The 142,887-nt window shown below is 50.7% G+C and overlaps 2 protein-coding genes across 3 annotated transcripts; one reads left to right on the top strand and one right to left on the bottom strand.

Moving 5' to 3' along the window:
• Positions 1-72,912: 72,912 nt before the first annotated feature.
• On the bottom strand, positions 72,913-85,051 carry ZNF444 (zinc finger protein 444). The gene is made up of 4 exons (XM_012739970.3): positions 84,935-85,051; positions 77,405-77,732; positions 76,362-76,470; positions 72,913-74,074 (listed from the first exon to the last, which is right to left on the bottom strand). Exons 2-4 carry the CDS (start codon positions 77,708-77,710, stop codon positions 73,491-73,493), a joined length of 999 nt encoding a protein of 332 aa, XP_012595424.2. The 5' UTR covers positions 77,711-77,732; positions 84,935-85,051; the 3' UTR covers positions 72,913-73,490.
• A 17,213-nt stretch (positions 85,052-102,264) lies between these two features.
• On the top strand, positions 102,265-134,018 carry ZNF787 (zinc finger protein 787). 2 transcript variants are annotated; one of them, XM_012739965.3, is made up of 3 exons: positions 102,265-103,548; positions 118,820-118,908; positions 132,286-134,018. In XM_012739965.3, the coding sequence occupies exons 2-3, from the start codon at positions 118,830-118,832 to the stop codon at positions 133,353-133,355; spliced, it is 1,149 nt and encodes a 382-aa protein (XP_012595419.1). In that variant the 5' UTR covers positions 102,265-103,548; positions 118,820-118,829; the 3' UTR covers positions 133,356-134,018. The 2 variants fall into 2 exon arrangements, with proteins under 2 accessions (XP_012595419.1, XP_012595413.1); XM_012739959.2 differs by lacking the exon at positions 102,265-103,548 and adding an exon at positions 110,531-117,327.
• The last annotated feature ends 8,869 nt before the right edge of the window (positions 134,019-142,887 follow it).

The raw sequence follows: 142,887 nt of genomic DNA, 5'->3' as shown, positions 1-142,887 counted from the left end.
TTAATTTCTTGCACAAATACTCAGAAATGGGACTGTTGGGTCAGTTGGTCGTTCTTCACTTAACTTTTTGAAGAACATTCATGGTCTCTTTTAGAGAGGCTGCACCATTTTGATTTCCCAACTACAGTGTATTAGGGCTCTAATTTCTCCTCATCCTGAGCACACAGTTATCTTTTGTTTTTGCAAATAGCCACTATGACAGATGTGTGGTGAGACTTCACTGGAGTTTTGATTTGTATTTCCTACCAGATTAGTGGCCTTGAGCATATTTGTATATACTTCTCAGTTATTTGTATTTCTTCTTTGCAGAAATGTCCATTCAAGGCTTTAGCCCTTTTTAAAATTTGGCTACTGGTTTCTCGATTTTGTAGGTATTTTTTTCTTTCTGTTAAGTTGTAGAAATTAATTTCATTCCGATTTCAGCATCTCTTATGCTCAAGATATTGTGTCCTTCAGTTTTTATTTTACATATGTCCTTTATATATCAATATATATCATGAATTTTGCTTCATGACTAATGGTTTTATATAACTAGTAAATTAACAAATGCATGAATAATCAATCAGAAATTAGTAACATTTCAGTTGCCATTCTATACTATTTTGGCTCATGTTAGTATTTCACACATCACTGTTTAAGGACACAGAGATATTGTTTAACAATTTCTAGGATAGAAACCATTGTATTTTTCCTCTTATCATGCCCACAAATGAATCTTTCTACTAAAATAATATTGAGCCAATATTGCATCCAGTAAATCCAATTTGCACATGACATAGTTTCCTTCCAGTTTGTGCTGTGATTTGTGCATCCTCACTTTATTAAGATCTTGAAGGCTTTATTCTTATTTGATATTGACCTACACAGTGAATATTTGCAGGGAAATGAAAACTTGTTTTGATCAGAATTGTAACATAAATTACTAATGATGTAAAGTGAACTGCCGGAATGTAAAATCAAATGGAACGGCAGGCAAGCAGATCTAAGTGTAGGTGTGGATTGTATGGAAGCAGGGCGGGCGAGGGTTGTCAGCACAGCACAGCCATCAGGATGCTGTCCCTGCAGCCGGCCCGGCCAGGTCCAAGACTCCAGTCTGACTCGAAGTAGGTTGTGACATCAGTTCGTCTCTGTATCTCACTTTTACTTCTCTTTACAGACAAGTAATGTTCCTGAAACATCATGGAGTTAGGAAAATCAAAGAAGCTACCGAATATGGCATTTAGCAGTGAGTAATATATGCTGTACATGCTACTCAAAGTTTATACATTCTGCTCTAAGAAGTCTCTTAGGAAAACACAATTTAAGTAAATATTTCTCGTTTCAGGGAATACGAGCAATGTAGTCCACATCTCCTGTTCCCTCACAGAACGATTTGCTCTTGACACCAATGTCGGTACCTGGGTCCTGGCAGAATGGCCTGCAGGGACTTGGCGTAGCAGTGTTCAACTCATCTCAGAATGTGGTTGGGATCCTAGGGAATTTCTCTCTTAGTCACCATCACACCTTCTTTTACTTAACCGGGAGTCGTTTGAGGAGCACAGCTTAGACCGCCAGGCACCTGATTGCAGAGCAAGCTCTTGCCCATTCTCTGTCATTGCAGACGTCTGCAGGGCACACCTGTGTATGCAGCACCAACACTCCGGCAAAGTGTTGGTTGATGCGTGCTTTTAATGACTTGGATTCAAATTTGTTTCCTATTCTCACAGAGTTGGCAGGGTATCATCACGATGCCACCTGTTTTCGACTGTCTCAAGCCGTCACGATGAGCCGAAGGAACTCCAGGTATGTAGAACTCAAAATAAATCCTCCTACCACACAGGGTTTTCCATTTTTCTCTACCAGATCCTGTATGTGCTGCTAAATAAATTTTCTTAGTTTTTGATTATAAAACTCAGCAGCAAAACCATCACACACACACACACACACACACACACACTGTGATTTAGAATACTGTTCTGACGAGTCTTATGACAAAATCAGAGTCAATGTATACAATATTGCTACCATTTCCTGATGTTTCCGGTTGGAGCTCAGGGTCTGTGCCTGTGGTTCCTTGAGTTTCGTCCTGTGCAGACACAAGCGGCAGTTCTCACTCATTTTGAGCAGCAACATCTCCCCCAGGATCCTCTGTTAATGTTTTCAGTCATATAAACATGTTAAAAATGAAGTGCTCATCACAGGGGATACGCCACAACTCACCGAAACTGCACAAGTGACACACGTCTTCCTGCAACACATGGACCAGGCGACTGAGTGTTGTCAGGACCCAGAAGCCTCCTTCAGCCCCCAAGTCACTGCCCCAAGGACCGCAGTTGTGTTGGGCATATTTGAGGACCGGAACCTGTTGAGACATAGGTTTCCGTCTATGGCGATATTGATGAGGTAGGCGACTTTTGCCTGTGTCCTTACACAGGTGAGTTCGACAGGAATTCTTTCATATCTCACTCTTACCTACACTCCCTAAGGCATGTTTTCCGAAGGCATCTTTATTGCTATACGTGCTTGGTGGTGTTCATTGGCATTGCTTTACAGGATCCCACTGGCGAAATATCAAGCAGGTGACAGAGTCATCCTACTGCTGATACGCATGTCGGCCCTTTGCATTTGGGGATATTACGAGTAAGAACAGAGCAATCATATAAATTGTGCAGCTTGTCTCCTGATTACAGCCTGTAAGAATGTATGTTGATTAAATGCATTTGAGGGAAAATATCTCAAAATATTTCAAAAATAGCTCAAAATATCTCAAAAATGTCTCTCTTTTTGGCATCTGGTGAGCGTGTGCAGACACTACCAAACAGTTTTCAAAATGTTTGTACCCATTTCAACACCCACTCTCAGCGTGTGAGCTCTTGGTTTGCCCACATCCTTGCAAACCTTGATATTTCTTGTTTTCATTTGGGCTTTCTGGTTGTTGTATGATGGTTCCAGGTAGTGGTTTTATATAAATTTGCCTGGTTACTAAAGACGTCGGATAGTTTTCATGTATTCAGTAACCATGGAATCAGTTCTTTCTTTATGTTTCTACTGGAACATTTTGCCCGTTTTCCATTCACTTGAGTGGTGTGTGAGATTTCTCCAGATGGATACAAACCATTCGCACTCTGTCTCTCGCAGTCTCTCTCTCTCTGTAGGTGCATCTGTCTCTGCTTCTCTCTCCTTTACTCTTTCTTTCCACGTATACTTGTGTGTCTTTTCATGAGAGAATTCTTATTTTTAATACAATTTATTATTTCATTCATATGGTTACTGTATTTTGTGCTTTGCAGGAATCCTTTTCCTATTTTTAGACCACAGAAATATTAGTTTCCCACTAAAACTTATATTATTTAAATGTAATATTTAGATCAGCAACCCATTGAGAATTAATGTGTTGTATGCTAGGAGAGATATCTGAGGTTTTCCTTTTTTCCCGCAAATCTAGAATGAAATTCAGGTCAAGAGGAATGTATCGTGTTTTGTTATTTTTCCGTTTAGTCTCACTGGCCATCGCTTCCCCAGGTCACCACCTCATTCCTAGAAGTGACAGTCCATGAAATACATCGGAAACTCCTCTTATCTCCTTCTGCTCCTTAAAGATTCTGGCAAGGCCACCAGAACAGACCACCAAAGTCATTCTTGGTCTCAAAACTCTACAATGAGCCTCTGATCGGACGAAGGGTTGTTGCTACAATTTGAAGAAAAACATGTTGAATGACAGAATAACCCCCCAAGACTTGGCAACAGGAATGATATTCTTGTCCCTGACTATGGTTGGAATCCTGGGCAATTGCTCCCTTCTTTACCATTATCTCTTCCTCTCCTGCACTGGACGCAGGTTGAGGAGCACAGACTTGATTCTCACGCACCTGACTATAGCCAACTCCTTGGTGCTTCTCACTAAAGCAGTTCCTCAGACAATGGTAGCATTTGGGTGGAAAGATTTCTTTAACGATGTTAAATGCCACCTTTTCTTCTATGTCCAGAGAGTGGGCAGGGGAGTGTCCATTGGCACCACCTGCCTCCTGAGTGTCTTCCAGGCCATCACGATCAGCCCCGTGAACTCCAGGTGGAAGGATCTTAAGGTAAAAGCTACAAAGTATGTTGGTGTCTTTATTTCCTTTTGTTGGACCTTCTACTTGGTGGTAAATGCTTTTTTCCCTATGTATGGGATTTTTGGTTCGGGCAAACAGGGCAGCAAAAACATCACAAACAAAAGAGATTTGGGATACTGTTCTGTGGTGGACGACGAGAAAATCAGTGGCTCAGTCTATGCAGCATTAATAGCGTTTCCTGAAGTTTCATCCTCTGTGGCCATAATCTGGGCCAGCGCTTCTATGATCTTCATCCTGTACAGGCACAAGCAGCGGGTCCAGCACATTCGCAGAAGCAATGTCTCCCCCAGAGTCTGCCCTGAGTCTAGAGCCGCCAAGAGCATCCTCGTCCTGGCCAGCACCTTTCTGTCCTTCCACACACTCTCCTCCCTCTGTCAGGTTGCCATTGCTCTTTTGCACGGTCTCAGTTGGTGGTTGGTGAAGATCAATGACCTGGTTTCTGTGTGTTTCCCAACTGTCAGCCCTTTCCTGGTAGTGAGCCATGATCTCACAAGTCCAGGCTCTGCTTCATCTGGGTAAGAAAAAAAAATCTCCAAATCTTAGCAGAAATGTGAACACTGCATGCTTTTCAAAATGACCATGGTTTACTCACTCATCACCCTCAAATAATGCATGGAAAACGTAGGGAGGAGCCGCAGGGCTACTGAGGCTGACCCTGGCGGCTTGAGGTTTCCTCCTGCCCGAGGGGAGCGCCCGCGTGGCGCAGGGGCGTCAGCAAGCAGGACGGCTGAACCGGGCCGCGCAGCATCTGTGCACACTCGGCTCAGCCGCCCGTGCTGGAAGCAAACCCGGTGCTTTCGGCCCCGTCTCCTGCGCCTGACAAGCCCGAGTGTTGTCTAAGTGGTGAACTGACGGGAAAACCCACTTCTGCCACAGAAAGACCAGGTTCTTTGAGAAGCTCAACTCGAAAGAAAAGTGAGGCGTATGTGCCAGTTTCTTCTCCTCAGGAAGTAAAGAAATAACGGAAAATTCCTTTGCAAAGAGGTGAGTGAGTGCTATCCTCTGACAAAGTCCAAATCCACTTAAAATCAGAACCTCCAACTCAGGAGAGTGAGACCACCTTTGGCCCAGTCCCAGGGAAGGTCCTAGGCTTGGGCATGTTCCGAGGACATGGAGGAGCCCCCTGAGGAGGATCCACACCCAGGCAGGCCCTGGGGACCCTCCTGAGCCTGCAGGGCTCCCCTAGCCCGAGTGCAGGACAGTCCCGCACCAGCAGGTACAGGGCCCCCCTGACAGCCAGAGCCCCCTCTTCTCTGTGGTCCCCTCCCTCCTGTCCTGTCGGCCCAGGGCTCGCCGGGGGCCTGCGTTGCACACGCCCGCCTCGGGATAGAGATTCTGGAAAGACACGAACAAGTGGAGGGGTTCAAGAGACAAAGTCGGTCCGTGGACGTTAGACTTGTTTCTTCTGTGACAAACTCTGCTCTAACTGGGTCTCCTCAGGTTCTGTGTTTGTCTATTTGGCATCTGTTGGTCACAGAGTGAATTTTTTACCGTCTTGTCGTGGTTTCTGTGTTCTCGCGGCTGACACCGTGGCCGCCCACGCAGGACGGAGGCAGCCTCCCCCGGGCTGGGAGATGCTCAGTGGCAGAAATGGCTTCCTGCAAGTCGCCTGTCACAGGAACATGTGCCCGCCCAGACCCAGGCCCCAGACAGCTCCTTCTCAGGCCCACACACCAGAGGCCCACGTCCTGCTGCCCTCACTCCTGCCGGCGCCTCGGACCACACGACCAGCACCGGCCCCGGCCCCGAGGCCCTCGGGCCCTGGTCAACCAGCCGATCGGAGCCGCCCGCTCCGCCTGCTCCGCTTCCCTCTGGAGACCCCAGGAGGCTCGCCCTGGGCTCCCCCTCTCCTGCGTCTGCCTTCTCACCGCAGCCTCGCGGGCCTGTGCCCTGGTGGCCTGGCGGTCCCCTTCTGCCCGGAAACACCAGTAATAAAGTCTTCTTCCACATTGTCGCCCTCCCTACATCGTCTGTCAGTCACCTTTCCAAGGCAGTCCCAAGCTCTGCATTCCCTGTGAGCCGGGACACAGAAGCCTGGGTCAGACGTGGAAACTCGGAGCCGGGGACTTTATGGGAGGATGAGGGAACGCCCACTTGCTTCAATCCTGGGATTTCGGAGTCCGTGAGCATCAGAAATCAGGGTAGAAGGTCAAATGGTCGATGGCTATGATAGGCAACGCCACACATGTGCGGTGACACTCCTTACCCCCGATTCGCACGCACAGTCCCCTGGGAGACAGCAGTGTCCCTGTGGGAACCCAGGCAACGCGCCCTCACTGGGCTGCACACGGGGAGCGGGGCGCGGCTCCACGCCAGCCCACACGCCCTGACACTCGCCGCGACAGAGACAGACTCGTGCCGACCTCCCTCACGCTGCGACCTGGACCGCTCGCGTCGTGGACACGGAGTAGAAGGGGCTCACGGGGGCTGCAGCCCCTGGGCACTGGGGCGACGCCGGTCAAAGGACACAAGGTCTCACGGAAGCAGGAGGAGCAGGGTAAAGGGATACGTTGCGCAGTTGGGGAGCACAGGACGGGTCCTGCTGGGTTTGGGTTGGGGCTTGTGTTCAAGTGCAGTGAGCTTGGGCCCCTGAGCAAGTCAAGGCACCACGTCCCTCTACCGTGGACAGCTGCCGTCTGTGCCAACAGGATCACTTTTTGTTCTTCGAATGACATCACATCCCGTCATTGTGTTGGAAGGAAATGAGCGGACGTGCTTGGCATGCGGAGATTATTTGCTCCATAAGAAGCAAAGAGCTGTGCACACCACAGGTAAAATATTCCGTGCTTTGATGGGGCTGCCCCGGGGTGGAGGACAGTCACGCGGAACAGAGGGAGGCTGCCGAGGAGGCTCCGGCGGTAACCCGGCTCAGCGACCTGCCCGCCTCATTCTGCAGGATCATGGTAATCTTCAGCCTCACAGTTTCAGCGAGTTCCATGAGTTCTTCTAGTGAATCGTGCACCACGGAGGGGACTTCGGGAGCCCATGAACTTGCACTTGGTGTCAGAACTGAGCTTGCTCTCGTGTGGACTGTGTTCTCCGTAACTTACCATTCGCCTAAAACCTCTGCAGGCAGAGTGGGCCCTCGACCTACACCTAATTGTGCGTTTGGGTGTTGAGAATCCAAATTTTTATTACAATATTTTATTTTATTTATTTATTTATTTATTTATTTTGAGACACAGTCTCACTCTGTTGCCCTGGCTAGAGTGAGTGCCGTGGCGTCAGCCCAGCTCACAGCAACCTCCAACTCCTGGGCTGAAGCGATCCTCCTGCCTCAGCCTCCCGAGTAGCTGGGACTACAGGCATGCGCCACCATGCCCGGCTAATTTTTTCTGTATGTATTACTTGGCCAATTAATTTCTTCCTATTTATAGTAGAGACGGGGTCTCGCTCTTGCTCAGGCTGGTTTCGAACTCCTGACCTCGAGCAATCCGTCCGCCTGGGCCTCCCGGAGTGCTAGGATTACAGGCGTGAGCCACCATGCCTGGCCTACAATATTTTAAATTACCACATACTTAGGTAACTGATGGATGATCCTTACTGGAAATTCAACAAAACTAAATATAGAGAGCTCCAGTAACCACCTAGTAATGTTTAATTGAGAAAGTCATTTTGGCTCATCTAATATTAAAATAATAGTAAAATCTGCCAATTAAACCATTGTGGTGCTTTAATTGAGGAATACTGTTATAAATATGTCTTTTTCCTGTTGGGTTATTTTCCTGTTTAGACTTTTCCGATCACTGCCAGGTTCTCGCTGGTAAAGCATATTTTCTTATAAAATGTCCATATCATTATTTTCAAATTATTTCAAATTATTTTCAGATTTCGTGAGCATCAGAAATCAGGGTAGAAGGTCAAATGGTCAATGGCTATGATAGGCAACGCCACACATGTGCGGTGACACTCCTTACCGCCGATTCACACGCACAGTCCCCTGGGAGACTTACATTTACATTAACTTACATTTAATTATGAAAGTCAGTTCAGTGAATTCTACTGTAGTTTTAGGATGTCATGTTTTCCATTTTAAACTTATTTGTTCATTAATTCTTTTTAGTTCCTTTGTCTGATTCATTTGCCTGCTGCATACTTTAGGAATGGTACCGCTTTGGGGTCTGAAGATTGAGAACGCACTTCATTTTAAAAAGAAGGAAATCTCAGAGAACTACCAAATTAGTGAGAGACACATGGTTCTCTGCTAGTTCCTCACACACCAAACCTCGACATTTCCTGCTCCTTGCCGCCTTCAGGGACCATGAGAAAGTAGACACATCTGCTGCTCACTTCACAGTCTCTTTGGAGACACTCACAAGAAGTTGTATTTGCATTTGGTAATTAGCAACTGAGAAAAAGTTTCCCTGAAAACTTAGTGAATCCCCATGTCTGCACTGTCATTGCTCCTACAGGCCAGAGATAATTGCAGATCCCAGGGGAGGGGATTAGGGCACAGATCACAAACCTTCACCTCAGGGTCCGGCTGCCTCGTGCCACCCAGCGCCGGCGCTGCCACCTGCACACGGAGCAGCCGTCCCGCCGTGCGAAGGCTCAGCCGCGGGCGCGCGCGTCAGCCGTCTCAGGGGCAGAGTCTGCAAGAAAGACAGTCTGAGTAAGTGCTTCTGTCTGGCGACGGAATCCTGTGTGGTAGAAACAGAAACAGCGGCGGAGCCAGAGCAGGCAGGCGGGGTCCTCAGTCACGACCTGTGCGAGTGAGAGAGCCGAGGGTCCTGGACCCGCCGCCACTCTCCGATGGCTCCTCGGGAGATTTAGGGAAATCCTCCCTGAGGGTGATTCTTGGTGAATATTCCCTCTGATAATTATGCAAGATTTAGGTGTTTAAGGAATGCAGCAATAAATATATGTTATTCATAGAACTTTACATACATTATAGTCCAATTCACTGTCTTATTAGCCATGTAGTTAAAATGCCTTCATGGTTGTAGAACAATAAAGAGGATCATGAAAATGTGAGAATAACTTCGGCAGGTGCAAACCCTTGTGTCTGAACCCATGTCTGTGATAAGAAATGTGTTTTGGGATTGCGTAACTGTGTGCATACTGCGCGCACAGGGAAGGCAGTGCCTGTGCTCCGTGTCGCCGCCCAGCTGTGCAGCGCGGGGCCCGCCCCTCCTTGAGGTCCGAGAAGCGGCAGTTGAGGAAACGGACTTTATTATTATTCACTGTCACAGACGACAGTGTTCAGGGTCAAAAGCAGCCCGAGTCATTTTCCTAAAGATATTCTACATGACTCTTTTAGTGCACTGTGATTTTATTACAGTTGCAACTCTTAACATGAGGTGTACCCACCTCACAAAATGTGAAGCGCGGATCTGGCATGGCTCGCTGCAGGCACAATGTTGCACAGCAGGGACTGGGAGGCTCGCATGCTGCTCACCTCGGACTTTGTGCCCATTAACACGCAACCCCCATTGCCCCTCCCCGCTTCCAGCAGCCTCCGTTCCAGTCTCTGCACCAGGAGCTCGATTATTTGGGTGACACAGAGGAGCAGGACCGTGGAGGTTTGTCCTGTGACTGCTTTGCCTCACTTAGCAGCTCTTGCAGGATTTCCTCCTTTTCTCAGGCTGGGTAGTATTGCACAGTGTGTTCACACCACACTGTCTTCATCCTCTCATCCTTCAGTGGACACTTTGGCTGTTTTCACAGCTTGGTTTTTCTGAACACTATGCAATGAATGTGGGAGTTCTAACATGTCTTTGACAAACCGATTTTATTTTCTTGCATAAATGCTCAGAAATACGACTGTCGGGTCAGATGGTAGTTTTTCATTTAAATTTTTGAAGAACATCCACACTGTTTTACATGTAGGCTGCACCAGTTTGAGTTCCCACCAACAGTGTGCAAGGGATGCAATTTCTGCACGCCCTCCCCACGCGCCCGTGTCTGCTTGTGGCCAGGGCCCACTCTGACAGCGGTGTGGTGATGCCTCGTGGTGGTTTGGACTCCTATTTCCTATGTGATGAGTGGCACTAAGCATATTACTTTATACCTCACAGTTATCTGTATTGCTTCTTTGGAGAAATGTCTATTCACGTCTTCAGCCCATATTTTAATTGAGCTAGTAGTTTCTTGTTTTGCAGGGTTTTTTCTATTGAGATGTAGAAATTAATTTCACTGCAAGTTCAACATCTATGATGCTTAAGATTTTATTTTCTGCAGATTTCATTTTACATATGTCTCTTGTATTTCCATTTGTTTCACAAAGATGGCTTCACTATTAATGGTTTCACTTAACTAGTACTTTAACATATTGATGACTGACTAATCAGAAATTACTAATAATTCAGTTTCTATCCTAAGCTATTTTGTTACATGTTAACAGTGCTCATGCCTCACTGTTTAAGGACACAGAAATAATGCTCAATAATTTCTATCATACGCACCATGGTGTTTTTCTTCCTATTGTGTCAGCGGATGAATCTTTCTACCACCACGATACTATCGAGCCAATCTTGCTCAGGAAATGCGATCTGCAAATGTTACAGATTCCGTTAGGACTGTGCTGTGGTTAGTGCATCTACATACACATCATTAGGATCTGGAAGGCTTTGTTCGTAGTGGATATTGACCTATATAGCAAATAGGCACACATAAATGAGAATCTGTTTTGCTCAACATTGTAAAATAAAACACAAATGATGTAAATTGAACTACCGGCATGCAAAAGTGGATGGGATGGTACATGAACAAAGCTGATATAGGTTTGGATTATATGGAAACAGAGCTGGCGTGGCTTGTGAGCACAGCACAGTCATCAGAATACTGTCCCTGCAGCCGTCCCAGCCAGGGTAAAGGCTCCACCGTGACTCTGAGCCGTTTGTGATGTTAGATCATTTACGGGCCCCGTACGTAAGTTTTACTTGTCCTTTTAGAACAGTAATGCCCGTGACAATATCACGCGCTTCTGAAATGAGAGAACACGCTACATGTGAGGCACTGTAGCAATGAACAATGCATATGGCACATGCCATTCAAAGACTTATGTTGAACTGCAAGAGATCTCTTCAGGACAGAATCTTTAAATACATAGTTCTCATTTCAGTGCGTATGGACAATACACCCACATCTCTCGCTCCCTTGCAGGACGTTCTCATCTCCACGTGGGTGTCAGCCTGGGACCTGGCAGAACGGCTCCCGGGACTTGGCAGTAACAACGTTCTACTCCTCTCAGAATGCACTAGGAAACCTAGGGAATGTCTCCCTTTTCCCCATCACTCCTTCTTTTACTTAACTGGGTGCCGCCTGAGGACCGCAGACCAGACTGTCAAGCACTGAATGCAGAGCAAGCCCTGGCTCATTCTTCCTAAAGGTATCTGCAACGTGCACCTCTGCACGCAGCACCAAGACTCTGGCAAATTTTTGGTGGAAGAGTGTTTGTATTGACTTGGATTCAAATGTCTGTCTCCATCCTCACAGAGTCGGCAGGGCATGACCACAGACGCCACCTGCGTTCTAGTCTGAAGCCGTCGTGGTGAGCAGAAGGAACGCCGGGGATGTGGAACTTAAGATAAATTCTCTCAACCCCACTGGAGCTTCCATTTACCTCTACTGGACCCTGTATATGCTGATAAATATAACTTTTCTTGGTTTTGATTTAAAACCTGAGGAGCAAAATCATCATGCACACACACAAAACACACAGAGAGATCTAGAATACTGCTGGGATGAGTTTTATGACAAAATCAAAGAGTCAATGTATACAATATTGCTACCATTTCCTGATGTTTCTTGTTGGAGCTCAGGGTCTGTGCCTGTGGCTACTTAAGTTTCTTCACGTGCAGACACAAGTGGCAGTTCTAATTCATAAGCAACATTTTCCACAGATGCTTCTGTTACTTCTGTCAATCATATGTATGTTCTTAAAATGAAATGCTCCTCACAGACTATAAGCCACAACTCGCTGAAATTTCACCAGCGGACAAAACTCTTCATGCAGCACATAGATCAGGCAACTGAATGTTGTCAGGACCCCCAGAAGCCTCCTTCTGCCCCTCTAAGTCACTGCCCCAAAGACTAATTAGTTCTCTTCGGAATATTTGTAGAAGTGGAACTGTTGGGACATAGGTTTACATCTACTGTAATATTTAAGAGATTACATAACTTTTGTCTCTTTAGCATCTTATATAAATGAGATCAGCAGGAATTCCTACATATTTCTCTCTTGTATGCAACTGATAAGGGTTACTTCCTGAACATATGTCTATTATTATATATCACTGATGGTCTTCATTAGCATTGCTCTATAGGATGCAATTACCCAAATAGGAGACAGTCAACTGAGTCATTCTAGTGCTAATGGGCATGTGGGTGGTTTGGGTTTTATTCTATTCTAAGTAAGAATAGTGCCACTACATAAAGTGTACAGCTTGTCTCTTGTTGACAACATGTCGGAATGTATGTTGGGTAAACTCATAGAAGGGAAATTATTGGAACATTCTTTGGCATCTGGTAAACTTATGCGGACACTGCCAAACAGTGTTTAAAATCTGTTTACCCTTTTCAACACCCAGCAGCAGGGTGGAGCTCGTGGTTTGTTCGTGTCCTTGCGAACCTCGATGTTTCTTGTCGTTTTTGTTTTAGCTTTCTGCTTGTTGTAGCTTTCTGCTACAGTTCCTGGTAGCAGTTTGACATACATTTTCCTGATTACTGAAGACATTGGGTACTTTTCACGTATTCATTATCCATGGAAGAACTTCTTTCTTGATCTTTCAACCGGGACATTTTGCCTGTTTTGCATTCACTTGCATGGTGTGTAGCGTTCTCTGGAGGGGTACAGAGAGCGCTCATCTGCCTTTGTCTCTCACTCTCTCTGCTGGGCTTTCTCTCGCCCTCTCTGTTTCTCTCTCTTTTACTCTTTCTTTCTATATATGAAAGTGTGTCTTTTTGGATACGATTATTATTTCATTCATATGTTCAACATCTTTCTTTTTTGCCGGAAACATGTTCTTATTCTTAGACCACAGAAATATATATATTTTTCCTCTAAAAGTTTAATTATTTATCTTTAATATTTATTTCAGTGATCCACTCAGAATTAATGTGCTTTATGTTGTGCGTCATGACTGAAGCTTTTCTTTTTTCCCACATATCTAGAAAAACCTTCAGGGCATAAGAACATGTTGTGCTGTGGCATCTTTCCGTTTGCTGTCACGGGCCATCGCTTCCCCAGGTCACCACCTCATTCCTAGAGGCGACTGTCCATGAAATATATTGGAAACTCCTTTTATCTCCTTCTGCCCCTTAAAGATTCTGGCAATCCCACCGGAACACACCACCAAAGTCATTCTTGGTCTCAAAACTCTACAATGAGCCTTTCTGATCGGAGGAAGGTTTGTTGCTACAATTTGAAGGAGAACGTCCTGAATGAGGGAATAGCATGCAGGGACTTGGCGATAGGAATGATGTTCCTGTCCCTGACTACGGTTGGAATCCTGGGCAATTCCTCTCTTCTTTACCATTATCTCTTCCTCTCCTACACTGGACGCAGGCTGAGGAGCACAGACTTGATTCTCACGCACCTGACTATAGCCAACTCCTTGGTGCTTCTCACTAAAGCAGTTCCTCAGACAATGGTAGCATTTGGGTGGAAACATTTTGTTAATGATTTTAAATGTGACCTTCTTCAGTACGTCCAGAGAGTGGGCAGGGGAGTGTCCATTGGCACCACCTGTCTCTTGAGTGTCTTCCAGGCCGTCACTATCAGCCCCAGGAACTCCAGGTGGAAGGATCTTAAGGTAAAAGGTCCAAAGTATATTCGTGTCTCTATTTGCTTTTGTTGGATCCTACACTTGATTGTAAATGTTTTTTTTCCTGTGTATGGGTTGTATGGTTCAGGAAAATGGGGCAGCAAAAACATCTCAAAGAAAAGAGATTTGGGACACTGTTTTGTTGCAGAGGATCAGAAAATCAGTGTTTCAGTCTATGCAGCATTAATAGTGTTCCCGGAAGTTTCATTTTCTGTGGGTATAATCTGGGCCAGCGCTTCTATGATTTTCATCCTGTACAGGCACAAGCAGCGGGTCCAGCACATTCGCAGAAGCAATGTCTCCCCCAGAGTCTGCCCTGAGTCTAGAGCCGCCAAGAGCATCCTCGTCCTGGCCAGCACCTTTCTGTCCTTCCACACACTCTCCTCCCTCTTTCACGCTTCTATTGCTCTTTTTAATGATCTCAGCTTATGGTTGGTGAAGATTGCAGTGCTAATTTCTGTGTGTTTTCCAAGTGTCTGCCCCTTTTTGGTGGTGACCCGTGATCACACTCAATCCAGGCTTTGCTTTATCTGAGTAAAAAAATAAGAAATACTCAAACATTATCAGAAATGTTTAAGTCCATGCTTTTTCACCATGACCAGTTGTTTTTTCACTCATCACCCTTAAAATGACTATGCAAAAACATGGTCAGACACCATGGTTTACACCTGTAATCCAAGGTAAGACTCAGGAGGGTCATTTGAGGTCAGGAGTTTGAGAGCAGCCTGAGTAAGCGCAAGACCCTGAGTCTAAAATCAATCAATCAATCAATAAAGTCCATAATAGAAAGAAAACTTACAGAGGAGCCTCATGTCTACTGAGGCTGACCCTAATGGCTAAAAGGTTTCCTCCTTGCTCGAGTGGAGCACCCACGTGGCACAGTGGGCATCAGTAAGCAGGATGGCTGAACTGGGACGCGCAGCATTCTGTACACAGTTAACTCAGCCAGAAACTGAGTGTTTTCGGTTCCATCTCCTAAACCTGAAAACTCTGAGTGATTTTCTAAGTGGTGAACTATGCAACAATACATTCCTGCCACACAAAGATCAAGTTGTTTGAAAAGCTCAACTCGAAAGAAAAGTGAGAGGTATATACATACATAATGAGTGAGATGTGCACCATCTGGGGGATGGTCATGCTGGAGACTCAGACTTGTGGGGGGAAGGAGGGAAAGGGTATTTATTGAAACCTTAAAATTTGTACCCCCATAATATGCCGAAATAAAAAAAAGAAACAAACAAACAAAAGTGAGACGTATGTACTAGTTACTTCACCTCAGGAAGTAAAGAAATAAAGAAAATTCCTTTGCAAAAGAAGCAAATCAGTGTTACCCTCTGAAAAAGTCCAAATCCACTTCAAATCAGAATCTCATGAGAGTCTGAACTCAGGAGAATGACAGAAACATTGGCCCAGTCCCAGAGAAGATTCTAGGCTTGGGCATATCCCATAGAGGAGCTCCACACCCAGGCAGGCCCTGGGGACCCTCCTGAGCCTGCAGGGCTCCCCTAGCCCGAGCGCAGGACAGTCCCGCACCAGCAGGTACAGGGCCCCTCTGACAGCCAGAGCCCCCTCTTCTCTGTGGTCCCCTCCCTCCTGTCCTGTCGGCCCAGGGCTCGCCGGGGGCCTGCGTTGCACACGCCCGCCTCGGGATAGAGATTCAGGAAAGACACGAACAAGTGGAGGGGTTCAAGAGACAAAGTCGGTCCGTGGACGTTAGACTTGTTTCTTCTGTGACAAACTCTGCTCTAACTGGGTCTCCTCAGGTTCTGTGTTTGTCTATTTGGCATCTGTTGGTCACAGAGTGAATTTTTTACCGTCTTGTCGTGGTTTCTGTGTTCTCGCGGCTGACACCGTGGCCGCCCACGCAGGACGGAGGCAGCCTCCCCCGGGCTGGGAGATGCTCAGTGGCAGAAATGGCTTCCTGCAAGTCGCCTGTCACAGGAACATGTGCCCGCCCAGACCCAGGCCCCAGACAGCTCCTTCTCAGGCCCACACACCAGAGGCCCACGTCCTGCTGCCCTCACTCCTGCCGGCGCCTCGGACCACACGACCAGCACCGGCCCCGGCCCCGAGGCCCTCGGGCCCTGGTCAACCAGCCGACCGGAGCCGCCTGCTCCGCCTGCTCCGCTTCCCTCTGGAGACCCCAGGAGGCTCGCCCTGGGCTCCCTCTCTCCTGCGTCTGCCTTCTCACCGCAGCCTCACGGGCCTGTGCCCTGGTGGCCTGGCGGTCCCCTTCTGCCCGGAAACACCAGTAATAAAGTCTTCTTCCACATTGTCGCCCTCCCTACATCGTCTGTCAGTCACCTTTCCAAGGCAGTCCCAAGCTCTGCATTCCCTGTGAGCCGGGACACAGAAGCCTGGGTCAGACGTGGAAACTCGGAGCCGGGGACTTTATGGGAGGATGAGGGAACGCCCACTTGCTTCAATCCTGGGATTTCGGAGTCCGTGAGCATCAGAAATCAGGGTAGAAGGTCAAATGGTCGATGGCTATGATAGGCAACGCCACACACGTGCGGTGACACTCCTTACCCCCGATTCGCACGCACAGTCCCCTGGGAGACAGCAGTGTCCCTGTGGGAACCCAGGCAACGGCCCTCACTGGGCTGCACACGGGGAGCGGGGCGCGGCTCCACGCCAGCCCACACGCCCGACACTCGCCGCGACAGAGACAGACTCGAGCCAACCTCCCTCACGCTGCGACCTGGACCGCTCGCGTCGTGGACGCGGAGTAGAAGGGGCTCACGGGGGCCGCAGCCCCTGGGCACTGGGGCGACGCCCAAAGGACACAGGTCTCACGGAAGCAGGAGGAGCAGGGTAAAGGGATACGTTGCGCAGTTGGGGAGTCTCGTTAACAACAAGCTAGTGAATGTCTGAAATTTGCGAGGCGTAGGGTGTAAGTGTTCTCACACACGCAGAAAAGTATGTGAGTTGACAGGCGTGATAGGTGCCTTGATGTAGCCATTCCTTGATGTGCAGACATGGCTCACCACACACCATGTAGGTATAGAATGTTATCTGTCAGCTTTAAAAATAAATAATAATAGAAGTCAGACGGAGGCCTTTCTTGGAAGTGTATCCGGTCACAGTGCTTGCTGCCCTGAGGCTGGGCTGCTCCCGATCTCCGGCTAGGGCGTCTCGAGGGCGCCTCACTTCCACACACCCGGGCCAGCAGCGCTCCCCGTCGCTGTGCTGGTGGCTCCCGCCTCCCAGTGTTCAGTCCAGTCACCCCTGGAGTTATCCCCAACTTCTCCTTCTCTCTCACACCACTTCATGTCTGTCAGAACAAGTAATTTTATTGTTGTTATTTATTTTGTAAGTTGTCAATAAATCTTGTGCCTTAACTAATTTACTTTATTGACGTGAAAGTCATACAACATAAAATTAAGCATTTTATCTGTATAATTCCATGGCAATTAGCACATTCACGGTGTTGTGCAACCAACCACCTCCTGTCTAGTTCCTGCCCTAAAAGTGGAGCCCAGGTTTTGACACCTGTGGGTGCAAACAAAATCTCCACCCTGACAGAGCCTGTGGGCACGTTCACTGCCCCACGGCTCCCTCACGCCCTCAGGCGTCCCTTCCTCTCCTCAGCATCATCCAGGCGGCCACCAATGTTCTTTGCCACTGCTGACCAGCGGCGGGATCTTCCAGGATGCGGCATGAACAGACGCACACGGCACGCGTCCGTTCTTTACCTGCCCTCTCCACCTCCATCGCCTCTCTGACATTCATCCGTCTTCTGTCTGTCATCTGTGGTCCCTTTCTATTGTTGAAGATTATTCCACATTTTATCAAATCGTGCCCTTTGGCTATGCGTGACCTCCTCTATGTCCACCATACCTCTAAATCTGCAAGAAAAAGAAAAGGCTGTTCTCTGAAAACTTGAAGAAAAGTCAAATCTGATAGTTCCGCCAGGTCGGCTGCGAGCACGGGGGGGTCAGCCCGGTCGTCTCTCTCCTGGCGATCGGGTCGTCCTCACTGAGCTCCCTGTTTCCCCCCTTCCCTCCACAGGCGATTGGCGAGAAAGCATCCGGCGGCCCGTGAGACAGGTGCAGAAGGCACTCCGGGAAGGCAGCGCGAGTCTCAGCTGTTCCTGGCATCCCTACGATGCCCAGCCCCGCGATAGGAGTGGGCAGGGTCAACCCGATTCCAGCCCAACGACACAGAGAGTGGCCCCTCCACCTGCTAGTGCAGGGGTCAGAAGTTCACGGGTCACTGCTGCTGGGCTCGGGTTTGGGTTTCTGCAGTGAGCTTTGGGCCCCTGAGCAAGTCAAGGCACTGCGTCCCTTTGCCATGAACAGCTGCTGTCTGTGTAAACAGGGTCTACTTTATGTCCTTTGAATGACACCCATCCCTCACCATTGTGTTGAAAATGAAATACGGGGACATGCTTGTCACGTGGAGATTGTTTGCTCCTAAGGGCTGAGCACACCACAGGTAAAATATTCCGTGTTTTGATGGGGCTGCCCCCGGGGTGGAGGACAGCCACGCGGAACAGAGGGAGGCTGCCGGGGAGGCTGCCAGGAGGCTCCGGCGCTAACCCGGCTCAGCGACCTGCCCGCCCCATTCCCTGCACAGCGCCAAGAAATCTCCCTCCCGTCTGCTGTTCCTTATCTGGGATCAGCGCTCAAATCTGAGTGTGAAGTGCCGTGTCATCTGTCTGTGGACACATGAGGTCTTCATGTGCACAGGGCAAAGCTGCGGCCGCAAATGGCTGTGCCTGGAGGAAGGTTAGTGTCATTGACTCCAATAAAAACATTCCCACTCGCTGGAAGCACTGCATTCTGTATGTTTTTTTTTTTTAAGACAGCGTCCAGTTCTGTGGCCCGGGCTGGAGCTCAGTGGAATCATCACGGCTCACTGCAACCTCCCACTCGTGGGCTCAGCAATCCTCCTGCCTCAGCCTCCCAAAGTGCTGGGATTGCAGGTCTGAGCCAGCTCGCTGGTCTGCGCTTTGATCATGGGCAGGGAGGGAAGCCTTACTGTGCGTCCAGCACAGCAGAGAAATGCCTTGGTGCCAGCCGTGACGCTGTCCTCCACACACATTCCGCGCCGCCTTTCCCACGCCCTGAGGAGGTGCCAACGTGTTCTTGCGATTAGTATGTTTGCAGAGAAGTAGACACGAAACAGACTGTGAGGAACTAACTTCTGCTGAAACTGCCTTGAGATTTGGAAGGGAGGGAAACAGGCACGGCTGGCGTCTGGAGGCAAACGCCACCACCATCCTTAGGGCCCAGGCTGGGTCCGGGAGAAAGCTGACAGGAGGCGGGGGAGCGGGAGAAAGCACGCCGCGGGAGGCGCCGTGAGGCCGGGCGAGGCGGGCGAGGCGGCCGCGCGGGTCGCAGAGTGAGCTGCGGAGGGAGAAATCAACCTGGGGAGGTTCAGAGGCGTGAGTTATTTTAACAAGGTCTGTGCAGAGTTCTCCGTCTGGGCTTCTCGTCTTTGATGATAAGATGGTGTTTCCTTTGGTCTAGGCAGGGCGTCTTCCACACGGGATTCCGTCTCCTGCATTCGAGATACAGCGGGCAGCTCAGAGGGTCTTCTTGCACCTGCTGTCCTTCCAGTGCCTTTAATGCACACAGTCACGATGCCAGGGCGACACGTTTTAACTCCTTCACAGGCCTTGGCCCCACAGCAGTAGCAAACCCATTAACACGGCCAGAAACAAAATAAAGGACGGCGAGTACAGTCCTGTGTCGCATAAGGATGGGACAGTTCTGAGAAATGCACCCTCAGTTAGGTGATTCAGCGGCTGTGCAGATGCCAGAGTGCACGCACACACACCTGGACTGAGTGGCTTGCCGCACACGCAGGCCACTCCCGCCGGCAGCCCCAGCCCCACTGCCGGTGTCCGGAGGGAAGTGCAGGCCTGCCCGGTTGTCAGTCCAGGTGCTGGTCTCCCCGAGCACGGCTAGTCCCCTCTCTCACGACAGCCCGCGTGTATTGAACACACTCGCACGGCGGCTGCTGTGTGACAGCCTCCTATAGACCATGAATTTGAAAACAGTTCATTGTCCGCTGAGTCGCTGTGAAAACTCTGGCACAGCCAGGCTGACTTGAGCCATGCCCGGCACTGTGACCAGCAAGGTGTGGTGAGCGCCCTCTATGAGCCTCACACTCGAGCAAACCGCCTAGCCGAGGACACGTTGCTCTACGCAGCCCCTTCCCTAAGGGGCACACGACTGTACGTGGCGTCCTTTGTTTTATTGCTCCCAGTACTGATCACTGCTGCTGCAGCGGCCAAGTCCCAAGAAAGAGCTAAAGCATGTCCCGCTGGCATTATTGGCAATTTAAGTTCAAGGCACTTGAAAAGTATTGATCTTGCACAATGATGAGTATCAACTAATCCCCATGCGCCAAGCATACCCTCTTATGTCACTCGAAAGGCAAAAGTGGATCCTGTTTTTACAGACAAGAGACGTCCAGGCCAAAGGCTTGGTGGGGCAGGCTGAGCTGTGATGCTCAGTCACTCGCCTAACAGCGCACGCATTTCATTGACTACAGTTTCAACTCACAATAGGGCTGCCAGCATGAAGCCCCGTCGTCGTAAGTTGAGGGGCGAGGGGCGCCTCTGCTGTGTTGTGTACTTTAAATTTGCTAGGAGGGCAGATCTTATGGGTTCTCACCACACATACAGCAAAGCAGGCGGCAGAGGAAGCAGGAAGGAGAGAAAAAGAAAAGAGAAGGAAAATATTTAAAAATAAAAATAAAATTAAGACGGTAACTATGAGCAGTTGAAAGATTTTATTTCATACAACTGTCTCGATGTCGAAAGCATATTAGCTTGATTGTGGTGATTATTCCACAATATGTACAAACATCAAGGCATCAGCACGGTGGCCTTGGCTAGTTGTAATATACAGTAAAAGCCTTAGCCAGAGCAAGGACTAGAGAGACTCCAAACTGGAGAAGAGGTGGTCAACTGTCCCTTGCAGACACCACGATGTAAGACATAAAAATCCCTACACGGCTTCCACAACTTTCTTAGAACTGATAAACAAACAGACATCTCTCAAAAGACATCCAAATGGCCAATAGGTATATGAATAGATGCTAAATATCATTATTCATCAGGGAAATGCAAATCAAAACTACTGTGAGATATCATTTCGCCCCAACTTACATGGCTTTAATGCAAATACGGCGATAACGTGATAAGGAGCCCTGGGCTGGGGAGGATGTGGAGAAAGGGGTCACTTGTGCACCGTTGGTGGGAATTAGATTAGTGCAGCCTCTGTGGGGTCAGCGAGGGGTCCCTCACAAAACTGCAGACAGGACTACCCTCGGATTCAGCCCTCCCATTCTGAGTGCACATGCAAAAGAAAGGAAATTTGCACATTGAAGAGATACCTGCACTCCCGTGTTTACCGCAGCACTGTTCACAACAGCCGAGATTCGGAATCCACTTACGGTCCATCAGCGGAGGAATGGATAAAGAAATTGTGGTACATATGCAGAGGGAAATATTATTAAGCCATAAAAGAATGAAATCCCTTCACCGGAAGCAACATGGATGGAATTAGAGGGCATTATGTTAAGTGAAATGAGCCAGGCCCAGAAAGACACGTGACACGCGTCTGACTCACATGTGGGAGCTTCCAACGCCGCTGTCCTGGAGCCGGAGAGCAGAGCGGAGGTTACCAGAGACTGGGAGGGTGGGCGGAAGGCAGGTGAAGGGTTTGGTTGGGGCTAGACAGAAGGGCTAAGTTCTAGAGGCATCACACAGCATGGTGACTATAGATGAAAATAATTTGTTGTGTGCTTCACAGTAGCTAGAAGGGAAGATTTACAATGTTCCCAACACAAGAGAATGGTAAATGTTTGAGGAGATGGATATCCTAATTGCCCTGATTTGACCATTGCACATTGTATGCATGCATCCAAATATTACATATACCCCACAAATATGCATCATTATTATGTATGAATAAAAACCAATGTATTGCTAATTTTGAAATTGGTAAAAGAGCAGGTTCTACATGTTCTCACCACACACAAAAAAAGGTGCGTGCAATGATGGATATGTTAATTGGATTGATTTAATCATTTCCGAATGTAACACATGTAAACATTATATTGTGCCTGGGCCACGAAGGGAAGCCCCATCTCTCTTAAATACGTGTTTAAATCAGCCGGGCATGGTGGCACAGGCCTCCACTCCTGGCTACTTGGGAGGCTGAGGCAGAAGGATCACTTGAGCCCAGGAGTTCGAGGCTGCAGTGAGCTATGATAGGGCCACTGTACTCTAGCCTGGGCCACAAAGCAAGAAACTGTCTCAAAAAATATTATCATTTCTGAATTAAATTGTAAATGAATGAATTTTTAAAAATCAAGTTGTTCACTTTTAACATAAGTGGCGCTTTTTTTTTAACAGCTTCCAAAGGAGCTGTAACAGTTAAGCGACTTTTATTCCCATTCTGAATGGCTAGGGATCTAGGCATGTCATTAAAAGAATGCTGAGGCTAAACAATTGGTGCTTCCAAATCCAACCACTGAGCCCAGCGTGTGTGAACAGCATACCCTGAGACAAAACAGAGGAGCGCAGAGCGCTAGACCTGTGGGGATCAGACATTTCACCTCAGTGGAGAATTCAGAGCCCATAGAAGAGCAAGATAAGGAAGGTGGGAGACCAGAAGGCATGCCTGGTTTCAAGAGGGAGGGTTTGGGGAAATTGGGATGACAGATGGTGGTTTCTGGTGGATTCCATGTAATCCTACTTAATCATTCTTTTTCTTTTCTTTTTTTAGAGAGAGAGAGACGGGGTCTTCCCTGTCACCCAGGCTGGGGCCGCACAGTGGCACAGTAGCTCACTGCAGCTTGAACTCCTGGGCTCAAGTGACCCTCTTGACCCAGCCCCCTGAGTAGCTGGGACAACAGGACACGCCACCACCCTTGCTAGTTTCCTAGATTTTCTTCCTCTTCCTCTTCTTTTTCTTATCTATTTATTTATTTGTTTTTTAGAAACAGGGTCTCACCATGTTGGCCATGGGGGCTGAATAATTCAATTCTTAACTCTGACTCACTGTCCCTACGTCAATTGTTAAGAAGGAAAAATATCAGAAAGTATCAGAAAATGAATTAGAAAATAATTATCACCATTGTTTTGGCCAAATGATCTGTATGAGGCACTTTACTGACATAGTCTTATTTAATCATCAAAACCACACGTAATGGAGGTAATGTTCCCTGGTTCTCCTCACAAGGAGTTTGAAGCTCACATTGTTAAGTGGCTTCCTTAAGATTCCCATGGATTTAAACCAGGCTCTGTCTAGAACCAGCAGCCCTCCAGCTTGGCTTAAATGCTAGACAAGGAAGTTTACTCTAAACTTAAGAGAAACAATTCACTATATTTGAATGGATTTGTGTGTCAAGTTGTAAGCTAATCATGCCTAGCGCTTAATTATTATTCCATGTTGAGACATCCACATGACAAAATTCAGACCCATCACTGAGGATTTCCAGATACTCTGGGTCCGAATTCAGGGTTTGGGAACTGAAGTTCCACGTGGAAGCCTCAGTTTATCCACAAACCTCCCTTCCCACCCTCCCGCAGCAAACGAAAACTGATGTCAGGGGATCTTCTCTGGTTCCCACTGCTTTATTATACAAGGGTAGGTTGACTCCCAAACCAAGGATTTAATCTAGTTTGAGCAAAGCTTTAATATATTAATTACACAATCTTGAAAAGGGAATAAAAATTATCAGTAATATTCATGAGTTATCAATAGTGACTGGACATGTTCCAGTAGGGAGGGATTAATACGGAAAAGCTTTGCTCAAACTAGATTCACCACTGAGTGCACATTGGCCGACCACTCTCACCACATTTTTAATATTTCAGGACATGATGGGGGCGCAAACATTTTGGTGACATGTTATGACTTTGCCTCCCCCAACCAGAATCTCCCCCGCACAGTGTGGGCCTCGTCCATCAGTCATGAGTTTACCTACCCGCATCCCCGCGCCCAGGGAATATTCCTGCCCTGCGGGCACCGCCGTGTAGACCGGCCGCCCGGCGGACAGCGGGTGCATGTGCGGCCTACTCTTCCGATCTGGTGACACCTCCCCTCGGACCCGGTGAGTGCTTGGGTGGGAGACCACGTTCTTTACTTGTTAGAAAGTTGCTGTGTGTGGCGTGAGGGAGCTCATGTCTTCAGACCGCCCTTCTCTTTTTACACCCTCCACTTGTTCATGTCTTTCCAGAATCTCTATCCCGAGGCGGGCGTGTGCAACGCAGGCCCCCGGCGAGCCCTGGGCCGACAGGACAGGAGGGAGGGGACCACAGAGAAGAGGGGGCTCTGGCTGTCAGGGGGGCCCTGTACCTGCTGCTGCGGGACTGTCCTGCGCTCGGGCTAGGGGAGCCCTGCAGGCTCAGGAGGGTCCCCAGGGCCTGCCTGGGTGTGGATCCTCCTCAGGGGGCTCCTCCATGTCCTCAGAACATGCCCAAGCCTAGGACCTTCCCTGGGACTGGCCAAAGGTGGTCTCACTCTCCTGAGTTGGAGGTTCTGATTTTAAGTGGATTTGGACTTTGTCAGAGGATAGCACTCACTCACCTCTTTGCAAAGGAATTTTCCGTTATTTCTTTACTTCCTGAGGAGAAGAAACTGGCACATACGCCTCACTTTTCTTTCGAGTTGAGCTTCTCAAAGAACCTGGTCTTTCTGTGGCAGAAGTGGGTTTTCCCGTCAGTTCACCACTTAGACAACACTCGGGCTTGTCAGGCGCAGGAGACGGGGCCGAAAGCACCGGGTTTGCTTCCAGCACGGGCGGCTGAGCCGAGTGTGCACAGATGCTGCGCGGCCCGGTTCAGCCGTCCTGCTTGCTGACGCCCCTGCGCCACGCGGGTGCTCCCCTCGGGCAGGAGGAAACCTCAAGCCGCCAGGGTCAGCCTCAGTAGCCCTGCGGCTCCTCCCTACGTTTTCCATGCATTATTTGAGGGTGATGAGTGAATAAACCATGGTCATTTTGAAAAGCATGCAGTGTTCACATTTCTGCTAAGATTTGGAGATTTTTTTTTTTCTTACCCAGATGAAGCAGAGCCTGGACTCAGTGAGATCATGGCTCACTACCAGGAAAGGGCTGACAGTTGGGAAACACACAGAAACCAGGTCATTGATCTTCACCAACCACCAACTGAGACCGTGCAAAAGAGCAATGGCAACCTGACAGAGGGAGGAGAGTGTGTGGAAGGACAGAAAGGTGCTGGCCAGGACGAGGATGCTCTTGGCGGCTCTAGACTCAGGGCAGACTCTGGGGGAGACATTGCTTCTGCGAATGTGCTGGACCCGCTGCTTGTGCCTGTACAGGATGAAGATCATAGAAGCGCTGGCCCAGATTATGGCCACAGAGGATGAAACTTCAGGAAACGCTATTAATGCTGCATAGACTGAGCCACTGATTTTCTCGTCGTCCACCACAGAACAGTATCCCAAATCTCTTTTCTTTGTGATGTTTTTGCTGCCCTGTTTGCCCGAACCAAAAATCCCATACATAGGGAAAAAAGCATTTACCACCAAGTAGAAGGTCCAACAAAAGGAAATAAAGACACCAACATACTTTGTAGCTTTTACCTTAAGATCCTTCCACATGGAGTTCACGGGGCTGATTGTGATGGCCTGGAAGACACTCAGGAGACAGATGGTGCCAATGGACACTCCCCTGCCCACTCTCTGGACATAGAAGAAAAGGTGGCATTTAACATCGTTAAAGAAATCTTTCCACCCAAATGCTACCATTGTCTGAGGAACTGCTTTAGTGAGAAGCACCAAGGAGTTGGCTATAGTCAGGTGCGTGAGAATCAAGTCTGTGCTCCTCAACCTGCGTCCAGTGTAGGAGAGGAAGAGATAATGGTAAAGAAGAAAGGAATTGCCCAGGATTCCAACCGTAGTCAGGGACAAGAATATCATTCCTATTGCCAAGTCTTGGGGGGTTATTCTGTCATTCAGCATGTTTTTCTTCAAATTGTAGCAACAACCCTTCGTCCGATCAGAGGCTCATTGTAGAGTTTTGAGACCAAGAATGACTTTGGTGGTCTGTTCTGGTGGCCTTGCCAGAATCTTTAAGGAGCAGAAGGAGATAAGAGGAGTTTCCGATGTATTTCATGGACTGTCACTTCTAGGAATGAGGTGGTGACCTGGGGAAGCGATAGCCAGTGAGACTAAATGGAAAAATAACAAAACACGATACATTCCTCTTGACCTGAATTTCATTCTAGATTTGCGGGAAAAAAGGAAAACCTCAGATATCACTCCTAGCATACAACACATTAATTCTCAATGGGTTGCTGATCTAAATATTACATTTAAATAATATAAGTTTTAGTGGGAAACTAATATTTCTGTGGTCTAAAAATAGGAAAAGGATTCCTGCAAAGCACAAAATACAGTAACCATATGAATGAAATAATAAATTGTATTAAAATTAAGAATTCTCTCATGAAAAGACACACAAGTATACGTGGAAAGAAAGAGTAAAGGAGAGAGAAGCAGAGACAGATGCACCTACAGAGAGAGAGACTGTGAGAGACAGAGTGCGAATGGTTTGTATCCATCTGGAGAAATCTCACACACCACACAAGTGAATGGAAAACGGGCAAAATGTTCCAGTAGAAACATAAAGAAAGAACTGATTCCATGGTTACTGAATACGTGAAAACTATCCGACGTCTTTAGTAACCAGGCAAATTTATATAAAACAACTACCTGGAACCATCATACAACAACCAGAAAGCCCAAATGAAAACAACAAGAAATATCAAGGTTTGCAAGGATGTGGGCAAACCAAGAGCTCACACGCTGAGAGTGGGTGTTGAAATGGGTACAAACATTTTGAAAAACTGTTTGGTAGTGTCTGCACACGCTCACCAAATGCCAAAAAGAGAGATATTTTTGAGATATTTTGAGCTATTTTTGAAATATTTTGAGATATTTTCCCTCAAATGCATTTAATCAATATACATTCTTAAAGGCTGTAATCAGGAGACAAGCTGCACAATTTATATGATTGCTCTGTTCTTACTCGTAATATCCCCAAATGCAAAGGGCCACATGCGTATTAGCAGTAGGATGACTCTGTCACCTGCTTGATATTTCGCCAGTGGGATCCTGTAAAGCAATGCCAATGAATACCACCAAGCACGTATAGCAATAAAGATGCCTTCGGAAAACATGCCTTAGGGAGTGTAGGTAAGAGTGAGATACGAAAGAATTCCTGTCGAACTCACCTGTGTAAGGACACAGGCAAAAGTCGCCTACCTCATCAATATCGCCATAGACGGAAACCTATGTCTCAACAGGTTCCGGTCCTCAAATATGCCCAACACAACTGCGGTCCTTGGGGCAGTGACTTGGGGGCTGAAGGAGGCTTCTGGGTCCTGACAACACTCAGTCGCCTGGTCCATGTGTTGCAGGAAGACGTGTGTCACTTGTGGAGTTTCGGTGAGTCGTGGCGTATCCCCTGTGATGAGCACTTCATTTTTAACATGTATATATGACTGAAAACATTAACAGAGGATCCTGGGGGAGATGCTACTCACAATGAGTGAGAACTGCCGCTTGTGTCTGCACAGGACGAAACTCAAGGAACCAGAGGCACAGACCCTGAGCTCCAACCGGAAACATCAGGAAATGGTAGCAATATTGTATACATTGACTCTGATTTTGTCATAAGACTCGTCAGAACAGTATTCTAAATCACAGTGTGTGTGTGTGTGTGTGTGTGTGTGTGTGTGTGATGGTTTTGCTGCTGAGTTTTATAATCAAAAACTAAGAAAAAATATTTAGCAGCACATACAGGATCTGGTAGAGAAAAATGGAAAACCCTGTGTGGTAGGAGGATTTATTTTGAGTTCTACATACCTGGAGTTCCTTCGGCTCATCATGACGGCTTGAGACAGTCGAAAACAGGTGGCATCGTGATGATACCCTGCCAACTCTGTGAGAATAGGAAACAAATTTGAATCCAAGTCATTAAAAGCACGCATCAACCAAAACTTTGCCGGAGTGTTGGTGCTGCACACAGAGGTGTGCCCTGCAGACGTCTGCAATGACAGAGAATGGGCAAGAGCTTGCTCTGTAATCAGGTGCCTGGCAGTCTAAGCTGTGCTCCTCAAACGACTCCCGGTTAAGTAAAAGAAGGTGTGATGGTGACTAAGAGAGAAATTCCCTAGGATCCCAACCACATTCTGAGATGAGTTGAACACTGCTACGCCAAGTCCCTGCAGGCCATTCTGCCAGGACCCAGGTACCGACATTGGTGTCAAGAGCAAATCGTTCTGTGAGGGAACAGGAGATGTGGACTACATTGCTCGTATTCCCTGAAACGAGAAATATTTACTTAAATTGTGTTTTCCTAAGAGACTTCTTAGAGCAGAATGTATAAACTTTGAGTAGCATGTACAGCATATATTACTCACTGCTAAATGCCATATTCGGTAGCTTCTTTGATTTTCCTAACTCCATGATGTTTCAGGAACATTACTTGTCTGTAAAGAGAAGTAAAAGTGAGATACAGAGACGATCTGATGTCACAACCTACTTCGAGTCAGACTGGAGTCTTGGACCTGGCCGGGCTGGCTGCAGGGACAGCATCCTGATGGCTGTGCTGTGCTGACAACCCTCGCCCGCCCTGCTTCCATACAATCCACACCTACACTTAGATCTGCTTGCCTGCCGTTCCATTTGATTTTACATTCCGGCAGTTCACTTTACATCATTAGTAATTTATGTTACAATTCTGATCAAAACAAGTTTTCATTTCCCTGCAAATATTCACTGTGTAGGTCAATATCAAATAAGAATAAAGCCTTCAAGATCTTAATAAAGTGAGGATGCACAAATCACAGCACAAACTGGAAGGAAACTATGTCATGTGCAAATTGGATTTACTGGATGCAATATTGGCTCAATATTATTTTAGTAGAAAGATTCATTTGTGGGCATGATAAGAGGAAAAATACAATGGTTTCTATCCTAGAAATTGTTAAACAATATCTCTGTGTCCTTAAACAGTGATGCGTGAAATACTAACATGAGCCAAAATAGTATAGAATGGCAACTGAAATGTTACTAATTTCTGATTGATTATTCATGCATTTGTTAATTTACTAGTTATATAAAACCATTAGTCATGAAGCAAAATTCATGATATATATTGATATATAAAGGACATATGTAAAATAAAAACTGAAGGACACAATATCTTGAGCATAAGAGATGCTGAAATCGGAATGAAATTAATTTCTACAACTTAACAGAAAGAAAAAAATACCTACAAAATCGAGAAACCAGTAGCCAAATTTTAAAAAGGGCTAAAGCCTTGAATGGACATTTCTGCAAAGAAGAAATACAAATAACTGAGAAGTATATACAAATATGCTCAAGGCCACTAATCTGGTAGGAAATACAAATCAAAACTCCAGTGAAGTCTCACCACACATCTGTCATAGTGGCTATTTGCAAAAACAAAAGATAACTGTGTGCTCAGGATGAGGAGAAATTAGAGCCCTAATACACTGTAGTTGGGAAATCAAAATGGTGCAGCCTCTCTAAAAGAGACCATGAATGTTCTTCAAAAAGTTAAGTGAAGAACGACCAACTGACCCAACAGTCCCATTTCTGAGTATTTGTGCAAGAAATTAAAATCAGGTTGTCAAAGAGAAATTGGAACTCCCATAGTCATCACTGCATATTCACAATAACCAAGATGTGCAAACAAGCAAAGTGTCCACTGAAGGACGAGAGGATGAAGAAAATGTGGTGTGCACACACTGTGCAATACTACCCAGCCTGAGGGAAGAAGGAAATTCCGCAATAGCTGAGAGGATGAAGGGAGGACGCTATGCTAGGAGAAGTAGAGCCGTCACAGGACAAATCCGCAGGACCCGCTTACCTGTGCGATCTGAAATGATCGACCTCCTAGAAGCAGAGAGTGGAAGGGAGACTGCTAGGAGCTGGGAGGGTTAATGGGTGGTTGTTTATTAATGCACATAAAGTCCCAGGTAAGCACAATGAAAACCTGCCAGTATCTGCTGTGCAACATGGTACCTCCAGTGAACAATGACAGAGTGTGCACTTAAAATCTTGTGAAATGGGTTAATCTCACGTTCAGAGATGTAACTATAATAAAACAACAATATATTAAAGGAGTTATGTAGAATATCTTTAAGAAAACGACACAGGCTGCGTTCGACTCGGATGACTGCTGTCTGCAGCAGGAGTGATAATGACGCCCCGTGTCCTCGGCTGCTGCCTCCCCGACGGGAAGAAGGGGCGCGGCCCCGCTCTCCAGAGCTCAGTGTGATCTGGGCGCTATTCCTGTCCTCCTATGTGCATGACATGTGCAGAGTTACATAATTTAAAAACACACTTTTATCCCAGAAACGATTTCAGAGACATGGTTTTGCACCTGCCGAAGTTATTCTCACATTGTCATGATCCTCTTTATTGTTCTACAACCATGAAGGCATTTTAACTACATGGCTAATAAGACAGTGAATTTGGACTATAGTGTATGTAAAGTTCTATGAATAACATATATTTATTGCTGCATTCCTTAAACACCTAAATCTTGCATAATTATCAGAGGGAATATTCACCAAGAATCACCCTCAGGGAGGATTTCCCTAAATTTCCCGAGGAGCCATCGGAGAGTGGCGGCGGGTCCAGGACCCTCGGCTCTCTCACTTGCACAGGTCGTGACTGAGGACCCCGCCTGCCTGCTCTGGCTCCGCCACTGTTTCTGTTTCTACCACACAGGATTCCATCGCCAGACAGAAGCACTTACGCAGACTGTCTTTCTTGCAGACTCTGCCCCTGAGACGGCTGACGCGCGCCCGCGGCTGAGCCTCCGCACGGCGGGACGGCTGCTCGGTGTGCAGGTGGCAGCGCCGGCGCTGGGTGGGACGAGGCAGCCGGACCCTGAGGTGAAGGTTTGTGATCTGTGCCCTAATCCCCTCCCCTGGGATCTGCAATTATCTCCGGCCTGTAGGAGCAATGACAGTGCAGACATGGGGATTCCATAAGTTTTCAGGGAAACTTTTTCTCAGTTGCTAATTGCCACAAGCCGATTACAGCACCTTGGGAGTCTGCCCGGAGGCTGTCCAGCGTGGAGAAGACTGGGACTTTTCATGACCCCTGAAGGCTGGGAGGAGCAGGAAACGTTGAGGTTTAACGTGTGAGAAACCAGCAGACAGTTTGTGTGCCTCACTGGTTTTATGCTTGGGTGAAATTTTCTTTTTGTTAAAATCAAGTTGATTGTTAATATTCAGACAGCGAGGCTGCTCCATTGTTTACTCACCAAGAGAAGGAATCAGACAAAGGAAAGACAAAGAATTAGAGAAGAAGTAAGTGTGAAGTGAAAAACATGACATCCTTAAACTACAATAGAATTCACTGAGCTCACTTTCATAGCTAAATGTAGGTCAATTTGAAAGTAATGATATGGACAATTTGTAAGAAAACATACGTTACTCATGAGAACCTGGCAGGGAAGGGAAAAGTCTAATCAGGAAAATTACCTAAAAGGGAAGAGGGATACTTATATCAGTGTCTCTCAAATAAAGCACCAAGTGGTTTCATTGGCAGATTCTACCATTGTTTTAGCTATTAGAGGAGCCAAAATGATTTTCTTCATTAAACAGCACGAGCTGGTTACTGGAGTTCTCCACATTTACTTTTGTTGAATTTCCTGTAGGGATCACCCATCGGTTACCTACGTAACACGGTAATTTAAAATATTGTAAGAAAAATTTGGATATCAAACACCCTAATCCACACTTTGACCTAGGCCCATGGTCCACTCTGCCTGCAGAGGTTTTAGGCCAACTGAGAAGTTACAGAGAACACAGTCCACCAAGGACAAGGTCAGTTCTGACACCCAGGGGAAGTCCACGTACTCCCGAGATCACGCTTGCGTTCCTTAGTTCACTAGAAGAACTCACGGGACGCCCTGAAACGGCGAGGCTCAGGACTGTGATTGTTATATGGAATGGGGCGGGCAGGTCGCTGAGCCGGGTTAGCGCCGGAGCCTCCTCGGCAGCCTCCCTGTTCCGCGTGGCTGTCCTCCACCCCGGGGGCAGCGCCATCAAAGCACGGAACATTTTACCTGTGGTGTGCACAGCTCCAAGTAGCAAGTGATCTCCACGTGCCCAGGTGGTCCCTCTAATTCATTCCCAGCACAACAACGACAGGTGGGTGTCATTCAAAGGACAGTAATCACACGCCATTAATAGAGCAGCTGTTAGGCAAAGGCCTACAGTGACTTGACTTGCTCAGGGGCCCAAAGCTAAATGGAATTAGACATAAACCTAAACCCAAACCCAGCAGGACCCGTCCTGTGAGCACAAGCCACCTGTGAACTTCTGACCCCTGCACTAGCAGGTGGAGGGGCCACTCTCTGTGTCGTTGGGCTGGACCCGGGTGACCCTGCCCACTCCTACCCCGGGGCTGGGCATCACACGAGCATCGTGAAGAGAGAGACACGCGCCTGCCTTCTCGGGGCGGCCTTCCGGGTCTGTGTCATGTGTCGCTGGGATGCTTTCTCGCCAACCGCCTGTGGAGGGAAGGGGGAAACGGAGCTCGGTGAGGACGGCTCGATCTGAGGAGAGAGACGACGGCTGACCCCCACGTGCTCGTAGCCGACGTGGGGAAACACCTGATTCCTATTTTTCCTCACGTTTCTATGGAACAGCCCCTGCTTCTCCTTTCAGCTTTACAGGGATAGTTGCTATACACGAAGTCACACATGTCCCAGGGGCACCATGTAATACAGTGTGAACGAAATGCGTCTCAGCCATGCAGGGGCCCTTGGTCACACAGTGCCATGATGCGTCTCAGAATGATGATGAAGGTGGAGAAGGCAGACACAGAAAAAATGCATGCCGTGTGGTTCTATCCATACGACATTCTAGAAAATTCTGCCCCTGATCTGTAGTGATAGAGATCATGGGTGGTTGCCTGGACTGAGCTGGGGAGGGAAGGGTGCTGGCGGGCGTGAGGGGCGGTGGGGGGACGCGCCCAGGCGCTGTCACGGTGGAGGTGTCGTTTGCACCACGGGTCAAACTGGAGAGGGCCTCGAGGGGCGGCGCTAGGGAGGAGGTGGTCGGCTGCAGAGCTGTGGACCCGCTAAATGCCGCTGAATTGTGCATAAAAGGTTAATTGTGTGTTGTGTGAATTTCCCCCCAATGAAATAAATTGATTAGTGAAGGTACAAGAGTTTTGAAAATCTACAAAATAAATAGCGACAATAAAATTACTTGTTCTGAAAGCGAGAGCGTGGCCCGTGAGAGAAAAGGAGAGATGGAGGATAACTCTGAGGTGCTTTGGCGCGAACACTGGGAGGCCGGAGCCTCCCGGGCTGCGGCGGGAAGGCGGGGTCGGCTCGGGCGAGCGGACGGAGAGATGTCTGTGAGACGTCCCGGAGCCCCGACCAAGAACAAACCCAACCTCAGAGGACGAAAGGACTGTGTTTGAATACAGATTCCCAGAGAAGCCTTCGTTTGATTTTTCTTCCTATCATTATTGTTGTTTTCGAAATTCACAAATACATGCTGTGTGCATGTATGGGGCACTGCCTGATGTTTTGACACATGCATACCTTGTGCAATGGCTGAATCAAGCTATGTGTCATAGGTATCGATGGTCGCATGTATCAAAGACCCCGGTGGATTGGGGTGTGAGAGATGTAGTGTCTAGGTGTGGATCGTACAGATGAGTAAGAGTTTGGGGAGGAGAGAAAGTGTGAGTCACATCCAACTTCCTCAGTGCATGAGTCAGAGAGAACTGGTCAAAAGAATCAAAGTAGAGAGAAGAGTGGTCTCCTCTTCCCCCAGGTCTTCTTGCTTCACAGAGTGGGTGGGGATGGGGAGACGGTGGCCACAGGTTGCATCGGATGCGGGACGAACCTGCTCCAGAGATGACGCAGAGAGTGGGGACCATACTTAATACAGGTGGTCCCCAACTACGGTGGTTCCATTTGTGACTTTTTGCATTTGTGATGGTATTTCAGCTGTGTACGTTAATGATGAGTAAACATGCAAGCACTCTCCTGTTTATTATCCATACAGTATTTAAAAGATTACAGGAGGCCGGGCGTGGTGGCTCACACCTGTAATCCTAGCACTCTGGGAGGCCGAGGCGGGCAGATCGCTCAAGGCCAGGAGTTGGAAACCAGCCTGAGGGAGACCTCATCTCTACTACAAATAGAAAGAAATTAATTGACCAACTAAAAATATGTATAGAAAAAATGAGCCAGGCATTGTGGCACATGCCTATAGTCCCAGCTACTCGGAAGGCTGATGTACTAGAATCACTTGAGCCCAGGAGTTTTAGGTTGCTGTGAGCTAGGCTGATGCCTCGGCACTCACTCAAGCCTGGGCAACAAAGCGAGACTTTGTCTCAAAAAAACCCAAAAAAACAAAAAAACAGTCTTCTTGTTAGATTTCTTTGCCCATCTCTGGGTTAATGTAAGTTTTGACAGTTTATTTAAGGTGGATGAGGCTAAGCTGTGAAGTCAGGTTGTTACTAATATTAAATGCATTTTGAATTCCTATATTTTTAACTTACAGTGAGTCTATAGGGATTTAACCCCGTTGTAAGTCAAGAAGCATCTTCCTGTATTGCATAGTTGAAATTTGCTAACGTGGTAGATCTGAAGGTTTCTCACTACACACCAAAAAATAAATAAAAGAAAAAGAAAGACAAACTAAAGAAAAAAGTGGTGACTATGAATCTATGAGCTGAGGGATATGATAATTAGCTTGATGGTGGTGGCTATCTCACAGTCTGTGAGTCCATCAGAGCCGCCGCACGGTGACCCTAGTTGTCAGTAATGTATCGAGAAAGCCAGAGCAGGAAACCAAGTCAGCAAGGGGAAAGTCAAATAGTGTCTTTGCAGACAACATTATCTTACATAGAAAACACTCTAAAAGTTCTACCAAAGTACTCTTAGAACTGATATCAGTAAAGTTGCAGGTACAAAATTAACATACAAAAACTAGTACTGGTTTTACATACCAACAATGAACTAGCGCACACACACACACAAAAAAAAAAATCAAGAAGGCAATCCCATTCACAGTAGCTACAAAAAATAAGATAAAAATTTCACCAAAAGGGTAAAAGATCTCTACAAGGAAAATTATAAAATACTGATGAAAGAAATTGAAGAGGACACCAAAAAATGAAAAGACATCTCATGCTTATGAAATAGAAAAATTAATGTGTGAAACTGACCATAGTACCAAAGCAATCTATGGAGTCAATGCAATCCTTATCAAAATACCATATTCTTCAAAGAAATATTAATAGAAAAGCAACTCTAAAACCCATACAGAACTACAGAAGACCTTGAATAGCCAAAGAAATCCTGAACAAAAAGAATGAAGCTGAAGGCTTCACATTATCTGACTTCAAATGATGCTACAGACCTTTAGTAATCCAAACAGCATGGGACTGGCGTAAAAACAGACACATTGACCAATGCAATAGAACAGAGAACTCCAAGAGAAATCAACTGACTGACAGACAATTCATTTTTAACAAAGTCACACAGAACATTCAGTGGGGAAAGGAAAGTCTCTTCAATAAATGGTGCTGGAAAATGTGGATATTCATAAGTAGAAAAATAAAACTAGACTTGTATCTCACACCATATGCAAAAGGCAACTCAAAATGAATGAAGGACATAAATATAAGGCTTCAAACTATAAAATTACTTAATGAAAACAGGCAATCGAGGTGGTGCAAGCTTGTACTCCCAGCTAGTTGGGAAGCTGAGGTGGGAGGATCACTTGAGTTCAGCAGTTCAAGACCAGCCTGGACAACACAGACAGACCCCAATGTCAAAAATCAAGACAGAAAAATGGGCAGATGAGCTGAAGAGACGTCTCTCAAAAGAAGACATATGAATGGCCAACAGGTATATGAAAAGTACTCAACATCGCTAATCATTAGGAAAATAGCTATCAAAAAACATGGAGCGGCTGGGCGCGGTGGCTCACGCCTATAATCTTAGCACTCTGGGAGGCTGAGGCGGGAGGATTGCTCGAGGCCAGGAGTTCGAAACCAGCCTGAGCAAGAGGGACACCCGTCTCTACTATAAATAGAAACAAATTAATTGGCCAACTAATATATATAGAAAAAATTAGCCGAGCATGGTGGCGCATGCCTGCAGTCCCAGCTACTCGGGAGGCTGACGCAGGAGGATCGCTTGAGCCCAGGAGTCTGAGGTTGCTGTGAGCTAGGCTGACGCCACGGCACTCACTCTAGCCTGGGCAACAAAGCGAGACTCTGTCTCAAAAAAAAAAAAAGAAAAACATGGAGCGATCATCTCAACCCAGATAGAATGGCTCTTCCCAAAAAGAAAAAAGGTAACAAATGCTACCAAGGATGTGGAGAAGAGAGAACTTATATACCGTTGGTGGAAATGGAAACTGTTACAGCCATTATGGAAAACAGTATGGAGTTTTCTCAACAAACTGCAAACAGAACTACCATATGGCCCTACAATCCCACTGCTGGGTATATATTCAAAAGAAAAGAAATTAGTATATTGAAGAGATATTTGCACCCCTTGATGATTATTGCAACACTATTCACAGTAGGCCGAGATATGAGATCAACCTCAGTGTCCATCAGTGGATGAATGGACAAAGAACATGTGGTGTATTACACATGGGATATTGTTCAGCCACAGGAAAGGATAAATCCTGTCATGTGCAGCAACATGGATGGAACTGAAGGGCATTATGTTAACTGAAATGAAGCGGGCAAATAAAAGATGAAAAAACACATGTTATCGCTCATTTGTGGGAGCTAAAAAAAAGTTGACCTCATGTAGGTAGAGAGTAGAATGGTGGTTACCAGAGGTCAGGAGGGTAGTGTGGAGGTAGGATGAAGAGACGTTGGGTAATGGACACAAAAATACACTTGGATAGAAGAACTAAGTTCTAGGGTTCAGCAGAGCAGGAGGGGGACTATACCTGTCTATATGTTTCCTATATTGCCAAATAGCCTGAGGAGAAGACCGGGAACAATCCCAAGACAAAGAAATGATAAGTGTTTCAGGTGATGCATATGTGAGTTAATTTGATTGATTTGATCATTACATATTGCATGTATTTATCAAACTGCCATATGTACCCCATAAATATGTACAATTATTATGTGTCAATAAAATGCAATGCACATTTCAAAATTGCATTAGAGTTTAAATGTTCTCACAGGAAATAGAACGATACTTTGGCCCTTTCCCAACGTAGGTGAGGGAGGGAGCGATATGTTAACAAGCTTGATTTAATTTTTCCACAATCTATACATATGTAAATATTAATATGTTAATATTTTGAAGAAGAAAATTAAAAAATTATCACTAATATTCATTGGTTATTACTAATGACAGTCCTTTTTTTTTTTTTTTGAGACAGAGTCTCGCTTTCTTGCCTAGGCTAGAATGAGTGCCGTGGTGTCAGCCTAGCTCACAGCAACCTGAAACTCCTGGGCTCAAGCGATCCTCCTGCCTCAGCCTCCCGAGTAGCTGGGACTACAGGCACGAACCACCATGCCCGGCTGATTTTTATATTATATATATTAGTTGGCCAATTAATTTCTTTCTATTTTTATGGTAGAGACGGGATCTCGCTCAGGCTGGTTTCGAACTCCTGACCTTGAGCAATCCGCCCGCCTCGGCCTCCCAGAGTGCTAGGATTACAGGCATGAGCCACCGCGCCCGGCCTATGACAGTCCATTTTTTCAACGTCATGGAAATATTATGCAAAAGCTTTGCTGAAACTAGATTAAATCTTTGATTTCGTATTAGTTAACCGACTCTTAGCACATTCTTTACTTGTCAGAAAATTGCTGTTTGGCACAAGGGGACCCCAACTGGTTAAAACTTGCAGATCCATATAACCTGACCACTTCAAACACCTCAGATGTATGACAGATCATTCAGTAGACCAGGAAAACCAAGGTCATTTCCAAAGCAGGCGTGTTTAAGGAATTAATTTCATCTCTATTGAGTTTCTTTGGGAAATCTAATCAACAGGGATTACCTAAAATGGATTATATGGCCTTAAACCAATCCCTGTGGGCGGAGCTAACAGAAGGGAGGTGTGGAGCCCTTGGGTCCCTATAAATAGAGACGGCTCATCTCCAGGCCACTCTGAGAGCAGACCCGGACGCAGGAGGCAGAGGCTGGAAGACAGGGCGGAGGTGAGTTCTGGTGGGCTTGTCTATGGGCACGTGTCTGCGGCGAGTAGGGCCCGGGAGGTGGAGGGCGGCTCCAGGCAGACTTGGGTGCACACTCCCCACGCATGAGCTCTGAGCTCCCGTGAAAGCAAAGCAGCTCTTCGTACCTCATCATCAGCTCGACTTGAGTCATCATGTAGCCCTTCTGTAGGACGGGAATGATGTCAACCTACTGATGGGGCATATTTCAGTTTGTTTTCCTATTTATTTGGTTTTGTTTGTTTTCTTGGAGATGGGATCTCACTCGGTCACCCAGACAGTAGTGCTGGGTGCGATCAAGGGTTTTATGTTTTATAGAGGGTGTCTTCGGCTGGGGCTGGGTGCAGGGACTCACGCCTGTGATCCCAGCACTTTGGGAAGCCGAGGCTGGAGGATCACTAGAGCCCAGCAGCTCCAGACAGCCTGCACAGCATGGCGAGACCCTGTCTCCACATAAGAAACCAAACAAAACCAAAGGAGCCACCGTGGCGGCATGCGCCTGTAGTCGCAACTACTCCTGATGCTCAGGCAGAAGGAAGGCTTGAGCCCAAGAAAAGTCTGAGGTTGCTGTGAGCTATGATGATGCCCCTGCACTCCAGCTTGGGTGGCAGAGTAAGATTCTGTTTCAAAAGCCGAAAAAAAGTGGGAGGACGAGTCTCACTGTGCTTCCCAGGCTAGCCTCAAAGCCTGGCCCCGCAGTCGGGTCCTGCAGTGTTTGAACAGCCCTGGCGCCGGCTCCCGGCAGCCCTCTGCGAGAGCACTTTGACTGCCCAGACTCTCAGGCAGACTGTCCGCTCTCGTACCCCCCTGCTTTTAAAATAGAAATTAATACTTATAACATTGAAAACGAAAGATTCTATATGTTCATAACCTACAGCAGGATTTTGGAAGTATATATATGTTGTGGAATGGCTAATGAGCTAATTAGCATATGCACTTCCTCTCATACTTAGCTCTCTTTGTCCTCAGAACACTTAAAATCTATTTTCTTAGCAATGTCCAAGGATAGATTACATTGTTATTAACCATGTGGCACAGTCCATCTCTTGAATGTCTTTCTTCTGTCTAACTGAAAGTTTGTATCCTTGAGCCACCTCTGCCCACTGCACCCCCAGCCCTGGACGCCCACTCTGCTCTCTGCTTCTAGGAGTCCCGGTGTGGCAGGTTGCACACACTGATTCACTTCCTTTGGATAGATACCCAGAAGAGGGGTTGCTGGGTCATACGGTAGCTCTATTTGCAGTTTATCGAGGAACTTCCAGTCTGCTTTCCGTGGCGGCTCTACCAACTCCACGCGCACCACTGTGCGAGGCTTCTGCGCATCCTCACCAGCACCTGTTACCGCCTGTCCTTCTGAGAGTGGCCGTTCCACAGGAGTCAGGTGATGTTTTGGGGTTTGACTTCAATTTCCCTGATGACTGGTGGCCTTGAGCATCTTTTCATGTACCTGTTGGCCATTCATATGTTTTCTCTGAGAAACATTCCTGCCTTGGCTCATTGATTATTCAGGTTACGTGTTTTCTTGTGTTGGGGCAGTCTGAGTTCCTTACACACTGCGAGAGTAAGCCCCTATCTCATGTGCGGTCCGCAGACATTTCCTCCCACGCTGGCCGGCTCCTCACTGCCGATCCCCTGCGTGGCTGACTCTCCTTCGGCCGGTACCCTCGCCTTCCAGGAGGCTGGGGGCTCCGAGTCCAGGCTTCCCGGGCACTTTCCCGAGACCCCGGCCAGCTGTCTCCTCTGCAGCCCTCCAGGATGGTCCCTGCCCTGTGGCCGGGAAGGCGGCTGCACTCACAGCCGGGGCTCTGGCAGTCTAGTGGTGTCGGGGAGGACCTCTCCCTGTTGAAGGTGGTTTAGGACCTCCAAAAACATTCCTGAATTCCCACTTCCTAAAAGGTTAAAAGACCACTGGGCTTTAAATCTGTTTTCTGTAATGAGATTAAAAATAGGTACATCCACACAGAAAGCAGCTTAGAATCTGCCATGGGGTGGGGTGGGTGGGGTGGGAAGCGACTGTCTAATGGGCATAAGCTTCCCTTTCGGGGCGATGATAAATTCTAGAACAAGATGGTGGTGATGTTTGCAGAACCCCGTGCAAGACCAATACTGCCATTCCATATGAAGATATTAATAAATTGAAAACCAAACAAAAAATCAAGAAAGAAATTTTAACAAGGTTTAAATAAAAACTAATTTTTTTAAAAGAACATTTTCCCAATTTACAGATGGGAAAATTGATCCCGCCTCTGGGCATTTCAGGACCACAATCCAGAGGAGCATGCAGGCACTGACACGAGTCCATACAGTAACATGTGGCCGCTGAAGACAAATGCGCAGGCTGCACGCCCACTGCGTTAGGCACGGGAGCAGCGGCGGGTCCTGGATAGGATGAGGGTTGGAAGAGGCGGAGGCGGAGGCGGAGGCGGAGGCGGAGCATGGAGTTAGACTCATCTGGCTCATTTCTCTTTCCCCCAGACGTCTGAACCAGCGGTGAATCTCTTAGTGAGGAAAACCCCGAAGACCGGGTTAGCTGGGCCTCGTCGGACCCTGGTCTGCACAGCTTGCTCAGAGACGAAGTTCGAGATTCTCCAGGAAAAATGTCCGCAGACCAGGTGTCCTCTTGCGGTCAGGAAAAACCTTGCAGTAGCCGTGGGTCACAGCCACCACAGTCCGTGTCATCCCAAGGAACCCAGCTGAGAAATCTCGACTGTGACTCTGAGATTTGCCACAGGAACTTCAGAAAATTCCCCCGCTCGGAGGAGCCGGACCCCATCGAGTATCTGCAGAGACTGACCCAGCTGTGCCACCGGTGGCTGAGGCCCGACCTCCACACCAAAGACCAGATTCTGGACCAGCTGGTGTTGGAGCAGTTCATGCTCTCCACAGCCCCGCACCTCCAGGCCCTGGTCAAGAAGAAGGGCGTGAAGACTTGCGAAGACCTGGAGGACATGCTGAGGAACAACAGGAATACCCAGAAATGGGTGAGTGGGGCCTTCTTGATTGGTACAGGCGTGGGGGTGGGGGCTGGGATTGTAGTCCTAGGGCAGGAGGACCAGAGAAAACACAGGGTTGTTCTAGCTCAGGGGCTCTCAACCCGACGAGAGCTTGCCCCTCAGGAGGCACTTGGCCTTTTCTGGGGACAGATTTTGGTTGTCACGACAGGAAGGAGGAGGCGCTACTAACCAACCTCCAATGCCCAAGACACCCACCTCCACAAGGAGCTGTCCAGCCTCCATATCCCCTGTGCTGGGTGTGCGACAGGCCAGCCAGGGGGTGCACACACAAGGGGAATGTAGACACCGCAGCATGTGTGAGGCCAACACCAAAGGAAAAGTTGGGAAAACGTCGTGCTGGCTGTAGGCAGTGAGGGGCGGCTTGACCTGAAGGTGGCGGGACGCGCTCACCTGGGGCAGGTAAGTGGTGGCGCCGCGATGCGGTGGTGCAGCTCCAGGTCCTCGCAGGGGCCCCTCAGCCCCAGCACTGAGACCCCACAGGCAGATGCACCTGGAGTTTCCCTGTGTGCTTGGAGGCCACGCGGGCAGGTTGCGTAGGGTCTCACAGGTTTGGGGCTGGCCCGCGCTGGCGGGTGGAGGGGGAGAGCGGGGACAGGAGCGCTGCGCCCACGGAGCTGGGTCTGCGGGGAAGAGCGAGTTTAGGGGCAATCGCAGGGAAGCGCGAGCGAGCTGGCAGCAGAGAGGCAGGGAGTGTGAGAGCCGCGCTCGTGTCTGCGTCTCCCGGGAGTCTGACTCTGCTTCTGTCCGCAGTCCGTCGTCAGGGTCGGAGAACACGAATACCCGGTTCAGGAGTCCGAGGGTGAGGTGGCCCAAGCCCAGGCCGGTGACAGCGATGATGTGGCGGGCGTGTCCCGCAGGCGTGAATCCTGCGTGCAGCGGACAGCTCCGGAGGGAAGCCAGGTGTGGGGAGAGCTGTGGACCCTGCAGGGCCGCGTGAGCCGTCAGGGCGGGGGGAGTGAGGCCGTGGTCTCTGGGGACAGGAGGGAGGAGGCCCAGGGCCCCGTGAGCCATCAGGGCGCGGGCGAGTGAGGCCGTGGTCTCTGGGGACAGGAGGGAGGAGGCCCAGGGCCCCGTGAGCCGTCAGGGCGCGGGCGAGTGAGGCCCTGGTCTCTGGGGACAGGAGGGAGGAGGCCCAGGGTCCCGTGAGCCGTCAGGGCGTGGGCGAGTGAGGCCCTGGTCTCTGGGGACAGGAGGGAGGAGGCCCAGGGCCCCGTGAGCCGTCAGGGCGCGGGCGAGTGAGGCCCTGGTCTCTGGGGACAGGAGGGAGGAGGCCCAGGGCCCCGTGAGCCATCAGGGCGCGGGCGAGTGAGGCCATGGTCTCTGGGGACAGGAGGGAGGAGGCGCGGAGCTGGCGGAGGGCGGGTGGGGCGCGCTCAGCTCGGGGGTGCCGCCCCAGACTCCTGAGCCGGCGGGGAGGGAGGCCTCCTCCACTCTTGCTCCTCGGGGAGGCCGCGCCCACGCAGGCCGGGCGGTGGCCGCTGTGCCGCGGAGGAGCCACCGACGCGCCCCTCGCGCTCATTTCCGCACAGACGGCTGAGGACATAACTGAGAAAGAGCCCGTTCTCGGAGACTGTCAATTCCCAGAGCAAAGGAGTGTAGCTCGGGGACGCGGTGCCGGCAGCGCTCGGCAACTCGGGGCGTCGCGGACTGTCCCTCCGGTGCTGGCGTCGCTGGGCAGCACGTGGGGGCGGGGCTGCGCGGCCCACAGCGCACGCGCCGGCCCAGGCGGAGCCGCCCACACGGCCCAGGGCGAGGCTGAGCGCCCGTCCCAGGGTCATTTGGCTTCTGGCGTCAGGAGCAGGGGAAGGAGGAATGGCGGGGAGACGTCTGCTCAGAGAGCTAACAGGGTAAAGCATGGGGGACGTGCTCCAGAGGGGCGCCGAGCACAGACCAGGGAGAGTCTCAGAAGTGAGCGCGACGCTCATTTGGGGTGGCGGGGCTAGGCAGTGTGGACGCATCGCAGACCGGTGTAGAGCAGCTGGCGCACAGGTCGGGGAGCGCAGGCGTGCGCAGGTGCACCCCGTGTGGCCCGCAGTGATTCCCGTGGTTGCCCATTTCAGGGACAGGACGTCCTCCTGCCAGAGACCGGGTCTGGAGAAAGCGCCCCAGAGGGCGAGGGGCCCACGCAGAGCTCGGAGAAGGACCCGGCGCTCGACGGGGAAGAGGCGACAGCAGCGGAGTGTCGAGAGCCTCGGCGTCCGCGGGGCCCTGGTGAGTGGCAGGCTGGCACCCAAGGGGCGCGGTGCCTCGGCCTTCCTGGGTCAGGGCTGGCCTGCGGCCGGCGCTCTCCCGCGGAGTCTCCCTGCCAGGCTGCCCCGTCCCCGCCCGCCCGGCGGCCCGCAGGCTCTCAGGCCGCGAGCTCGCGGGGCCTTCCCAGGCAGCACCAGTGTTCCGCGGAAAATAGTTTGATGTCACTGAGCATGCTCTTACCTGAATGTTGTGTGTGGAACGTGTTTTTCTAGCACCTTCTGCAAGGGCCAAGGACGGCAAGGAGCCCCAGGAAGGACTCGGCAGGAGAAGCGGGGGTGCTGACGCGCCCTCCCCCCGAGCGTCCGAGACGGCAGCGTCGGCTCAGGGCGGGAGCTCGGGACGTCCTCGGAGTCCCAGACGCTCCCGAAGGAGAAAGCTGGACACCGCGTCCACGTCGCAGGAAGGGCCTGGAGCGGGGGCCCCCCACGTGCACAGCAGAGCCTCCCCAGGACGGGCCGGGCCGAGCTCGGCTCCCTCGCCAGGCGCCACGGAGCCCGGCGGTCATCCTGCCGGCCGAGAAGCTTCGCGCCCGCCGCGCTTCGAATGCAGCGTGTGCAAGAAAAGGTTCCGTTATGAGTCGCAGCTCCTCACCCACCGGCGGACACACACGGGCGAGAAGCCCTTCAGGTGCCCCTGCGGGAAGGGCTTCCTGCAGCGCTCCGACCTGCGCGTGCACGGGCGCATCCACACCGGGGAGAAGCCCTACGCGTGCGGCGCCTGCGGCCGCAGCTTCGCCCACCAGTCCACCCTGCTCGGCCACAGGAGAGTCCACACCGGAGAGCGGCCGTACGCGTGCGAGTTCTGCGAGAAAACGTTCAACCACAGGGGCAACCTCAACGTGCACCGGCGCATCCACTTGGGACTGAAGCCCTTCAAGTGTCCGGAGTGCGCGGGGACCTTCCGGCAGCTGGGCACTTTCAGACGCCACCTGAACACTCATCAGAAACGGCCTCCCGACGACTCCGTCTTCAGACCCGTCTTTGGCCCCAAGAGCGAAGCCGAAGCGAATGATGGGTTGTGAGCTGTCTTGTACAGAACTGTGACATCCAAGCACTTAGCAGGTTTCTGGGTCACAGTGGGAATCTACATTCCAGTCACCAGGGGCTGTCAGTAAATATGTCTCCTTCGTTTGATTTAGTTTCCAGTTTCATTATGTCTAGTGTTCTTCCTTATTCGTTTATTTTCTTTTACGTTGCTGTCCTTGTAGTGCACAAGTCTCGTTTGTGTCGCTGTTTCATAACAAAACTGAGGCTGGACCTGCCATGGTGGTGGGCGTCTGTAGGCCCAGCTACTCCAAGGCTGACTTGAAGGATCACGTGAGCCCAGGTGTTCCAGGTGCAGCTGGGCAACATGGCAAGACCCCAGCCCCACAGAAAACAATAAAAACTGAGGCTGTTGCTTAACCTCCTTTTACCCATTACCCATTATTATTGTTAAGTGGGGTTATCTGACAGGGTAGACAGCTTCAGTACACAATGCCTGGTGGGACTTGCATTTCAGAAAAACACAATTTGTTTTAGTGTTGTGCTCTAACTTTTTCCTTCTTTAAGAATCTCAACTTTCACTAGGAATTCTGTATTACTTTTAATGTACTTTTCTACAAAGCAGTTCTAGGCTGACAGCAAATCGAGTGGACAGTGCAGCGAGTCCCCATACACCCCCACCCCATGCATACCTCCCCACTGCTGACGCCCCCGCCGGAGTGGAACGAGTGTGACAATGGACAGACTGGCACTGACACGTCACCGTCACCCAAAGCCCACGGGTTTGCGTTGGATTTCCTTGTTGGTGTTGTGCATTCCATGGGTTGGACAGAAGTCTAACTGTGTCTGTCGCTGTAGTGTCGTACGGAAGAGTTTCACTACCCTAGAAATCCTGGAAGGGGTTCGCAGCTGTGTTTTCACCTAAGTGTCCACCTCGAGCCACGAACAGCACAGCAGCAGGAAAGCGGGAAGGACAACTTCCACGCAAATGGAACCGAGCACGTAAAATACCCGAAGGAGGAGGGTTAGACTTGGGAGGTTCTGAAATGAAACCAACACAAAAGGGAATAAGGTAGACCTAGGCCAGGGAATTTCTATCCCGGCAGGCTGTTAAATTCCTTAGGAGCTCTCTGAATGCCTTGAAAAGCCTTTTTTGGAGCAGCAGTCCCCACTTTGGCAGCAGGGATGGCTTTCAGTGATGACAGTTTTTCCAGGGAGTAAGAAGGATGGGGTGGTTTGGGGACGGTTCACGTGCATTACATTTACTGCGCACTTCATTTCTATTATTATTACAGTGTGTTATATGATGAAATAATTATACAACTCACCATAGGCTGGAGACCCCTCTTCTGCAAGGTTTTAGCAGAAAAGTGACAGATGTTCTTTGCAGGAAATTTATTTAAAAGGGTTGATGCTTAGTGGGTCAAAGCAGAGGTATCTTGCTTCTATGAACTAGTGCAGATAAATTGCTTTTGGTTTTGTGGGACTGTTTTAACTTCAGGAGAGCAACTTGAACGTGAGGCCCCCTACCTGAGGAACCCTGAATGGAGACAGGGACCTTGGTGAATGGGCCACCTGGGCATGTCCTCACGCACCCCAGCCCTGCTGCAGCCCCTCTGCCCATGCAGCGTGGCCCCACCTGCTCGGCCAGGGAGAGGAGGGGGTGTGCCCTGGGGCCTCCCCTGTCCCTTGTCCGCTGCCACCTGTGAGTTTTAGGTGGAAGGACGCAGCAGGTGCCCATGACCTCAGGCTGTCAATGGGAGCGGGGGAGCGTCACCACCAACGTCTGGGAACACAAGGGAAGCGCCCCAGACTCGTGTCTGCACACAGGGCTCCTTCCCGGCCTGCCTTTTGAGCTGGCAGGTTTGGGAAGAAGCACTCCGCCTTGCTGCGCCGCATGTCCATCTGCAGAAGCCCACAAGGAACGAGGGTCCCCAGGAATCCAATCCTGAGCCAGGCCGCACTATGAGTTAGACTGCGTGGCGGTGGGCCGGGCCGTTTGTACTGGAGGGTGGCGGTCGTCCTGCTGGCCTGGGACTGTGGAGTCTCCTGGGAGGAGGGAATCTCAGAGCTGATACTGGACCTTTGGGGGCAGACCTAGTCACTGCAGTTACAATGAAGACAATAAAGTTTCAACCAAAATACCATGCAAACGCTTATCTACCGTGTCCTTGCCGACAGAGAAAGCATTTGCGGCCATGCACCCCACGATGACACTTCCATCAGCGGCAGACCGCATACACGTCGGTGGTCCCATCGGAGTATAACACGGTATGTTTACTGTGTCTTTTCTATGCTTAGATGTGTTTAGATGCTCAAATGCTGAGCAGAGTGTTACGGCGGCCACCAGCGCTCAGCACAGCGCCAGCTCCTGCAGGATTGCAGCCCAGGCCCGCAGGCTCCGCCAGGCAGCCTAGCTGCGCGGTAGCCTACCAGGTGTTTAACAATGTTTGCGATTCCACAGGTGGAATGCATCCAAAAATAAAAGGAGATATATTAAAAATTAGAAGATAACAAATTGTTTTTGAATGAGGAAAAACCCCTTCACATACCACTGTCCTCCCAATCCTCTGTTGTGGCCTCTGGCATTAACCTAACCACGGGAAGCGGTTGCCTCGCACATGTGCTCCTCCCTTGGCTGGAACTCGGCGGGGCAGGGGCCCCGTACGGCTTTTGCCTCCTCGAGCCCCTAGCACCTGACTCTGCATCGAAGGCAGACATGAGCAGGTCGGCCAACATTCGTGTCTTCCCACAGGCCAGACTTGTGTGGACGCTCCTGCAGCCATCAGAGCCGCCCGCTCTGTGGAGCTCCCGGGAGAACCTTCTCCCCATGCTGTCCGGCTCGCGCAGTGAGAGCCAGGGGCGCACGGGCGCAAATCAGCCACAGCACGGCAACACTGCAGACCACGCACAGCAGCTACAAAGGTTATGGATTAAAATCCCCACATCGCACAAAGTACCATTTCACATTGAGCGCAAAGGAGCTGGGAAACAGGGTGAATGGACCAGTCCAAGGAGAGTGGCAGGGCCAAGGCGGGGGCCCTGGGCTGGCGCAGACGGGCAACAGTGTCTTGCAAGGCAGTCTTTGGTTTGGGCTGAACCTTCGGCAGCAGATGCCGGGTGCTGACCACAGGAGACAGCGAGACACTCTCTGGAGATGACCACGTCTAGCTGGGGAAGTCCTGCTCTTTCCACACCCTCGAGTCCTCTGGTGAGGACCAATGGCAAAGGGCTATGCCCTTGTCCGGTCAGGTCTAGTCTCCACTGATCAGGGCACGCTTGGTGCCCGCCTGCATGACCCTTTGCAGACATGAGGTGGAGTCACGTATGTCGGGGCGCTCTCGGCGCTGTGGGATTCTCGTGTTGGTTTGAAAGTTTTCCTCAACACGTGAAGGAACGATTTCTCCAAAAGCAATGCATAGCCCTCACTGCCATTCTGTTTGCTTTTATCTGAGATTTTAATCCAAAATGGAGGTGGTGGTGTCAGAGGGGCTGGGCAGGCAGGACTCGGGCCCCAGCTACGTGCACGCCCAGATGGAATTGTCACAGCAACACAGGCTGTTTGCCCGCCGTGCAGTGGTCAGACCAACACGCCGAGACAGCAGAGGTGCAGCAGAGTTTAATAATGGTTGGGCAGCCGAAGGAGGGGACTGGATGAGCCCCTCCCATCTATCTCCCCAAAGAGTCCGGGCTGAGGTTTGTAGGGGAATTTTGGTGGGCAGCGCCTAGGGAATTAGCACAACGGACTGACAGGTGGGGGTGAAATGACAGAGTGTGGAATCTGCATCTTTGCGCTGAGTCAGCTCTTCAGCAGGTCTGCAGAGTATCTTGGGAAACAGTCTTGGGTTTAACAAGCAAGACGTTTTCTTTTTTTTTTTCTTTCTTTTTTTTTTTTTTAATTTATTTTATATTTTATTGTTTGACCATGAACCAGTGAAGGAAGGAAGACGTTTTCTACAGAAGTGATTATGGGCAGTGGTAGTGATAGGGAGAAGCCCCGCCCGGGGTCCTGAGGCAAAATCCAGTGCTGATTGGATACATGAGAAGCTCACGGCTGACCCTACTCATCCCGCCGTTAATTGGATATTGGGTGTGTGTAATCCCAAGAAGTGTATAAACCTGGAGCGAAATAAGGAAGTGGTGCTCAGGATTTGGTGGCACGCCCCCTGAGCCCTCCGGCAGAATAACGGCTGATTCTCCGAGCGTCCAGTGCCTCTGGGTTCTTTCCTGGTCAGGTGCTGTAACACCGCTGCCACAGGAGGGCTGTGTGACAAAGTGCTGCATGACTCTTGATCAGTAAGCAGCTGTAAGGGAGTGGGCCCGGGATCGAGCTAGTGAATGCTTAGCTGTGCTGCTTCAAGACGTGTGCCCTTGCTAACATCCAAGCAACTTGGTTTTAGTTCATTTTATAAGGATGGTTTCAGAATTTGACCTGCTGAGCTGGGCCATCCGCAAAGCTGCTGAAGAAGCAGCTGCCTGTGCAGGCACCGGGCTGACCACGAACGTCCTCAGGCCACGCGGTGCCCCATGCACCTGGTCAGCTGTCACTCAGCGATGGCCAGTCCTGGACTGAGCTAAAATTTCCCACATGTGTTAACTTGCAGGAGACTTTCACTAGCCCCTGCATAGCCTCTCCTGTCTTCCAAATTGCAATTCATGAAAAAAAAATGCCTTCTCTTTTGTTTGCTGCTCTCCAGTGTTGATTTCATTAGTTGGCATATGACTTTCCTTTCTAAGGGGTCTGACATTGTGAAATATGTATTTGGTTTTGGCCATTGTCCCTGGTTCCTGGCATACAACTTTTACAATCCTTAGAGTCCCCCAAGGGAAGAATGTCTTGGTGTGCTAATGATTGACAGGTGGCCGCAGCCCCTAGGCAGCTTCAGGGTGGCGTTGCTCACGACACAGACCAAGGGGGATTGCAGGGTGGGGACTTCTAGCCCTACTCCAGCCTCCAGGGAGGGGAGAGGGGCTGGAGGTTGAGTTGATCACCAGTGGCCCCTGGTTGATTCAATCAATCATGACCCTGTAATGAAGCCTCCATAAAAACCCCAAAAGGGGGCGCACCCAGAAGATGGCGGATGAGAAACACAGCCAGACAGAGTGTCTCTGCAGAAAAGACAGATTCTAGCAGAAATTAGAAGAAAGAAGCAAGAAGACGAGCCCACATCAGATGAGGGTCGGTAGGAGGGGTACCTAAGACCACGGGAGACTCCACAGAAGGAGGTCACAGAGGAGAACTGGAAGCTGGGACCCCCGGAACATCCAGGAGACCAGTGGGAAGTATAGGTAGATAGGCCATTTCCCCTCCCCTGCATCCCAGACTGCTGGTGGGCTCCCCAGCGGGTGGAGAGACCTGCGGACACCAGCCCAGAGACAGCCACTGCCAGTGAGCGGTGAGCCTGTAGCAGACGCGGCACCAGGCTCCCAACTCCCTCGGGCACCTCCGTGTGCACAGACCCGAGCCGAGAGGCAGACGACATATTATCTCCTCCCCTCCCCTGACCCTAACTGCAGCTGTCCAGAGAGACAGACAATATAGCCACCAGCCGGAGGCACCTACAGGAAATGGGACCTTCCCTTTTGGGGCCCTACAGCTGACTAAGGGGAACTCAGACTGTGAGCTCCCTACCCGCCAGCCCTCCCAGGTGCTGCTGGCACGGTGATCCCAGGAGACCGGGGCAGACCCTGAGGCTGAAAGACATAGACCCAGCGTGGGCTCCCTGTGGGTGAATAGGGACCGGCACTGCTCTCCCTGGTGGGGATATAGTTTGAACTCTGGGACCCAGAGGTCAGACCTGCAGACCAGATCCCGTGCACCGAGGTCTACTAGCATTGCCCGGGGCACAGAAGGGATATTTGTGAACAGCCTGCAGAGGTGTGTGTGCCTCCAGGGGCAGATCAGCATCCTAGAGGGCAACCCTCCCACCAAAGGGAGGCCGTGCGCCCAGCCCAGGCAGAGTTTCTGCACAGGGAACCTCCCCACCGGCATCACAATCCGGGGAGGCCTGGTGACATGTGGTCTGGACTGCTAGCAGAGGCCCAGGAGTAGCTGCGGAGTTGGGGAGGGTGGAAAGAAGCCAGGCCCGCTCCAGACTGCGGGTCTCAGACAGCCCCACCCCCACACGCAGACTTTCTGGCTGAGCAGGACCATTCCAGCCCCGCCCTGACAGCTTTTCCTGGAAGCAGAGAACAGAACTTTGACCCCTGCTAATTGCATTGGTGGTGCCTGAGGGCAGGCTTACCCAACCCAGCTCCACCCAGAACAAGAGCTGATAACAGGACACAAAAACAACAGCATAGCCTGTTCCTCCAAGCAAGCGCCACCTACTGACAGGGACAGCATCCTGCACAGCCTTATCACGGCACCCACTGACTCATTATACAGGGAGTGGTCGAATCTCACCCACAGACACCACCTACCGACTCAGAAACTAAATAAGGCGTGTGAATACCCAAACAAAAACTTAAAGGAAAGAAACAACAATTGATCGACATGGGAAGAAATCAGAGAAGGAACTCAGGAAATATGAAGAACCAAATGGAAAACACACCCCCAAAGAGGAGCACCAGCCCCCTAGAAACGGACACCAACAAAAATCAGGCAACCAAAATGACAGAAGAGGAATTTCAGATGTGGATCGTAATAACACTTACGGACCTGCAAGACCAACCCAATAACCAACACAAAGAAACCACAAAAAGCCTCCAGGACCTAGAACAAAAGTTCACTAAAGAAATAGACACAATGAAGAAATGTTTGACCAAACTCCTGGAAATGAAGAATCAATGCAGGAAACTACAAAATACAGTGGAAAGTCTCAAGAACAGGGTAGATCAAACAGAAGAAACAATATCAGAGCTTGAAGATAACACCCTCCAACTAAATAAAACTGTCACAGAGATAGAGCAGAGAAACAAGAGAAAAGAGCAAAGCCTACAAGAGATGTGGGTTTATGTGAAGAAACGTAATGTGAGGGTCCTAGGGTTACCAGAAGGGAAAGAAGACAACACTCAAGGGTCGGACAAGGTATTTGAAGATATAATAGAGGAAAATTTCCCAGGCCTTGGTCAAAATCTCGATATACAAGTTCAAGAAGTTCAGAGAATCCCTGGGAGATTCAATGCAAACAGGAAGATGTCACGACATGCAGTCATCAGACTGACAAAAATATCAACTAAAGAGGCCCTTCTAAGAGCTGTAAGATGAAAGAAGCAAGTAACATACAAGGGAAAGCCAATTTGAATAACACCAGACTTCTCTAAAGAGACTTTACAAGCAAGGAGAGACTCACCCCATTCTCACTCTTTTGAAACACAACAATACCCAGCCTAGAATCTTATTCCCTGCAAAACTAAGCTTCATATATGAAGGAGAAATAAAGACATTCTCAGACAAGCAAAGGCTAAGAGAATTCACCAAGACAAGACCAGCCCTACAAGAAGTACTCAAAACAGCGTTACACATGGAACATCATAATAATAACCCACGAATATAAAAACAACCAAAACCCAAAGATTAAAGGCCAGATATTACAATGGCTCAAGAGAGAAATCATAGCAACAACATCCAACTCAACAGAATGAACAGTAATCAACCTTACCTATCAGTTCTCTCAATAAATGTGAATGGCTTAAACTCTCCACTCAAGAGACATAGGCTGGCTGAATGGATAAGAAAATACAGGCCAAGTATATGCTGTCTTCAGGAAACACATCTAACCTGCAAGGATGCATATAGACTAAAAATAAAAGGGTGGATATCAGTATTCCAAGCAAATAGAAGCCAAAAGAAGGCTGGTGTGGCAGTTCTAATTTCAGATGATTTAGTTTTTAAACCAATAAAAGTAGTGAAAGACAAAGAGGGTCATTTCATAATGGTGAAGGGCATGGTTCAACAGGAGGAGATAATAATTTTAAATATATATGCACCCAACATAGGTGCACTCAGTTTCATAAAGCAAACCTTACTGGATCTAAGCAAATGGATTAATAGCAACTCCATAATCACCGGAGATTTCAACAAACCACTGACGGCACAAGACAGATCCTCCAAACAGAAAATTAATAAAGAAATAATGGGCTTAAACAAAACTCTAGACCAATTGGGTCTGACTGACATTTACAGAACATTCTACCCAAAATCCATTGAATATACGTTCTTCCCATCAGCACACGGGACATTCTCTAAGATTGACCATATCCTAGGACACAAAGTAAACCTCAAGAAATTTTAAAAAATGGAAATCATACCATGTACCTTCTCAGATCACAGTGGAATAAAACTAGAAGTCAACCCTAACAACACTCACATTTCTACACAAAAACGTGGAAATTAAACAACCTCCTACTAAATGATTACTTCATCAATGAAGAAATCAGGATGGAAATAAAAAAATTCTATGAACAAAATGACAATGGAGAGACAAGTTATCAAATCCTCTGGGACACAGCTAAAGCAGTTCTGAGAGGAAAGTTTATCTCCATAAATGCCTATAACCAAAAGTCAAAAAGATCACAAATAGACAATCTAATGAAACGACTCCAAGAGCTGGAAAAAGAAGAACAGACCAACCTCAAACCCATCAGAAGAAGGAGAATCAACAAGATCAAATCAGAACTAAATGAAATTGAAAACAGGGAAGCTATTCAGGAGATTAATAAAACAAAAAGTTGGTTCTCTGAAAAAATAAACAAAATTGACATGCCATTGGCTAAGCTAACGAAAAGCAGAAAAGAGAAATCTCTAATAAGCTCCATCAGGACCAAAAAAGGAGATAGCACAACTGATCCCAAGGAGATACAAGATATAATTTATGAATACTACAAAAATCTTTATTCACACAAACTGGAAAATGTGGAGGAAATGGACAAATTTCTAGAAACACACAGCCTCCCTAGGCTCAATCAGGAAGAAATAGATTTCCTGAACAGACCAATCTCAAGAGCTGAAATAGAAACGGCAATTAAAAATCTCCGTAAAAAGAAAAGTCCCGGTCCAGATGGTTTCACACCCGAATTTTACCACATTTACAAAGAAGAACTAGTACCTATCTTGCAGAAACTATTCCACAACATTGAGAAGAATGGAAACCTCTGCGACACCTTTTATGAAGCAAATATTACTCTGATACCAAAACCAGGAAAGGATGCAACAAAAATAAAACTACAGACCAATATCCCTAATGAATATAGATGCAAAAGTTTTCAACAAAATCCTAGCCAACCGAATCCAGACGCTTATCAAAAAAAATAATCTATCACGACCAAGTGGGCTTCATCCCAGGGATGCAGAGATGGTTCAACATACATAAATCTATAAATGCAATTCACCACATAAACAGAAGCAAAAACAAAGACCACATGATTCTTTCAATAGATGCAGAAAAAGCTTTTGACAAAATTCAACACCCTTTCATGATACGAACACTTAATAAAATAGGCAGAGAAGGAACATACCTAAAAATGATACAAGCCATATGTGACAGACCCATAGCCAACATCATACTGAATGGGGAAAAATTGAAAGCATTCCCACTTAGAACTGGAACCAGACAAGGCTGCCCACTATCTCCACTTCTGTTCAACATAGTGCTGGAAGTCCTGGCTACAGCAATCAGACAGGAAAGTGGAATTAAAGGTATCCAAATTGGGGCAGAAGAGATTAAACTTTCACCATTTGCTGATGATATGATATTATATATAGAAAACCCCAAAGATTCAACCAAGAAACTCCTGGAACTGATCAATGAATTTAGTAAAGTCTCAGGATACAAAATCAATACAGAAATCAGAGGTATTCATATATACCAACAACAATCTAATTGAGAACCAAATCAAAGACTCAATTCACTTCACAATAGCAACAAAGAAATTAAAGTACTTAGGAATATACTTAACCAAGGAGGTAAAAGACCTCTACAGGGAGAACTATGAAACACTGAGGAAGGAAATAGCAGAGGATGTAAACAGATGGAAATCCGTACCATGTTCATGGACCTGCAGACTCAACATCATTAAAAGGTCTATACTACCCAAACTGATTTACATATTCAATGCAATACCTATTAAAATCCCATTAGCATTCTTCACAGATATAGAAAAAATAATTTTATGCTTCGTATGGAACCAAAGAAGACCCCGAATATCAAAATCAATTCTAGGCATCAAAAAGAAAATGGGGGCCGGGCGCTGTGGCTCACGCCTGTAATCCTAGCTCTTGGGAGGCCGAGGCGGGCGGATTGCTCAAGGTCAGGAGTTCAAAACCAGCCTGAGCAAGAGCGAGACCCTGTCTCTACTATAAACAGAAAGAAATTAATTGGCCAACTGATATATATATAAAAAAAAATTAGCCGGGCATGGTGGTGCATGCCTGTAGTCCCAGCTACTCGGGAGGCTGAGGCAGAAGGATCACTCGAGCCCAGGAGTTTGAGGTTGCTGTGAGCTAGGCTGACGCCACGGCACTCACTCTAGCCTGGACAACAAAGTAAGACTCTGTCTCAAAAAAAAAAAAAAAAAAAAAAAGAAAGAAAATGGGAGGTATTAATATGCCAGATATCACACTATACTACAAAACTGTAGTAATTAAATTAATATGGTTTGGCACAAAAATAGAAATATTGACCAGTGGAACAGATCTAAGAATCCTAATATAAAACCATCCTCATATAGCCATCTAATCTTTGACAAAGCAAACAAAAACATACGCTGGGGAAAAGAATCCCTTTTCAATAAATGGTGCTGGGAAAACAGGATAGCCACCTGTAGAAGGCTCAAACAGGACCCACACCTTTCACCTCTCACAAAAACCAACTCACGCTGGATAACAGACTTAAACCTAAGGTATGAAACTATTAGAATTCTAGAGGAAAAAGTTGGAAACACTCTCTTAGACATCGGCCTAGACAAAGAGTTTATGAAGAAGTCCCCAAAGGCAATCAAAGCAGCAACAAAAATAAATAAGTGGGACATGATCAAACTACAAAGCTTCTGCACAGCCAAAGAAATAGTCATGAAAGTAAACAGACAACCTACAGAATGGGAGAAAATTTTTGCATCCTATGCATCAGATAAGGGGCTGATAACTAGAATATACTTTGAACTCACGAAAATCAGCAAGAAAAAATCAAATAACCCTATTAAAAAGTGGGCAAAGGACTTGAACAGAAACTTTTCTAAAGAAGACAGAAGAATGGCCAACAAACATATGAAAAAATGCTCATCATCTCTAATTATCAGGGAAATGCAAATCAAAACTACAATGAGATATCACTTAACTCCAGTGAGAATGGCCTTTATCAAAAAGTCTCCAAATAACAAATGCTGGTGTGGATGCGGAGAGAGAGGAACACTCCTACACTGCTGGTGGGACTGCAAACTAGTTCAACCTCTGTGGAAAGCAATATGGAGATACCTTAAAGCGATACAAGTGAATCTACCATTTGATCCAGCAATCCCATTGCTGGACATCTACCCAAAAGATCCAATGACACTCTACAAAAAAGACACCTGCACTCGAATGTTTATAGCAGCACAATTCATAATTGCAAGGCTGTGGAAACAGCCCAAGTGCCCATCAATCCAAGAATGGATTAATAAAATGTGGTATATGTATACCATGGAGTACTATTCAGCTCTAAGAAACAATGTTGATATAGCACATCTTATATTTTCCTGGTTAGAGCTGGAACCTGTTAGAGGCAAGGACCCTCAAAGACACTCAACTCTCTTATGACTCGTCTTACGCACAGACTTTGCCCTGGAAAATTCTAGCTATAGCTCTGAAAAGAATGCAGTCTATGACGTGCTGACCACGGGATGCTCCAGGGTGTGCTGACTGCAATTGTTTCTGACCACCTGCCAGGTTAGAGATGAGTAACTAGTCAAAAACAGGATATTAATAAGACGCTGATTGGGGCTGATTAACCCAGACCCAAGCCTCATCATCGCCACTCTATTTTTTTGTTTCTACTTCCTTGTTTCTGTATGCTTATAAAACCTACTAAGAATCTAAGTAAAGCAGACATTGACAACCATTTGCTTGGTCTCGTTCCTTTCTCTCGCTCATCTCTTTCAGGCAGGGTCCCCCTCGCCCCCCGCGAGTAACAGAAGGTCCCGCGGGCCGGGACAAGTGGCGCCCAACGTGAGGCTCGAGGTACAGACCTTTGTCGGGTGACGCTGCAGAGCGCTCTTCGGCTGAAGGAAACCCTACAGAGACCCTCGTTCTGCCGCTCACAGAGTCAACGGTCTGGTGAGTAAATTTTTACATTGTCACCCCATCGATATGGGCCATCCATTGTCTAAAGAGGCCATTTTTATTAAGGATCTCAAGGCCTCACTCAGAGAGAGAGGAATTAGAGTTAAGAAAAAAGACTTAGTAAAGTTTTTTGTGTTCATTGATCGTGCTTGTCCTTGGTTTATCATTGGTGGACCTGAGATTCACCCACGCAAATGGCAAAAAGTAGGTAGAGATTTAAACAATTTACTTCTAAATCAAGGCCCAGATGCCGTCCCTGGATCTGTTTTTTCGTACTGGAGAGTAATCAGAGATATTGTTGAAGGGGCAGATTCAGACCCCAATAAAAAGCAGCTGCTCTCAGTAGCAGAATTCTGCCTCCGACCCCTGTCGCGGTCCGCTTCGAAAACGTCTTTAGGAGCGGCCGAAGGGTCGGCCCCCCCTGATAATCCTAAAAGATCAACATGCCCTTCCCCTTGCCCCTCAGTTTGTATTAATATGCCCCCTCAGGACCCCTCAGCTGAGCTCCAGACATCTAAAGACGAGCCCCCGATTAGTAGGCCAGACACCAAGACCCTCTATCCTCCCTTACCCGAGGGTACAGCCCCTCATGCATTTAATTACCCGGTGTTCAAAAAACAACCCCTCCAAGAGTCCCTCGACCCCGCAGAAGAGGCAACCCTCGGAGAGGAAGCGGCCCAATATCACGATCCCGAATGGCCGCCTCCTTACATGCCCCAGATTTACGCACCTTCGTTAATGCCTCCCCTTACAATGCCCTTGCTTTTGCGTGCCAAAGAAGACTTAAGTCAAAGGGTTACGCAATTAAAGGATGTTTTACAACTTCAGAAAGAGTTTGCCCAGCTTTCCAAAGACTTGTCCTCCCTCCAAGATACGCTTAAAGATTCGGTTTTCATTAGCCACCCACGTCATGAGACCGCCCAGTCTCACGTCACCTTACATAAGAAATCCTTAAAATCCTCCCATAAAGCCCTAGCATTCCCGGTAGTTACCAGGTCTAATAGGCGAAGAGACCTTACCGCCCCTTCTTCGAGCCAGTCCCCGCCCCATGATTCAGATAATGAAAATACAAAAGAGAGAGAAAGGGAAAGTGATAGTGATGACCCCCCAGAGGAGGCAGTCCCAGGGCCCGCTGCAGAGCCTACTGAGTTCCGCAGACTAAAACTTAAGACTTTAAAAGAATTGAATTCTGCTGTTAGGGCGTATGGGCCCAATGCACCCTTTACCTACGCCCTCCTAGAGGCAGCCTCGGGAGGCGGCTACCTGCTCCCCGGAGAATGGACCAAGCTGGTTCAGGCAGTCCTCTCTCGCGGACAGTTCCTCTCGTGGAAAGCCGATTTTCTCGACCGCTGTCAAACTACGGCTACTAATAATTTAAAAAACCCCAATTCTGCCTCTTGGACCCTTGAAAAACTTAGCGGACAAAAAAAGTTTGCCACTGAACAGCGCCAAAGGGGACTCCCGATTGGGCTTTTGTCCCAGACCGCCGCAGCCGCTTTCGGCGCCTGGCGAGCACTTCCCTCTACGGGATCTGTTCTCACTCCCCTGACAAAAATCACCCAGGGAGCTCAAGAGGGCTTTAGTGAATTTGTAGGTAGGCTTTTAAAATCTGCTGAGAAGACCCTCAGACAAGAGGATGGCGATAATAAACTCATTAAACAATTGGCCTATGAAAATGCTAGCAGCACTTGCAGGGCCATCCTCAGGGGCAAACTTAAAAACAAAGACCTTAATGACATGATTAGGATGTGTAATGATGCTGACCCCTTCGCCCATAAGGTGTCGCAGGCTGTGCAGCTTGCGGTCGGGGCTGCCATTCAAGGCACTGCGGCACAAAAAGGCTGTTTTAAGTGTGGTCAGCCAGGGCACTTTGTGAGACAGTGTCCCTTAGCCACCTCCTCTGCTGCCCCTAACCTCAGTGGACCACCAGGCAGGCCAACTCGGCCCCCCTCCCTCTGTCCTCGCTGCAAGAGGAGATACTATTGGGCTAATGAGTGCCGTTCTAAGACCGATGCCCTTAAAAATCCCTTGCCCCACCTTTCGGGAAACGGCCCGAGGGGTCAGCCCCGGGCCCCTCGTCCTATTCAATTTCAGTCGGCCTCGGGAAACAGCCGACAAGAGGATCCCCAGCCCCTAGACTCCTCCGAGCGACCACAGGGAGCGTAGGAGTGGACTTGTGTGCCTCCTCCGACACAATATTAAAACCTGATGATGGTGTTCAAATTTTGCCCACTGGCTCATTTAGACCCCCACCAGCTAATATGTTCTTTTTTATTCTGGGCCGAGCCTCCTCTACTCTTGCAGGGCTCATAGTCCACCCTCCATAATAAATAGTGACTTTACCAGGGAGATTAACATCTTAGCCAGCGCGCTTACCAGCCCTGTGTGTGTCTCTAAGAGACAGCGCTTAGCTCAGGCGTTGCCCTTGCCCCTTAATACATCCTTCCCAGCCATCGCCTCTAACCGAGGTGCTTCCTGCCCTGGCTCTTCTGATCTTTATTGGGTTCAAGCTATCACCAAAAAACGACCCACCCTGCGGTTAAAGTTAAATGATAAACTTTTTAAAGGCCTTCTTGATTCTGGTGCCGATTCCACAGTTATTGCCCAAGACACCTGGCCCCAATCATGGCCACTGCAGCCTTCCCTTACACACTTACAAAGTATAGGACAGTCTAATAATACTCTCCACAGCTCAAAAATTTTAACATAAAAAGACCCTGAGAGAAACAAAGGCACCACCCAACCCTTTGTAGTCCCAAACCTGCCTGTTAACTTATGGGGGCGTGATATCCTTGCACAAATGAATGTCATTATGTGCAGCCCCAATGAAGTTGTAGCCAGCCAAATGCTTAAACAGGGATTCCTCCCAGGATAGGGTTCAGGCAAAGAGAGTCAGAGACTAAGAGCACCCTTAACCACCCTCCCCTAAGTCACACAGAACAGGACTAGGGTTCAAAGACCATTTTTCGTAAGGGCCATTGATCCCCCTGCACTTTAGGCAGATAAAATCACTTAGAAAAGTGACTCACCTGTCTGGATCGATCAGTGGCCCCTCCCATCTAACAAGCTAGCCGCAGCTACAGCGTTGGTGCAAAAACAATTAGCTGCCAGACACATAGAGCCCTCTACTTCACCATAAAACACCCCCATTTTTGTCATTCAAAAAAGGACTGGCAAGTGGCGGCTGCTACAAGACTTGCGGGCTGTTAATCAAACAATGGTTCCCATGGGGGCACTCCAGCCTGGTTTGCCTTCACCCATAGCCCATAGCTATCCCCAAAGGCTACTATAAAATAGTCATTGACCTAAAAGACTGCTTTTTCTCCATACCATTGCACCCAGATGACTGTAAGCGCTTCGCCTTCAGTCTTCCAGTAGTAAATTGTATAGGACCCTCCCTGCGTTTCCAGTGGCGAGTATTGCCTCAAGGCATGGCCAACAGCCCTACCCTTTGCCAAAAATATGTAGCTCAGACAATTGATTCTTTTAGAATTCAACACCCTCAAATATATATAATTCATTATATAGATGACATTCTTTTTGCCAGAGCTGACGAGGCAACCTTACATCAAGTTACTATGCAGGTTGTCTCGGCCTTACAAGCTCGAGGCCTCCGCTTGTCCCCCAAAAAGATTCAGGTCTGTCCCCCTCACCTGTTCCTAGGTTTTAAATTATTCCCCAATAAGGTCCTCTCCCAAAAAATACAAATCAAAAAAGACTCTCTTCAATGCCTTAATGATTTTCAGTGTCTTCTAGGCGACATTAATTGGCTTCGCCCATATTTAAAACTCACCACAAGACAGTTAAAACCCCTATTTGACATCCTGCAGAGAGATACTGACCCAACCTCTCCCTGCTCCCTAACTAAAGAAGGGCAGCAAGCGCTTAGTTTGGTCGAGCAGGCCATAAATGCCCAGGCCATTGGCTACTTCTCCCCCGATTCCCCCTTGTACTTCATTGTCCTCCCCACCCCCTTTTTGCCCACAGGACTCTTTTAGCAGCAAGCCTCTTTTTTGGGTTCACCTATCGGCTTCCTCCCCTAAAGTCCTTCCCACCTACCCTTACTTAGTAGCTAAGATTATTCGATTGAGGCGAGAAAAATCCCTTAAGCTCTTTAAAAAGGATCCAAATATCATAATACTCCCTTACAATGCTTCTCAAATTCAGTGGCTAATACAAAATAATGATGATTGGGCAGTTAACTGTACGTCTTTCCAGGGCAAACTAGATAATCATTACTCCCCTGATAAACTAATTCAGTTCCTCTATCGGACACCTGTAATATTTCCCAAAAAAACAAGAGTCTCCCCCATTCCAAGAGCCGTCTTAGTCTTTACCGATGGATCCTCCTCAGGCACCGCGGCCTATAGCATTAATGGCCAGGTCCGAAGTTTTCCCACCAGATTCTCCTCTGCTCAACTGGTTGAGTTAGCAGCCTTAGTCGCAGTCTTCAAATACGTAGATCAGTCACCATTTAACTTGTATACTGATAGTTCTTATGTTGCTCATGCTGTCGCCACTTTAAAAACTGTGCCTCATATTCGGCCCTCCAACAATACCACTCAAATGTTCCAGCAACTACAAGGACTCATTCACTCCCGTTCTGCGCCCTTTTTCATAGGCCAAATTCGCGCCCACACTGGCCTTCCTGGGCCTCTAGTAGCTGGAAATAATCTTGTTGATCAGGCGACTCGCGTTGCAGGCGCTGTTCACAATATCACTGTTGATCCTGTCTGCGCTGCACACCAGGCTCATGATTTACACCATCTCAACGCCCATACCCTCAGGCTTAAATTCTCCATTACTAGAAAACAGGCCAGAGAAATCGTCCACCAATGCAGGGCCTGTTTTACCCTTCTCCCTGAGCCACATCTAAGAGTCAACCCTCGCGGCCTAATCCCTGGGGAGCTCTGGCAGATGAATGTCACTCATTACCCCCCTTTCAGAAAGCTTAAATATGTACATGTCTCTATAGATACTTGCAGTAAATTTATCTTTGCTTCCCTACAAACAGGCGAGGCCACCCGCCACGTTATCAGCCATGTTATAGCCTGTCTCACCTCCCTCCCTCAGCCTAAAGTTATTAAGACTGACAATGGCCCGGGATATGTCAGCTCTAACTTCAAAAGCTTTTGTGCTCAGCTAGGCATTAAGCATATTACAGGCATTCCATATAACCCTCAGGGCCAAGGTGTTGTAGAGAGAGCTCATCAGACGTTAAAAAATATGCTCTCCAAACTACAATCAAAAAGAAAAATTTTGTACCCTTTAACAGGTAATTCCAAAACCCTGCTTAATCATGCCCTGTTCATTTTAAATTTTCTCACCTTTGACACTGCCGGCAAAACAGCTGCCGACCGCCTTTGGCACCCATCCACCACAGATACTTATGCACAGGCCTTATAAAAAGAGCCGCTTACAGGCAAATGGCTGGGGCCTAACCCTGTCCTCATATAAAAAAAAGGACATGCCTGCATCTACGATACCCAGGCAAAAAACGCCAAATGGCTACCAAAAAGAGCAATTAATTTATATAACCCACCCAAAAAATCCCCTAAAAAAAATTCTTAATTCTGTTCTCTTCCAAAAATACAATGACTCCCCAAAAAAAGGCGCTGCCTCTCCTATGCCTAATTCTAGTCATAATCAAGAGCACCATCGCAACCAACATCCATCAAATCTACAACTATACATGGCAAATAATTAATAAGGCAAGAGACGTTATTAATTCCTCCTCACGTCTCTCCGCCGTTATACCATAAAATCCATTAAAAATTGACCTATGCGTATTAGCTCTTAGGGCTAAAGACCCTACATGAGGCCTTCCCGCACTTTTCGCCCCTCAGCCAGCTCCTCCGACAGCTGACTCCTCCCCAGGTCTTTGTTCCTCAAGAGCCAGACGCTCGGCAACAAGGTATATAGACTTTTATGTTTGCCCAGGGGCCCATCAGCCTCGCACCAACAACTACCAGTGTGGCTACGCCCCTGACTTCTTCTGTGCCTCCTGGGGCTGTGAGACCACCGGTGACGCCTACTGGAATCCCTCCTCTTCCTAAAATTATATCACCGTCAAAAAGCAGTTTCCCCGTCAAGCTCCTTCATCCCCTTACGCCCCACAACCCCCCACTGACCCTCAGTATAAAATCCAGTAGTGCAACCCCCTATTAATTTCATTCACCAAAGCTAAAAAAAAGGTTTCCTGAGATCAGTCCAAAAAATTTGAGTAAAAACTTAGACTTTACACATCTAAAAAAAACATTAGTCTCACATTCAAAATCAAATTAATTAAAAGCCTCCCCAGAAGTCCTACGGTCACAATAGGTCCTAACCACGACCTACACCCACCTCAACCTCACAGTCCCTCCAGAGGCCTACCCTCCTCCCCAGCTATATACCCTTTTCCGTTTAGCACCCCCCTATACCAACCTACCCTGCCCAAAGAGCCCCCCTCCTCTGCAAAACTAATTCTCACTTTAGTCAACGCCTCTATCAAGACCATCCAAAAAGCCAACAATTCAAAATATCAAAAGTGTTGAGTATGCTACTCCCCCCGGCCTCCCTTTTATGAAGGCGTCGCTACATTTGGTCAGCCATTATTTACTAACGACACCAGCAAACTCAAATGGGGCCTAGAGACCCATAATGGCCTGATGCTCAGCCAAGTCACAGGCCTAGGTCTTTGCCTTCTTAGCCCAAAAATGCTTCCCCCCGCACCCTTAAAAAATATATATAATCAGTCAATTACTGTCGACTCCACCTTTCAATATATTCAGGCATCTAACACCTCTTATTTTGCTTATTCTTCCGGCCTTACCCCTTATGTAGTCACTGCAACGTTTCTAAAGCATAAAAAATACTGTATGTTAGTCATGCTCTTCCCCAGGCTCACTGTACATCCTGCTGACAAATTGCTCAAATTTTAAAAGCGCGGCACCACAATGCCCCAAATAAAAAAAAAACCCATCACGGCCATAACACTCACAGTTGTTCTAGGCCTTAGTGCCACAGAGGCTAAAACAAAAATAGCCTCTCTAGTCACCTCCAATCAACAATACCTACAGCTCTCTATAGCCATCAATAATGACCTCCCAAAGCTACAGCAAGGTCTAAAATATCTTAAAAATTCCCTCGCTTCACTCTCTAAAATAATGTTACAAAATAAAAAGGGCCTAGACTTAGTGTTCCTCCAAAAAAAAAGTTTATATACAGCACTTAAAAAAAAATGTTGCTTCTACGCAGACAAAACAGGCCTAGTAAAAAATAGCATTAAAAAAGTTAAACAAAGCCTTAAAAATAAAAAAAACCAAAAAAACCAAAATAAGACATAGTATCAAAATTAATTTTCTACATCCCCCTGGCTATCCACATTACTTCCCAGTGTCTTAAGGCCGTTTATAGGTTTTCTGTTGCTCCTCACCTTTAAGCCTTAGGCTTTCAAAAAACTAACCAACTTTATCAAGTCGCAGGTAAACACAGCCACACAAAAATCGGTCTCCATGTTTTACCAACGGCTAAAACAAAAAGGCTCCAAAAAAGACCTCCATACAAAGTCTCCCCATTCAGCCACAAAAAGTCTAAATTTTTCTAACCTTGCCTCAAACATAAAACGCAGTTAATTCCAAAGACTATAAAGACGCCCATGACAAAATTATCGCAATGCCACGTACCAAGTACACGCCCCCACCAGCAGTAAGGTAACTCCATAACAAAAATATTATAGGTCCATGCCCAGAGGCACACTTCATAATCAAAAGTGCCAGAGCTGGATGCCACCTACATAGCCTAAGACAGAGGCCTCACCTTGACATTAATCGCCAAATCTTATATTTGGGGTGCTAGTCACAAAAACACATCACATAGCCTAAGACAGGCTCTCCACCAACTTATATAAACCTCCCTCATATTAATAAAGAGAGGGGGAGATGTTAGAGGCAAGGACCCTCAAAGAGCCTCAACTCCCCTATGACTCGTCCTACGCACAGACTTCGCCCTGGGAAATTCCAGCTATAGCTCCGAGAAGAATGCAGTCCATGACGTGCTGACCACGGGATGCTCCAGGGAGTGCTGACTACAATTGTTCCCGACCACCTGCCAGGTTAGAGATGAGTAACCAGTCACAAACAGGATACTGATAAGACGCTGATTGGGGCTGATTAGCCCAGACCCAAGCCTCATCGTCGCCACTCTATTTTTTTGTTTCTACTTCCTTGTTTCTGTATGCTTATAAAACCTACTAAGAATCTAAGTAAAGCAGACCTTGACAACCATTTGCTTGGTCTCGTTTCTTTCTCTCGCTCATCTCTTTCAGGCACGGTCCCCCTCGACCCCGCAAATAACAAAAGGTCCCGCAGGCCAGGACAGGAACCCATACTACTAAGTGAAGTATCCCAAGAATGGAAAAACAAGCACCACATATACTCACCAGCAAACTGGTATTAACTGAGTAGCACCTAAGTAGACACATAGGTACTACAGTAATAGGGTATTGGGCAGGTGGGAGGGGGGAGGGGGGGAGGGCAGATGGTGCACATCTCACTCACATAATGAATGAGATGAATGACCATCTGGGGGATGGTCATGCTGGAAACTCAGACTTGTGGGGGGAGGGGGAGAAAGGGCATTTATTGAAACCTTAAAATCTGTACCCCCATAATATGCCGAAATAAAAAAAAATAGGGTATTGGGCAGGGGTGAGGGGTGAGAGGGGCGGGTATATACATACATAATGAGTGAGATGTGCACCATCTGGGGGATGGTCATGCTGGAGACTCAGACTTGTGCGGGAGGGGGGAAAGGGCATTTTTTGAAACCTTAAAACTTGTACCCCCATAATATGCCGAAACAAAATAAAAAAAATAGATTATCCTCACTTTCATACATAATTGGTGGGAATATAAATTAGTACAGTCATTATGGAAAACAGTATGGAGGTTTTTCAAAAAACTAAAAGTAGAACTATCATACAATCCACCAATCTCACTACTGGGTACTTATCCAAAGGAAAGGAAACCAGTATATGAAAGGGATACCTGCACCCCCATGTTTATTGCAGCACTATTAACAATTGCCAAGATTTTAAATCAATCTAAGTGTCCATGGATGAAGGAATAAAGAAAATTAGTATGTATACACAATGGAATGCTATTGAACCATAAAGAATGAAATTCTGTCATTTGCAGCAACATGGATGGAACTGCAGTTTATATGGTAAATGAAATAAGCCAGGCACAGAAAGACAAATATCACATGTTCTCACTCATGTGGGAGCTAAAAGAGTTGATCTCATGGAGGTAGAGAGTAGAATGATGGTTACTAGAGCTGGGGGATGGATGGAGAGGTTGGTTAATAGACACAAAAATACAGTTAGATAGAAGGAATAAGTTCTAGGGTTCAATAGAAAGTAGGTTGACTACAGTTAAAAATAATTTATCATATATTTCCCAATAGCTCGAAGAGAAGATTTGAAATGTTTCCAACACAAAGAAATGATCGATGTTTGAGGTGATGGATATCTTAAGTAGCCTGATTCAATCATTCCATATCATATTAATGTATCAAAATATCACATGTACCCCATAAACATGTACAGTTATTATGTGTCAATAAAATAGATTATCCTAAAAATAGAGAGTGAGCGTGTGTGGAAATCTATTTCACTCATCGGTGAGGGAACCAAAAGGGAAGATAGGAGAGATGGTTCCTTGAGTGTTCCATGAATCAATCTCTCTCTCTCTCTCTCACTCTCTCTCTCTCTCTCTCACACAGTTAGCAAAGAAATATATTGCTAGATTAGATACAAAACTACAGTAAATAAAATCATAGTATCTTTGGGATTCACTTTTATCTCTAAATATAAATTCAAATATCTTATTTTCTGCATTTGATCATACAGAGCTACAAACAAGCCTCAGCTTTATTAACTGTATTGCTAACCAAATATAATCCGATATTAAAATGACATTTCCCACCATCATAAGACATGAGAGTGAAGAAGCCATATCAGAAAAGGCTCTAGCACAGTATCTGAAAATTAAAGCATTTATCATGTTGCTGTTTTCCATGTCTGTGATTATTTTTCTTTGACTGATGCATTCCCATTGCCCACCACAGGGTCTGGCAGTTGTGTGTTTTTGGCAAACAATTGGAAAATGAGTGGGTTATGGGATGTGCCTGGAGAAAAACAGACGTGTTTTTGGGTTAAGAATCTTTGAATAAATGTGAATCTGGGGGAGCCAGTCCTTCAGGACTGATCTTGAGTGGCTACCGGGGCTTCAATTTAAAATAGGGCCAAGCATTCAAATAAATAAATAAAATAGAGCCAAGCAGCCATTTGCTGAGGAGAGGTCACACTCGTACTCTGAGTCCCCAGTAATCAGACACACTTCTTTTCAACTTAGGGGCTTTCAGAACTCACCTGAGCCAACCAATCAGAGCTCACCTGAGCCAACCAATCAGAGCTCACCTGAGCCAACCAATCAGAGCTCACCTGAACCAACCAGTCAGAAATAAGCAAGTTTGACTGCTTCATTTGCATGAACGGACCTGGGTGGGAACTTTCGTTGTAAAATCCAAACGGCCCCTTTGTTCTCTGAAACACACCTTCCTTTTATACTTCTGTGGACTTGACACAATTTGCACCACATACGAATGTGACCTCCCCCACCCAGGGCTGTTACCCTGACGTGGAGAAGGAAGAATACCTGTGTCCATATGCACAGCTAAGCAGAAGAAAGTCTAAAACAACTCATCAAAATTGAATTAGCAAGAAAATATTGGGCAGAAAACAAAATTAATAGTCACTGTTTTGTTTCTACATGTAGATTATTGTGAATAAATGTTTCAACTACCTTTGTGTATCTTTAAATTATGTACGGGTTATTTCAGGAAATGAGGAAGTCTTTCCTTGTTGCAATTTTCCAAATTTCGAATTCATTTTCAGCAAATGGTATCATTTTGCTTTTTTATGTTATTGTTAAATAGGAAAACTATTCTGACTATCCTATTTAAGGGCAGGGGTCCTGAGTAAAAACTCTTCCAATTAATGCAATTTTTTTCATTGATCTTTTGGATTAAGCCATGTTATATCTTTTTCTGCATTTTCTTATCCTTTAGTGGCAGTAAGTATCAAGTAGAGCATTGATAACTTGTACTTCTTTTTTTTTTTTTTTGAGACAGAGTCTCACTTTGTTGCCCAGGCTAGAGTGAGTGCCGTGGGGTCAGCCTAGCTCACAGCAACCTCAAACTCCTGGGCTCAAGCAATCTTTCTGCCTCAGCCTCCCGAGTAGCTGGGACTACAGGCATGCGCCACCATGCCCGGCTAATTTTTTCTATATATATCTTTTTAGTTGGTCAATTAATTTCTTTCTATTTTTAGTAGAGACAGGGTGTCGCTCAGGCTGGTTTCGAACTCCTGGCCTAGAGCAATCCGCCCACCTCGGCCTCCCAGAGTGCTAGGATTACAGGCATGAGCCACTGTGCCTGGCCTTTATTTTTATTTATTTGTTTATTTTGAGACAAGATAGAGTCTCGCTCTTTCACCCTGGGTAGAACACAGAGGCATCAGCCTAGTTCACATTTACCTCAAACTCCTGGGCTCAAGCAATCCTCCTGCCTCAGCCTCCCAAGAGGCTGGGAGTACAGGTCGCCACCACACCCAGCTAATGCTTTTCTATTTTTAGTAGAGACAGGGTCTTGCTCTTGCTCAGGCTGGTCTTGAACTACTGAGCTCAAGCGATCCTCCCACCTTGGCCTCCCAGAGTGCTAGGATTACAGGCATGAGCCATCATGCCCACCCAAGACCCCATCTCTTTAAAAAACAAGAAAAATTAGCCAGGCATGGTGGAACACCTATAGAGGAGGCTGAGGCGGGAGGATCGCTTGAGCCCAGGAGGAGGAGGCTGCAGTGAGTTATGATCATGCCACTGCACTCCAGCCTGGGCAACAGAGAAAGACCTTGTCTCAAAAAACAAAAATCTGTTGAATAAATGAAGGAAATGAAGGATTTTACAGAAGAGTGATAACATCGATGGCCCCAATGCCCCACCCTTTCCATGGTGTTCCACCAGCCTACAGCTGTCCGTCCAGCTGTGTGGGTGAGACCAGCCAAGACCCTAAGGCCTCCTGGATGACCTGTAGACTCATGAGTAGTCACGGATGTTTATTCTTATCTCGAATGGTTTTTTACACAGCAAGAGCTGATTGATACAGACTGCAACATTGGTAAATGCACTAAGATGAAAACCAGGGCCTCTAGAAGGAGTCAGAGGAGAAACTCAATTAGAGACTGAGTGTCACTATGCTGTGATGTAAAGAATTGGGCCTGGCTGGGTGCGATGGCTCATGCCTGTAATCCCAGCACTTTTGGAGGTTGAGATGGGAGGATCACTTGAGGCCAGGAGCTTGAGGCTATGATTGCACCTGTGAATAGCCACTGCACTCCAACCTGGGTGACACAGTGAGACCACCCCCCCATCTCTAAATAAATAAATAAAATTAAAATGAAAAATGCCTGTACTGGTAGCATTTGCCAAATTCCATGGCGTAAATATTCCATCATGGCTGATTTCAAGATACCAACAGTTTAATAATCAGCTCCCCTCCAAAATTCCTGAATATTGAATGACCATTTTCGTGAGCTGCTAGGAGGAAGTTCTGCACTCCACCAAACCTGTGTTTTGAGCAAGAGGAGGGGAGTTTGAGTAAAATCAACTTACCTCGGCTGGGTCCTGACAGCCCCTCCCCCGAGGGAACCCTGCCTAAGGAGAGGACGAGAAGGAAGCCACCACTGGGGCCCCATGTGGAGCCTCTGGCCACCAGCAGGTCCCCACAGGGACCTTTATGGGCAAGAATTTCTCCCTTGTCAACAAAGACAGAAGCAAGGAAGTCAAGGCCCAGCCTTCCAAACCACAATCGAGATTTTCTGGTCTGTGGTGTTGGCATTGATATAAAAAGGACTGTAGATATGACAATGGCTATAGATTTGGTGGCCTGTGGGTCACAGGAGGGCTCTCATGCCACCTGGCTCCGTCAGAGTGGATACTGGCAGGAAAAACACGCTGGTTTCAGCTGCTTATTTCTCTCTGCAGATGCAGATGTGTGTGCCCGTCATATCCCGGTCCTGGCTAGTGCTCTGTGCAAAGCCCTTCTCGTCTTGCATTTGTGACATTCCTCCCTTGTGTTTCCATTGCTCGCTCCACTCTCCCCTTCCCACAAGCGACCACTGACGTATTGGATGTGTACCCTTGAACTTTTACTACTTTTATATAAAGATTTGCGGTGTCACTTTGTGAGTGGGGTGGCAGTACAGATCTCCTTGTTTCTTTTCTTTTTTTTCCCTTCCACATAGCACAACGTCTTAATGATGTGCTCACTTCGCTGTGTGCACCCATGGTTCACTGCCTGCAACTTCTGGTAGCACTCAGCACTGTTGTAAGACCATGATTTTTTTTTTTTTTTTGAGACAGAGTCTCGCTTTGTTGCCCAGGCTAGAGTGAGTGCCGTGGCGTCAGCCTCGCTCACAGCAACCTCAAACTCCTGGGCTCGAGTGATTCTCCTGCCTCAGCCTCCCGAGCAGCTGGGACTACAGGCATGCGCCACCATGTCCGGCTCATTTTTTCTATATATTTTTAGTTGGCCAATTAATTTCTTTCTATTTTTTTAATAGAGATGGGGTCTCGCTCTTGCTCAGGCTGGTTTCGAACTCCTGACCTTGAGCAATCCGCCCACCTCAGCCTCACAGAATGCTAGGATTACAGCATGAGCAACCACGCCCAGCTAAGATCATAATTTTTAAAAGCAACTGTCATAAAAACAGGTAACGGGCATGTGCCAGTCTCTTATTCAGCGCGTTTATGATGAGCCCGAGAACGCCGGAGCACGTCTCAGGAGCCGGGGGCAGAGCGGGTCGGGGGGACGGTGTGGAGGCGGCCTGCGGCGTTCACACTGGCTGGTGTCTGCACAGCAGCCAGACCGCGACCTGGGGGTAATCTTCTCTGCCGAACCAAGTGTAGCTGCACCTTGCCTGTTTTGTCCAAGCTTCAGAGCGGTGAACCACCCAGCCTCCAGGCCATTGTGAGGCAAAGTTTCATTTCCCAAGAGCCGTGTGACCTCCAGGCTGGACTGTTTTAAAAACAATCTAGAGTTTTATAAAGTTGCACAATTGACATTTTGCTTATTTCCAAATTTTTGGACTTTTCCTGAACGACGTGCGTTCCCCTCTCCCAGTAATGGGCGTTTACCTCGCTCTGATTCTCTGCCACCTCAAGCACCACTCAGCGGACCAGCCCCTCACACGCCCTCCTGGGCAGGCCGCGGTCTCTGGACCGGGCTGGGGCAGTGGGCTCACTGGGCCGTACTGCCAGACTGTTCTGCCTGGGTCGGTCTGGGTCCCGCCAGCAGGGCGTCCCAAGCTGCCTACTGCCTGCGTGGAGGGCATTTGTTTGTTTTGCAGGGCCCCCTCCCCGTCCGAGTCTTGGCGGAAGGCAGGGCCCGCCAAGGCCACCATTGGGAGTTGGACCAAAGCTCCCCCAGGCCTGGGGCTGGCGGGGGAGGGGGGCGCATGAAGGCTTCTGTCTGTCCTCCCATCTCCTGGGGGCGTTCTTCCCAGCTCCTGCAACACTGACTGCCCCGGAGGCTCACCCAGACTTCCCACAGGACAGCCTGGCCGACTGTCCCTCCGGCGGGACGCGGGTGTGTGTGAGTGCACATGTGCGTTGCTGGGCTCCCAGAGGGAAACGGGAGGAGCTTTTCAGAAGAAAGGGTGGAGCCTGAACAGCGCACACCGGCCGCTGTGCTGTTGGGAGCTGGAGTATGTACTTTCACGGCCTGTGGGGTTCGGATCCACCAGCGTGACCTAGGCACCTGCTCTGTCGGTGCCTCAGTTTCCTGATCTGCCCTGCAGGTCACAGGGATTTTGGGCCGTGATGATGGGGCGACAGTGCCGGGGCCCATGGATGGTGATGAGAAACGGATGAGCTGGCAGATTCAAGCACTGACAGGGCTGGCCACTGCGCTCACTCCGAGTCTGCCGTCACCATCAGACCCAGGCTGGCCCAGGGGCCCCAACTTCTCACGTTCCTCCCAGTCCCCTTGTGAGGACCTGCAGCAGGTGACATCGCTTCTCCAAGCCTGCTTTCTCTGCTACACAGTGGGCATGGTCACAGGGACCTCTCCATGCTGCCATAAAAAGGCCCTGAGCCAGGCTAAGCACTTTATGTTCGTTACCCCATGCTCCCAAAGGGGCATTATTAGCCTGCCTTTACCAGGACGCTGAGGCCTAGCAGTTTGCCTCAGGGGCCTGCAGCAGTCGCCTGTCTTCCTTAACACTGCCCAGCACTCAAACCCTTTCCTGCCCCTGAGGCTTGGAAGGTAGAGCCAGGCTCCAGCTGCAAATGCTGGAGAGCCCAGCTGTTGCTTTCGCAGACTCCCTTGCAGCTAGGGCTTGGCCGTCACCTGGTTTTACCAGACGCACCAGTTCTGGACTTTGGGCCGAGAGCTGAGGATGCAAACAGGACAGCTGTGACTCGTGGGGGGCTCAGCCTCAGCACCCTGGCCAGGCTCAGGCACTGGATGCACACGAGCCAAGGGACCAGGGCGAAGCTGGACCCAGGAGGGCTGGTCACATATCAGCGAGGAACGGTCAGACTCACATCTCTGCTTTTCCACTGTCCAAAGCCACTGCACCCGGTAGGCTGGAGGTTTCCTACCTGGAGAGAAGGAACCAGGGTCTGGATTCCAGGACTCCATGTTGAGCCAAGGACACAGGGCAGAGATGGCACCCTAAAAAGACAGGCCTGGCCAAAGCCTGCACCCAATAGTGGGCCCCCACATGCCCCCCACCCCTGATCCACAGCTGCCAGGCTGCACCTTGCCCCCAGCTGGAGAAACTCCTCTCTTGGCAAAATGGGCCACCAGCGAGACCTATTGACACTATTTGGCCTCCCCAACGAAATGGAGTGACCAGCCAAAGTAACCCCCTTAGCACAGGAGGTGGAGAACACCATTATCACTGGTGGATGTGGACACTGACCAAGGCAGCAAGCTGAGACGCAGACCTGGGTCCATGTGGTGCCGGCCCAGTCCCTCCCTTGAGCCCACTGTGCCTCTGGAGGACGCCCGTGGGGACGGCCCACTCCCACCCCAGCATTCCCGAGCTGCTTCCCGGGCTGAGCCCAGACTGCCAGGGCCTCCCTCACGCCTGAGAAGAGCGTGGTCTGAGGTCTCAGGTCTGAGAGGGGGACAAGAAAGCGAACTCCAGAGCCCCTGTGCCCCAGATGCTCAGCCCAGAGGGCAGCCTTGTCAGACAGAGCCTTGGACTCGGTCTACACACTGGGTCAGTGACTTTATTACTCCCTGGATGCTGGTGAACTGTCCCCAGAGAGCAGGCACGTCTGTCCGTCTCATGTCTCTGGGTCACAGGGAGGACAGGGAAACTCAGAGCCCACAGCCAGTCCAACGGCGGAACCAGCGCCCCTCTCCTCCCCTCCCCCAACCCGACCTGCCCTGGGGAGGGGCTCACAGGGACAAGACCCAGACCCCTTTCTGTCATCCTCACTTCATCAAGAGGGGCCCCGGCCGCTGTCCTCACTGAGTTCCTCTTCTCCATGCTGGGGCCCAGGGCCTCCATCTCAGCTCTCCAGGGAGGGGCTGAGGGGGCGAGGGAGGCTGGGCAGAGGGAGAGAGAGGGAAGGAGCGGAGGGAGAAGACCATCTGGAGGAGGCACCCTTCACGGGGCAGAGAGAGGAGAAATCAGGAAGGGAGAACGGGGAGGGTGGAGGTGAGACAAGGAACAGGACAGACTGAACCAGAGCCATGGAGCCAAGCTCAGACAAGAGGGAAAGAGGGGAGGGGCTGAGCAGAAGTGGAGAAAGCGCTGGAGGGAGGAATGGCTCCTGGTGCGAGCAGCTACCCCAAGGGCCAAGGTGGGAAGGGCCCCCCGCCCTCGGGGCCCGGCGCCGCTGCCACCTGCACACTGGCACTGGCCGCCGCCCGGCCGTGGATGCGCTGGTGACGCAGCACGTGCTCGCGGCGCCCAAAGCCCTTGCCGCACTCCCAGCAAGCGAAGGGCCGCGCGCCAGAGTGCGTCTTGCGGTGGCGCACGAGGTGCTCGCGCCAGTAGAAGGTCTTGCCGCACTCGCAGCACGCGTGGGGCTTCTCGCGCGCAGGCAGTGGGCGCAGGGCGGGCCCGGGGCCGCCGGGGTGCGTGCCGCGGTGGCGCCGCAGGTGCTCCTTGCGCCGGAAGGCCTTGCCGCACTCGGGGCAGGCGTGCGGCTTCTCGCCGGAATGGCTCTGCCGGTGGCGCAGCAGGTGGGCTGGCTTCAGGGACGTCTTGCCGCACTCTGGGCAGGAGGTCCCGCTCGGGGCTGGCAGGAAGGCAGGCAGGCCAGGAGCCAGTGGAGCCAATGGGGGGCTGCCAGGCTCCTGCTTATAAGGGCGAACAGCCTGGGAGTCCTCTGACGCTGGCACCTCAGCCCCAGGGGCCGTGTCTCCTGCAGGTAAAGACACAGAGTCAGGGCCGCATGAGGGAGGAGCCCGTGCAGCTGGGGAATGTACCCAGCACAGCGCCTGGTGCACAGGCAGTGCCCAGTACAAAGTGGATGTAGGATGGATGATGAATGGATGAATGATGTATGAATGGATGATTAATGGATGATAGATGAATGGATGATGAATGGATAATAGATGGATGGATGACAGATGGATGATGGATGATGTATAAATGGATGATGGAGGATGAATGGATGATGGATAGATGATAGATGATAGATGAATGGATGATAGATGATGTATGAATGGATGATGAATGGATGATAGATGAATGGATGATGGATGAATGGATGATGGGTGGATGATAGACGGATGGATGATGGGTGGATGATAGACGGATGGATGATGGGTGGATGATAGATGGATGACAGATGAATGGATGATAGATGGATGATGTATGAATGGATGATGAATGGATGATAGATGAATGGATGGATGGATGATGTATGAATGGATGATGGATGGATGATAGATGAATGGATGATAGATGAATGGATGATGGATGAATGATTATGAATGGATGATGGATGATAGATGAATGAATGATTGATAGATGGATGATGTATGAATGGATGATTAATGAATGATAGATGAATGGATGATGGATGGATGATAGATGAATGGATGGATGATTGATGGATGGATGATGTATGAATGGATGATTAATGGATGATAGATGAGTGGATGATGGATGGATAATAGATGAATGGATGATGGATGGATGATTGATGGATGGATGATGTATGGATGGATGATTAATGGATGATAGATGAATGGATGACAGATGGATGATAGATGAATGGATGATGGATGATTGATGGATGGATGATGTATGAATGGATGATTAATGGATGATAGATGAGTGGATGATGGATGGATGATAGATGAATGGATGATGGATGGATGATTGATGGATGGATGATGTATGGATGGATGATTAATGGATGATAGATGAATGGATGACGGATGGATGATAGATGAATGGATGATGGATGGATTATGGATGGATGAACAAATGGATGGATGATGGATGGAGGATTGATGGATTAGTGTGAGGAGGGGGTGGGGGTGGGGATGGGTGAATGGGTGAAGGAAGGTAGTACACCCGGATGGGTAGCCGGGTGGAAGGGTAGATGGATGGATGGCAGGCCAGTGGTGGAGGGACAAATAGGTGGGTGGGTGCTGTATGAGGCAGGAGGGGGTAGGGGGTGGGTAGGTGTCTGAGTGGGTATCTGGGTAGACAAATGGGAAGTGGGTAAGTGGGAATGGCTAAGTTGGGTGGAGAACATTTCCTTTCTCCTGGCTTCAGTCTGCTCTGTGGAATTCCAAGGAGATAAGCCAGCTTCGTTTCATCTGTTGAACTTCCTGAGCTCAGCTCAATCGATGCTCTCCCATCTGAAAGGCTGCAACTGATCTCCCAGCACTCAGCTCCACACCAGCTGCCTGAACCATCTTTCTGCCTTCCACTGCCCGTCCTGCCTTCCTTTTTAGAGGTGCGCCATGGTGCTCCCCGTTCCCCTAGCAAGTGTGCTAGGATGAAGCCAGCTCCACTGCCAGCTCCCAGGGCGGGTATGGGCACCAGGTGCGGCCACTGGCACAAGAGCACAGTGCCCCCAGCCGCAGCGACTGGGCCAGGAAGAGCCAGTGACTCCACTGGAGCCAATGAGGGCCATTCTGGGATGTTCCTGCGACAGTGGGAGGCTGCCCCTTCACTGAGTATCGGGTGTGAACGCTCAGACTACCTAGGTAGAATCCTGGCTTTGTCAGCACCGGGCAAGTCCTTTCATTTCTCTGTGCCACGGTTTCTGTAGCTACAGAATGTGATGGTAGTCTAAGGCCACACCACCCTGAATGCGCCCGATCTCATCTGATCTCGGAAGCTAAGCAGGGTCAGGCCTGGTTAGTACTTGGATGGGAGAATGTGGTAATAACGCCACGTCTCTACAAGGGTTGCTGTTTGGTTCCAGTGAGCTGGCCAGCCCTGGCTCACGCCCACAGGCCACACTCATCATGGGGCACTCACCACCCTGCAACTGACCTGCCCTCCTAACTCTGACCCCACATGCCATGAGCTCCTCCAGGACAGGGGACTCTGTCAGCTCTAGACCTGGTGTCAGGGACATTCACTGAAGAGAGTGACAGCAGGTCATCGGTCCCTGGCTCAGGTGAGAGACAAAGGACCTGGTGCTGCAGACGGCAGGAACACAGGGCGAGGGAGTGGCTGCTCACCTAGGGGGATCACCCCATTCTCTTCCTTTCCAACGCCGGCCCCAGAGCCTTCTGCCACATCCCGAGGTACCCTTGTAGCTGAAGACTGTTCTGGGGCAGACGCTGGTCCCTGAAATGAGAGATACCACATTCCAAATTGAGGAACTTGATACTGGCATGTATTTCTCTCCCTCTCCCTCCCCACCACCTTCAACCAGTCATCAAACCCCAGCATTTGCCCCTCGGGAAGCCAGCTGCCAACACGTGTAGCAGGCTCAAGCCCACCTATGCAGAGGCCATGCTCAGGAACTGCGGCCTCCTGCCCACTGCCAGGCAGGACAGCCCTCTTGCAAGCAGTCAGCCTTCCGATGACAGCCCAGCCACAGCACAACTGTGACCTCGTGACAGACTCTGAGCCAGGCCCTCGCGCCTAAGCCGCTCCCAAACTCCTGACCCACAGAAACTTCTGAGATGATAGATGTTTATTGTTTCGAGTCCCTAAGCTTGGGATGGTTTGTCACGCACCAATTGGTAACTAATACACCTGCTTTAAATCTTACTTTAAAAGCTTCTTCCTGTCCTTTGGATAAAGCGCAGAATCCTTAACAAAATGCAGAACACGTAAGCTACTTTTAACTCCGAAAAAAAGAAAATTAAGTTCAGAAACAGAACTTTCCCCAGCTCAGACGGCGGGACAGCTGCGGAGCAGGACTGCACCAGCCGGGAAGTTAAAGAAGAAGTTTCAGACTGACTGTGCTTTGGGGTTCTTCACGCTACTGCCATTGTTCCTCCAGCCCTGCCTCCAGGAAGAGAGGATCAGATTCCTGGATCAGCATCCTTCTGGTGCTGATGGATGAGAGTCGCCTGTGAGTTATACGCCTCAAACCCTTGTTCTCACATTTTGCTTGTTTCAAATCCTTTTGGATGATCGGCCAGAGGCAACTGGTGTTGGGATCAACGGCACCCGTGTGGGCTGTCCCCGCCAAGCTTGTGCTAAAGGCTAAAGCCCCCACCTGGCGTGTCTCCTGTCTCGGCCCCCCACCGCCCGCCCGCCCGCGGCTCACCCAGCGCTCCTCCAGCAGGGCCACGGCCTCCTCGCCGCTCTGGGGCCGCCGGCTGCACACCCAGGCCTGCGTGTCGGCGGGCAGCGCGTTCAGGAACTGCTCCAGCACCAGCAGCTCCAGCATCTGCTCCTTGGTGTGCACCTCGGGCCGCAGCCAGTCCCGGCACAGCGCGCGCAGCAGCCCCAGCGCCTCGCGCGGGCCCGGCGCGTCGCCCAGGTGGAAGCGGCGGAAGCGGTGCCACGGCGAGTCCAGGGTCAGGCCCTCGGCCCGGGCCTCCTGCTTCACCGGCGGGGCCACGGCCTCCATGGGGCCTCCGTGCGACGGCAGCCTGCGGGGGGAGTCGGGAGGGTGAGACGCCGGGGTGCCTCGATTTCCTCCCCCCGCAGGCCCCTTAAACGGGGCGACGAAAGAAGGCCTGCAACTCCCCATCCGGGACCCAGCAGAGTCGTCCTGGGCTGCCCCTCCCTGGGGACACCCAGGCGCCTGTGCGCCAGGGTCCTGCGGCCTCGCGTGAGGACTCCACAAGAAAATACACAGGCCAGGCGCCGTGGCTCACGCCTGTCATCCTAGTTCCCTGGGAGGCCGAGGTGGGTGGATCGCTCAAGGTCAGGAGTTCAAAAGCAGCATGAGGGAGACCGGTCTCTACTATAAATAGAAAGAAATTAATTGGCCAACTAAAAATATATATAGAAAAAATTAGCCGGGCACGGTGGCTCATGCCCGTAATCCCAGCTACTCGAGAGGCTGAGGCAGGAGGATTGCTTGAGCCCAGGAGTTTGAGGCTGCTGTGAGCGAGGCTGACCCACAGCACTCACTCTAGCCTGGGCAACACAGTGAGAGTCGGTCTCAAAAAAAAAAAAAAAAATACACAAAGGGATCACAGCGGACCTGGCGCCGCTGGTCCACATTAGGCTATTCTGCCCTGACTATGGGCCAGGCCCTGCGGCTGCGGCAGACACTTTAGGATGCCTGCTCAAAAGCCACCCCAACCTCTTCCTCACTGACTGCCGGGACTGAACCATGTCCCCCAGAATCCACATACTCAGGCTCTCCCAATGTGACTGTCTTAGAGAAGGGCCTGTAAGGAGGTAAAGTCAAGCGGGGTCATAAGCGCAGGGGCCTAATCGAATAGGACTATGGCCTTACCAGAAGAGGAAGGGACACCAGAGATCTCTTTCTCTGCCAACAAAGTACATGGGGGTGGCAGTCTGCAACCAACTATGCTGGCACCTGGACCTCGGACTTCTAGCCCCCAGAATTAAACAGTCTGTTCAGGCTGCCATGACAAAGTACCACAGACTGGGTGGTGTGAACTAAAATGCTCACCACCCCCCTACCAGCTGACTGAATGGACCTCCTCCTGGCCAAAGGAATATTCTAGGGCAAAGTTGCCTGCTGGGAGGAGGGAGGTCAGACATGCCTTATCATGCCCCCCTCCCTTCTTGGTGACTTCCTTTGTAACCCATTAACAGGCCTAAGGGTGTGCAAGACAAACCTGCTGGGCCCTCAATTTGCAACAAATGGTGGCTTATCTCTGGTAAACAGTTTATGTTAAAACATTCCAGTCTTTAGACAAAGCTTCATGTCTTTAGCCAATTACAATCTAAAGAATCTTTAAACCCACCTATAACCTGTAAGCCCCCACTTCGGGATGGCCCTCTTTTTTTGGGCCAAACCAATGTATGCCTCCCATACATTGATTGATGGCTTTACCTGGAACCCTTGTCTCTAAAATGTATAAAAACCAAACTGTAACCCAGCCACAGCGAGTCCACTTGCCCAAGGCCTCTTGGCAGTGGCTCCAGGTCATGGTCCTCAAATTTGGCTCAGAATAAATATCTTTAAAATTATTTTGCAGACTTTGGCTTTTTTTCTGTTGACAGTGGCTTACAAACAACAGGCACTTATTCCTCACAGTTCTAGTGGCTGAAACTCTAAGATCAAGGTGCCGGCACCATAGGGTTGCAGACAGCCACCTCCTGTGTCCTCACGTGGCAGGCAGCAGAGAGTGCCTCTTCTAAGGGCGCCAATCCCATGTGAGGGCTCCACCCTCATGACCTCCCAAGTGCCAAAGGCCCCATCTCCTAACACCGTCACAATGGGGATGAATTGGAGGGGTTACACTCAGTCCAGAGCACAGCTGGAACACGCCACTACCATGACGGATCCCCAATCACGTTTGAATGTCAGCGAATGTGGCAGACTGCCAAGAGATCCCCAGCAGCCATCTGCCCCTCTCCCCTTTCTGTGATACCGCCATCCCCCAAGGAAGCCACCTGCCCTTGTCTTTCTCCTTCCCCTTCCTTAAGGCGGGAACACAGGCTGTGGCTTTGGCTGGGAGGATGAAGGCTACAGCCTAGAGCAGTGGTCTTGAACTCCCCAGGGGACATCTGGAAATATTTTCTGACTGTGGGGACAGTGGATGAGAGGAGTGATGCTGTTGCCACCTAGTGGGCGGAGGCCAGGGCTGCTGCTCAACACCCTCCAGAGCACAGGACTTGCCCCCACAGCAAAGAATGACCAGCCCCAAATGTTAATAGCGCCAAGGTTGAGAAACCCTGGCCTGGAACAGTGGGTTGGCCCTGGAACAGTGGGTTGAACCTGGGATGGCCTGGGGACGTCTGGGTTTCTGTGACATCAGAACTGCTTTTGTGATAACACTAAGAGGTCATTTGCGCTTCCACTCTCACCCTCTTGCGAGCACACGGGGGCTTTTCTGGAGGCCACAGGTTGAGTGCGAGAGGAGATACAAGACCCAGCTCTCTTCAGAGCAGACATGGAAGAGATGTGTGAAAAAATAATGCCATATTTCTAAATTTTTGTTTTAAAAAACATGGTTATTTTTCATTTAAAAAAATATCATGTATGTTAACATATGAAAAGTATTGTTATTGTTATTTATTTATTTTGAGACAGGCTAGAGTGAGTGCCGTGGCGTCAGCCTAGCTCACAGCAACCTCAAACTCCTGGGCTCAAGCGATCCTCCTGCCTCAGCCTCCCGAGTAGCTGGGACTACAGGCATGCGCCACCATGCCTGGCCAATTTTTTGTATATATATTTTTAGTTGGTCAATTAATTTCTTTCTATTTTTGGTAGAGACGGGGTCTCACTCAGGCTGGTTTCGAACTCGTGACCTGGAGCGATTCGCCCGCCTTGGCCTCCTAGAGCGCTAGGATTACAGGCGTGAGCCACCACACCTGGCCCTTATTGTTATTTTTAAATGCATTAATACTTTGAAATTTTCTGAGTGTTAGTTTCTAATATGACACATATCAATAGATATAAGCCCCATAAATAAAAGTGCTTTAGGGTCTTCAATAATTTTTAAGGGTGTAAAGGTTTCTGATTTCTAAATGTTTGAGAACCACTGGCCTAGCAGCCTGCTTTTTAAAAATAAAATGTTATTAACACTTGGCAACACCCATTTGCTTACACACAGTCCCTGGATGCTCTGGGGCTACCAGGGAACAGCTGCAACAGAGACCCGGTCACCTGCAAAGCTGCCCATGAGGCCAAAATATTTACTATCTGGCTCTTCACAGAAAAAAATCTGCTGGCACCTGAACTCAAGGGTAATGGAAGACCAGGACAGAAGGGACACCAATGACCCCAGGGGGCTCAGACACCAACCCGTCCCAGAACACCACTGGACAGTTATGAGAAAAGAATAAGTTCTATCTTATTAATATTTGAGGCACTGTATCTTGGGGTCTCTCTGTTACAGCAGCTTGGCCTGTATCATAGGACTCCTGGGAAGCCCCCTGACCACAAGGCAGGGGCTGGACACGTGATCTGGTTCTGGCCAGTGAGGTCTAAGAGGAAGTCTGTGTTTGGACGATTTTCCTCCTGATACGAGGCAGGCTAATTAGGGCTCCCTCTGTCTGGAGCTCCTCCCTGTGGGGGGAAGGCACTGTGTGGACCCCACAGCCATGCAGTGACCATTAGGGAAAAGCCAAGAAAACCAACAATGTCCTACCTACAATGTCCATCAGACTCATAACAGAAAGGCCAAGAAACTCTACAGGTCTGGCCCTGTTACTGAGAGCACTGCTGGAGCACGGACAGCCACTACACACACCTTTAGCGTCACAGTAACTCTGTGGATATGTGACGCTCACTAAGGTGGAAGTTAACTGACTGTGTGCTCGCTCATGACACCTCTTGGAATCCCTGCAGCTGCCCTTTTCCAGGAATGTTCTGCTGCCAACCCCATTTTGTGGCAGAAAAAAAGATCAAGAGAGAACATCTTTTAGCTCAAAGGTACAGGGTATGCAGTGGACTGAATGGTTGCGTGCCCTCCAAATTCACACGGAAATCCTCACCCTCAAGGTGATGGCATCAGGAGGTGGGGCCTTTGGGAGGTGACGAGGTCATGAGGGTGGAGCCTCATGAATGGGATGAGTGTCTTATAGAAGAGACCCCAGAGAGCTCTCTCACCACTTTCTACCACGTGAGGACACAACAAGAAGGCGGCCTTCTGCAGCACAGAAGTGAGCCCTCACCACCACCGACCACGCTGGCACCCTGATCTCAGACCTCCAGAACCATGAGAAGTCAGAAGTTGGTCATAAGCCACCCAGATATTGGTCATAGCAGTCCAGACTAAGACAGGCCGTGGGGGCAGAGTGAGACGGCCCCTGGATAGGCTAACTCTAGAGCCTGTGCTCTTGGCCACCACGTGAACCACACACGTCATCTCATCACTGGGATGGCTGCCACAGGACCCCGGGGCGTCTCCCTGCTGCTACCACCCCAGCGTAAAATCACTCCACAGCAATCACAAAGATTTTTTTCTTCAATGTAAGCTGTATTATGTCACTTCCGTGATCAATACCCTCCAACTGCTTCCTACAATGCTCAAAATAAAACCCAAACTCCTTAGTATGGCCACAAGCCCATGCACTGACCACCTTCCTCACCTCTTAGCCCTCTTTCCCTGGTTCTCTGTACTGCAGCCACACTGGCCCTTCTGTATCCTCTGAGACTTGAGGCCAGCTCTTACCTCGGGGCCCTTGCACTTGCTGTTCCCTTCCCCTGGATGCCTCTTTCCCCTGATCTTTGCTCAGCTGGCTCCTTCTCAACATCCAGGTCCTGATGCAATTACCCCCTTGGGGAGCCTCCCCAGCCCACCTGTTCTAACACTGCACCTGCACACCCTTCCTCCCAGCTGCTCTCTACCACGCACCCTTATTAATGTTCATTTAGCATTTAAGAAGATCTGGAGTTACCTTACTTGTGTGTCTTCCCTCACCAGAATTTAAGCTCCATGAGGGCAAGAGACCCATATTATTCCCAGCCCAGTGTCCTGGCTAGCACCCAAAGAGAGTTTATAGGATACCAATCCCATGAGGTTGGTATTATTACCCCATGTTGCAGATGGAGAAAGTAAAGGCATCTTGCCCAAAGTCACTGAGCTAATAAGTGGCAGCACCTGAATTCACACACTCATATCTATCTGGCTCCAGAGCTAGCCTGCATCACCTCCCACCCACCCTTCGACTCTGGGACTGATTAACCTGGGAGCAGGCAGGAAGGGGCCAGAGTAAGTGTCAAAAGTGGCACAGAAGCCTGCTCTGCTGTGAAAAGATCCCTCTGGAATTTGAGCAATTTGAGCCACAGAGCAAGGCCACGGGCATCAAGCTGACCAGGCTTGCAATCTTGGCGGGCACCACAGGTCCTCACATCTCAGGCTGTCCAGAAAGCGCGCTCTTTGGGGAAAGGACCCAGTTGGAGACTACTCTGGGTCCCTGAGATCACCCAGCACAGAGCCTGTCCCCAAGAAAGCATATACTGAGTGATTAAATCAGGCCAACACCATGGAAATCCACCCCATTGTCCAACAGGTGCCCTGTGCTACCTGTACAGAAGCAGCTGTAACCCTGCTGTCTGCTGTCTTTGTCTGCATAGCATGATCCAGACCACAGCCAGGAGCCCTGGAGCCAGGAGTCAGCCAATGAGAGGCATATGTCTTACATTGCTCCACCAAACCTTCCCAACAGCCCCGTGAGCTGGGCTCCACTTTACAGAAGGAGAAACAGACACTCAGAGAGTAAAAGAGACAGGAATCAAACCCAGACCCAATTGCAGAGCCCATGGGACCAGGACCTACGCAGGGGAGAATTAACATCATGGCTAAGACTCAGGCTCTAGAGCTTGGCTGCCTGGCTTCAACTTGTTGCTCTGCCACTCATCAGCTGTGTGACCTTGAACATGTGACTTGCCCTCTCTGAGCTTAATTTCTCCCCCTGTAAACCTGTCACATAGAACTAATAACAGCTTTGTCCTCTCAAGAGGGTGCTGGGAGCACGAGTTAGGAGTGGTGCAGCAAAGAGAAAGTGATGGATGAAGCCTGGTTCATATACTCGAGTCTGCCAACCTCAGCATTAATGATATTTGGGACTGGACAATTCCATGTTGGGGGGGGGGGGCATCCTGTGCAAAAAATGTTAAGCAGCATCTCTGTCTCTTTCCACTAGATGCCAGTAGCACTTCTTCAGTTATGACAACCCAAAATGTCTCCAGACATTGCCACATGTCCCCCGAGGGACAAAACCAGCCCTGGTTGAGAGCCACTAGCCCACTAGACAAATATTTACTTACAGCACAAGGGCTCTGAAGCAAGTTCCACCTCTACCTCCTACCAGCTATGTGTCCTTGCACAAGGTACAACAGCACCTTTTATACCCTGTAGCTCCATTTCCTCGGCTGTAAAATGATATAAAGAAAACAAAAATGCTGAGAACAGCAGCCGGCTAGTGAGTAAACGCCAGCCAGTTAGCCTCACTTTGTCCCAGGTTGCCATGAGGTGTTAAGGGACACAACTGTGAACAAAACAGATTAACATATAAGTATAAATTGGAATAGTCATTAAAATATAAAAGAAAGTGACTCCATCCTGATTGGAGTAGAGGTAGGGGGTGGGCAATTTCAGGTGATAATAGCAAACCCAGTCTTTAAGCGCTTTACACAAATTGACGAATTTAATCCCTTGCAACAAACTCATAAGGTAGGTGCTCTTAAGAAAGAAATAAAACAGGGCAACGATTTTTATCCTCGGGAATCTCACAACTCTATAAAAGTGCAACCGCGCTTGTGAAAAGAGCGCTCCAAATAGCCACCTGCACCGTACCTTCCCCGAAGCCCCTTCCCGCAAACCTTTCCGAGGGGGTCTGGTACCGAAGCCCCCTGACTCCTTTGTAGGGTCCAGCTTCCCACCCAGCTTTCCTCTCTCGCCCCACCCCCTGCTGGGGTGCCCTCCCCCTCCCCGTCCCCGCCCCTCCCTACACCCTCCCCCACCCCCTCCCTCGGTTTCTCCCTCCCGCGTTCACTACCTCAGGGATCCACGGCCCCCTCCCACTTCCCGACCCTCCCCCTCCCCCAGCCCCCTCCCCTTTCACTCAGCCACCTTCTCATCCCCTCCCCCAACTCCCCCATCCCTCCCGCCTCCGGCCCCGGGACCTTGTCCCCACAGCCGGTCCCTCCCTCGTCCAACCGCCCCCCCCACCCCTCCCTCCTTTCCCCCCAGCTCACCTCACTCTCCCAGGCTAGGCCCCCCAAGCCCCCTCACTTTCTCGCACATGCGCACAAAGCTCACCGGGACTCCATGCCCCGGCAGGCTTTGCGCCAAACTCACTCGTCCCTCCTCCCCCAGCCCACCACTTGGAGTCGCGCATTCCGCCCGACAAGCCCCCGCCCCCGGCCTCCTCAGGAACTACACTTCCCAGGAAGCATCACGGCAACGGCAGCTTCCCATTGGCCCTCGCGGGGCGACACACTCCCGTCCATCCCCGCAAGGCGCTCCCGCCAGCGCCAAAACTACACTTCCCAAGATGCACCGAAGCGCGACCAGCGGTCCATTGGCCCTCGCAGGCGCAAGCCGTGCGACCGGAGCGCGGCGGGCTTCGGCCTACGTTTCCCAGATTGCATGCGGGGCTTCCAGGGGCCGGCGTGCGGGCCTCGGGCATGCGCAGACGTGCCGGGGCGGGCAGAGAGACGGAGAAGCCATGTTGGCGTTGTCGTGGAGACCGGAGGAGGAGGGCCCTCGGGGACTCGGGAAGCGGGCCGGCGAGGAAGAGGAAGAGGAGGAGGAGACTGGCCAGAGTTCTCCGCCAATCAGGAGTGCGGATAGGTCTCCTTGACAACGGGTCGCGTTTGTAGTTCTACCAACTGGGGCAGATCTAAACAAGGTTGGCGCCGGGAATCTGGACGTGAGCGGGCGGCCCTCCGGTTCTAGGGTGAGCAGCGGCTCAGGAGGGGCCGTCCTGGGGCTCCGGTTAGGTTCTGCCTGTGTGAACCTGGACCTGACACCGCCCTGGCTCTGGCTTCGGTTTCCCTTCCAGTGAACTGGGGGAGAGAACCTCCAAGTGCTTGTTGGCCAGGCTACTGCCCCATCCCGGGGCCTCAGTTTCTCCATCTCAGAAATGGGAAGAAATCCTAAGAGATGAGCTGAAGCTCTGAATCCAGACGGTTCCTGGCTTGGTTATGGCTCATACTAGCCAAGTGTTCCAGGGCTGGTCCTACCCCAGCCTGCAGCATGTTTCCTTCTCTGCACAGCAAGGGATAAGAGAACCCCCCCTCCCTTCCTCCACCTGCTGGACTCCACATCATCAAAAGGTTGGCAGCGGCTGGCACATAACAAGCATTCATTAAACGGAAGTTCTTGTTCTTACCAAATTCACAGATGGACAATAACTTTCCCCCCAGGTTTCACAAGCGATTAGTGGCTGACTCAGAAATTCCTGACTAACCTCCTCATAGTGGCCTAACCTGCCCTGGCCCACCTGTCTGCCCCCTCTCCCCTCCTTGTTTAATGTCTTCCAGTCACACTAGCCTCTTTTCTGCTCCTAGAACATGCTGATCTTGTTCCCACTCACATCCCATGGCCAACTTCACATTCCACTTGGATTTCATAATAGGCATCTCCAACCTAAGGAGGGCAGTAGAGAATTTTTCACTCCCTCCCGGCTGTGCAAAGAAACTTGTTTCTTCCCACGACTCTGTCATCTTAGAAAGCCCATCATTCACCTAAATGTTCAGACCCAAAATGGAAAGGTGCCTCTTGATTCTCTTTTTTCATCACTCCCCACATGCAATCAGTCTATCAGCAAGTCCTGTTGGCTCTGCCTTCAGAATAGAGTCACAATTTGTCCACTGCTCTCTCCTCTACTGCTATCACTTGGTCTAAGTCTCCATGACCTTGTCAACGGAAAAAGCCAAACTCTGTAAAATAATTTTAAAGAGATTTATTCTGAGCCAAATTTGAGGACCATGACCCAGAGCCACTCCCAAGAGGCCTTGGACAAGTAAACTCATTGTGGCTGGGTTACAGTTTGGTTTTTATACATTTCAGGGAGGCGGGGGGGGGGGGGTTGCAGGTAAAGCCATCAATCAATATATGGGAGCCATACATTGGTTTGGCCCCAAAAGGTGGGACATCTCGAAGGGGGGAGGCTTACAGGTTATAGATGGGTTTAAAGATTCTTTGGCTTGTAATTGGTTAAAGTCAGGAAGCTTTCTCTAAAGGCTTGGAATGTTTTAACATAAGGAGCTATTATCAGAAATAAGCCACAGGACATAGATTTGTGGTGTAAATTGAGGACCAAATTGAGGATTTGTCTTGCATACCCTTAAGCCTGTTAATGGATTACAAAGGAAGTCTCCTAGAAGGGAGGGAGGTATGATAAGACATGTCTGACCTCCCTCCTCCTGGCAGAAAATTTAATTTTAGGATATTCCTTTGGCCTTGAGGGGGTCCATTTAGTCAGCCAGTGGGGGTTGAGCCTTAAAACTTTACTTTAGTTCACAGCCTCTCTGGACATTGTCCTGCTTCCACAGTGGCCCCTCCCACCCTTGCCCCTCAGGCCCGGCTCCACTCAGCAGCCAGGAGGACCTTATTTTTTTTATTGTGGTTATATATATAACAAAAAAATTACCATTTTAATCAAGTTTAAGGTTTTTAAGTAGCGGGTCGTGGTGGCTCACGCCTGTAATCCTAGCACTCTGGGAGGCCAAGGTGGCGGATTGCTCAAGGTCAGGAGTTCAAAGCCAGCCTGAGCAAGAGCGAGACCCTGTCTCTACTATAAATAGAAAGAAATTCATTGACCAACTAAAAATATATATACAAAAATTAGCTGGGCATGGTGGCGCATGCCTGTAGTCCCAGCTACTCAGGAGGCTGAGGCAGGAGGATCACTTGAGCCCAGGAGTTTGAGGTTGCTGTGAGCTAGGCTGACGCCACGGCACTCACTCTAGCCTGAGCAACAGAGTGAGACACTGTCTCAAAAAAAAAAAGGTTTGTAAGTGTACAGTTCAGTAGCATGAAGTACGTTCACATTATTGTGCAGCCATCACCGCCATCCATCTCCAGAACTCTCCATCTTCCCAAACCGAAACTCTGTACCCACGGAACAAAGGCTCCCAGTTCCTTCCTCTCCCGAGCGCCAGGCAACCATCATTCTAGTTTCTGTTTCTGTGATTTTGACTACATTGATATATCATATGACTGGAATCACACAGTATTTGTCCCTTTGTGACTGGCTTTTTTCACTTAGCATAATGTCCTCAAGGTTCATCCGTGTTGTAGTATGGGTCAGAATTCCTTCTTTTCTAAGACTGGATAGTGTTCCACAGCATGTGTGGACCACATTTTGTTCATCCACTCATCAGAGGGATCTTTCTTAAAACTTGAATAGGGTCATGTCACTCTTGCTTAAAACCCTCCAGTGCAAACACTTGACTCTGGCCTGCACAGTCCTACGTGATCTACCTTCAGACCCAGAGTGCCTCTGGCTTATATAGATAGTCCTTTGTGTGTCCTAGACAAGAGCACCCTCAGGAGCACTGCAGACTTGCGCCGGGGCATGGAGCCCGGCAAGCAGATGAGGAGGAACATTTCAGCCACCAATTTCTGCTTGGCCAGGTGCCCACAGGCAGTGCACAAGGCTCACGCAGGCCTTCCGCCCAGCACCACCTTCCCTCTTGATAACCACGCTGCAACACATTGCCCACCTTTACGTTCCTCTAATGCAGTGGTTCTCAAAGTCCAACCTCAGACCAGCCGCACAGCACCACCTGGGAACTTGTTAAGAAATGCAAATTCTTGGCCCCTACCTGGGACCCACTGAATCTGAAACTCTGGCGGTGGCCCAGCAATTTTTTTAATGAGCCCTTCAGGGGATACTGATGCACACTCGTGTGCATACTGCCTGCACACTAGAATAGTCATAGGTTCCTGCGAGGATTCACGAGTTAATACATGCAAAGCATCAGAACACTGCCTGGCTGAGAGTAAGGATACAGTAAACATTAGCTATTTTTACTTACCCTTCAGTTGAATAACTAATTTTAAAAAGATGCAAAATTGAATATTCCCCCCTCCCCTCAACATACATGTAACAAAAACAGTTTATTTTACCACAATATTGCCGACTCATCATTTGTCCAATTCACATGCATTGGGCACCTGCTGTGAGAGAGACACAGTGTGGGCACGAAGGACACAGGGGTAGACAGGGCAAATGGAATCCATACACATCACCTTGATGAGGTGTGCAGTGTCCCTACACCACCATTCAGGACAGGGCCTAACAACATGCACCCTGTACATTGGTAAGGAATGGAATGAAGGAATGACTTCCTGGAATGTCCTTCCTCCACTACTTTACCTGGTAACACTGCATTGCATTGTAATATAACCCCTGGAGATCAGTTCAGATATCACCTCTTCCAGGAAGCCTTCCTAGACCACCCCCACCCCAGTAAGTCTGGACCAAGTCCCTCACTGGAGCTTCTGCGGAGCCCCTTTCTTTATCTTGTGCTCTATTTTTTTGTAACTACTCCGCCCACCACCTGGTGAGCAACTCAATCATATAACTACCAACTCTGACTGGTGACCTGCCACACCCCAGCTCCCAGCTCAGCGCCTGCCTGTGAATGAGTAAATCAGAGTTGGAAGAAAGAGGTTCTTATCCTACTTCCCAGGCCTGAGGGTGAGAATTCCTTTGGCAGCAAATTTAGCTCTTACCTTCCTAAAGCTTCTTGGCTCCTTTGTAGCACTGCTGTAATTATTATTCCAAATAATAATTAACATTCTCTTTGTGTGGTGCTTTGAAGCATTGGGATCCCCCAGGGCAGGGGTGGGGTTTGGTGCATCTCTGGGTCTCCAGGCCCTGGTGCCCTGGAGGCTCAGCTTCTGTTTATTGGATAAATGGAGAAAAATGGAGGATGAGTGAGCGGAGGGAAAGAATGAGCAGAAGGAGCAAGTGTTGTGTCAGTGTCAGCTTGTGCCCCACAGTGGGGACTCCCGAGGGTCTGGATTTGAACATGAGTCATCTTTGGGTTCCCAGGCCCCATGAAATGTTTGAGAGTGGATCATTAAATTAATTAATGAATTGCTTAATGATGGGATCACACTCCCCCTTGGGAGGTAGCAGAGCAGATCAAAGCATCAGCCCATTTTACAGTTGGGATAAGTGAGGCTCATTGAGGTAAGTGCACTTTCCCCAAGTCACACAGCAAGAGAGAGGCAGAGGTAGGACCAGACCCAGGTTTTATGGCCAGCAGCAGATGTGAGCCTTGTCTCACAGATGGGGAAACCAAGGCTCAGGGAGGGTGTCCTGAGGCCCCAGCCCAGCCCCGGCAGCAGGTTTTCCACTGGCCTGGATATCTATCATCTTCCTCAGATGCCCAGAGAATGAACAGGGCCTACAGCAGGAGGGTGTCAAGCCATCTCACCCTCACTGACAAGGCAGAGAATTCCTTGGAAAGTTCTTCCCAGTTGTATCCTGCAAGGGCTGGCCAGAGTGAATGCGGTTCCTCAGAGGTGACCCTGTGGCTTCCATCCCACCCCATACCTGCTCTTCTCCTCTCTGGAGAGGTTGGGGACTGAAGCTGCATTTCCCAGACCTGCTGACAGAGTTCTGGGGGTGAATTGGGTTTTGCTAATGATGCGCACCTGGGGAAGACGTGGAAAGCTGACCACGACCACAAGAACCACCAGCAGTCAAACAAAGTCAGCGACTTAACCGCTGCAGCAGGGGAGGCACATCCTGGAGGCTGGTGCAGGGAGTCAGAGGAGGCCTTTTAGAGCACGTGGGCTTGAGGAGAGGGCTCCGCAGGGGACACGGGAAGTGGGGACCCGATCCACCGAATGCAAGAAGTAGGGACAGCGCAAGGATTGGATTTCTTCATAGTTTCTGTGCTGGAGGCTGGAAGATTAGCCAGGGCCGGGCTGTCCGTCGCAAGCAGCAGTACAGAATGGGGGTGCTGGTCAGGAGAAGGGTGTTGATTCTTGCTGCAGTGGTGTGGCTCTGTGAGCAAGAACCTCATTCTTGCTTCATTGGAATGTGACCTGGTTGCCATTTCCTCAGTTTTCCTGCCCGCATCGGGCTGTTTCTCCTGGCGAGAAGAAACGCAGAACGTGAGGTTTCTCTGCAGCAGTGGGCCAGAACCCGTTCTGCGCTTCCCGGGGGGTATGAGGCAGCTTTGGTCCCCTGGATCACAGCTTTAGGGGGATGTTCTGGAACTCAGAGCTACACGAGAGGCCCTCAAAAGAGGGTGGCGCCTTGGTGGGACTATCCTGTGGGCCTCTGAGTCATCTCAGGAGGCTCAGCCCTGTCAACAATTTTGTGAGCACTAATTCCCTGTATTAAATCCCTTAGTAGATAAAATACCTGGGGTGGTGTCTGTGGGCCTGTGTCCCCCACTGGACCCAGACTGGACATTTCGCCCTCCTCCTTTAGACGATCACAACAATGGTGATGACAGCGCCCCGTACTGAAGGCTTCCTGTGTGCTAGCGCTGGGCTCAGGGGTCCGTGTATTTCGTGTAATGCTCGCCACAGCGCTGTGAGGTTGTCGCCCTAAAAGGGTGAGAGAGTGAGTGGGCACGTTATCCAAAGAGTCATCTTCAGACCACTGCCAGAGATGACATTACCACAGCAGGAAAATCACCCCTGGTGGCGCCCACAGAGTGCCAACGCCCCTCTTTATGGCTATGCCATGGAAGCCAAATATGGGAAGTCCTACAGATCAACGCATGATCCATGTCTTGATTCTTCTAAGAATCAGGGACTGTGTTCACAGTTGCAATCATTGCCTACATTTTGTTAAATTTAGAAGAAAATAAACTTAGAGTCGACTCTCATTGTTTGCAGTAGTTGTGTTGTGGGAAGTCACTGCTCCCAGGGGAGACTCGGGGTTAGGTTCCTGTGGGCCTCTGATCGCATCTCATTAAGCCATCAGTGCGGAGCCTTGGTTTGTGTGTGCTTTTCTTCAAAGACACGTTATTTAATATAGGTCGTTGATTTAACACTGAACCCACAGCCAACAGCGCTGTAAGTCATGCCCAAATGAAGCTTATCTAAAACCCGAGTCCTCTCCTTAGACACACCCCGCCTGCTCGGTGGGGACAGCAGACAGCTCTTCAACATTACACTTGGGGGCCATTTTAAACAGCAAAATCAGCAACGAAAAGCATACCGACGTGAAAACATGGCACTAAGTAGACTGTGAGAAGGACACCTGTTGGTGGGGCGAGAGGTGAAACAGGAGGCGGGCGCCCTGTCCACTCGCAGCTGGGGACTCACTTTTCCACCGCTCTGTGAATGACCAGGAAAGCATCAAAAGAGCCGCCAAGCATCGGTTTTGGGTTACAAATACATTCTAGAGAGTAAGCGGATTCAGAAATATGGAACCCACAAATAACGAGGATCACATGTGTATTTTCTTAAAATGCTTTTTAGTTTCACTTATCAAGAGAGAATCTCAACCGAACTTTAAAATGATGGTCTTGCATAAATATGCGATATGGGCTGCGGTGAGAGGGGCCTTCTCCCGGTGCCGGTGCCGGTTGGTTGCTCCGGGAGTTTGCGGGCTCCTGTGCTGTCTCGCTCACAGGGGCTCGGAGGGTGCAAAGGCTCCTCTCCCCAGCCCCCTGCCCAGCGCTCAGAAGGAGCTGGGACCCCGCCAGGCAGGCTGACCTTCCAAAAGACACCTCCCCGGACAGCCCCTTTGAAGAGGTGGGTGTGAGATCCAATGCTGAGCCGGCACTCTCAGCCACTCTGGGGTGATGCTGTCCGGGAAAACCGCCCAGAGGAGCAGACGCCAGCAGCAGCCAGGAGAGAAAGGATGTAAGTGCTCCTCAAAACCACCTGCAATTTATACTGAACTTTTTAGGGCTCTGAGAACAATCTGCCACTTAAAGAGAAAAGTTTAACAGGTTTTATGGTTTATTTACATCACCTGTTACCACTTGTGACCTCTTCTTAATTTTGTCATGACATTTTGTTATTGCCAAAGTTTCGCTTGAAATAAACTGAAGCCTAAACGGTTATTTTACTATATTTATTAAATGAAAATAAGCTTTATGGAGGTCTTTGGGGGTTTTGTTTGGTAAATAATTTTCTCCTTGGTGTCAAGAGTTTTAGAGAACAGGCTGGGCGCGGTGGCTCACGCCTGTAATCCTAGCACTCTGGGAGGCCAAGGGGGGAGGATCACTCAAAGATCAGGAGTTCAAAACCAGCCTGAGCAAGAGCAAGACCCCATCGCTACTAAAAATAGAAGGAAATTAATTGGCCAACTAAAAATAAATAGAAAAAATTAGCTGGGCATGTTGGCACATGCCTGTAGCCCCAGCTACTCGGGAGGCTGAGGCAGGAGGATCGCTTGAGCCCAGGAATTTGAGGTTGCTGTGAGCTTGGCTGATGCCACGGCACTCTAGCTTGGGCAACAGAGTGAGACTCTGTATCAAAAAAAAAAAAAGACTTTTAGAGAACAGAAAGTGCCATGGATAGCCAATTCAGTCTCATTTGGGGATTGTTATTCTTTAATAAATGTGATTAGAAAGCATTTTAATGAGACAAGCATTTCATTCCTAAAGAAACATATTTATGCTTCATATATCCTTTTGAAAGAGTGTACACACATTTATTTGTGTGTCTACCTACCTATTTGGGTTGGTGCAAAAGTAATTGTGGTTTTAGCAATGTTGAAATTTGCCATTTAATATTGGAATACATTCTTAAATAAATGTGGTTATGTTATACATCATTTTACTGCACATTTGTCACTTTATGTTTTTTTGCTAATGACTTATTACTTGCTTATTTTATTTTATTTTATTTATTTATTTATTTTTTTTTTTGAGACAGAGTCTCACTTTGTTGTCCAGGCTAGAGTGAGTGCCGTGGCGTCAGCCTAGCTCACAGCAACCTCAAACTCCTGGGCTCAAGCGATCCTCCTGCCTCAGCCTCCCGAGTAGCTGGGACTACAGGCATGCGCCACCATGCCCGGCTAATTTTTTTTTATATATATATCAGTTGGCCAATTAATTTCTTTCTATTTTATAGTAGAGACGGGGTCTCGCTCTTGCTCAGGCTGGTTTTGAACTCCTGACCTTGAGCAATCCGCCCGCCTCGGCCTCCCAAGAGCTAGGATTACAGGCGTGAGCCACAGTGCCCGGCCTACTTGCTTATTTTATATTTTAAACTATGGAAATGATGTTAGACAAAAAACAAATTCGAGCAATTTTGTTATTCAAGTTAAAATGGGTCTTAAAGCAGCAGAGACAACTCGCAATATCAACAACACATTTAGCCCAGGAACTGCTAATGTGTGCACAATGCAGTGGTGCTTCAAGAAGTTTTGCAAAGGAGCCGGGCGTGGTGGCTCACGCCTGTAATCCTAGCACTTTGGGAGGCAGAGGATTGCTCAAGGTCAGGATTTCTAAACCAGCCTGAGCGAGACCCCGTCTCTACCAAAAATAGAAATAAATTAATTGGCCAACTAAAAATATATATACAAAAAATTAGCTGGGCATGGTGGCACATACCTGTAGTCTCAGCTACTTGGGAGGCTGAGGCTGTAGGATCACTGAGCCCCGGAGATTGAGGTTGCTGTGAGCCAGGCTGATGCCACGGCACTCACTCTAGCCTGGGCAACAAAGTGAGACTCTGTCTCAAAAAAAAAAAAAAGAAGTTTTGCAAAGGAGACGAGAGCCTTGAAGATGACCAATTCAGTGGCTGGCCATCAGAAGTTGACAATGACCAACTGAGGGTACTCATCGAAGCTGACCCTCTTACAACTACATGAGAAGTTGCTGAAGAACTCAATGTCAGCCATTCTTCAGTCATTGGGCACTTGAAGCAAATTGGAAAGGTGAAAAAGCTCGGTAAGTCAGTGCCTCATGAGCTGACTGAAAATCAGAAAAATCATCGTTTTGAAGTTTCATCTTCTTTTATTGTATGTAACACCAAAGAACCATTTCTCGATTGGATTGTGACATGGGATGAAAAGTAGATTTTATTCGACAACTGGCGATGACCAGCTCAGTGATTGGAATGATAAAGCTCCAAAGCCAAACTTGCACCAAATAAAGGTCATGGTCACTGTTTGGTGGTCTGCTGCTGGTCTGATCCACTACGGCTTTCTGAACCTGGCAAAACCATTACATCTAAGAAGTACGCTCAGCAAATTGATGAGACGCACCGAAAACTGCAATGCTGCAAGCCAGCACTGGTCAACAGAAAGGGCCCAGTTCTTCACGACAATGCCTGACCGCACATCACACAACCAACAGTTCAAAAGCTGAACAAATTGGGTTACGAAGTTTTGCCTCATCCTCCATATTCGGGGGAGAGTATTTGAGGCAGGCCTGTGAGGAGATCAGTTGCTTCTTCCCACGGAGCCAAGTCCCTAAGATGGGGGTCACACCAGAGGAGAAGGAAATTGGTAGGCAACAGAGAGAAATAAAAGAATACACAGAGACTAAGGTATAGTTTATAGTTTTATATTATAAAAAGATCAGATATGACACAGGAGAGGGCACCTAGGAGACTGGCGTATCACCATAAAGGCCAGCAAGGTTAGATTCATAGAGGTTTTTATGATCACAGGCATCAATTACCAGTTGTCAGGGTAACATATTTGCATATCAGGGAATGCAGTTGCTAGGGGATACAGGTAGTGGGTTGGGGTCAAAAATCTTCTCAAGGGGCTTCTAATCTATCTAGGTGAACAAACAGGTACAAAGTCTTTCAGGGGCTAACTTTTAGGTTCTAAGAGGTAGTTGTCAATTAACAAAGGTATAACAAAAGAAGTATAGTGACTCTATATATCTTTGATTAGTGATGGTGGACTTAAAGGTAGACAGGAGAGAGCAGGAAACCCATCTCTATAAAACAGGTTGTTTATAACCACCGGGGCGCATCTCTGGGCAAAGTGCACTCACTGTCTCCGGCTCCCATCCTGTGGGCCATATTTGCCTTGCCTTGTCTTTCAAGACACAGGGAAGCTCACAGATTTTGAGATACCGGGAAGCCTTCCTGGAAAACACCCCCACTGGAGATTTGAGAGCTCTCCCATGATAGCAGCCTCTAATAAGTGAACCATTGAGTCCACACATTCCTTCAGGGCAAAACCCTGCAAACTTCTGTCTTTAATATAGTAATATAGGGTTATACAATAAAATAATGATCTTATGAGCCACACTTCATTAATTTCTCAATCATATTTTCCCAACAACCTGACCTCCCGCCAACTGACTACCACTTCTTGTTTTTTTTTTTTGAAACAGAGTCTCGCTTTGTTGCCCAGGCTAGAGTGAGTGCCGTGGCATCAGCCTAGCTCACAGCAACCTCCAACTCCTGGGCTCAAGTGATCCTCCTGCGTCAGCCTCCCAGGTGGCTGGGACTACAGGCATGCGCCACCATGCCCAGCTAATTTTTTCTATATATATTAGTTGGCCAATTAATTTCTATTTATAGTAGAGACAGGGTCTCGCTCTTGCTCAGGCTGGTTTTGAACTCCTGACCTCTAGCAATCCACCCACCTCAGCCTCCCAGAGTGCTAGGATTACAGGCGTCAGCCACCGTGCCTGGCCTGACTACCACTTCTTAAAGCATCTGGACAAATTTTTGCAAGAAAACACTTCCACAACCAGGGGGATGCAGAAAATGCTTTCCAAGAGTTCACTGAATCCTGAAGCATGGATTTTTATGCTACAGAAATAAACATATTTCTCATTGGCAAAAATGTGTTTATTGTAATGGTTCCTATTTTGATTAATAAAGATGTGTCTGAGCCTAGTTATGATGATTTAAAATTCTCAGTCTGAAATCGCAATTACTTTTGCACCAACCTAATTTTTTTTTCTATTTCTAGCAGGTGCCTCATGAAATCAGTGAAGATTAAAGGAGAATACCTAAGCGAAGGGTCCCAGCTGAGCAGATTTTAGTTATATCATTCTTATTAACAATTCGGAGAGGAGTGAACATGCCACGGAGCACTGCCTGTGAAGCCCACGCACCCTCAGCACAGCTCCCTCTCCCCAGTAGTGGAGCTCACCCTCCTGCCAGGTAGCTCGGGGGGAGGTGGTTCCCTCCCAGCTCCCGGAGTGGACATCTGACCGGGCCACTGTGATTGGCTCAGCTTACCCAATCAGATTCAGTGAAACTGAATGACATTTCCTGAGGCTCTTGCTCAGGCTGGTCTCAAACTCCTGACCTTGAGTGATCCTCCCGCCTTGGCCTCCCAGAGTGCTAGGATTATAGGCATGAGCCACCGTGAGCAGCCTAGAATGGCTTTTGGTGTCAGACAAAACTTAAAATTAACAAGACAGCCATGTGGCTTTGGGTACGTCAGCTCCCCTTTCTAATCACCAGTTTCCTCCTACATGAAACAGGGACAAAAATACTCTTTCCTATCATATTAATTGGGATGCAAGTACTGCAAGTACTGGAAAACTCAGTTCTAACTTACTCAAACTCAAGGTAAGATTTATCAGCTATGGCCAGTAGGAAGTCCCAAGATAGGGACAGCTTCAGGGTCGATCTGATTCAGTCACTCAAAAATGTCACCAAAGGCTTGTCTTCTTTTATACTTTCCTCGCTGCTCTCTGTGGTGTGGGCTCGGTCCTCAGGCTGTTACTGTTTGTAGTGGCAAAATGACTGCCCCCATCCCAAGCATCACATCCCATATCCCACGATCTAGAAAGAGAGACAGGGTGAGTATATTTTATAGGATCCCACTCAAAACACTTCTCTATCACATTGGCATGAATCAGGTCACCTGCTAGCCAGAGATGGGATCATGGGATGGGATTGCAGCGGGTCCTGAGGCAGGGGAATTGTCCCCCTCCCTCTCATATCCCCAACCCCTAGCACTTGGTGTGCACAAAGCAGGTGTGGAAATCTGGGGAAATAGGTGAAGAAAAGTGGATGTTATAGGAGACATCCACAGGGTCGTCCATATAGGGTTGTCAGATTGAGCTAATGTTATAGGATGTTCAGTTATATTGTATTTCAAATAAAATAACAGATAATTCTTTTTATTGGATAAGTATTGGGACATACTAATTTTTACACTAAAATATTACTCATCAGTCTGGGCACGGTGGCTCACGCCTATAATCCTAGCACTCTGGGAGGCTAAGGTGGGCGGATCCCTTAAGGTCAGGAGTTCGAAACCAGCCTGAGCAAGAGTGAGACCCCCGTCTCTACTATAAATAGAAAGAAATTAATTGGCCAACTAATATATATAGAAAAAATTAGCCAGGCATGGTGGCACATGCCTGTAGTCCCAGCTACTCAGGAGGCTGAGGCAGGAGGATTGCTTAAGCCCAGGAGTTTGAGGTTGCTGTGAGCTAGGCTGACGCCACAGCACTCACTCTAGCCTGGACAACAAAGTGAGACTCTGTCTCAAAAAATTATATATATTACTCATCATTGATCTGGAGTTCAAATTTAACTGGGCATTCTAGAGTCTACCTGGCACCAAGACTTCTCAAACACGTGGGTAAGAATCCTTGAGGATCAGGTTATAAAACAGATTTTGAGTGAGTAGGTCTGGAGTAGAGCCTGGGATTCTGCTTTTCTCATGGGCTCGTGGGTCACGCCAGTGCTGTGTGCCTGGTGCCCACGTGCCCTCATGGGAACAGATGACAATTAAGCATGTTCAGCAAAGCAAAGCACTCAGCATTGTGTCCAGAACATGATGGAAACACAAGAAATGGTTGCTAAGTATCATGCTAATGATAATGATTTGAAACGTGTGATTACGTGTGTCTCTCTGTATATCGGAGGCTTCTAAGCAACTGTATGGGAACAGCTGCAAACCTTTTCCATCTCCAATCTGCCAAGTGCAGCTGTTTCTGCCTCTCTTGTAAAATGATATCCTCAGGAGGATATCATGTGCGTGGGGGTTATAAAGGGCTCTGCAGTGGGGCCTCTGTGAGCACGGCAGCACTGCAGCCCCCAGATCACCGCAGAGACACCTGTTCACTTCCCTCACCCAGCACTCGCCATGCGCAAAGCGCAGTGAGAGACTCAGGCTCTTCTGGTTACAAGTGACAGAAACCCAAGTGGAATTCGCTGAGGGCCAAAAGGGGAACTTCCTGGAAGGAGTCTGGAGAGACTCACTGGAGGGGAGGCAGAGCAGAACAACCAAGCTTCAGGAAGGTTAGGGGCACCTGAACTCAGCCGGGATGGTCTCTCTCTCCGCCTCTCACCTCTGTGCGGCTTCATTTTCTCCTGCTGCAGACTGGCTTCCTCCGCTTGGTGGGAAACAAGCTGCCGCCAGCTCCTGAGCCTCTCACGTCCGGCACGTGTGCCAGGGAGAGGCGGGCTCTCCGTTCTTCCAGAGAGAAGAGCCCCAGGGCGGCCGCCGTTCGGCCAGCGTGGCCTGGGTGACCAAGCTGTAGCGGTCTGCTCTTCTCTCCACACTCAGCTCCCTTCCCTCTCATTCCTTCTCCCTCTCACTCAGTCTCACGGCCTTAAATTCCATGTGACTGCTGATGAGTCCCGCAAGGGGAGCTTCGTCATGATTTTTACTGCCCAGCATCTGAAAGCCCTGTATTAGGGTAGGGTAAAGCCACCCTAACTAAATAACCCATACATTATAATGGCACATCACATTACAAGTTTCTTTCTTTTTTTAAAAAAAAACTTTTTTTTTTTTTGAGACAGAGTCTCGCTTTGTTGCCTAGGCTAGAGTGAGTGCCATGGCATCAGCCTAGCTCACAGCAACCTCAATCTCCTGGGCTCAAGCAATCCTTCTGCCTCAGCCTCCCAAGTAGCTGGGACTACAGGCATGCGCCACCATGCCCGGCTAATTTTTTATATATATATATTAGTTGGCCAATTAATTTCTTTCTATTTATAGTAGAGACGGGGTCTCGCTCTTGCTCAGGCTGGTTTCAAACTCCTGACCTCGAGCAATCCGCCCGCCACGGCCTCCCAGAGAGCTAGGATTACAGGCGTGAGCCACCGCGCCCGGCGAAAAAAAAACATTTTTAATTGTGACAAAATACACCTAACAGCCTTGTGTGGTGGCGCATGCCTGTAGTCCCAGCTACTGGGCAGGCTGAGGCAGGAGGATCGCTTGAGCCCAGGAGTTCTGGGCTGCAGTGTGTTATGCTGATGGGGTGTCTGCGCTAAGTTGGGCATCAATGTGGTGCCCTCCCTGGGGCAGGGACCACCAGGAGGCCTAAGGAGGGTGAACCGGCCCAGGTCAGAGATGGAACAGGTTCCCAGCGCTCATCAGGGATCTCACCTGTGACTAGCCACTGCCCTCCAGCCGGGAAACATAGGGAGACTCTCTCTCTTAAAAAATAAATAAAATAAAAATAATAATAAATACACATAGCATAAAAGTTGCTATATTGACCACCCTTTTTTTTTCTTTGTTTGGAGTCAGGGTCTTCCTCTGTTATCTGGGCTGGAGTGTTTCGGTGTCACCATAGCTCACTGCAACCTCCAACTCCTGGACTCAAGCGATCCTCCTGCCTCAGCCTCCCGAGTAGCTGGGACTACAGGAGTGTACTACCAAGCCTGGCTAATTATTCAATTTTTTTTGTAGAAACGGTGTCTTGATATGTTGCTTAGGCTAGTCTCAAACTCCTGGCCTCTCTGTGGCCTCCCAAAGTGCTAGGATTACAGACATGAGCCACTGTGCCCCTTTCTTAACCATTTTTAAGTGTACAGTTCACTTTTATTTATCTATTTATTTATTTTTTGAGACAGAGTCTCGCTTTGTTGCCCAGGCTAGAGTGAGTGCCTTAGCGTCAGCCTACCTCACAGCAACCTCAGACTCCTGGGCTCAAGCAATCCTCCTGCCTCAGCCTCCTGAGTAGCTGGGACTACTGGCATGCGCCACCATGCTCGGCTAATTTTTTCTATATATATTAGTTGGCCAATTAATTTCTATTTATAGTAGAGACGGGGTCTCGCTCTTGCTCAGGCTGGTTTCAAACTTCTGACCTCGAGCAATCTGCCTGCCTCGGCCTCCCAGAGTGCTAGGAGTACAGGCCTGAGCCCCCGCGCCAGGCCTACAGTTCACTTTTAAGTGTTAATCACATTCACTTTGTTGTGCATCCATCACCCCCATGTATTTCCAGAACTACTTTCATCTTGCAAAACCAAAACTTTGTATTCACTAAACACTAACTCCCCATCCCTCTCTCCTCTAGCCTCTGGAAACCACCATTTTACTTTGTGTATCTGTGAATTTGACTGTTCTAAGCACCTCATATAAGTGGACTTATCTCACTTAGCATGATGTTCTCGAGGTTCATCCATGTTGTAGCATGTGTCAGAATTTTCTTTCTCTTTAGGGCTGAATGATATTCCATTGAATGTGTAGAACACATTTTGTTTATCCACTCAGCTGTTGATGGATACTGATGGGGTTGCTTCCCCCTCTCGACTGTGGTGAATAGTGCTGCTATGAGCACTGGGTGTATAAATTAGATGTTTGTTTCTGGATCATGTAACAATCTTGGATGGGTGTTGGATGACAGAATGTGTATCCACAAGGTGGTCACACAGAAACCCAGGTTTCTCTGGGCTCTGCCTTTTCTCTAGAACCTTGTCATTGTCTATAACCAGCCAGCAAGAGGGGAGAAAGTGTGGAGCAGGCATATATGTCTTTGGGCTCTTTGGAAAGGGCTGTGTTACTTCCACTCCCATCTCATTGGTGAGAACCAATCACAAGGCCACACCTAGGTGCTAAGAGAAGTGGAGAGTGTAATCCCTGGGTGGGAAGCAGCATTCCAGAACTGATACTGTGGAAGGCAGTAACAGGTTTTAGTGGTGAATTAGTCACCTCTGCTGCACCCCATGCCATGTTTGGGAGCTATCCCTGTATTGGTTTGGTTGTCTTAAGAGAGACTCAGAATTACCAATGGTTGAAAAGAGATAGAAAGGTGTTTCTCTCACATAAAATCTCAGCTGCCACGGAGCCTCTTTCACAAAGCCATCCAGCAAATGTCCGTCTGGCTCCTTCTATCTTCTTACTCTTTCATCCTCAACGTGTGGCTTCCATCTGGTGAGCTGACCTAGATCTTGTCATTAGGTTGTCAATTTGGCTGGCAGGGAGGGAGAACAGGATGGAGGGGGAGGAGGCTGTTCTCCCACAACCAGGCCATTGCAGGACACCTACTGATTGATCTGATTCAGAAGAGCACAAACACATGAGTTTCCTGACACATAGCTTCCCTGGCCTAGAGCTCATACCCTATGCTCATGACATAGAGCTCACATAAAAAATTATAATTTTATTGCTATTTTTAGAGCACATCCTCTCTGTTCTAAGATATATTTAAAAATTTACCTTTGTGGTATTTCTGAGGGTAGAACACAGACATATCTTACTATTGCCATGTACATTTAATACAGTACTGTTTCTTCTGCTCCAGAAGTTCTAAAATCAGCAATGCACATCTTATGATCGATGCCGACTTAGACTTCAGGGTATACAGTAGCCACAGAAGTAGAAGCAATACTGCTAATAAGTAATAAAAGCTGCTACCATTTTTATTTGGAGTTTACTATCAGCCAGGTATTGAACTAAACAGCTTTCACATACATTTCCTCACCCATTATTTTATTTTTTCCCATTTCAAAGATGAGGAATTGAGGCTGAGAAAGTTGTTATTCTGCAAGTGAATTGTTGCTCCCCATCTTTCTAACTACCGATAATAAAATGATTATAAATAATAATGATAAATCAACTGCCACTTAGGTGAGATTAGGCCAGAGCAAATGCAGGATGGGGGTGGGCCCGAGGACCAGCCTAACACTTTGGTACTGACAATTGTTTTAAAATGTGTTTTTTGCAAGAACATTAACAATAACAGGTAACATCCAGCGAGTGTTACTAAGTGCCCTAGCACTGGGGAAATAGTGAATTTCCAGCTGCTGTGACTAATACTCTGGCCTAGGAGGCAGTGTGTACATTCACGGTTAAATGCATGAATTTAGAGCCAGACTCCACGTGTTCGAGCCCAGGCTCTGCCACTCCCGGAATGTGCCTTTCAGTAAATGACTCCCCACCTTCATCTGCAAAGGAACAGAACCCATCGCAAGGCCCTAGTTATCACCAGGACCTAATGGATGTGAAGTACTTGGAGGCGCACATTGTGTTTCTGTTCCTTTAGGAAGCAGGAAACTGAGGCCACGAGAGGAGCGGTAGGGACGGACTTTGACCCCGGGCGGCGCCTGAAGCGTGGCACTCTCGGCTGGGTAACTGAGGCACCGCGGTCGCAGAGAACCGAGCCCTCTAGGCGACCGGACCGGCCACCCGGAGGAGCTGCGGGAGGGAAGGGGTTACGACGATAGAGACGACAGGAGGACCTGGAGTAGCATGAGCGTCTCTCTCCGCCACTTTCCTCCTCCCCGAGGCTGGCGCAGGGAGGCAGCCGCGCAGGCGCGGGGAGCCCGGCCGGTGGGCGCCGCCCTAGACACCCGGAAGTCTCCGCCTAACGGGCCAGGCCCGCGCCTCCGGTCCGGGAAGGGGGCGGGGCCGAAGCCCCTCAGCGCCAGGCGCCATAGAGCATGGACGGAGGACCCATGTCCTAGAGGCGTCCGGAAGTGTCTCCCTCGGGCGCCCGCCCGGCACCATAGAGCTGGGGGGCGGCGGCCAGGGGTCGCTGGGCTCGCCTGCCTAGAGCGGCGAGGACAGGGTGGTGGCCCAGGAGGAGGGGGAAGGGGGAGGGGGGAGCGGCGCGGGCGGAAGCGGCCGGGAAGGTCACTTCCGGCCTGGGCGTCCGTCCCCCTGACCCCAGGGTCTGAGTCGCCGCTGCCGCCGCTGCCACTATCCGCGAGGCAGGAGAGAGGAGGAGGAGTGCGGCGCAGCGGCCCCGGGACCGAGGAGGTGAGGGGCGGGGGCGCGGGCGGGGGGCGTGCGCCCGGGGCCGAGGGGGGCGCGCGCTTCGGTAAGCGGTCTGGAGACTGGGGGTGGGAGGGCGAGCGCGCCTGGGCGGGCAAGTGCGCGTGCGCGCTGTTGGGGGGGGCGTGAGTGGGCGCGCGGCCGAGGTGACGCGGGTGGGGGAGTGCGCGTGCGCGCCTCCGGACGTGGGGCGGGTGGCGGCGGGGAGCGCGCTGGGTGGGGGCCGCGGGCAGCGCGCGGCCCCGGGAGAGAGGGGTGCGCGTGCGCGGCTCCGGGGTTGGGGCGCGTTGTGGGGCGGCGCGTGCGCGCTGCGGGGGGCTGGGGCCCGGGCCTCGGTGGGGGCGGCTGCTGCGGCCTCCCTGGGGCGGGCCAGCTCTGTCCGTCTCCTGGTAGTCCCCCATTCCGCCGCCTGTAGTGGCCGGAAGTGGTGGCGACTCCTGGGGGAAGTTGAGGCTCGGATGGGGGAAGGGGCCACGCGGGCCGGGCTGGTCTGGCCGGATGCGGCCGCCGGGCGGGGGACAATCTCGGCCCCCAGGCCTCCCCACTCCAATCCCTTCCTTCCCCTTTCTAAGGTGGCCGGGTCCCGTTGCTGCCCCGGGCGGGCTGCGGGTGGCCTTTGATCGGGCAGGTAATTAAAGGGATTCCAGCCGGCAGGAGGCCCATTCATTCGCTGTCGCGCCGGCGGGCAGCAGGAAACACGTCCCCTGGAGGGGAAGTGACTGGGCCAAGGTCAGTCACCGCATGGCCTACGTATGGGGCAGGGCGAAGGCAGTGGCTGGAGCCTGTGGCCATTCGTGAGGCCTCCCTGGTGCTTGCTTTGAGCGAGTGGATCAGATGCTGAACCCTGCCCCTCAAATACGCTCCCCCAAGTCCTGGGGTACCCCGGTTCATGGAGATGAGTGCCTCAGGACCTTCAGTCAGCAGAAAAATGACCTACAGACACAGGAGGCAGGATCGAGTGTAGACAGAGGCTTTTTCAGTGCCAGGCCCTGTGCCAAGCATCAGGGATGGGAGCTGAACCAGGGGCATGGGGTCTGTGTGGAAGGCAGAGACTGAGACCTGGAGTTGCTTCTTGGGGTGACCAAAGCCCTGACGGTCCAGGGAGCTGTGGGATCCCAGGAAAGGCACCTTGACCCTGCCCGGAGTGGGGGATGGTCAGGATTTTAGGGAGGGAGCCACTGGTTTGTTTTTTCTGTGCAGTTTCCTGGTGCTGGGCCCCATATTGGGCAATGCTGAGGATCCAGTTGGGGATCAGGTCTGGCCCCAGCTCTGGGAAGCACAGTTGCCGTTGATCCTGGCTTAGCTTCTCTGTGAGGCTGTAAGCCTCTTTGGCTAAATGCAGCTGACTGACATTCACCTGCCTGCCTCTGTGCAGTCCCCTCTTGCCCTTCTGCCTTAGCCCCAGAGAACATTCAGATCAGATTCCTACTTGGGTTATCTCGTGTCTTATCGATCTCTCTCCCGCTTTGGCTGAAGGGTTTATCACCGTGCCTGGCCTCTGATGAAGGGCCAGAATGTGCATAGATGCTGAGCTATATTTCCCAGGAGCTCCGGCGTCAGGTGGACCTCGGTTCAAATCCCAGCTCCACCACTTATTACCTTCACTGCCTTAGATGGGTAACTTCAGCCTCTCAGTTTCTGCCTGGAAGAATGGGGGTGATAATGATAGTATTGACCTCAGTGGGAAAGCTCTTAATGCCTTCACTTTACAGCCAGAGCAGACTTCGAGTGTGGATGTAAAGTGTGTAGAAAGGTCAGGCATTCCTGGGTATCAGACTTGGTGCTGTCTCTTCCAGTTCTGTGGCCTTGGACATATCACTTCCCCTTTCCCAGGGTTAATTTCCTCTTCAGTTTCCTAAAATGGAGAGCATGGTCACAATTCCCTGAGTAAACCGAGTCTATTGAGGCTGCTGCTCATGCCAGGCCCGGTGCTGGGCATGTGGACACAGGGTTTTGGCACAGCGCCATGCTGTGAGGGCCCAGAAGAGGCGTCTGGCCCAGCCGAAGTGGAGAAGGAGGATCCCAAGGCCCCACTTGCGAGGCCAGTGGTGGCTGATGCTGGGCAATGCAGCATGAGTCATGCAGTTCCTGCCCTAGAGCAGCTCAGACCGTGGGGGCACGTGCTCACCTGTAGGCACCAGACAGAGGGATGGGAGGTGTGCCAGAGTGGCCCCGGGAGCTCTTGGAACCCAGAGAAAGGAGTGTGTGGTCAGGGAGGATGTGCTGGGGAGCATCATGTCTTCGGGGATAGACAGGAGGAATTGGCCAAGAGGACCCTAGGACTTCAGGGAGGGTGAAATGGGGTCTGGGCAGGGAAGGGCAGGGGTCACAGCCCAAGGCCTCTGTAACTACTTGGTTGCCCTGGGGGGCTTTCTTTGAAGGTGGCTGCTAGGCGCTCACAGCTCTCAGGGCACCAATGCTCAGGTGCATCTCTCAGGCCTCTCCACTTGCCATTCACTCGTCTTCTGGGGAAGGAAGGCTTCCTGAGGCCTGTGCAGGCCCCCAGGGCCCCGTGGTGGGGAGGGACGCACCACGTTCAGTTGCTGAGCACTTGGCCTTGTGCCTGGTACTCACTGTTCTCAAGGCCCCGGGATGGGGCTGGTCACCCACATTTTAGATGGATGAGACAGATGTGGTTACCCCGTTTTAAGGGATGGAACAGAGGTCCCAGCTGGCACTTGTGAGCCCCAGGCCCCACGGCAGCATCAGAGCCCGGGTCTGCGTGTAGTTCCAGATGTGTGTGGTGCCCTGACCATGGTGCCATTCTCTGACGACTATTTCTTTTGGCAAAAGTTAGGGTCTGGGGAGACAAAGAGTGTTCTGAAGTCCTCTTAGGTGCCAGTTGTTGGGTTAGGGACTGGGTTCCTTGCCTGATGGGGCACACTGTCATGGGGACTCCCACACGCAGGGCCACTGGTGGGTTCAGGGGACCCTGAGACCTGGCCCTTGTTCCTGGGGACCTCCAGCACAGCAGAAGTAGAGGGAGTGTGGGTGTTGGGTGCTGAGGTCATGCTGGCCACCAAGGAGGCTTTGCTGGTGCAGTGTCTGGGAGAGTGCAGGTGGGGGTCCGGGCAGACACGCGGCTGATGCCAGCGGCCCAGTTCTAGGAGCACAGAGCTGGTGCCTCCCAGCCACGGAGAAAGCAGCCGCGCCCTCCGTGGCGGGCAGTTCTGCCTCTGCCTTGCCCTAGTGCCCTCGCCCTTTGGGCTCACAGAGCATGAGCTACTGTCCTGTGCCAAATGTGGCGCCCACCCGGCCCTCATCTTCCAAAGCCCCTGGGGTCCTGGGCCTTCCAGTGGCGATGCTGGATCCAGAGGCGCATCAGAGGTAGTCCCGACCCGGAAGCCAGGACCAGGCGGGTTAGAGCCGCGGGTTCCTGTGCTGCGCGTGCTGGGCGGTGCTGGGGGAGCGTCTGCCCTCCTGAGCACAGTCAGTGGAGGTGCTGTGGAGGTGAGTAAGCCAGGGGACTCCCAGGGACATGGGACTCGTCCACAGTGGTGGACATTAAAAGGGAGCACATGCCAGTGTCCCAAGAGTTAGCGGGGAAGGAAGCTGCCTTTGGCATCTGGCAGACCGCGTCTGAGTGCCCCGAGGCGCTCGCTTGTCTACACCTGGGCTCCCACTCTGCAGCAGGGACAACAGTGGCAGTCAGTGTTTACTAGACAGCACTTAGCCTGAATCTCTTTTAATTTGGACCACAACCCTGTGAGGATGAGGCTGGGCAGGCAAGCGCAGCGCCTTGCTCAGGCCACACGGCTGGTCAGTGGTGGGGCCGAGTTCTGAGCCTGGCCTGTCCTAGGGCCTGTCCCAGAGCTTGTCCTCTTGCGCGGTGCCACTTCTCAGTGCCTCTCACCGAGTGGTTGTGGGGTCAGGATTGGCGCTGTCGTGCTTATGGCACCCAGGGTCTTGGGCATGATCTGCGCCTGACGACTGTGATCTGTTACTGTCTGATAGGAGGTAGCCTTGCAGCCTAGGGAAGGGCGCAATCCAGGAAGGCTTCCCGGGGGAGGTGCTGCTGATGCTGGGCCTTGGCAGGTGGGTGCATTGCACCAAGCAGGTCTACACAGAGAGGGCAGTGAGGCAAGAGGAAGCTGCCCTGTGAAGGGCCTGGGGAGGGTCCACACCCATCCAGAAAACACCAGCAGCCAGCACACCCCGTTGGCCCAGGCGAGAGGCAACGGAATGTGAGACGGCCTGTGGGCAGTGGGGTGGTGTGTGTGTGTGTGTGTTTCATATAAAGGTTTTATTTTTAAATTTTACTTATTTATTTTTGAGACAGAGTGTTTCAGAGAGTTCCTGTGCGCCCATCCCCCACGTCAGCTTCCTGCTCCCAGTGGCGCATTCGTTATGATCAGTGAACCAAATGGACACAGCGTTATCGCCCAGGGGCCATAGTATGTGGGGGTTTTTCTTTTTGGCCTGAAGACTATTTTGTTTGTTTTTTAAAACAATTTTCAGTTACAAGCTTTTAAGAATTGGAAGCCTTCACATACGATCTGAGGATCTTCAGCCCTTTGCGGCGACCTGTGACGCCCTGGCCGCCGGGCCCTGCTGCCCCAGTGGGCTGCAAGCCGGCAGTATACGGTTTTAGTTATTCTGGAAGCCCCCCTTTCCCCTTCCCTTGTGGAGAAAGTGGGGCGTGGTGGCTGGGCCGCGACCTGTCTCTGCCCTGGGCGCTGCCGCCCTGCTGGCCTTGGGTTGGCGCCGTCCGGGCTCCGAGGAAGGCAGCTCTGCCCGGGCTGTGGGTGGTCGCTGGGGAGGCCTGGGGGAGACCTTTAGGAAGGTGCTGCGCTAGTCCAGATGGGAGGTGCTTGGGAAAAATAAAGCAGCAAAATCACCGCCCCACTGGTTAGCCTCAGGAAGGAACCGAGGAAGAAAGGGAAGGGGGCAGAGAGAGGTGATGTGCTCTGCTCTGCTCAGCCTCGTCCTAGTCCTGCAGGAGTGCAGACAGCCTTCCGGGAGGACTCGATCTGCCCACGCCCGCCCCAGATGGGAAGAGGTCTCCGCAGACCTGCCACTGTAGCGTGAACCGGGAAGGTTGACAGAGAGCTCCTTCGCTCACCACCCTCAAGAAAGGCAGGCACGAGATTCTGGTGGTGTCACGGAGGTGTCTCCCAGTAGCCAAGCCTTGCCAAGGGCTGAGGGCTTGATGCAGGATGCAGGGTAGACGTCACCTCACCCAGCCTGGGATCCAGACAGAAGGGAACAGGAATGGGGCTCTCAGGCCTGGAGCGAGGGTAAAGTTGCCCACAGGAAAGTGGGGAAGGAGCTGGCAGGGCAAGTGGAGGGGCTGCCCTGTGGACAGTGCCGAGGAAGGGGGCCGAGGAGGGGCCCAGGCGGCACCAGTGGTCCCTGGCTGGTCAGTAGGTTCTGAGTATGAGCCGTGGGCACTGGGGCGGCAGGTCCAGCACAGCTGGCACTTGCCTTGGGGAGCATGGTGACCAGGAGCAGACGCAGACCCTAAGGCAGGAACAACATGGGGATGACACTGGCCAGGCAGCAAACCCCGCCATGTGTGGGGTGTGGGCGGCAGGGAGGAGGTGACATTCGAGCAGACCCTTGAAAGGTGAGAAGCAGCAAGCAGGTGCAGGACCAGGCAGGGGCTCTCGGGGAGGGCCTGGCGGAGCGTGTTGGCGTGTCAGGAGCAGTGGAGCGCAGGGTTTGCAGAGTGGGCCTGGGGTAGGAATTTGGATTTTGAACTCATGTAGTTGGCCGGTGTGGAGGGGGCCGTTTAGGCAAGGAGGGAATGTGAATGGAGTTGCTTTTTGTTGTTGATAACAGCTTTATTGAGAGACGACTCCCGTAGGGTACAGGTCGCCCATCTACAGCGTGCAGTTCAGTGGTTTTTCGTGTATTATATGCTGAGTTGTGTGTCAGTCACCACAGTTGATTTTAGAACATTTTCATCATCCCAAAAAGAAATTCTGTTCTCATTAAGCGGTCACTCCCCGTCCCCCACCCACTGTCTTTCTCTGTGGGTTTGTCTGCTCTGGACAGCTCATGCGTCTGGCTTATTTAACTAAGTGTGGAGCTTTCAGGCTCCGTGGTGTTGTGGTGAGTGTCGGAACTTCACTGCCTGTGATGGCTGAGGAGCAGTCGTTGTAGGGATGTACCACGTGTGCCCCCTTTAGTGTCTTCACAGGCGCTGGAGTTGGCTCCGCTTTTTGGCTGTCACGAGTAATGCTGCTACGAACATTGGTGTACAGATTTTCGTCCGGATGCATGTTTTCACTTTCCTTGGGTGTGCACTACGGGTGGGGTCGCTGCTTCCTGCGGGAACTGCTTTCCCCGCGTGTCACTGGTGTGTCCCGCCAGCGGCGCACAGGCCTCCCGCGGCTCTCGGCACAGTGGGTGTGAAGTGATTTCCGTGGAGTGTGGTTTTGGATTTTGTCTCCTGGTGGCTGTGTGAGGGAGCGTCTTTCCACGTGCTTGTCAGCCCCTCTTCTGTCCGGGGGTGGGGGGTGCCGTGCCATCTTTTGCCAGTTTTTAGCTAGGTTGTGTGAACCAAGTGACTTTTTACAAAGATTAGTTAGGTGGTCTGTGGTTCGGGGAGGGTAATTGGAGGGACAGGGTCGGATTGTGGTGGGAGGGAGCGAAGGCCCCAGGGAGGCGGGGACCGTGAGTGGGGAGCAAGGTGGATGGGTTGCAGGGGAGGGAGAGACCCTCTGCAGGCGGGGGGAGGGGAGGCAGGGGCAGGGCTGTGGGAAGTCAGAACGTGTGTTCTCTGAGGATGAAGATGGCTCAGGGCTGCTAGCGGAGGGAAGGGCATCTGAGGGTGGACACTGGTGGGGAGCAGGCCCGTGGGCGAAGAGAAGGGTCTGGGCGGAGTGGGGGTGGGGTCAGGAGGAGTTGCCTACTGAGCCACTGAGGAGCTGCACCAGCTAGCTGGGGGGGAGGAGGTGAGATTGGCAGCAGAAGAAAGGGGCTAATTGGCGGCAGTCCTCGAGGGGTGGGCGGGACCTAATAACAACAATAATAACAATAATTTGTCTTCTGCTTAATAGCCCTGCCAGATCCCCTGCTAATTGGATCGCTCAAGGGCCTGGGCTGGGCCAGGCCGGGGGAAGACACCCCTGCCCTTTTTCCATCTCTGGGGGTGGAGGTCAGAGTGGGGTCAGCACCTGCAGAGCTGCGGGGGTTGAGGAGGCAGGAAGAGGCTGGGGAGGGGCAGGCACCTGCCACTTTCAGAAGTTGTTAAATTCCCAACCATCAGTTAGATGCTGCCAATTGCCCAGGGTGTATTTGAGAGCAAATTGGGAGCCTTCTCTTCCAGGGAGTGGCTTGAGGGGCCCCAACTCCTGGTGCCACCTCCTCTCCCTGCCCTCACCTCTGCAAGCGAGAGTCTTCAGTCCCCCAATCTGAGATCCTAGGGTAGAGCCCAAAGCCCACAGAATTAGGACAAGAGGCCTCAGCAGCTGTTTGAATGAATGAACTAATGAATGAGAGAGAAAGGGAGAATTAAGTGAACAGCCATCTTAACTTTTTTTCAAGAGTCTCTGGTTAATCCCTGCAGCCCCCATTCAGTCCTCACACAGCTCTGTGAGGACCTATGGATCCTTCCCCCGCTTTACAGAGGAGTCAGCTGAGGCTCAGAGAGGCCACAGAGCAAAACCCCAGGGCTGGTTACTACTGTGGGGCCATTCACAGGGTGCCACCCCAGCTTGTTTGTCCCCCATCTCCCCATAGGTGTCACCTTCCTCTGCTCACAGCAGGAAACCAGGATGCAGAGCAGTGTGGCTCTGCCTGGCCAGGCCGCCCTGCCCTCGAGCCATCCTGGTGAAGCCTTCCCGCTCCTGCTGCCCCGGCCTGCTGGGTACCGAACTTGTGGGCCCCAGTGTGAAGTGAAAATGCCCCTTGTGCAAAAAGGTAGGAGGAAAGCTCTTTCCTTTCCTCCGAGGTCTCTCTCCGTCTGTCAGGATGGTTTTCATTTGGCATTTCACCCGTGGTATGGGTGTAGACCTTCCTCGAGCCTGGCTCCAGTCAGGTTGGACGCTGTGAGGCAGGACCTGGCCTGAGCCCAGCACCTGCTGCTGTGCCGTGAGAACCCACAAAACGTGGCTCAGAGAGAAAATTGCCAGGAGTTTCAGAGCAGCGGCCACAGAGCGTTGACCCTGGGATGGGCCTCCCTCAGACTGGCCACCTGGCCTTGGCCGAAGCCGGCCTGCCCCCATCCTTGCCATCCAAATGCATGCCCTCCCAGTGCAGCCTTGGGCTCACCTCACTGGCGCCCACCTCTGGGCCTCACCCGTCTGATTTTCCTCAGCCCCAGAAGCCTTCCCCACACCTTGGCACCCCTGTTCTTTTTATTTTTTATTTATTTTTTTTATTTTTATTTTTTTGAGTCAACGTTAGTGAGAAGCCACCCCTGTTCTTTTACGCCAGAGTCAGCAAACTGTTCCTGTAATAGGCCAGATAGTAAATATTTCAGGCTTTACCAACCAAGAGGCAGAGTCAAGGCTGTGATTCGTGTAGGTGTTTTCATGTAGATTAAATACCGCACATCATTTGACATGTGACCATCTAAACTTGTAAAAGCCATCCTTGGCTGGAGGGCAGTTTATGGCCGGAGGGTGGGCATAGCTTGTCGACCCTCTGCAAATTCTACAGGGACACCTTTTCCAACCCTCCCAGCTCAGGGTCAGCCCCTCCACCCACTTACACCATCTGACTTTCTTCCTGGCTGTCACCCCTGCAGGAGCCGCTTTTGTGCCGTGCATCTGGCCCTCAGGCTGGCCTTTCCACACCTTGGGGAGGAGGGGCGGGAGGACAGGCCTCCCTGCAGGAAGCTGAGATGGAGGCCTGGGAAGCTCTGGGCTGGGAAGTCCCTACCTTAATTTTGTTACACACATTATCATCTCGGTGGAAACACTTATCACTGCTTGGCAAACAAGTTTCTGCAAAGAAAAAGGCAGTGAGGAGCACCTCTCTCCTCCCCATCTCTCCCTGGAGGTCTTCCTTTTTTTTTTTTTTTGTATGCATTTTTAATATTCACGGTGTTGTAATCAGAAGGTCTGTAAATTTTTTTTAAGTTTGTTTACTTTCTAATAGACATATAATTCACATAGCTTAAAATTTGCTTTTTAAAAGTATACAATTTGATGGTTTTTAATATACTTACAGAGTTGAGTTGTGTAACCATCACCACTATTTAATTCCAGAACATTTTTATCACCTCCCAGAAAGAAAGCTCGTGCCTCTTGGCAGTCACTCCCCATCCCGACCTGCAGGGACCCATGATCTGCTTTCTGTGGGAATGGATTTCCCAGTTAGGTATTTCGTATACATGGAATCTGGCAGTTGTGGCCCTTTGTGTCTCTTTTTATGCTTAGCATTTGGATTGTTTCTACTTTTTGGACATTTTGAATAATGCCACTGTGAACATTCGTGTATGCATTTTGGTGTGGACTTGTTTCCATTTCTCCTGGGCGTGTAACTGGGAGTGGAATTGCTGGGTTACCTGGTGACTATGTTGACTCATTTTGAGGAGCTGCCAGACTACTTTCCAAAGAGGCTACACTGTTGCACATTGCCATCAGCAGCGTCTGAATGTTCTGAGGCGTTTGTGATATTTATGGTGGGTAATCTGAAGGCCCCAACAGTTTCGTATACTCTGTAGGGGAGGTGGAACTTTTCCTCTTCCCTCTTAGAGTCTCCAACAGAGTCTGAGAATTAAGTCGACATAAAACAGATTAAGGAAGGAAAAGCAAACACATTTTTTTTTTTTTTACATGAACATGGGAGACCTCACAGGAAACAAAGACCCTGAGGCAGTCAGGCCTAAGTGCTTCCATGCGAGGTTGAGCAAAGGGTTGTAATTGTGAAAAAATTACTAAAACATACGGGGAGGCCGAGGAAAATAAGGTTGGTTTATACAGATGTCTCTGGTGATAAGATTGTCCTCCTGGTACAGGCAGGCATTTTCCATGTGGGTGCTTAGCTCTGCTCTCAGGAGGAAAAGGGGAGGTCCGAGCACACCCCTGCCTCTGCTATCTTACAGGTGCCTTCCACCGAGAGCACCTCATGCCGCGTGTGCCCTGGGGGCGAGTTCGCTGCCAAGAAACCCCTTTCACCTTTTCCCCTTATTGTAGAAATAATTGTTTGCCATTTTAGAAGTTAGCAACATGAAGGTAAAAAGAAGAAAGTTGAAATCACTCCTCACGCCCCGAGTGGGAGGCGTGGCCAGTCCCCACCCTGTGACCGCATGAGGAGCGGGTGTGGGGCAGGTGCCTCCTCGTGCCCTTGCACCCACTCCTGTGATCGGCTTTTGGGCTCTTTCCAATTTTCCCCTGTTCTAAACCTGACTGACGAATGTTGTTTTTCTGCACAAAACATTTCCTGAGATTGGGTTTTCCCTCAATGGCTCTGCTTTGGCTCTGCTTCCGGGGAGGCAGAGCCACACCAGTCGGGGCCGAGAGCGTGTGTGTGCGTGCGTGGCCGATCCTGCACGTTTAGCCTGAACTGTTCGATCTAACCCCTGGCGATTAGGGGGCTTGCTGGGGCCTGTCAGGGGAAATATGTCCTGAGAGGGTTGTGGGAGGGGCCAAGTGTCAGAATTCGTCACATGGTTTTGCCCAGATCCGTTCAGTCCTGTGTTCCCCTGCCCGCCTGCCCGTTCTCCAGGAGCACCTGCCTGTGGGTGCTGGGGACGGCCAGGGGACGGGGAGGATGGAGCAGCTGGCCAAGACATGGCGGAGTGGCGGCTAGGAAGAGGAAGGAGGCCAGGCACGGGGTGGACAGGATAGGGGGCTCTGAGGAGGTGACCCTTGCCTCAGCCCTGGAGTCCAGTGGGGGCAGCCGGGAGGATCCGAGGAGGAGAGCTCCAGGCAGGGGCGGGCCCCCAGCATGGTTGCCTTCAGTGCTTGCCCCTTGCCAGCTGCCTGGGTTTCCTGGGAGTCACTGTAGCCCTGTGCCGGGCACCTATGTGCAGAGTAAGTTCTGGCTGCTGTTCAGGTGCTGCAGGGGACCCTCAGAGCCAGCCCCGCCTGCTCTGTGAGCTTGGTGTACCCCGCTACTGGCAGATCCTCTCCATGAGGCAGGGGCTCTAGTGTTGGGAGCAGCTCTTGGCTCTCAGGGAGAGCCCTGTGCCTGTGGGGGATCAGGTGACGGGGTGGGGCACGGAGAAAAGTGCCCACCAGCCCTGCCCCTGCATCCTCGTGGGCAGTGTGGGAGTCCTCTCACTCCCTTAGGCTGTCAAAAGGATCGAGTCAGACAGTAGGTTTGAAGGTGCATTTTATGAGCCGGATCTGCAGAGGCAAATCCCGTAATTAGCCGGGCCAGATGCTGTGGCTCCCATTTCACAGAGGGAGAAGCTGCGGTGGGCAGAGATGGAAAGCCCAGGGGGGCTGTGGTGCTGCCAGGATGGCTCAGGGGAGGCCTCCCACCTCCCGCTGGGGACTGTCCCCATGCCAGTGCCTCATTCACCTTTAATTACTGCACAGGCAGTTCTCAGGGCCTTGAGGGAGCATAGCTGCAGGGACTCAGGCTGGGAGAAGCTGACCTCAAGCCTCCCTGGGCCTCTGTTTTCTCAGGGGTGAAGCTGACGGGCGTGTACTGCACCCACCGCCAACCCTGGGGTCCCACCAGGGTCTGGGCGCCCTTGTCCGCCCCTATTGTGGACGCTGGCGGGAGCTTATTCACTCCATGGCTAAAGTCTCGCCCACTCCACCCACGAGCGCTTGTTCCAGCCCCCCACCTCTGAAGCACCACCCCCTTTCTCAGAGGCCCACGTGGTCAGCTCATGGGCAAGCTGTGCCGGCTCGGGCAGTCCCGGCTCCGGTGGTGCCCTCGCCCTGCCAGGCTGCTGCTCAGGCCTCCTTGCCCTGCAGATAGGTTGGGCTGGCCTTTTTATCGCACCCTGAGTCTTTTTTTTTTTTTTTTGAGACAGAGTCTCACTTTTGTTGCCCTGCCTAGAGTGAGTGCTGTGGCGTCAGCCTAGCTCACAGCAACCTCAAACTCCTGGGCTCAAGCGATCCTCCTGCCTCAGCCTCCCAAGTAGCTGGGACTACAGGCATGCGCCACCATGCCCGGCTAATTTTTTTGTATATATATTTTTAGTTGGTCAATTTCTTTCTATTTTTAGTAGAGACGGGGTCTCGCTCAGGCTGGTTTTGAACTCCCAACCTCGAGCAATCCGCCTGCCTCGGCCTCCCAGAGTGCTAGGATTACAGGCGTGAGCCACCGCGCCCGGCCTGCACCCTGAGTCTTTACAGGGGCCTCATGGTGGTTCATTGAATGTCAGGACAACAGAGCCTGTAGGAGCTGGGGCTCCTCGGCCACAGCTGTGTGGCCTGGGCCAGCGACCTCCCCTCTCTGTGCCTTGATTTGTTGCTGTACAGGGTGTGTTTTCGGGTAGCACACAGAGCTGTGTCTGGCCAGGAGAATGTGCCTAGCACAGTGCCCGACTCCGATGGGGGGTCTGGTCTGTTGTGTTCACATGCGGCCCTGGGCACCCAGGGGAGCTAGAGGTAGGTGCTCAAAACGCGCAGGACGACTGCACGTGTGTGAGCGCCGAGGGGCAGGGCTGCTACCTTCTGGGGGCCCGTGTCACCTGGACCTCGCAGGTGCTCAGTGGATGAGGACATGAGAGAGCGCCTGCCCGTCCCATGCAGGGATTTGAGTAGAGCGTCAGCCATTCTGTCTCTGTTGGAAAGGGGCGCTCCCTGGGTGCACCAGGGTTGAGAGCCTGGGCGGCAGCAGGGTGGTTTTGGGAGTTGACTTGGGGCCCTGACAGTCTGTCCAACTGAGGCCACTGCTGGCTGAGAGGCCTCGGGCCTCTCTTTCCTCATCTGCCTAATGAGGACAACACTCGTACCTACCCAGAGGGCTGTGGTTTGTAAACCATTTAGAGCAGGTCCTGGGACCTGTGAAGTGGGGTGTCCAAGTGTCGCCTGAGTGAACCACATGGCACATCTGCGCGTGTTCTCTGTGTTCCGTAAGACAGCGTGGGACGCTGGTAGGGGTTCCTGAAAGCAGGTTTACGCCACCCCACGGTGGGGTGGGCCCCCCATGGTGCCTGCGTGGTGGCGAGCCCCTCGTCACTGGGGGGCTCAAGGAGCTCGGATCAGGCAGGTTGTGCTGAGGCGGTGTAGACACGCCCACTGTTTGCAAATGCAGGTCTGAAGATCCCAGCGGACGTGAGGTGGGGAAGCAGAGACGGGACGTGGAATGAGATTCCCTTAGCGCTGAGTGTGCTCAGCCGGGGGACTTGCCTGGCTTCCTCCTCTGGAGGTCAGGTTGTCGGTGCAGACTCTGCGAGCTCGCACCAGGGGCGGGGCAGACGGCGGAGCACGCGCTTGCTGAGCGCTGTCGGAGCTCCCGGCGCGCAGCTCTGAGAAGAGGCAGGATCGAAGAGCCGGCCGGGCCGGGGCTGCACGCCGAGTCCAGGCGCAGGGCAGGCCCTGCCCACTCTGCTCTCCGTGCTGGCTGGAGGCGGCCAGGCCAGAGCAGGAAGGGGCAGCTGGGCTGTCTGCGCCACAGTGGGGAGGGGACAAGAGCCTGACTATAAGACCAGCTCGGGGATGGGGACTTGGGGAGGGGACATTTCTCCCTGGCTTCTCAGGGCGGCGTGAGGGTTGAGTGTGGTCCCTGGAGCAGCTCTGCCCCAAGGGAGATGAAAACGAGTGTCCACACAAATACACGTGTGACCCCGGGGCTAGGCAAGGTCAGTCACAAGAGGCTGAAGGTGGAGAAGCCCACGCATCCTGCAGTGATGGATGGAAGGAATGTGGAATATTGCTCAGTCACGAAGAGGAATGTGCTACAACGGTGAGCCTTGAAAACATCACGCTAAGTGGAGAAGCCAGACACAAAGGGACAGATCGTCCTTTCGTGTGGACTGTACAGATAGGCAGACCCACAGAGGCGCAGCAGCTGTGCGGCCGGGAGGGCATCGGGGCAGTTCTACATTTGCTTGTGGTGACAGTCGGTTGCGAAAGTGTGAATATATTAAAACTCATTTTTTAAAAATACAGAACTGTAGCTTGCCAATAAAAATCATTTCATCATACACTTCAAATGGAGGAATTGTGTGGTAGGAGAATTATATCTCAGTAAAGCTGTTTTAACAAAAAAATGTGGGCCCTGGGCCGTGCGCCCTGGCTGGCTGTGGTGGGCTGTGCTCCGGGTGGGTTTCTTCGCGGCTCTGGCCGGTCTTCCCCTGAGAAGCCTGGGGGGGTGGCAGCTCCTGCCTCCTGTGGGTCCAGGGGATCAGGGAGCCGCCCCCCAAACCCCTGGTACAGGAGGTGGGATTTTCTCTCTTTTTTTGGAATTTTTTGTAAGACTGGTCAAGTGAGGCAGTTGGAGTGGAGAAAGAACAAAGACAGCATAGCTAGTTGTGATCAATTAGTTGTCAACAGCTGGAAATTTTTTTAAATTGCCTTTATTTGGCTGTAGAAGTTGGCAGCCCTGTGTCAGCCCCACAGAGTTTCACTGAGACGACCCTGGTTTGTGAAATCCCAGCGTTTGGAAGCCAGGGGAGGGGACATTTGCCCTGGCTCCACCTGGTGGCCCTATGGTTCCTTGATCTCGTGGGATGACCTGAGTTCCCTTGGCCCCAACATGCCAGGTTGTCTGGGTGCCATCTGAGCGTAGGTGCCCCGTGAAGTCCACTGGCTTTCTTTTCCCAGGGCCTGGTGCGTCTGGCCTTGGACTTGCCCCACAGTATTTTAAAAGAGAAATTAGAGCGTGAACTCCTTAGACAACACATGTGCTCGCCAAAGGCTCTGCTGCCTGTGTTAGCCAAGCACACGCGTGGGCACGGGTTGTGCTGTCCCGTTATGTGGAAAGGCCTTACAAGGGGCCTGGCACGTGGAGCCTCCATGCGTGTTAGGGCTCTGCTGTTTTCTGCCGAGGAGTCAATTATCTCCCGGGGTATGGGGGCTTCACTACAGTCCAGGGCCCCCTCTGTGGCAGGAGCTTCATGTTCACACCGTCTTGCTTACACTGGATGGCACGGTGGTTGTCCTCCGTCTTGCTGACAGGAGACTGAGGCAGGGAGGTGGAGTTGCTCACCTGGTCCCGTTGGTGGGTGGTGGGGCTGGGGCAACAGCAGTGGTGGCTGCAGGTCGCAGAGGGCCCTTGAGCTCTTCTCCGACCTGCCTTCTCCTGGGGAGTGGCCAGGCCAGCTTCAGGCCGCTTGCCCACGGTCCTTCGGGTGTGCGCTGCATGCCATGCGTGCCCCCATAGCACCTGCTGTCTGGGGCTTTTCCCTGTCTGGCGCTCTGTCAACTCTGTTCTTCTGTCTTGTCCCCTCTAACAGGGACCCAGACATGGAGCTTCGGGAAGAGGCCTGGTCTCCAGGGCCACTGGACTCTGAGGACCAGCAGATGGCCAGTCACGAGAACCCAGGTGAGGTGGCCATGGGAAGTCTCAGCTGAGCCCGCCACCCTGCCTTCCCTTCTCCCTTCCTGGGCCCCTGGGACTGCCAGAATCCCCCACCCCTACGCTAACCCTCTCCACCCTCCCACCCCTTGCGCTCCTAGCTCTAGAGGGAGGGGCAGGTGTTCTGGCTCTTTATAGCTGGACCATCCTGGGGACCTCTGGGGCCACCTTCTCTGTCTGATTTCCTCTGTCCTTAAGACTCCAGCCAGACAGCCCCCCTTCTCCCCATGGCCCTGCCCCAAGTCCTGGACGCTGTGCTCCAATTCCAGGCGGCCCCTTGACTCTCCCTGGCAGGAAACTCCTTAGACCTGGCGGCGTGTGAGTGGAGGGGCGGGCGTGGCCCGGATCTAGGGAGCCCCAGTGCTGAGTCCTGACATTTTGGTAAAAGCTAGGTGTTTGGGTTTTTGTGTGAAATCTTTTACTTTTTAAACACTGGCAACGAGATTTGTTTGTTTAATAAAGCATGTATTGGGTTGAATAAAACTCATTTGTGGGCCGGGGGGGGGCTTGTTTGCCTAAACCCCACCCCACCGACACCCTCACCCCATCTCCTCTATTGAGGCCGAGTCCCTGTTTCCAGGGGCTCACCCGGCAGGGCCGTCTTCGGACGCAGGAAGCAAGGTGTAGACTTGTGTGTTCGTGCCGCGTCTGTGTGTCCCGTGCTGGCAGCACCCTGGCCCGGCCCAGCACGCCTTTTCTGCTGAGGGCCAGAGAGGAGACGGTAACACTTCCTGCCTTGCGGGCCACGTACCCTCACAGCTCAGATGGATGCCCCCGAGTGCTGGGGGACTTGGTTTCCAAAGACGGCAGCAGAGTCTGCCAGCCGTGCCAGCGTGTCACAGTCCCAGGGGAAGGTCACGAGGACCTCGGGGAGGTCGGGATCAATTTTATAAAGCTCCCTGGCCCCTTTGCCACTTATCCCTGAGAGCCACAGAAAGGATATGAACGAAAGCCCCATAGGCAGAGGAGAGGGTGAGATTGGGGGTGAGTGCTCTGCCGAGGCGAGCACTGCCTGTGCGCCCGCCCTCCCTGCCTGCTCCCTCCTCTCCCCTGTAGTGTGTCCCTGGCCTTTAACCTTTTTAAAAATTAATTTTAGAGTATTTTTCACTGTGGAAATTTAAAATGTATTTAGGTAACGAGTCCCTCTTTCCCTATCAGCAGTTAGCAACACTTACTTTGGCAGGCTAATTTCTGCCTTTTTTAAAATCCTGGATTGTTTAAAGAAAATTCCAACCATCATATTATTTCACCCATAACTGCTCTGACATGCAAGGACTCCTTTTTTTAAAAAAACAAAACTACACAATGTTGATCTCACCTAATGAAATGTTATTCCTTAACATTGTCTGGTTCCTAATCCTTGTTAAAATATTCCCAGTTGTCTCCAAAATGAATGTTTGAGTAAGTTAATTTTTAATTGCAATCATCCATAACATTATTCCCTTTATAAAAGGGAGGCATCAGGTTCCCTTTGTCCAGCCCGCCGCCCTGCCAGTTCTCCCTGCTCGGACACCTAGAACCTGGGGAGTGTCCTCCTGGCAGGGCAGCCCCTCCTTGCTATGTAGGGTGTGCTGGGGGGGTCCCTGTGGCCCACGTGGGGTCGGCTCCAGTCCTGAGAACCCCGTCGGGACGTGCTGGGTAGGGTGGGGGCAGGGGGCTTGGCTCAGCCCCGCAGTCCGGTTTCCTCCGGTCTGTCCCTGAGGGATGGGGGCCCAAGGACGGCACGTGGAGGGCTCCCATCCCAGCACGGCCCCCAGCGCCGTCAGCGGTATGAAGTCCGCGCACAGGGAGTGGCTGGCGACTTCCCCATCTGCGCGTGGAGAGCAGCCGGCCGGGCAAGGTTGCGGAGGCGAGAGCGGGCCGGCGCGAGCAGTCCTGCTCCGGCCAGGTGGACCCAGGGGCCCCAGACCCTGGGAGCAGAGAGGGCGGCCAGGGAGGCACCGCAGGGTGGGGCGGGCGGCCCCGGCCAGTGCCCCAGTCAGGAGGTGCTGGTCCGAGCGCCAAGGAGAGGGGCCACCTGGCTGAGCTGTGCACTGGGCACAGAGGCCTACGCATAGACGCCTTTCGCACCGGCGTGAGCTCACCCCAGAGTCTCCCTTGACTCTTGACTTCACTGTGCATCCGCTCCCTGCTCCCCAGACGTGGGCAGAGTGGGGCCACGTCTCCCTGCCGCGGCGCTGGCACCTCACGCCGGGATCTGCACCGACCTCCCAATCAATGGTCTCTGCGTCCACCTCTGTCCCCCACCTGAGCCTCTGGGCATGGAGGAGAGATCCAGGCGCTGGGCTCAGAGTCATTGAGGGTGTCTGGGCTCACTGGAGCAAAGCCAGGTCCCGACTGTGCCTGGCCCTGCGCCCGGCCTCTCACCTGGTCTTGGCCTCCCCAGCCCGCGGCCTTGCCTTGGCGTTCTTCCCCAGATAGTGTGTGTGACTTGCTCCTCCTCTTCCCTACATCCTCTGCTCAGTGTCCCTGGGTCACCACCTCTGTGTGTCGCAGTTGGAGATTACTATGCCTGTCCCTAGCCTCCTTAGAGCTTGCTTCCCCCGGAGCGCAGGCTGTCTAACCAGAGGGTCCCATCAGGGCCAGGGAGGGCTTTGCTGAGGAAGAGCTTTGGGCTGCAGCTGGAGGTGGCAGTGTGGCCGAGCGCCTGGGAGGCCAGTGGGCAGTGGTGAACAGGGAACCCAGACCCAGCGGCTTAAGCCAGAAGGACATTTGATGGTCTTGGGCAGCAGCCTGCACGTGGGGTGGATCCAGAGTGGTTAATTCAACCTCTCCATGAGCCACTAGGCTCAGCCTACCGTCTCTGTGACGTCCTGGCCACAGTTCTGAGAGTGCACCTCACCCGCTGATGTCCTGTCCTTCCAGGAAACTGCCTGGCCATGTCCCGCTGTGTCACACCTCAGGGGCTGCCTTGTCCTCAGGTGGCGTCATCTTGCGGCAGTGGCAGTGGGTTGCCTGTCTCGGGGCATGTCGTTTTCGGTGAGGGAGCAGTGTGGTTTTTTTAAGGCTGCAGCTCAGGTGTCGCCACGACTGGCCCAGAGCCCATGCTGGGGGTTTCTGGTGAGGAAGGAAGGAGGAGGACTGGCTGGCGCCCGGTGGTGTCTCCTGCTCAGAGAAGGCATACCAGGGGCTTCCTGTGGCCATGGTGGGGAGGGGTGGCCTGGACCCCTGCATGTTTTCCTTCCCTAGAGGGTGGCCAGGCCACTTCCCCCTGGGCCATGGTGTTGCCTCAGTGTCCCTGGAGACCCTGGGTCAGGTGGGGGGGGGGTTGGGATGCTGACAAGGGGATGCCTTTGCTGGGCTCAGCAGGCCAGGCTTCAGCTGAAGAGGTTGCCTGAACAAGTTTCCATGCCCCTTCTGCCCCCAAACTGCCACAAAATTCCCAAAGCTTGAAACTCCCCACCCCAGCACTTAACTGCTACAAGGTGTGGCCACTGCTGATGACAGGAAGGCACTGAGAGACCTGACATAGTGGGCCACTGTCACCCAGGGCAAGTAGCTTTGCCACCTGGGGACTTGGCTTCCTCTGTTTACTAAACTGGCTCTTGGCACTTTGCCTCAGTGTCCTCAGACTTCAGCGTTGAGGCCCAGAGCAGTTTGCACAGGCACCTCCTGTGCCTGCACACCCGGACTCAGCCATGTGTATTTATCCCTGTCGACTGAAATAAAGGCTTCATAGAACAATCTTAATGTACTACTCTGTTTCCCCAAATATAAGACCTACCCATAAAATAAGCCCTAGCAGGATCTAAGCATTTGCGCAATAGAAGCCCCACCCTGAAAATAAGCCCTAGTGACGGGCGTGGCCACGCAGCACATCTGCACAGCCCATGCCTTGCGTGTCGTCGCGGAGTGGGAAAGAACATGAGCAGCCCTTCTCATCTGCCCCATGACAGCTCTATTGCTCGACATGAGAGACTGGGGCCGATGGTTCTAAAGGAAACAGAGTCGCAAGAAATTCAGGATGGAATTCAGGGGTTGGAGAGTGATGATGATGCTCCAGAAGAAGACAACTTAACTATATTCGAATAAATGTAGATTGTCGTACCGTACTTAAAAAAAATAGCACATCCCCTGAAAACAAGTCCTAGGGTGTCTTCTTGAGGAAAAATGAATATAAGACCCTGTTTTACTTTTGGGGGAAACACAGCAGCAGCATGTGCTGACGTTGCATTTCCTCCTCGTCCTGCCCTCTAGTCCACTTTTAAAAAAAAAACACTGACCACCATCCATGAAGTTGATTTGACCACCCACCAACGAGCTGCGGCCCACAGGTGGGAACGCGCGTGCCGGGCGGGGGATTCAGGTGCCAGGCACAGTGCTTCTCAGGTGGGTGCTCAGTGAATATGAGATTTAAAAGAACTAAGAAGTCAGTTGTCTTTCCATTTAGCTTGATTTCCCAGAACGCTTGTGAAACCTTACAAATTTTAGAATTTTTTTCTTTATTTGAATATTTATTTAAAAAATTTTTTTAAACATCTGGTAATCAATTTATTAGAGCAGTTGACTCAAGCATCTGCAATGGCTGGACCTCAGCCTGCACTCGGCTCAGTGCTAGGGGAGGCGATCCGCTTAACAGTCCCAGAAGGATGGTGCGAATTCTCAGCAGGAGTGATCCTGTGTCCTTGGAACCTCCACCATGAGGATTGTTTCTTGCAGTGATTCTCAAAGTTTTGTTGGGCATTCGAGCTGGTCCTTTTACTTTGAGATCCTTTTTCCTCTGTGTCTCTGAGTGGGCACACCTTCTCCAGCGATTTTGCAGGACAGCTGTAATTCTAACTCGGTGAATCGCCACTGCGGGCTCCATGAGTGATGATCTGTTGTCTTCAAAAGCCATAGCTGCAGCGGCGAGCCAGGAACAGGAGGGGGCGGACCAGAGCTCCGTGGCACTAGCCACATCATCTTCTTCAAAAAGCTGTATTTACATATTTCTGGGAAGTGTGTTCAGATCCTCTGAGCTAATACTGTCGTGCATAACAGCTGGCACTGCGTAAGCACCTCCTGTGTGCCCAGTCAGCGCCAGCCTCCGTGGGTGGGTGCGTCCTGGGGTTCACACCGAATCCGTGTCGTCCAGCTGACCAAACCCCATTGAAACCGTTGAGAAGGGCCGGGGCAGGGAGCATACTCGCAGTTTGAGACCGGAGTCTGCACCTCGCAGCCGTCCCGATGCTCCGGGCTGGGGCAAGTTCTCAACCCGCCTCTTGGGCCTTTTCTCAAACTCTGACCCTCAGAGTCCCTGATGTGGAGTGGGCAAGAGGTGTGGGGCTGGACGGTGGCTGGGGAGAGCCACCCAGGCTAGCCTGGGGCCTAAGCTACAGGACATTCAGAAAGACGAGCAGTCCAGATAACTAACCCAAAAGACATTCTGATTCTGAGGAGGGAGCTTTTCCAGCAGGGAAGAGTTTTCAGCTGCTGTCTCGGAAAGGTGGTTCCACCTTCCTGTGGCGAGCACTGTCCCTCACGGTTCAGCCACCTGAGATCACCACAGAGAGGTTGCTTCAAATGCCAGTGTTTATTTTATTTTTTGATAGGGTCTCGCTCTGTCGCCCAGGCTGGAGTACAGTGGCCTCATCACAGCTCACTGCAACTTTGAACTCCTGGGCTCAAGGGATCCTCCTGGCCAGCTTCCCGTGCGCCACCAGGCCCGGCTAATTCTTCTGTTTTTGTAGAGACGGAGTCTCGTTCTTGCTCAGGCTGGTTGATTTTTACTTTTAAGAGGTGGGGTCTTGGTCTGTCACCCAGGTTGGAATGCAGTGGCACAATTGTAGCTCATTGCAGCCTTGAACTCATGGCCTGAGATGATCCTCATCTCAGCCTCTTGAGTAGTATTTGGGACCACAGATGTGTGCCATCATGCCTGGCCAAATGCTGGTTGAGTCCAGGGTGACAGTAGTGGCTGCAGTGTGGCCCTTTAATCTTCCTGAATCCCCATGTAAAAACAGCAACCAGATAGCAAAACCCAAGTCTCCTGGACCACATTTGCAGTGTTACTAGGGCCTAAGGAATTCCCTCGAATTCCAAAATACAGTTGGATGGGGATGAACCAAGGTCTTTGTGTCTGGCGGAGAGGAAGGAAGTAGAGGAGGAGCCCAGAATAGCCACCAGGTGTGCAGTGAGACACTTGGCAGGAGAGGCTTTGAGACCAGCAGCTGAAGTGGGAGCTGTTTTGTATGGGATCAAGGAGCTGGTGGGAGGTCCAGAGGGGCTGGGGCAGCCAGGGAAATCACTCTGCATGGAGGGATCCCGCGGAAAATCAAAATTGAGCGGGGGTCTGTCGTCCTTTTTTTTTTTTTTTTTTTTTTGAGATGGAGTCTGGCTATGTTGTGTGGGCTAGAGTGCTGTGGCGTCAGCCTAGCTCACAGCAACCTCAATCTCCTGGGCTCAAGCCATCCTCCTGCCTCAGCCTGCTGAGTAGCTGGGACTACAGGCATGCGCCGCCACGCCCAGCTAATTTTATTTATTTTTTTATATATGTGTGTGTGTCCAGCTAATTTCTTTCTACTTTTAGTGGAGACGGGGTCTTGGTCAGGCTGGTTTCGAATTCCTGACCTTGAGCGATCCTCCTGCCTCGGCCTCCCAGAGTGGTAGGATTACAGGCGTGAGCCACCGTGCCCTGCCAGGGTCGTCGTCCTTAACAGTAGGGAGGAAGGAAAGAGAGGGTCCGTGTGGAAATGGGACAGCAAGCGGAGCCTGGAGGAGATCCAGGTGCTCAGGTACAAATACCTGACGAGTTAGAACAGCTGCCTGAACTCAGCCTCCTCCCAGAGGTTCCGGAAAACTGACACATAAAAATGAGCAACAGACAAATACTGAGTTCAACACCCCCTTACCAAAAAACGTCATAATAAAAAGAAACAAGGGACAGAATGCATCTCACAGGCCAGAAGTGCATCCGCAGATGAGGTCAAGGTCATTCAGTGTGCGCCGAGCTGGCATAGTCGTGCAAACAGCAAGCTCAGAGATGGGGGTGCTGGGTGAAGATTTAGAAATAAGAACAAAAGTCATTTCAAAATGAAGACCAGAGTAGGAGCTCAGGAGTGAATAAAAACACATTGTGCCTTTAAAAAAATTGAAGGTGAAAAGGGTCGTTTTAAAATGGAAAAAAATTAAGGATTAAAATGGAGTAAAGAATATTAAAGCTAGCCAAAGAAAATCCAACACATGGCTACGCAGAGTCCCTGAAGAAGAAATCCAAAGCAAAGGAATAGAATAAAGAGTAAAAACTAATTCAAAGAAGCATCCCTGAAGTTTGAAAGCTACACGTTGAAAGAGCAAACGCAGATCTAAGCGCTGGAACCCAGGCGCTCACCAAGGACACGCTCTGTTACAGTCTCTGGACTATAGAGAAAGTGACGGATGCTTCAGGCGTCTTAGCAAAAAGAACCAATGGGAAATAAGGGAAAGTCAAGGAGATTGTCCTGAGACTTTGTCAGTGACATTTTATGCCAGAAGAAAATGGTGTCATATTTATGACACTCAAGGAAAGCAGGTGAGTCAAAGATTCTGTGTTTAGCAAAACTGTCCCCTGTGTCTGTGGGGTGTTCCAACTCTTGTCCCCTGTGTCTGTGGGGTGCTCCAACTCTTGTCCCCTGTGTCTGTGGGGTGTTCCAACTCTTGTCCCCTGTGTCTGTGGGGTGCTCCAACTCTTGTCCCCTGTGTCTGTGGGGTGCTCTAACTCTTGTCCCCTGTGTCTGTGGGGTGCTCCAACTCTTGTCCCCTGTGTCTGTGGGGTGTTCCAACTCTTGTCCCCTGTGTCTGTGGGGTGCTCCAACTCTTGTCCCCTGTGTCTGTGGGGTGCTCTAACTCTTGTCCCCTGTGTCTGTGGGGTGCTCCAACTCTTGTCCCCTGTGTCTGTGGGGTGTTCTAACTCTTGTCCCCTGTGTCTGTGGGGTGCTCCAACTCTTGTCCCCTGTGTCTGTGGGGTGCTCCAACTCTTGTCCCCTGTGTCTGTGGGGTGCTCCAACTCTTGTCCTCTGTGTCTGTGAATCAGGATTCTCTGAAGAAGGGAGATGCAGATGTTGCATAGAAAAGGCCAAGTAAAAACCTTAGTCTTGAATTTGTATGGGAAGTTATCAATGTGAATTCATAAGGAATTGATCTTACTGAAAAAAAAAAGCAATGAGCATTTCCAGATTTTCTAACTGAAATACCGTCTCCCACTGGGTTTCTTGGAGAAGCAGCCCCGCAGCCCCTGAGCAGGGAGTGCGGGCGAGGCGCCACGGCGTCTAGTTAGGCTGCCGCTCGGAAGCGCTGTAAAGCCCTCAGAGGACTCGCTTGCCCCGCTTGAAAAGGCTCCTGCTCTCCAAAGGTGGGACAGTTTTAAGTTTAGCCTCAATAAGTATACTCGTTGCAGTAGATTGAAACTTATCAAATATGTTTAAATCCTTGAGCTCATAATTATTATTAGGTCATTAAATAGGAAATGTTCGATTTTGAATCAAAAGTTCAGTTTATTATATCTCAAACAAGAAGCTGTACACTTAATCAGAGTATGTCCCTAAACGATTGACACAGTTTTGCCATCTTAATGGTGGCTTGCTTATGCCAGCAAGGAAGCCTGGGGAGCGAGTGGCGATGAAATTATGAAAGGTGTCTTCCACAGCTTGTTTAGAATTAAATATTTTTCCTTGCAAGAAGTGGTCCAAAGCCTGGAAGGAAGGGGTAGTCGGTTGGTGCGAGGTCTGGTGAATGTGGTGAGTGACAGAGTTTTCAAGTTCAGCTCCCTGTAGTTTGAGCAGCGTTGTTTTTTGTGACATGGTCTTTCAAGAGGTTTGGCCTGTCTCTAGTGACCAGTCTCAGCTGCTTAAGTGCCAACATGCTCGTCGTCTTGTCCAGTTGGTTGCAGCAGACATCCACTATAATCAGTTGACCAGGTTTCGTGACGCTGTAGTGGATAATATCAGCGCTGAATCACCATACAGACAACCATTAGCATTTTTTGATGAATATTCAGTTTTGGACCGTGTTTCAGCACTTCATCTTTATCCAAGCATTATGCTGAATGCTTGTCATTGTCAGAAACAATCCATTTTTTCATCACATGTAACAATACAGTGCAGAAATGGCTCAATTTTATGTCTTGACAGCAAAGAAAGGCAAGCTTCGAGATGATTTCTCTTCTGACACCCATTTAATTCATGTGGAACCATCTGTCCAGCTTTATTTACCTTGCTGATTTGTTTCAAATGGTTCAATATTGTTGGAGTAGTAACGTCAAACCTTGTTGCTAATTCTCGAGTAGGTTGAGATGGATTCTCTTCCACTGCAGCTCTCAGCTCATCCTTATCCACCTTGGTCTCAGATCACCCTGGTTGCTCATTTTCAAGATTAAAATCGCCAGAATGGAACTTGTCAAACCACTGATGCATTATGTGCTCATTAGCCGCATCCTTCCCAAACACTTTGATGATATTTCAAGCTGTCTGCGCCGCATTGATTCCATGATGGAAATCATATTTAAAAATAACATATATTTTTGACTTACCCATGTTCACAAAAATTACTCTAACAAAAAAAAAAATTGAAAGATGATCACAAGCCAAAACTTGTGTGTTTGAAAAAACAAGGATGTACCTTCACAGTAAAACAAAGAAAAACAAAACAAAAAACACACACAAGAAATGTCAAAGTGAAATGTCAGATATCAGCTGTCAAATTTGGTACTTAATAACCTAATGAGGAAGGAAGGCCTCTGGTCAGTCTGGTGGAATATTGTAAGGAAAAGCCAGAGGCACGGGGACCTGTGGACGCAGCAAGACTTGCAGACATGCCCAGTCAAAGACTGGCGACAGAGTGTTGTGCCTGCGGATGCACCCTTGGGTGACAGAGCCATGGAGAAATGCAGGAAACCAATTCATTATCTTGAAAAATAGGCAAATAAGGAAAAATGAGCATCTTATCCTGCCATTGCTGCATGAAATTTATCACTGAGTGCCACCTAGCAGATGATGGGAAGTGTCTCTAGACTTTATTTCAGCTGTTAAGGCAGGAGCGGCAGGAGAACTGTACCATTCCGCAGCCCCAATCTATCAGTGGATCTGGGTGTTGAGTGGCAGTGGCTGTCGGCATCACAGAAAGAAACAGCAGCAGCTGTCACGTGCATGTGGTGACTGCCCAGGGCACCGCCCCCAGGATGAAGGCTGGGCTGGCCCTGGTCCCAGCGAGCATCGGGGTCCAGCTGCTGACAGGCAGGTGGTACGGGGGCTAGAGGCACCTGCTAGTTGAACTCTGAATGGAGCATGCAGTTGGCAAGATCCAGACAGGCTCTTGGGAAAAGTTACAAGGAAAAGCAAGGGGTACAGGGGAGCCTGTGGATGCAGAGAGACTTGGAGACGTACCTAGTTGAAGAGTAAGGACCAAAGTGCCAAGCCCGGGGATGCATCCTTGGGTAATAAAGCTTGTGAAGAAATGCAGGGCACAGTTAGGACCCAAGTCGGAGTGGTGGTGACAGCCGGGGGTGGGGAGGGGCTGTGGCGGGACAGGGCCTGATCCTGGCCTCGCTCTGTCTTGCTGTCCTCAGCTCCTGCTAGAAGGGGGATGTCAGTGAACCTGCAGCTCCCTGGGCCAGAGGTTTTGCCTGGGAGGATCTAGAGGGGAGGCCCTTCCCTGCCCCCGAACACCCTCAGGGACCAGAGCGAATCCTCGTTTGGTGAGAGAAGGACAGGACAGCATCTGCCATGGGATTACGTGCGGTAATCCACAGATGTGTTTAGCATAGGGCCGGTGTCTGGGGACACTGCCCTCCCCGAGGGTAGCTGCTGTTGTCATCAGAGCGGTTGTCCTAACTTCTGTTTTTATTGAGTGGGTACTTTGTGCTTCTCACCGTGCCCTCCTCTTCCTGGGAATTGGTCGGATCCTTTGAAAGATACCTCCGGGGTGGTTGTCAGCCTCCTCTCCTTTGAGGAGGTGAGGCTGAGGGGCTGGGCAGCCTGTCTTTGCCTGTGAGGTGCAGACTCAAACGCAAGTGTAGAGAAGCGCAGGCGCAGTGAGGCGCAGTCCCAGTCCTGGGCCTGGCTGGCAGAGATTCTGCAGGAGGTGGTTTGCGCAGGGCCTAGGGCCGTGCAAGATGCAAAAGAGCCCTGCCTTTGGAGGGATTGGCCACGGACAGTGTTGGACACCTCCTTAGAGAGCAGTAGTGCATGAGGGGACCAGAGTTGCAGGGCGGCCAGGCAGCACACCCCTCACGCCCTGCTCACCGCCAAGCTTCCTTCTGGAGGCAGGAGCCCCTTCGCACTCCGGGTTTCTCTGCCGGATTCTAGGCGAGGCGCTCGTGCGGTTGCTTTGCCAGTGTCCCCAGATCTGAGGGAGGCGAGCCTTTGCTCCCACAGCGCTCCTCTCCCCGTGCCCTCCATCCGCCAGCCCCAGTTTAGTTACTGCTGCATCACAGGTTCTGATTGTCTGTATTCAGGATTCATGTCATTGCAACTGTGAACACCACTCACCTGATTCGTGGGTACATCCTTACACTTTCTTTCATGGCAGCTTTGCAAACAAAGTAGTTATTTTAATTAAAGGAGTATGGGCACTTGTAAGGGGCAGAATGTAGCTCAGTTACAGACCTAAGCAGGTCTCCTGCCTGTCCCCTTCTCCAGTCACACAGCAGATAGCTCCTGATGTCTGTTTTTATTCTCTTTCTGTATGTCCAAGTGATGAGCTCAGAACTCAGAACTTCCTGGTTGATGTTGGCAATGGAATAGGCTCTGTGCCGTCTCTTCAGAAGCCTCCCCACCCCCCGCTCCTTCTACCTGGATTCTTCTGCCCAGGTGATTCAAGGGCCATATTCTAGAACTCAGTGTCGATTCTCACACTCTAGCGTGCAGCAGAATCCCCTGGTGGACTTGGCCAAGCACAGGCACTGAGCCCACACAGAGCTGCTGATTCTGTGAGTGTCAGTGAGACCTGAGTGTTTCTAGTAAGTTCTCTGGTGACTCTGCTGCTACTGGTCCTAGGATCTCACTTTGAGGAGCCCTCCCCTGGGGCGTAGGGTGCCATATGTGGGCAGAGTGTTGTCATTTGACCCTGAGTGGCTGTTTCTTGGAGCCAGATGGCTCATATACACCTTGATGTTGCCACTTTCTGGTTGTGTAACTGTGGGCAGTGACTCAGCTTCCTGGTGCCTCAGTTTCTCACCTGTAAAGACAAAATTTCATAGCACCCACCTTGCGAGGACTTTACTTCTAAGGGCAGAGCACCATCCTTGGACTGTCATAACCCTTTATGTGTTTGCCACATTATTTCAGACGGTATTTGAGCTCTTCGTGCTACGTGTTGGGACAGACACCCACATTATAGAGCTTACAGTCTAGTGGGGGAGGTAACTTATTCCTGCTTTGAAGGAAACCTGCAGGGTGCCCCTGGGGTGTTTGAGCAGGTGGGGTCACAGATTGGCCTTTTGAGGCCCTGTGCCTGATTATATAGCTCTGGGCCAGGCCCCAGGAAGAGAGTGGATGTGGTGGAAAGTGCACACAGGCCAGTTGGAAAAGCTGGGGAGTTGTGAGAAGGTTCTCTCCCTCCCCGGGAGGCCACTCGGCAGGCGTGGTGCAGAGGCATGGTGTGTTGGGCTTTGTTGGGCTGCTGTAGAAGGGGGTGGTGTCCTCCAAGTGCAGATGTGGTGACCAAGTCTTGTGTCCCTTAATTGTACCCCCGCCCCCACCAGACAGGATCCCCCCCATCCGGGAGCCAATGTTAGTGCATCTGTGATAGAGGCCACTTTCCGTGGGGTTTTACTCCCAGGTAATGGGCTGGGGGGCGGGCACCCATCCTAGTCCCATTAACTTGGTCTGGTTTCCACTCCTCTTCCCTGTTCTCCACCCTGCAGCCAGGACTGCCTTCCTAGAGCCCAGATGTGACACCAGCATGTGGCCGCATTCAGGTCTGGCCCTGCAGCCCCTCCCCAGTGGGCCTTTGCTTGGGTGTGCTCTCCCTGCCCCCAGCCTGGGGCTTTGGGTTTCAGGTGTCATTGCTTCCAGGGAACTCTTTCCCTGAACCTCCATCCCTCACCTGGGTCCTTTGTGGAGGCCCCTCTGTGTGCCAGGCCTTGCTCTAGGTGTCGGGAGGAACATCAGTGGGCAGAAAGTCCTGTCACTCACGGGCTCGGGTCGTAGTGGGGGAGAAGGGTGATGAACAGAAATACTTAGTGAAATGCGAGGAGCGATCACTGCTCAAAGGAATAGGGTAGAGTAATGCACCCCCTGCGGCGGGTGGGTGAGGGGAGCCTAGAGCCGCTCGGCGGGCGCGTGACCCAAGGGCACGCGTGGCTGGTGGAGGAGCCGGGCACACGGGTGTGTGGGTGGGCCCCATGGAGCCTCTGCCTCTGACTGCCTCCCCCGCCCTCTTGCCTTCCAGTGGACATCCTCATCATGGATGATGACGACGTCCCCAGCTGGCCTCCAACCAAGCTCTCCCCGCCCCAGTCCGCACCCCCAGCCGGCCCTCCACCCCGGCCGCGGCCGCCCGCCCCCTACATCTGCAACGAGTGTGGCAAGAGCTTCAGCCACTGGTCAAAGCTGACGCGGCACCAGCGCACGCACACGGGCGAGCGGCCCAACGCCTGCAGCGACTGCGGCAAGACCTTCTCGCAGAGCTCGCACCTGGTGCAGCACCGGCGCATCCACACGGGCGAGAAGCCGTATGCCTGCTCCGAGTGCGGCAAGCGCTTCAGCTGGAGCTCCAACCTCATGCAGCACCAGCGCATCCACACGGGCGAGAAGCCCTACACTTGCCCCGACTGCGGCCGCAGCTTCACGCAGAGCAAGAGCCTGGCCAAGCACCGGCGCTCGCACAGTGGCCTCAAGCCCTTCGTGTGCCCGCGCTGTGGCCGTGGCTTCAGCCAGCCCAAGAGCCTGGCGCGCCACTTGCGGCTGCACCCTGAGCTGTCGGGGCCGGGCGTGGCAGCCAAGGTGCTGGCGGCCAGTGTCCGCCGGGCCAAGGCGCCCGAGGAGGCGGCGGCTGCGGACGGCGAGATCGCCATCCCAGTAGGCGACGGCGAGGGCATTATCGTGGTGGGCGCGCCGGGCGAGGGGGCCACGGCGGCCGTAGCCATGGCAGGCGCAGGGGCCAAGGTGGCCGGGCCCCGGTCGCGGCGCGCCCCGGCCCCCAAGCCGTACGTGTGCATGGAATGTGGGAAGGGCTTTGGGCACGGGGCAGGGCTTCTGGCTCACCAGCGGGCCCAGCACGGGGACGGGCTTGGGGCGGCAGGCGGCGAGGAGCCTGCCCACATCTGCGTGGAGTGCGGGGAGGGCTTCGTGCAGGGCGCCGCGCTCCGGAGACACAAGAAGATCCATGCCGTGGGTGCGCCCTCGGTCTGCAGCAACTGCGGACAGAGCTACTACCCGGCTGGCGGGGAGGAGGAGGAGGAGGAGGAGGACGCAGCGGGCGGGCGGTGCGCTGAGTGCAGGGGTGGGGAGGGCCGGTAGGGGCGGGGGAGCCCGGGGGTGTTGGGGTAGGGCCCTCGGGCTTGGCTGGAACTACAACGTCCAAGACCCAGAGATGGACAGGGGGTGGGACGGACCTCAGCTCCCCGCTTCCCCCAACGCTGTCCACGTGGTGCACTGGGGTCAGGTGGGGTGGTAGGGCAAGTTCACGTCACCTCAAGACTTTGCCAGCCCTGCCCGAGCCCTGCCCTACAGCCTTGCCTGCCTCCCTAGGTTTATGGGCCCGGAGCCAGAGACGATGTGAGAACTGTAGAGGCCAGAGGCCGTTTCCCTCTCGTTTCTCCCACCACCCGGTGATGGAGGTGTTGCAAGGAATGGAGAGAGAAACTGGGCCTTTTGCATTTAGAGGGGTCCTGGAGAGGGAAGGGAAGTAGCGGCCCTTTTCTCTTTTAGAATTTTCTTTTAATCATACCCACCTTCCTGACCCCTCCCATTCATTGTTTTTTTCTGCCCTGTGGGTTCCATCTTTTTTTTTTTTTTCTAGCCGACGTCCTTCCTCCCCCTCCTGGATTTGGGTAGTGGAGGAGTGAAGCAGAACTAGCCCTACTCCAAGTGCAGCCCTTCCCAAGGGCACGTGCCCTTCTCCGTTCCCTGGCCTGGCGCGGTTGGCGAGGGTGCGGGGGCAATAAAGCGCACTGTTCAGCAGTCCCGCTGCGTGGTTCTTGAGTCTGGGAGGGAGAATAGCAGGAGGTGGGGGCCCACGGGGCGGTGCAGCAGCAGTGCCGGCCGGCCGGCCGCCCAGGCGGTGGGCAGAGGCAGCCGGCCCTGCGCCTCTGCGGGAAGGGTGACCCGCCGGGCCTCGGGGGCAGCTGCATCTGCGCAGTGTCCTCCCCGTGGGGCGGCTTGGCCCTCATGGGTCGGGGCAGGAGGACTACGGTGAGAGGGCCGGCGACCTCAGCCGTTTGCGGGGCAGGCAGCTTTCCTTCACCTTGCCCGCAGACACCCTCCTCCTGCCTCCAGCTTGCGGGCTAACTTGGCCTGTTGGGGGCACACGGCACCCCACTCTGCTGTCACCCGGGCTAGTCACGTGGTTTCGCTGGAAGGAGGCTGGAACCTCAGGTGAAAACCAGCCCACAGCTGCCTCTGCTGCAGGCACTGCTGCAGGCAGGTGTCCTTGCCTGGCGACACAGTCCCCGAGTCCTGCAGTGGTCCCGCGAGGTGGGGCTGTTGCCGGTTCATAAACCAGAAGGGGCCTCTGAGGCCCGTTCTGGTTTTCTGAAACCCACATCCCAAGTCCTGAGGACCAGTGTTCCTGGGGTCTCGGAGGCTGCAGTGAGGCCCCCAAAGGGGTATTTTCAGGCCGGCTGCACAGCCCTGACAATGTGGGTGGTGATCGGAGGAGGAGACTGCGGTAGTGGAGGGGAGGTTGAGGAGCAAGTGGGATTTCTAGTCTGAGCCCCAAATCTGCCCCACAGGCCCTGACGTGCGCCGGGCAGATTAGCCCCCTGGGGGCTTCGGAAATCAGGGCCAGGGATGGCCGACTGGTGGGCCGGGCGTGGCTCCCAGGAGCGCTTACCAGAACTGGGAATGATTGTAGGTCAGAAAAGGGTACTCCCAAGTGGCCTTGCCTTGCTGGGTTAATTGGTATTGCTGTTCAGTTTATTTTGAAATTTCAGGTCACTTTAAAGGAGGGGTAAAACTTTGTCTTTTGTTTGGCGCGGCCACAGGTTAGCAGAGATTGAGAGAACGTTGCTCAGTGCCCTAGGTCCCTTCTGCAGCTGCTGACGTTGGGCGCTTTGGAGGCCTGGGGCAGGATGGTGGGTGCCTGTCACTCCGATAGAGGGAGCGGCTGGGTGTCCTGGCCCAGGAAGTGGTGGCAGGAGCCGACGCCCAGAGAAAGACTCAGGGCCAGGTTCCACCCTGCCACTCAGGGCTGTGTGTCCTTGCGCCCTAACCTCTCTGACCCTCAGTTTCCTTCCCTGTGGAGGAGAGTGGGGCTCAGTCCTTCAGTCCTGCCTTTCCAGGCAGGAGTGTGACACGGCTGAGCAGCCAGGGCTCCCCACTGCACTCAGCCACGTGAAGTCAAAGAAGCTAACGTGACCACACACTGAGACTTTTCAGTGCTGGAAAACATCAGCCTCACCGGACCAGGCACCTGATGTGTGCTTTGGTGTCACTTGGTGTCATTCATCAATTCATGCATTCAGGCGGCCAATCACCTGCCCTCACTCACGTATTCAGCAGATGTTTTTTGAATACCAGCTTCGTACCTGTCAGGTGCTACGTTGGGTGCTCAGGCGAAGAAAGGAAGGCCCCTCTCTCCTCGTGGGACTTGCCGTTGGCCTCACGGTCCGCCCGCACTGCAGCCTCACACACTGCGCAGGTGAAGCTGGGCGATCTTTACTGAGCACTGTGTAGTGGCAGCAGCCCTGCTAAGCGGGCACACGGCAGTGACCTCGAAGGCACAGTCTCTGCCCTTGTGGAGGGTGGAGGGACGTGCAGGCAGTGCCAGGTGTGGGGAGGTGTGGCAGGCAGACCGACCAGAGGAGGGGCCTCCACTCAACTTACCGCCCAGTCTGAAGGCGCCATTCATCTGGGGATGTTTCTTCCTTGTATCCCCCTTTCCCAAAGGGTGTCCTGGAGAGTGTAGGTTCTAGGGACTGTTAATAATGTTTGCAGAAAAGAGGGTTCTGGGTCCAGGTAACTTGGGAAAATACTGGTTAAGTTTTCTAATACAGAGAACAGTGCTTGGCATGTGGAAGGTGCTGAGTCAAGATTTTGTTGATGGGATCAGTTATAAAATAAGCCCCTCCCCCTATAGCATTTTTTTTTTTTTTTGAGACAGAGTCTCATTTTGTTGCCTTGGCTAGAGTGAGTGCTGTGGTGTCAGCCTAGCTCACAGCAACCTCAAACTCCTGGGCTTAAGCAATCCTGCTTCAGCTTCCCAAGTAGGTGGGATTACAGGCATGCTCCACCATGCCCGGCTAATTTTTTTTCTATATATTTTTAGCTGTCCAAGTAATTTTCTATTTTTAGTAGAGATGGGGTCTCGCTCTGACTCAGGTCTTGAACTCTTGAGGTCAAACGAATCCTCCCGCCTCGGCCTCCCAGAGTGCTAGGATTACAGGCGTGAGCCACCTCGCCCCGCCCCCCTATAGCTTTTTCTTTTAGCGTATTATGGGGGTACAAGTGTTAAGGTTACTTATATTGCCCATGCCCCCCCTATAACTTTTAATTGTGAGTCTACACACCCTGGTGGAGGAGGGGGCTGGGATAGGTTATAGCATGCAGCAGTTTCTGAACTTAGTCATGAAACCTGTCATTCATACAGCATCCTTAGAGAAGTGCCTGTGTGTAAGGTGTGCGTGCATGTGTGTGCATGTCTCTGGTGAGTGTGTGTGTGTGTATCTTTGTATGTCTGTGTATGTGTACATGTGTCTGTGTATATGTGTACATGTGTGTGTATGTCTATGTGTCTATATCTTTGTGCCTATGTATATTTGTGCATGTGTGCATGTCTGTGTCTGTGTGTCTCTGTGTAGGTGGTAAACATCCACCCATCCTTCTCTTCTTACCTCTCCAACAGGTTGTGGGTGGGGGGGAGTTGTCTCTGGCTTCAGTGATTTCATCTCTCATGCCTCGATGGATAAAAGTCCATCTGCAGATTCCCCATCTTCTAGTGCCTTGGGGTGGGGTGGGGGTGTTCAAGTCCTTCAGCGCCATCGACAGGACCCGCCTCCCCCTCCCCCACCCTGCCCCCGCTGGGTCTCAGGGTGGAGCACAGCCCTGCGATCCGCGTGCATTATTTTCTGAAGCCTGTCAAGCACCTCACCGGGAGGGTGTTGTCCCCATTCTATGGGTAAGGGACAAGGTTCGGGTAGTGAGGAGCAGAGCTTCGTGGTCCAGATCTGTTGCCAGCACTCACGCTGGCCTATACCTCATGGATGCTTGTGACGTGGGGGTGGCCGCCAGCTATGAGAGCAAACAAACTATGTGGGTGGACAGAGCTATTCAGGCTGGGGCTGTGCTGTGCCAGGGGGATTGGGCCAGGAACTGATATGATTAGTCACAAATAAGATTTCTTTTTTTAAAAAAGTAATGGATACTTGGAGGAAAAGATTACTGATTGAATCTTTCTTTTAGACTGACTTCAAGATTTCTTGTTCCTCTCCCTACACTGTCATTTGAAATACTGAGTGAATACACCAGTGGGTTTATAAAATTAATTTATCGAATGGGAGCATGCCCTGCACGCTATTCTGCCATTTGCCTATCTATCTGTCCATGCGTATGTATCTATCACCTATTCATGTATCTGTCAGTCATCATACCTAATATATCATCTGTCATTCATCTGTCATCTATGTATATATGTCATCACCAGCATCATCTATTATCTATTTACATAGTTAATATGTATCTGTCAGTTATCTACTTATTACCTACCTATATACTATGTATCTGTGTCATCTATGTACTATGTAGCTGTCACTTATTTGTCATCTATATCATCTGTGCATCTATCAGCTATCCATCTACCTATCTAGGGATCTGTCTGTGGTTTTTCCAGAAGGCCTATATACATCTGTCTTATTTAAAAAAAAAACCACATTTTCTTTTGAAACAGGGTCTCACTCAGGCTAGAGTACTGTGGCATCATCATAGGTCACTGCAGCCTCAAACTTCTGGGCTCTAGTGATCCTCTCACCTCAGCTTCCTGAATATCTGGGACTATAGGCACATGCCACTACACCCAGCTAATTTTTCTATTTTTTGTCGAAATGGAGTCTTGCTGTTTTGCCTGGACTGGTCTCAAACTCTTGGGCTCAAGCAATCCTCCCACCTCGGCCTCCCAAAGTGCTGGGATTATAGGTGTGAGCTACTGCACCCAGCCTACTTTAAAAATATTCTCCAGACATTCCACTGTGTGGCTATACTGTTTTATTTAATTCCTGGTTGATGCTCAGTTAACTTGTTTCTAGTCTGATAATGTAACAATGCTGCAGCAAGAATCTTTCTACTTGTCTCGGCAGCTGCAGAAGGGGGATGTGCATTTGAATTCTGACAGATAAGGCTGCCTCAGCCTCCGCCGAGGTCAGACCGGCTCCGCCTGCCCTCCCCAGGGAGCGTTTTGACGGGGCTGACATCTGAGAGACGCTGGGCAGAGGTGACGGCAGCGTGATGTGCGCCCGCTATGTGCTTGGTGCTTCACAAACATCACCCACAATCCTCCACGGGGCAGGTGGAGCAGCAGACCCAGACAGGTGAAGAGACTGACCCTAAGACTTACAAGGAGACACAGAAAGCAGAGTTTCAGCCACTGGGCTTTGCCCCATGCTGTGTAGACACGGCTGGATCTTGTTAACCACAGAGGAGCAAGCGGGGGCTCGGAGAACTGGAGCCACTCACGCTGGATCACAGGCTGTGGAAGTGAGCGAGCCTGGACTCAAGCTCAGGACGGTCCAGACCCGGCCTGTGCCTCCGCGACTGTCCATCCACCCTGCAGTGTGCGTCGTCCATTCTGCCTGCGTTTGCTGCCTGCCCACCATGGGTCAGTTCCTGCCATAGTGGGGGCAGGACACACAGGGTCCCTGCCCCAGGGATAGGTGCTGCTGCCTTCAGACTGGGCAGTAAGTTGGGCGGAGGCCCCTTCCTCTCGCCCTGCATCTGCCTGTCACACCATCCCCTGGACCGTGTCCCCATGCCACCTCCCGGAACCCTTCTCCCTTCCCCTGCTCACGGTGACTTTGAGGTCACTGCCATGTCCCTGCACTTAGCAAAGCCGCTGGCAGGTAGTGAGTGCTCAGTAAACATGAGGAGTGAGTGGACAGTGGACTCGGGGGCTGAGCGTGATGTGGCGTCAGGAGGAAGGTCCAGGCAGGGGCGACAGCAGGGAAAGCTCTGTGGGGTGGACAAGCACGAGTGGAAACGAGAGCAGCCAGGAATGTAAGCCACCCAACTAGAGCAAGTGGAGCTGGGAGGAGGTGGATCAGAGTAGAGACGCCTCATCATCATCATCACTGCCGTTGTTACACCCGAGGTCACTGAAATCGGGGTTTCGGTTGGGGATCCCGTGCCCGCACTGGCACAAAGGGGCGTGTGGGCAGCCTAACCACCAGCAGCTCTGGGTTGAAAGTGCCTTTGTGACCTTAGTCATCTCTCTTTGCTAAACTCCACTTCCTCATCTGTAAAGCAAAGAGCCTGGAACAGTTTTAACTGAAGCCAAAGGAGGGAGTTACCGTGTTTCCTCGAAAATAAGACCTACCCATAAAATAAGCCCCAGCAGGATTTCTAAGCATTTGCACAATAGAAGCCCCACCCCGAAAATGAGCCCTAGTGACAGGCGTGGCCACGCAGCGCCTCTGCACAGCCCATGCGTGTCGTCGCGGAGCGGGAAAGACGCCGAGCAGCCCTTCTCATCCGCCCCGTGAGAGCTCTGTGGCTCCACGGGAGAGATCGGGGCCGATGGATCTAAAGGAAACAGTCGCAAGACATTCAGGATGGAATTCGGGGCTTGGAGAGTGATGATGATGTTCCAGAAGAAGACGACTTCACTCTATTTGAATCCATGTAGCTTGTTGTACCACACTTAAAGAAAATAACACATCCCCTGAAAACAAGCCCTAGGGTGTCTTCTTGAGGAAAAATAAATATAAGGCCCTGTCTTATTTTGGGGAAACAAGGTAGTTGTGTCTACGGCATCCAGCTCCATGCACGGGAGAGGCTGCGAGTCAGAAGTTCATTGTTCCACTGGGCCAGAGAGCACGTCCCCCAGGAGAGGAGCGGCCCGGGACGGCAGAGCGGGGGAGCCAGAAGGGAGCCCCATTTCCAGTGTGAGCTGACTGTGGTCACGTAAGAAGCTTCAGTATGTGCATTTTGAGGGGACACGGCTGTTCATGCCATAGCGCATTAGTTGGTCGGCTTCCTTCCTGTGGTTCTCCACGTGCGGCCCTCACACGTCGGCACCACTTGGAACATGTTAGGAAAGCCAATTCCCAGGCTCCAGCCCAGACCTACTGACCCAGGCACCCTGGGGCTGGGTCCTGCCAACTTGCGTTTGAACACACCCTGCTGCTCTTTCCCATGAGTGTGTGACACTCCCCACCCCACCTCGAAGCATCTGCTGGGACAGGACAGGTTATGCTGCAAAACACACAGCCCCGCGCTCAGGGGCTCACCGCGGCCACGGTTTACTCTGCACCACCGTGGCTGCCGGGGGATCGGCTCCTCCGTGTCTGCTCTTCAGGCCCGTCTGCTGTGGCTGGGCCGAGGGACTCAGCAAAGCGTGCACCACTCTTGAAGTCTCCACCCAGAAGTGACCCTCGCCCACCCTGCTCAAAGTCCATGCCCCACAGCAGCACGCGGCCACCCTGACTTCCTGGGAGCAGGCAAGTGCAGCCCTGCCATGCGTCTGGGAGGGGAACTGGGAATGTCGGACGGACCATCCTAATGATGTCCCCCTGGTCACAATCCAACATGCCGCTTCTCAAAAATCAAGGGGGCCTCCGATGTCCATCTTACCTGCGTCTAAATTCTGTTGTTCCATGTTCTGTGGTCTCAGAGACAGGTCGCGAGTTCCTTTCTCCCTTGGCCAAGCTCCAGCCCCTCCCTTGGCTCAGTGTGCTGGTCCCACCAACACCAGGACAGCCCCGGCACTTCTGCGTCTCAGCCCCGGACCTGGGCTGAAGCCACTGTGCTCACCACCCCACCAGCTTCCTCCAGCTGGACGAGGGTGAGAACGGTGGCTTATGTGTTGGATCTGGGCTCCCGGGGTCAGGGAGCACCCTGGGAGCCCCACATCTGCAGGGGCGTTACCACTCCTGGTGGGAGGGAAATACGCGGAGAACCACAGCTGGTTTCTGCAGCTTTCTCGCCCCCCCCCCCCCCACAGCTGCATTCACTACTGGGAATAAAGAGAGAATGGTTCAGCACAGAAATGCTCACTGCACCTGGCCGGGGCTATATTTCTGTTCTGGACCTTCCTTTGGGCCCCCCAGGAAAACGCTCGTCTCTGCCAGCTGTCTGCTGCCCCTGCCTGGGTTCTCAAGAACTGCAGCGTCTGAAATCAGGCAGGGACACGGGCCGGGTGAGGAACGGTGGAGTGTGTTAATACAACTTGTCCTTTAAATGCATAGGTCTGAGTTAGAAGACTCTGTTTTTGTTTATTGAAGTAAAATTCACATAGGATAGAGTGAACCCCTGTAAAAGTGCACAGTTCAGTGGCATTTGGTTCATTCACAATGTTGAACAGCCATCACCTCTACTTAGTTCCAAAACATTTGCATCTCAAAGGAGACCTTGTAACTATTAAGCGGTCACTCCCCATCCCTCCCACCCCAGCAATCACTAATCTGATCTTAGACAGACCTTGTGTTAAATCTGGGGCAGCGACTGCTTCAGCAGCCCTGTGCGGGAGGGGCTTAGGTCCAGCCTGCGGTGCGGTGGCAGGGCTGGGGGCTTGTCTGGAACACAGGCTTCCTTACACAGCAAGCACTTTGCTCTTATTTGTGTGTTAGAGTTACTTGGGAAAGGATGGCTCCTGAAGATTATGGCAGTGGTGGTCTGGGATAATTCCTGTTTTAGGATCCTGGTCCACGTCTTTTACTGGTCTGACCATCTTGTTGAAGAGATCGACTTTGTCAGTGTGGGCTTTTTGTTATCCTTTAAAGGGGGCCGTGTTTGCTTTGAAGATGGAAGGAGATGACATAAGGAACTGAGCCCAGCGACTGTCAGATGGAGCTCCTTCTCTTCTCTTCCTCCTGATTGCAAATCCCGAGCCTTGACGAGTCACGCTGGGGGCTTAACAATAGCAAGTCCCCCGTGATTTCCAGCTAGAGTCAGCAACCGTGAAAACACGGCATTTGGCTGCTGCGGTGGCTCAGATGATAGGGACAGTCATGCCAGTTTAAGCAACGTATTGGGGTTTCCGGAGACATAGAATCAAGTGTGCTGTGTGACACGGTGGTGTCAGGAAAGAATAATGAAGCTGGAAAATTCCTACTGCCTAGTGACGTGGCTTTCAACGTGTGGCTCGGAGAGCACTCGCATCAGAAGGGCACGAGAAGCTTGTTCAAACGCACATCCGCAGCCTTCGCCTGGGTCCCACTGGCCCCGAAATCGAGGCTCCTCCCTGGGCGGTGTTCATGGTCTGGCTCCCTTTCCTCCCTTTACCCTTCTCGTTCATCTTTTCCCGCCAGATTTCTTCTCAGATTCCGAGTTTTCAGGGTAATGATGATTTCACAAGGCCTGGGCACAGTGCCGACGGCACTCCCCACATACATCCGGCCCCGAGCTCTAGCTGCATTGCGTCTTTTCACCTCTCGCCTGCAGCTGCCTCATTCCCCAGGAATTCTGATCATGTCTTTCACAGAGGGAACTATATTGGTTCATTTTATCTATTTTTAAACAGTTTTATTGAGAACAATTTACATACCACGCCATTCACCCATTTAAGGTGTACAACCAGATGGCTTTTTAGCGTAGTCACATGGTTGTGTCTCCATCACCCCAAAAAGAAACCCTGCCCCCGTTAGCAATCACTCTGTGTCCCTCCCTCCCCTCTCAGCCCCTGGCA

The sequence above is a fragment of the Microcebus murinus genome, chromosome 16 (genome assembly GCF_040939455.1).
Source record: "Microcebus murinus isolate Inina chromosome 16, M.murinus_Inina_mat1.0, whole genome shotgun sequence".
NCBI lineage: Eukaryota > Metazoa > Chordata > Mammalia > Primates > Cheirogaleidae > Microcebus > Microcebus murinus.
Note: the sequence above shows the minus strand (reverse complement) of the source record. Positions and strands in the feature narration are given on the sequence as shown.

Bases quoted from the DNA above. Each gene is read 5' to 3' on its own strand.
- ZNF444 (XM_012739970.3), bottom strand. From the start codon at position 77,710: ATGGAGGCCGTGGCCCCGCCGGTGAAGCAGGAGGCCCGGGCCGAGGGC. The intron at 76,471-77,404 runs GTGAGCCGCGGG...CTCTCATTTCAG, and splicing joins CCCTGCTGGAGGAGCGCTGG to GGACCAGCGTCTGCCCCAGA. The intron at 74,075-76,361 runs GTGAGCAGCCAC...CTTTACCTGCAG, and splicing joins GAATGGGGTGATCCCCCTAG to GAGACACGGCCCCTGGGGCT.
- ZNF787 (XM_012739959.2), top strand. From the start codon at position 117,173: ATGAAAACGAGTGTCCACACAAATACACGTGTGACCCCGGGGCTAGGC. The intron at 117,328-118,819 runs GTGAGCCTTGAA...CCCCTCTAACAG, and splicing joins AAGAGGAATGTGCTACAACG to GGACCCAGACATGGAGCTTC. The intron at 118,909-132,285 runs GTGAGGTGGCCA...CTTGCCTTCCAG, and splicing joins GGCCAGTCACGAGAACCCAG to TGGACATCCTCATCATGGAT.